Source organism: Carettochelys insculpta, chromosome 29, assembly GCF_033958435.1.
Source record: "Carettochelys insculpta isolate YL-2023 chromosome 29, ASM3395843v1, whole genome shotgun sequence".
NCBI lineage: Eukaryota > Metazoa > Chordata > Testudines > Carettochelyidae > Carettochelys > Carettochelys insculpta.
In genome coordinates, this window is record NC_134165.1 from 5,266,149 (window position 1) to 5,403,767 (window position 137,619).

The following is a 137,619-nucleotide window of genomic DNA, read 5'->3' on the forward strand; positions in this document are numbered from 1 at the left end:
CCCCTCGTGATTGGCCAGCTGCGTCTCCAGAACTGGCTCCCGCGTTGATTGGTGGGAAGGAATGAGGGGTGGGCGCGGATTGGTTGTATCCGGCTCCCGCCAGGGCCAGAGTCGGGATTGCCGATTGGCGGCTGTGGTGAGGGGCGAGGCAATTGGCTAGGAGAGGGCGGGGGAATTGGGTCCCGGCGCGAAGTGCGATGATTGGCGGGTGGGTAGGGGGTGGAGGCGGGGATTGGTGGGGGCCGGCGGGTGACGCGCGGTGATTGGGCGGCGGAGCGCGCGGCTGGGACAGACGCCGCGGTGGCTTTGTGCGGTCGGCGGGTTCGGGTCCCGGCGGCGGCATGTCCCGCGTGTCCGTGCTGGGGGTGTCGGTGCTGGAGAACCCGAGCCCGTTCGGCCACCCGCTGCGCTTCCAGGTGCAGTTCGAGTGTGGCGAGGCGTTGCCGCACGGTGAGTCTGCCCCCGCGGCCGCTTCCCAAGGCCCCCTGGGGGCCCTCTCGGGCTGGCCCCCAGCACCCCAAAGCTCCTGGCTCGGCCCCCTGGGAGTCCCCTCGGCCCGGCTCCCTAAACCCCCCCACTGCCCCGTGAGGCCCTCGGCCCGGCCAGCCCCCATACCCTGAGCTCCCCGGCCCTGCCACCGGCTCCTGTGGGCTCCTCTCTTGGCTCACCTGGGCTGCCCCCACGTTAGCAGGGGCTTTCCGGGCTTGAGCACCCACTGCCAGCCCCCTCCCGTCCCCTGGGGTTGTTCCCTTCACCCCCATTCCAGCCCCGACGCACACTGGGTAAGCGGTGTGGGTCGGGGTCGCCCCTTGGGTGGCTGGTGCTTTCTGCGATGGGCCCTTGTCCCTGGGGTGGGTGGGGGCTTGTGTGGGTGTCAGGGTAAGACTCCAGGGACTCCCAAGAATGGGGGTGTGGGGAAGGGTAAATACATCTGGTTAGGAGCCAGGACTCCTGGGTTCCCTTCTCTACCACTGGCGTGCTGCCCGCCCTCGTCAAGCCCCTTCCCAGCCCTAACTGGGGGTTGTCTGCACACTGCAGGGAGCCTGGGCAGTGCCATAGCAACGCCGGGCCTTACGGAAAGGCAAGAGGCTGCCGGGTTCCAGCCTCCAGCAGGCTGGGTGACCAGCTCTCCTGGTTTCACAGCCAGAGTCCTGCTGTTTGGGCCTTTGTCTTGTATAGGCTCCTGTCATCCCTATTCTCCCCCACCTTGCCCTGGTTTTTCCCCTCTCGTTCTCTGATCCCCTTACTGACAGGCTCTCCATGGCTGAGAGACTGGGGTGGATGCCCAGACGGGAGCCAGAGGTGGCCCCTCTTCAGGAGTGAGTGGGAGGTGAAAGTAGGTGCCTGGGAAGGAAACCTCCCATGTTCAGCATCTCATCTGGCCAGCATCAGTGCACTGCAGAGAGCTCTTCTGTGTCAACATAACCTCACTGAGCTAGCCCGATTAACTCGACAGCACATCCAAGCCCCTGACCAGTGGGGCTGAGACTCTTACTTGAGTGCCGGGAGAACTCAGCTTGCAGCTTTCTGCTTGCTTGGGGCCAGTTTGTATAAACTCTGAGGCTGAAATGGTACCTTATGGAGAGATTAGAAGCAGTGCTTCTGATGGGGGAGAATCACGTGTGTCCAGCATTTCTGAAAAGCAGGCCTTATACAGCTCAATTTTGTGGCCAGAGAACCCTTCAGGTCTGGAGACATCTGGGGCAGTGATATGGATGAAGCCAGAGGTTATTTTGGCCAATATTTCTGGGTTGAATATTTGCCAGTGAAAATCACATTAATGTGATCTAACTTAGTACAGCAAAGTGATGGCTTTGAAAGGTAGAATCTTGGCAGTGATGTGTCCAATTCTTTGTGTGCCCTCCCCCACTAAGACTTCCCATCCTAAAGACTCTCGTTCCCTTCCTGACTCCTGGATGGTAGTTTTAGAACTATTGTGCCAAGAGACCTGAGCTCTTCCAAGGCAGCTCTGGGAGGCTGGTTTCTCCCTCTGATGAAAGCAGCCCACGGTTCCAAGAGAAACTTTCAGGGCAGGCGGCAGGATGAGGAGAGATGTCGGACTGCAGATTGGTATTGTCATGAAGGCGTAGCTTGCAAAGCCCTTTATGGCCTAAGCCTGGAGCTTCTTAATTTCAGGGGGCATCAGAGCTGTGGAGTGGCGGCAGGCAAATCTCTCTGCTGTCATTAGGGCTGAAAAATTGGCATCTCGCTGGCTTTATGGTGTGAAAACTGGCTCTTTGTAGAGCCTGACCCCCAGCCTTTCTGAGCAGGGGGGATGGAAGTACGGACAAGCTGTCAGGCTGTCCAGCTTCCCTGAGACTATCCGGATACAGAGGGCACCGCCAGCTGCACGGCCTGCTTTACTCTGCAGTTGCGTGTGTGTCAGGGGAGGTTTTTGCTTTCTCCGAATGGGATATGCCATGCTGTGCTGGGCAGCCTGTCTGCTGAAGCAATTAGAGAAGCTCTCCAGTGCACCCAGAGGGTAGGGAAATCTGTCCTGTCAGACAGAAATTCCTTGCTCTTCGGGGCTTGTGTGGGATGATTCTCTCTTCCCCATTGCTCCCTGTTCTGAGAAGGGGGCTAGGGGTCCTAGGGTTTGAGGGTATATGTGGCAGTTTGTTGCTCAAGGAAGGCTTCCCAGTGTTAGTAAACTACTCTGTGTGTGCAAAACAGCTGTTTCTGGTGTGTTTAGAGAGTGCTGCATATGCCCTTTAATCCGAACTCCCTCTGTTGTGTGGCATCAGTCCGCCTGGCCAAGGCTGCCCTGATCCAGTCTCTTGGAAGTATGGGCATGTTGCAGGGTGTGCTTCCCAAATGTGTGCGCGTGGGGGCATAGGGCATTGGCTCTAGCTTAGACACGCTGAGCACCTCTTAGGTTTGGGTGCTGAGCTTTGGTGCAACAAGGCAGGTCCTGCTCGAAGCTGAAACTCATCTCTTGGAGTGGACAGCTGGGCAACCCATGTGCCTGTATTGAAAGGAGCACTGATTCTTAACTTGCTTTGAAATCAGAGTTGGGCTCAGTCGAAGTGGAATTAACAGGAGGCCATGTGAGCCATGACCCCCTTGAGTCAGATGCTGTACAAATACCAAAAAAAGAAGGACCTAGTCTCAGAGAGCTTCTGGTCTAAGTATCAGGCAAGGGACAGCAGATGAAACCGGGCAGACAGATGGGGGCTAAAACCATTCCATCTGTAAGCTGGTGCACCCTTGAGTGCAGACGATGTTTAAGATCCCGTGGGTCATAATTGTGGGAAATCTCTCATGAGTTCTAAAGAGCAACGTCCGCTCTTCATAGCGGTGTCTTCAAAACTAACAAGAAGTCCTGTGGCACCTTATAGACTAACAGATATTTTGGAGCAGAAGCTTTCGTGGGCAAAGACCCACTTTGTCAGTTGCAACAAAGTGGGTCTTTGCGCACGAAAGCTTCTGCTCCAAAATATCTGTTAGTCTATAAGGTGTCACAGGACTGGTTGGTTTTGAAGATATAGACTAACACGGCTACTCCTGATACATATAGCGGAGTCTGGCTCCCTTTCCACTGGGGCTCCCTTTCCACTGGGGCTGCACCTGTCAGGACACAACTCGGTGCTTTGATCTCACTTCCTGTCAAATAGTCACTCATCTCTTGCTGGTTGTCTGTAGGATCTGTAACCTGTGACCCCCTGTGAGCCCTATCCCCCAGTGAAATGGGTTGGTAGGAAGGAGGAAAGGAACTTGCTGCTCTGTTGGATGGTCTCATATCTGAGGCATTTACCTGGGCCTCTGGAGATCAGAGTCTGGTTCTGGGCCATGCCACAGAGACCATTGGGTCTTGGGCAAGTCATTGGATTTTGCTGTGCCTCAGGTTTCCCATCTGTGCAAGGGGTATAATAATCCTGTCTTTGTCTTGTCTGCTTTCTAGTAATGTCTCTAGCATGAATGGGCAGTGCCCAGCACAATGAGGGTGATTGTGGGACAACTGGATAGGGGACTGATGTAGAATGCAAGAAGCTGGGTCAGACAGTTGCCTTGGTATAAATCTGGGTCTTGTGCTCAGTTATGCTGATGTATATCCGGAGCAGAGTCCAGCGCCCCAGCATTACTCAAGGGCTACTGGGCTGTACTGCTGCCCATTCTCACGGCACTCCACTTCCCCCTCAGACCTGGAGTGGAAGATCATTTACGTGGGCTCGGCAGAGAGCGAGGAGTATGACCAGGTGCTCGACTCGGTGCTGGTGGGGCCTGTCCCAGCCGGGAGGCACATGTTCGTGTTTGAGGTAAGAAGCAGCTGTGGGGGAGGTGGGTGGGACTAGAGGCCCTTGTGTGGGGTTGGAAAGCCACAGGGCAGCTGGAGACCCTTACTCGGTGACAGCCCTTCTTGGAGGGAGCACAGAAGCCTGGCCAGGGAGGTAGGGGAATGAACACCACCTTGCTCGGGTGGGGAAGACCTGTCTGAGCAGGATGTCTTCGGACAGCAGCGGGAGCCTGCAGCAATCAGGAAGCAAATCTTTTCCTTTCTCTAGTGTGTTCAGGGTTGTTTTTGTCCTTCCCCTTAGGCATCAGCTGGAGATGGAGTGTGGGCTAGTGCCTTAAGACTAGTAGAGAGAATTCGTTCTCCTATGTTCGGCTGGTGGGTCTTGCTCCTGTGCTCAGGGTCGTGCTGATCTCTAGGTCTGGGCTTGGGAAAAGATCTTCTTCCAATCAGGTTGGCAGGGCCCTTGGTGGTTCTTTGCCCTCCTCTGCCATGTGGAGCAGGGATCCCTGCTAGAGCTAACCAGGTGAGGGTCAGTGGCTCAGTTCCTTGTCATTGAGGGCCCTTAGGCATTGCTGGCACCTCTGTCTCTCCCTTTCTCTCCCAGTGGCATTTCTCGTGGTTTGCTCTGTTGGCTGGGTGCTGGGTGGGGCGAGGGAGAGGGAGAGGGATTTCGGCTGGGTGATCAGGGCGCCCCCTCTCGCCTTGAACTCTCAGATGTGACTGGCTTTGATCCCTCTCTGACATGTCGTCTGATCTCCCTGGGTTGTGGGTGTCGCTTCCTTTCCAGGCTGAAGCCCCCAATCCTGCCCTGATCCCTGAAAGCGATGCGGTGGGGGTGACTGTGGTGCTCATTACCTGCACCTACCTGGGCCAGGAGTTCATCCGTGTGGGTTACTACGTCAACAATGAGTACACAGACCCCGAGCTGCGGGAGAACCCGCCCCTCAAACCAGACTTTTCCCAGGTACGAGCAGCTGGCAGAAGGGTTCTTGACTCTTACCCAGCCCTGTCCCTGGGGCAGGGAGGCTCTTGCCACTGCAGAGTCAGGGTGGGGGCTGGGACCAAGGAGCTGGCCAATGCTCTGAGCAGCAGGGTGGTATCTCAAGTTTTCGAGCCCTGGCTGACAAGGGGAAGGGTGAGATTTGCTGTCCCTGGCTAGGGGACTGTGAGTCAGAACCTGGGTTCCCTTCCTGGCTCTGCCACTGATTCGCTTACATGCCCTTGCCCATGTCCTCTCTGCAACCCTGTGCCTAAGTCTCTTGCTCTGTACAATGAGGCTGCTGGTACTTCAGACCTTTACTGAGGTAAGGAAGAAAACCTTTGAGTCCTGGTTATATCCCAGGGCTGCTTTGCTCTCCCACCTCCACTGGCTTCCTAGACAGTGAAAATCACTTCTCTTCCGAAAGCATGAAATCACAGCAAGGGCCCCTGCCGCCAGCTGGCTACCTGGAATACCCCAGTGTGCCTCTCCTCGCCAGGCTCAGGGGCCGCTGGGGGTCTCTAGCTCCCAGATTGCAGCATAACAATCCCTGCAGCTGCCTGACTCCTCCTCTCCCTGCTTAGCTGCAGAGGAACATTCTGGCCTCCAACCCCCGTGTCACCCGCTTCCACATCAACTGGGACGGCCCCAGCGACCAGGTGGAGGACATTGAGAATGTGGACCCAGAGCCTGAGGACGTGCTGGCTGCCAGCTGTGCCTCAGCCAAGGGGATGGGCACTGCCCTCAGTATCCTGCCCGAGAACTCCATGGACTGCATGTGATCCTAGGCACGGGAGCCCCAGGCCACGGCCGCTGCGTGGGGAGGGAGCCCTGACTGGCTTCAAGGGGGCTGCGTCCATGTACCAAGTATCGCAGTCGGGGACGGGGGGAGGGAGAAACCTGGACCTGTTCTAATGGGGTAACGAAAGGGTTAATGCGGCTCCCTGACCAATGGGTGGTCTGGCCATGGCCAGGGCATTAGGGAACGATCTGAGGAGACTGGAGGCACCTGCTTTGCAGCTGGGCTCCTTCACCCAGGCCCCTTCCTAGCTGGCGCGCTCTGTTCTCTGCCTCAGCCCCGTCCCTGCTGGCTTGCTAGGACTCACTCGGCGACGAGCCCTTCGACTCCTGTGGGGTTCGGGTGTCTCAACGCGACCCGGAGCCGACTCCATTGCCTTGTCTGAAAACCGAGCCTACCCCTGCGTTGCCCCAGCTCTGCTCCGCCCTGGGCTGCTGCAACCAGGCGCTGGCTGGGAATCACTAGCCGCAGTCAAGGCTGACACCTCATCAGACCCCCCGCCTGGCTGTTTCTAGCTGCGCAGTGATGTGCTCTGCCTTCCAGCCCCACCTTGCCTGCCACAGCTGTGCCTGCCAGACACATCTGGCTCTGCTGCCTGGGGGTTCCTCCAGAGAGCTGCCCAGTAACTCTAGCATGGCTCCCTCCAGCTGGAGGATTGAATCCCATCCAAGGGTATCAGGTGGTGTCTCAGCCTAGCTGCAGCGCAGGTGTCGCTTCCGTCAGAGCTCTCTCAGCCCCACCAGGGACCAGCTTGCTTCAGTCTCTCTCTCCTCTCTCCGGTATGCAGCCCCCCCTTGGATGAAGGCGCACCTGTGTACAGAGCTGCTGGGATAAATTGCTTGGTCGTGGGGATGGGGCACGCACAGTGCCATGGGGCCAAGAGCAGCCTGAGCTGCAAGCGGGTGCGTTAGAATCAGACCTGTCCCGATGGACTGATTTTCATCCTTCACCCTCAAGAGGAGCATCTCGTGGCCGCCCTGGCCAGTGTGTTGTGCTAGGAAACCCGTTTGTTCCCCTAGACTGGCCCGTCACTCTTCGGGCAGCATTTGCAGCCTGATCAGGAATGGAGCATCCATTCTGGCTGTGGGGGGAGCTGCTATTCACTCTCTTGAGTAACTGGCCAGTTACAAACCCAGCCGGGATCTCGAACCTGCCACTGGCACCCGGGGGGTAAAGCTCCCTGTAGGTTATTTGGGAGACTCACCAGTTCGCTGCTGCTCTGAAGTGGCCTCTCCTGACCTCGCCCGCTCCCTCTCTGATGCGGTAAGAATGTTCTGGGCGTACTTTTTAAAAAAAAAAAAACTATTGAAAGTGTCTTAAGTTGGCATAGGAATAAAGCTCTTGGAACAAGCTGCTCTCCTGTCCACTGGGCATACGATACGGCGTCAGTGTGGGGCCTAGCAGCACAGCCTGCCCAGCCTGCTTCACAGCTGCGGCTTTGCCAGCAGCATCCTTCCAAGGTGGCTTGGCCCAGTGAATGGGGACCCTGGGATGGGGGTCCTGAGGCATTGAAAAACCTTACTGCAAAGTGATTCTCGCTCGGGTCAGGCTCGCTGACAGCCTGTCCATGCACACACACCCTTAGCGTCATCCCCTGTGCTTCAGTCAAGGGGAGGGGTGGGAGAAATGGTGAGTGTTTGAGTTCAGGTAAGGAGCTTGCCAACCTGTCAGAGTCTGTTCCTAGTCCTGCCTCTGTCTGAACTTGGGCAGATTGCTTTCTGCACCTCCCCAATACTTGGCCTGTTCAAGCTAGGAGCTCTTTGGAGCTGTCTCACACTCTGCAGCCTCTCTGTTGTAGCTTCCAGGCTTGATAGGGATGGAGCCTGCAGAGGCCTGGGCGTGTGCCCTCCTTTGTGTGCTTGATCTGTCGGCGTGTCCTGGCTGCGTTCCCCGGTGACGTTTCAGCCTCTGACTAGGTGGGAGAATGGCAAAGTGCTCAGCGCAAGAGGCACAGGTGAGCTGTTGAAGCCACTGGTGCGCTAAGTCCACGCTGGCATTGCCGCCACTGGTTCAACCTCAAGTACAGGTGTGCGAGTCGCAGCTGGGGAGTGGATTCTCCCTTAATGCTGTGGTTTGTGCAGTTGCTAGTACACAGGGAGTGTAAAAATGGTACTAACTTAACACGCAGTTGTTCTCAACTGGTCCTCAGACATCAGAGAAAAGGTGGGTGGGTGGTATATTTATCAGACCATCCGCTATTGGTGAGAGAGCTGTGCCTTTGAACCAGGTGGCAGCGAGAGCTCCAAGTGGCTTGGAAGCTTGTCTCTAACAGAAGTTGATCCACTACAAGATATTACTTCTCCTTGTCTCGCTAAATGCAAATGGCAGTGACCTGTCCCCAGCTCGCATTGGTGCATGCTAGAAGGGTGCACCAGCTTAACGAGATTTTAAATTGATCATTTAATCAGGGCATGCCTTTAATGGAAATACATGGCTTAATTTGGCCACAGGCATGGGCTGGCTAAATCTGTCTGAATGAGGTTAAGCTGATTTTTGTGTCTACGTTAGGGGTTTGTATCAGTTTAACTTGATCGCTTCTAAACCTAAGTGGTCTGCGTCTGCACATCTTACAGTTTGATTCTGTTTGTACAGCACCTGACACAACTGCACAATAAACAGCGGCAGTTTTCGAGAGTAGTCAGACACCGTCTCATCCTGGCTATGTGATTGATCCCAGTGTAGGTAAGACCCTGCACTGTGTCGGACCTTGTGCTCTTTTGTAAACGCCTATAGAACATCAAGGATGACTCTGGTCCTGAAGCATTCCTTTTAAGTCTCCTCAAGCTGCTCTGTCCCAAATGTTCCTCTGATCTCAATCAAAACCCAGGGAAGCCCCAATTGAGTGGTCCTGATAATGTCTAAGTCTTTACAAAAAGGCAGTAAAACTTCCAACTTCTCAAGCCTGGTGGCTGAAGGAGGATTTAGGGACAAGCATCCATTTTTCCCATTCTGTCTGCCCTCCCGTCTCTGTCCAATCGCACATGCCCCAGTTCCGAAGGCTTTCCTGTGGCAATTAACAAGCTTCTTGCCCAGCAAGAGGGAGGACTGATACCTTCCACCCATGCAGCAACAGACTCCTAGCTGAGAGTATGAAAAAGGTTAGCCAGCTTCCTCTCAGGAGCTGAGAAGGGCTTAATTATCTTCTTGGCTATCAGAACTAATGAATCATGCTGGCTACTGACAGATAATTGCTGTGCACTAGAAGAAAACCTTGATCTTCTGTATGGATCCTTCTGCCCAGGTGGTGTCCCAGGGAAGCATGTGTGAACACTGAGGAAGGATAAAAACCAGTGGTTAAGACCCTGGATCGGGACTCAGGAGATCAGATCAGATTGGGTTCCTGGCTGCCAGCCCATAGTATCGGGAGCCACCCCATGCCTGGTAGTGTTGAGTGTGGCCTCTTTACAGTGAAAGGGCAAAGCAAGTGTTAACAAGCCCTCCCTGCTAAAGCCAACATCTTTCTCATGCGTTGGGGTGGGGGAACAGCAGATCCTCTTTAAACCCTCCTCTGAAACCCCCCACTCATGCATCGGACAAAGTGGGTCTTTGCTCATGAAAGCTTATGCTCCAAAATATCTGTTAGTCTGTAAGGTGCCACAGGACTTCTTGTTGTTCTGGCAAATCCTCTTGTTGCCAAAGGACTCTGCCAAGGCTATGGCTCATGAGCCTGCAACTTGAGCTGGAGATCTCCCAGCTGAACCTGGATGGTGATCCAGGTGGGCAGAGACCAGCTCCCGCCCTGCAGCGGTTCTTCCAGGTGTTTGGGAAGGAATGTCAGCTGAGGGGCACCCTGCCCCATCGACCGATCGCTGCCTCCTTGCCCCAATCCGTGCACTTGAGCCTCTGCCCCATAACCATCCAGGAACTGGAGACCAGAAGAGTCTGAGTGGATGGGAGTTGGTGCCTCGTGCCACCTCTGCAGGGCTTTGCATCAGGCCCTCAGTGAGCAGTGCCTGAAGCTCTGAGCCTTGGCAGAGGAGGAAAATTGCTGCCTTTTGTTGTGTTTGTGGTTTGTTTAGATCTTGTCTAATGGGAATCACGCCGGTGGCGCCGAACCAGCCCTCCAGCATAGGAGGAGCGGCCTGAGCCCTTAATCAAATGCTTATTTACCAATCTGAGCCTAGTCCCCAACACTGCAATTTCCTTTGTCTGTGCCTTGGCAGGCGAATGGCAACCAGGAACTCCCAGCAAGGCAGGGAAAGTGCGTTTCCCCTTCTTGGCGAGATCTCTGCTTGCATCTCCCCCTTCCCCGACTCCATGCATGGGATCTGCGTAGCGACAGAGTCCAGCATCAGGCTGCTGAAGAGGGAGGTGGCCGTCCCTCGCGCTGATAGCGTAACCAAGGCATCCTCTGAAGTTACAAGGCTTAGAGGCTGGGAAGATTTAGATTTCTTGTTCGCTGCTTATTCTCTGTTCTCACTCTGGGTGGCCTTATTAACCACACAATGTGTGATCTTTAAAGGAGTACTAATCCCACTAAACTCTTGCACTCAGTATGCAGTGGCAGGGAGTTCCCCGGATTGGGTGGGGAGGAATAGAATATTTCCTTTGATCTGTTCTGAACTCATCACCTTTTGGTATCACAGAACATCACTGCTTCATCTCGCCCTGTGCTGCACCCTGGGTGAACGCCCACGGTGCGGGTGAATAGGTTTGTTGCTTCTTCCATTTCTATTTTGGTTTTGCTGCTTGATCCTGAGATTTTCCCCTTGCGGGAGACGTGCAGGTCTTGTCTCACTGATTTTTTTTTTTTTTTTTCTTCCCCTGAAGGCTGTTTGGGCACCAAGAGACCTTCCATGAGTGTCTGACTGCAGAAGCCATGCTTGGGCAACCAGATAAGTTAGAGAGGGAATGACTCCCCCATCCCCACACACCTTGGTCCAAACTTTATAATACCTGCTTGACTCCGGTGCCACGTGAACACTTAGTATTTGACAGGTGCTTCCATCAGGAGTTGTGAAACTGCGACACTTGCTCTGGGGAACTTAGCTCAGCGGTAGTAGCAGGCACTGAGCCTATTTCCAGCTCTGCCACTGACTGTCAGTGTGATCTTGGTCGTGTCATTTGTGTTCCTGTTTCCCCACCCACTTTTGGGCCAGAGAGTCTCTCTCAAGGGTGCATGAACAGTCCCTAGCACACTCAGGTGCTGACTTCAGTTGAGACCTGAAGGTGTTCCTGCTCTGCCACTAATGATATTCTCAAGGTGAAAATCAAGCAGGAAAGTTCATTGTTTGAAGGGGTTTTGGCACCTCGACTTTGAAGACTTCCTCCATTGTAAAGAGAGAGCGCGCTCCTGGAAGGCAGCTCACTGGTAGAGAGTCAGTCTGAAAGTGCAGTGAATAGCTCTAGCCCTACAGAAATCGGAAGGTTCTCTGAGCTTTCCTGATGGTCTTTCAGTGGCAGGCTATCTTATTTTAGGAATGATGGAAACTGACTGGGTCTTAGCCAGCCCTTTGGCGCTCCTCTTACACGCAGGTGACCCACAATGCTGCTAGCCACCTGGATGACCTCAGGCAAGTCCATGCCCTTCTGTGCCTCATTTTCCTTATCTGTGAAATGGGGAGAAGTTTCTTTGTGAAGTGCTTTGAGCTCTATGAATGAAAGGCAGCTATAGAAGAGGGAGGAGGAAGTATTTTATGTGGGTGATGGATGTCTGACTCTACCTTTAGAAATGCTGTGCTTTATGTTCCCCTCTTACGCACACCATAGGTATACTAAACTGTCTTGCTACAAGGTTGTAACATACCTTGACTTTGTTTCTTAGAATTTGGAACAATAGCACACCAGACCCCAAAATCTGGGGGACAGCGAGAGAAAGCAGGCTGCTCCCTGAGGCAGTGTGGCATAACTTACCCCACCTTATTCTCAGCTGGCCTTTCCCAGACATGGAGTGGGGGAGATTTGCATTCCCCATCCCTAGGGATTCCCCTGGGATATCCACTTACCTACGGACTTGGCAGCAATTGCAATTAACTCGCTTTTGTTGCGATCACTCTTAGGCAGGTGTGCTAGGCTGTACTCAGACACCGACAGTAGAGAACTGGGGGCAATACTCTTGGCCTGGCACATTTTTAACTCTGTTGAAGGCCTTGGTCTCACACTTTTCACCCTCCCACAAGAGCTCACATCCAACCCCAGTCCCCAAACTACTACATATTCAAGAGAGTTTGTTGGTCTCTCTGTTTGTTCGAGAATTCCTCTTAAACGGTAAGAGTGGGGACAACCACATTTGGTGGGCAGCTTCCTCTTATAATGTAAAGCAAGGCTGGCATGTGATCGTGGCAGGAAAATGGGATGTGCCGGGAATGGGATTTGTGTCCCATGTAAAATTATGCAGGGAAGAGACAGAATCACCAGGCAGGTGAAGGAGGCTGTCTGGGGTGTGCCCCCTGCCGGAGGACTGCCCCAGTCCTGAGGGCACCATTTAGGGAGGCAGTGAGGGCTGAAGCTTCCCCATTCCCACCCCCCCATTCATACCAGTGCTCTCCATCGTCAGGGAGCAGGGTAAAAGAGCACTGTTAGCTCATTCCTTACTCTGGCTGGAGGCCGCTGGGGTAGATGTACCTGCAGGGGGACGTGCATCTCTCCCCCGGCACTACCTTCAAGAGTTGCGGCAGCCACGGAGAGGTGTGTCTAACCTGACCCAAGCTGCTGGGGGAGCCCTCTCTACCCAGAGCAGCCTGCGTACTGCAGCCCTCCTCCCACACCCTGAGCAATGAGTTAGAGTAAGAAAAACAAAACTTGAGGTTAAGGACCTGTGCAAAGCTGAGTAAATCTAATAATATATAAACCTTTCAAGGGTATTGCAGGGACCTGTCGTTTCTTTCTCCTACCTATGGACCTTCAATGCAAAGCCCTTGGTCGGCTTCCTGGGAGCTCTCTCTTTGCTAGGCTGGAGGTAAAACATAGGGCTACAGGGCTCTTTGTGCAAGTTTTTCTGGGGAGGAACAGTTTTGTCAGGTGTGGGATGGTGACAATAGACGGAGGTCAGCAATCTTTCCAAGGCAGAGTGCTGAAATTTGAACTTTTGACCTCTTTGTAGGGTCTGAGTGCCAGTGATACTTTTCAAGGTCACTAACAGTCCTGCTTGCGACAGCTACAAATCGAGTTGCAGAGTTTCACCCTTTAGGTGGTGGTTGGGAATGTTAGCTGGTCTTTTATTAATCCACAGGCAACAAGGCTTTGAACACACTGCCAGCTCTATGCAGGAGCAGGGGTGGGGCTGAACTCCTGCCTGGCGTACCGATGAAAATTGGCTCCCTGTTGCTCTTGGCACCTGTCCTGCAGGTGGCTGACCCCTGTACTAGAGAGTGGTGGGTAGGGATGGGTTTTGTGCATCAGTGTGCTTCCTAGGCGTTACCGTGCTACAGGTAATGGTGAGACAGGCTCTGTTGAAGAGGGAGATTTATGGCTCCAGGGCTAAACCAAAACATACCTCAAATTCGGGAGGCTGTCTGCCTTTAAACCCCAGGGGCCTGCCCTGAGCTAATTGCACCTGCGTCTCAAGGGTCAAACTTTCTCCTTGGAGGGGATGCTGTTTGCTACGCTCTTCCGTCCTTGGTGTAATGCACGAGGTCATGCTTTCCTCTCTGTTTCACTTCCTTCCATGAGCCCAGCTCTTCCACCATCGCACCAGGCCACAGAGATCTCCTGAGAACAGTGAGCTGGCTCCCATTCCAGGAGGCTTCGGAAAAACCCAGCTTGTAGTGATTGAATGTTTAAAAAATGAGTCAGTTCAGAGCTTTTGCAAAAATCCCTGTTGGAGGTTAGCCTGCCCCACTTCCATCTTCATTTTGTAGTGGAGTCTGGGCCAAATCACAGGCTGCTGTAAATCAGGGGTGGTGCTATGGGAACCTTTGGACCAGATCCTCAGCTGCTGGGGTATTACTGCAGTCAAAGGAGCTCTGCAGCCTTACAGCAGCTGCTCTGCTATCTTGATCTAAAAGTCGATTTGCCTCCTAGGTCATTGTGTGCAATCAATTTTATTTTAGATCAGGGCATAGCTTTCCCAGGCTGCAAGCAGAGGAAGGAGTGAGGGGGGTGGGGGGAAAGAGAGCCACGTGGTCACAACCTCACCTGGGCTGCACATCCTGCCTAGCAAGCACAATGTTTGGGTACTCTGACTTCTTTTTTTATTATTGTTTTGTGCCTGTATCTTTCCTTTTCCTCAGTGGCTGACCAGCCCACTTGCTGAGAAGATGCAGCTACTTTTAAATGGAGAAGTTGCTTTCTGAAAGCCCAGAGCACTAACTTGGCAAGTGAATGGTATTGCCAGTGGATTTTTTTTTTTTTTTGGTGCCGGTACTGAGTACTGGCACCTCGGCAGCCCCAGCTGTGGAATCCCCAGGGAGGTGGCAGGGGGGGACCCCGCCAGTCCCACAGCTTGGAACTGACTGGGGTGCAGAGCCCCAGTTGCAGGAACTCCAGTGGGAGTTGGAGTGGGGAGGGGGAGAGGCTGAGTACTGGCTTTTTTTTTTTTTTTTTTTTTTTTTTAAAACAAAAAAAGCCCTGAGTATTACTAACTGCAAACATTCCAAATGGGAAGCTGGGCTTTAGAAACCCCAGAGCTCCTTTAAAGTAAAGTTGCTGTGTATTGTTTTCCTACTTTTTTTGAGGCTTCAGAGGTCCTGTTTGTCCTACCTTCTCTCTGCAGCAGTGAAGGCTAGAAACTAAAAGCTGAGCTTTTCGCATAATCCCATGGCTCGACAGGCTGGGGCTTTAAACTTCAACGCTCTTGCTTGTCCTGCTCAAACTACAAGCATTGGTGACACTGAAATAATACAGCTTAAGCAATTCACTTGGCATTGGAGTAGCAACACCAACTGCAGCTGGATTCAAGGCATGTGTACTGCACTGGCAGTGAGAGACACAGTCCCAACCTCCTGCTTTACCTAGGGGTCTGTCTCTACAGCAGCCTTATTTCCAAATAAGCTATTCTGGAAGAACTTATTTCAAAATAACGCTGCTACACAAAATACATCTTGAATTATTTCCAAGTACAGTGCCCACATACACAGAGCCTATTTCAAACTAGAGCCATTGGCTGCACTCTGGCTTATTTCAAATTGGCTCTATTCCCTGTCTTAATAGCCCCCATTTTGAAAGAGGCACTATTCTGCGTGCAGGGAGGTTTACCTATTTTGAAATAAGCCAACTGCTATTTTGAGATTATTTCAAAATAGCAGTTGGGTCGTGCAGATGCTAAGATGGTTATTTCTAAATAACTTTGCTGCATAGACCTATCGTAGGGGATCAGCGTGGGAAGAGGAGCTGGATTGTGCTGGGGGTCCCAGAAACCTGTTGGAGCGCCTCAGCTCCTATATGGAAGTACAGCACCTAGAACTAATCTCTGCTGTAGCTGTTATTATTGTAAGGCTTGGCCCAAGTGCCTCAGCAGTGCAAATTCCTGCACTCAGTGTCACCTGGGTGAACTGAATAGCAATTTGAAAGCATGCACGTGGCTGGTGTGCATACATGCATTCGCACGGTGTAAAATCAGTCACTGTCTTATCAAGAGAATCCCACAAGTATGCTTTCCTGTGGGTGTCTAATTCCTCTGGGCAGAGGAGGTGGATGGGGTCGCGGGTGTGTGCATGTTGCAGAGGTGTCAGAAGGACTCTAAGGGGTAGGAAAGAAATCCTTTTTCTGCTTAAACAGATGCTTTTCCATAACTCAGGGCACATGAGAGCAGGTCCCGTGAAAACCTCTCCAGCCAAACTCCAGAGGCTTATAGGTGGTGGGATGGCAGATATATATGGAGTGTGATCTGACAATGGGGTTTGGGCACGGGGAAATATCTGCCAACTGCTGCCATTCACATCGTTTATGCCTACATTAGAGTGATGCTTAGAAAGAAGTTGATCCAGAAGGGCTCTTCTGAAAAAACTTTTGAAAGATCACGTCCACACACAAAAAAAAGCAGATGGAAAGATCGATTCCCCTTTTGCTAGAAAGCATCCACACAGCCCCTGCTGTGAGGACTGTTCTTTCGAAAGAAAGGCTGGTGGGGTGTCTACGCACACTTTTTTTCTTTTTTTGAAAGAAGGAAGGCGCTCTTGCTGATCTTTGAGTGGAAGGCAGCTTCTGGCAGAAGAGCCGCGTTCTTTTGATTTTGGATCAACAGCGCATATCGCATGTAGACGCTCCATGTACTCTCTTGAAAAAGGGCCATATTTTCCGAGAGAACTTGATAGGGTAGAGGCAGCCACCATGTCAAGGACAAACTGCTCCTTAGACGTGTTTGATAGTTTGTGGGGAGGGGATTGGGAAGGGTAGGGAAATCTCTCTGCTCTTGCCCCTTTCCTCAGCTCCTCCCCCTGACAGTGTTGTGGCAGGTAGATAAGAAATCCCTGTTTTCTCTGTGTTGGCTCCTGCTCCCTGACATCCAGTCCTTAGAGCACAAAAATCTGTTGCAGCTCCCACCTAGGGAGACACAGACTTGCTCACATTATTGAGGCTTCCAGTCTTAGCTCTGAGCCTGGGATCAAAACTTCACCAAAGTATTTATTTGTACTGGAATAGCAATTACTATGCTGCTCAGCCCCTTGCTACGAGGGGCTCACAGTTTGAGCAGACATGGCAGGAGCAGAACAGGTTCAGGGAGGAGAAAGGACTTGTCCAAGGTCAGAGGCAGAGCGAGAATAAGAGCTCAGGTGTTTTGAGTTTCAGGCTAGCCTGTGAGCTGAGCAGCTTGCTGCTGCTGTACGCAGTAGCTCGCTCCCACTCTGCCCTGTGAGCTATGCTGGCTCAAAGTCATGCAACAAAAATGGGGTGCCCTCAGTGCTGTCTTATGAGAGCTTTTAATGGCAGCATAAGGGAGCAGCACTCAGCAGGGTTAGAACCCCCCCCCAGGCAGCTCCCCAGTGAAAACTGTGATGCTGACTGGCCTCCAGTTGTGTGCCCTTTGAGGAATGATCATGGAGGCATGTCCTGGGGCAGGAGCTGGAGAGGCAGCAGAGCTCAGCAGGCCAGATAACGCTAACTGCAGTTCCTCTTCCCAGGTGTAAGGATGTCAGCTGTTCAGCTCCCTGCAAGGAAAGGCTGAGTGAGGGGCTCCTGGGCAACCCCCACAAAGAGGGCATCCATTGGCTCCCTCTGAGCCTGAAATGGTGCTGTCACTCCAGAGTCCCTGTTCCTAGGCCCTCCTATGGTGCTTCTTACCGCCCCCCATCTCAATAGCATTCCATGCCTCTTAGCCCAACTGCCCTATCTCCGTGCCACAGAGTAAACTCTAGCCCCTTTCTCCATAAGGGAACCAGCGTGGTTTCTAGCCTGCAACCCACCCCTGTCCCCCTGCCACCCCAGAGTGGTGCCTGTCCCTCTGCCCCCCCACAGCTCCATGCCATCCTGGAGTGGTTCCTAGCTCTCAGCCCCCCAAGTCCCATGTCACCCCAGAGCGGTTCCTAGGCCTCTGCCCCCCAGTCCCCATGCCACCCCGGAGCGGTTCCTAACCCTCTGCCTCCCCTCGGCCCCATGTCACCCCGGAGTGGTTCCTAGCCACACCCACCTGTCCCATGGGTCTATAAACTATATCTTTGTCTCTCCCTACCCCTTTGTCCCCTTCTTCCCCGCCCCCGCGTTTAGCTCCCAGCCCCGCCCCTTTCCTCCAGGCTCCGCCCCTCGCGTTGCACATTCTTTCGAACGCTCTCTGGCCCGACGTTCTAAATATAGAACACTGCGACCTCAGCCCTCTCAGGCCTATCCGCGGTCGGGGGCGTGGCCAAAACCATCCGTCGGCCAATGAAAGCGGCCGGTCGAGGCGGCCGGGTCCAGTCAGGGTCGGGGCTACGTCGAGGGAGCGGCGCGGAGCGTTGCGCGTCACGGCAGCCGACCAATGAGGCGGCGGGGTGCCCTGCTCGGCCAATGGGCGCGGGGATCGCGCGGGCGGCCGGACGCGGCGGCGGCCAATGGTGCGCGGGGCTGGGGCGGGGTCCGGATCCTGAGGAGCCGCCGCCGCCGCCGCCGCCGCGGGGGGAGGGGAGGCGACACCGGTCTCGGCGGCTCCGCCTGGCGGCGGGGGGGGATCGGGGCCTGGCTGGGCCCAGCCGAGCCTCCTGCGGGCAGCGGGCGCCGGAGGAAGCAGCGGGGGCAGCGGGAGCCGCAGCCGGCCCCGCCCGGGCCCCAGCGCCGCGATGGGCAATGCGGCCACGGCCAAGAAGGGCGGCGAGCTGGAGAGCGGTGAGTGCGGGGATGGGCAGCGCGCTGGGCCCGAGCGGAGAGGATCGGGGCCGGGAGGGGCGCGGGGCGCCGAGGGCGGATCGGAGCCGGGGGAGCGGGGCGGGGCGGGGCGGGGAGAGCGATGAGTGCAGGGGATCGGTGCCGGGGGTGAGGGACCCCGGGGATCTGGGGGCGGGGGAGCGTGGGGCTGGGAGACCCGCCCTGCATTAGAAGGGTTTAAACCTAGGGCGGTGGGATTCGGGGGAGCCGTGTGTCCAGGCCTGGCAGAACAGGCCCTGGGGGCTCTGGAGAACGGGCCGGCCCCAGAAGTGGGCAGAGGCTGGTGAATCCGGGCGGAGTGAGTGCAGGGGAGTCAGGTTGCCGTGACCTCCCCGCTTCCCCCAGCCTCCTGGGACACTCACCAGCTCTGTACGGGCCCGAATGCATCCCGTGAAAAGCCCGAGCTCCTGGAGCGTCCCTCAGCCCTGTGAACTCCTGTCCTGCTCCTCCGTGCTCGCCTGCTCTGCCCCACACTGCCGCACTCTGCTGTTACTATCAGACCCGGCCCTGTGTCTGGAGAGGACTGTCCAGAACACCCCTCTGCATCCACGCCTGAGGCGTCCATCTGTCCTTTGATGCCTTAGGCTGTGGAAGCCAGGCAGGGGCTGAGGGGACCTGAAGACACTGGGTCTCAGCCCATGGGGCTCCATAGGGGGTCCCAAAGGGGCCTGCACTGCCATTCAAAATTGCTTAGGGTTCTGCAGATGGAAGAAGGTGGGGAACCCCAATTTCTCCAACCTGGCATCACATGCAGAGATGGTTTTGTTGGGGTTTCCCACCTCTTCCTTCCCACCCCTGCACATCCCTGCTTAATCACCGTTTCCCTTCATCCCCTCTCTACCCATAAGCTGGGAATAGTTGGCGAGATCTCTTTGCGTTGTCTGGATATGTCCGACACATGCAGAACCCACTTGTGATTCTCCCAACATCTGGTTCAGGAAGCACCAGTTATGGGCATTGTGGGTCTCAGCTCCCCAGAAGTTCTGTTAAATGAATATTTGCTGATTGGAGGTTGGCACTGTAAAGGGAGAGGTGCAGGCTGAATCATATGACTGTCAGGGACTTTGGCAGGTCATCCAATCAGGGGTCCCCTCTCTCCAGCTCCCCTGCACTTATGGTAGGATTAAGTATTATCTAGACCATCCAGGATAGGTGTTTGTCTCTTAAAAATCTCTAATGATGGAGATTCTGCAACCTCCCTGAGCAATTTATGATAATGTATAACTACCCTGTGGTGACTGAAACCATTATGGGCACCGTCACCATGCCACCTGCTAGCTTTCTGTCCCTGTTCCCCTCTGGGCAGCAGCATGGAACTTGGGGTGGGTGGGAGAATTGGCCAGAGGCTGCAGGTTGGCCTTAGGGGTTTATTGTGTGCTGGAGAATATGCCTTGGCCCTCAAAATACACCTGATTGGTCTAAATCTCAGAGTATTTTGTCTAACGTGTTTGTTGCAGGGGCCGGGGGGGGTGTGATGCCGACCCTTTGGGTCATGATCTCCTTGCGCTTCCTATCTGAAGTGGGAGCAGGGTCTTGGCAGGGAAAAGGTTGGGAGTGGGTGACTCGATGGGGGCACAAAGGAGTAAGCTCTTGTTTTCTCATGGTGCTGTTACTTCACCAAGAGTCCCAAGTACATTGAAACTAACTTGCTTTTGTTGTGATCGCTCTTAGGCAGGTGTGCAAGGCTGCACTCGGGCACTGGCAGTAAAGAGCTGGTGCTTTTAAAAAGAAAGGAAGGGTCCAGAGCTCAGGACAGACAGACGCACCCCCGTGGAAGATACAGGGTGGAGCTCGTGTTACATTGCTCAGAGAGACTCTTCTGAATCCTTGGCCGGATACGGCGACGAGCTGATCGGACATATCCTGGGGGTAGCTTGTCTAGCAGCAGGGCTGAGGCAGGTAGACTTGCTGCTTTGCGGGCTGCTGAATCCTGGCACCAGCCTTCGGGGCTGTGTAGCCAGAGACAAGGGAGCTCAGGGAAAAGTAAAAGGGTTTTGCAAAAACGAATGTTGGTGCCATGATTTTCCTGAGGGTGAAACTCATTTTTAAAATTGCGCCTCGCAGGGCCGTGTTCTAGCCGAAGGGCCGCCTGTGGGTTGAGGCCGTAAGGAAACCTCCTTTCACATGCACAAGATTTGCCTGGGCCGTTGCTCTGCTCGGTTGGGTGCTCTCCCAGGAGACTGTGGACTAGGGTGGCTTCCCTGGATCTGAGCCGTGGGCCCATCTGAAGCGGGTTGTTCTGCCTCACCAAACCGATGGTTCCTCCAGCCTGCTGCCCATCCCCCATCAGACCAGTCCCATAAACCGCCTCCCCTCACCCCATGTACACACACTTCCTGCATCCAAGCAAAGGGGGCCCCTCTAGCCTGGTATCCGCCCCCCTCTGCAGCACCAACGCCATATAGCTCTGGCATCTGAGTCAGCCCGTCTGCATTTCTGTCTTGCTGGATGAGACCGTTGGGTCCATCGAGCCCCATATCCAGCCATCAGTTGAGCCCAAGAGGTGATGTCTCTAAGGAGAGCAGATACCCACCCACCACTCCCAGACTGGTTTCCCCTCGTCTCAGGGTGACTGTATGCATATGGCAGTACTACCTGCCAGTCCTGATCAGCTCCCCTTGTTCTAGGAGCTTTGCACACACACGTAATAGTCTCTGACTCGTCTACAGTGCTCTTCGTGCATAGATCTCAGTGTGAACGCTTTATGAAGGCGTTCAGATGGGGAAACTGGGGCACAGACGGGGGTGTGACACGTCGGCCAGCAGGCTGGGAATACACCTCAGATGTTCTGAGGTCTCATCCGGTTCTGTAACACTAGGAAATCACTGTTCACATTCGCACGTTATCATGCCTCAGCCCCCGTTGCGTGTAGCCGAGGCATTGGGAGCTGGAGTAGAGCCCCGGTTAATGGCTAATTGGGAACAGTCCTGTGGCTGGGATGGAATCTGCCGTGTCTTGCTGTGCTGCATGAAGGTGTGTCTCCCTAGTGTGGGGGCTGGCAGGGGTGATTTCAGGGTTCGTCTTCCCCCAGACTCACGGGCTTGTTCATTTTCCAGGTGTGGGGGTGGTCGCATGGCTGGAGGGGCCGTGGAATGTTTGCATCTTGCCAAGCCCCTGTGAAAAGAAGAGCGTGTCTGTTGTGGGCAGACCTGGAGCTATAACTGCACCGGGGAGTGTCTGACACCTGTCAGTGTCAAGCCCCCCGCCTAGGAACAAGGGTTAGTGGCCATTCAAAGGGGGCAGGACTGGGGAAGACTGAGGTGCCCAAGTGAAGTGATTTGCCTGAGGTCAAAGAACAAGTTGGTGGCAGAGGCCAGTGCCGGTTAGCTCCAAGGTCAGCTCTTCTCTAACCCTTCAAGCCCATTGCCCTCCTGTGATCTGGAAGAGAACCCAGGAGTCCTGGCCCACAGCCCCACCCTCCGCCTTAACCCGGTAGGCCTCACTGTGCCCAACAGCAATCTTTAAATTCTCTGATGGTTGTACTAGCACCCTGCTGAGCCCGACTGCACAGGTGCAGTGAGAGACAGTCCCTGCACCCAGAGCTCCCAGCCTGAATCCACCAGGGCAGGCAAAGGTGGAGGGAAAGGAAATATTATCTGCATTTTCCTGACTTCAGCCCCTCCCCTTCAGCCCCCTAGATCTCACCTGCTTCTTAGACCAGGAGAAAGAACCCAGGAGCCCTTCCTGCGCTGACCCCCAGATTTTATGTTCAGAACTGGATCCTGAGTTCCCAGCATCCTGAATCCTAGTCATCGGCCTTAGCCACAAAAGAATTCCTGGAGATGTGGTGGAGGGGCAGATCGGGGCGTTTGAGTGAGACCAGCCTTCTCACAGGTGCTTGGAGCTCTGCTGGCTTTCCCTGCCTTGGCCTGGGCTTGAAGGGGTATCAGTAAAATGTCTGTGACTAACCCCACGGGTGACACCCTATGGATGGGACAAAGTCCCTGGGGTGCTTTCTCCAGAGGGTTGATGTGACCGTAAGTTCTGTAGTATCTGTGCACCTCACATGTGAGTACAGTTGTCTTCAGTCCATCGGTGCGGAAGGGAGAGGGCTGTTCTCCCCGCTTTATTAGCACTCTCCTCAGCGGGTTTTGGAGACATTCAAGGCCCGTCCGGGAATCGGGGTGAGAAGTCGCTACTCTGTGCACCAGCCATTGGAGAGCCATCCTCAAAGCAAGTCAGGCAGAAGGCCTGGCCTTTCGTTTGACTTTGCTGTGGTGTTCCGCTACCTTTTGAGTATACGCTCACTCAGCTGATGAAAGACTGTGGCTTGGAACGAAGGTGAAGCCATTCAGAAATGCTGGAGCTGGGTATCAAAACCCCTTAGAAACATCTTCCCAAGGGTTCCCGAACAGGGATGTTTGTCCAAACAGCATTTGCATCAGAAAATTCCTGAGCAGGTCTGTGCTAAGCCCTTCTCTCTTCACTGACTTTCAGAGCCTGATTGTCCACAGGCTTTAGCTTCGGAGCCCACGTCAGCCGACGTGGGCTGGCGGCTGTATACGCAGCCCCAGGAAGACTGGCGGGAGAAGGGACGCAAACCCATGTCTTGGGGTAACTGCTCTAACACTGACCTCCGCTTCCTCTGCTCAGCCTGCCTGGCAGTGCACAAACATCTGCCTCAATGATGGCCGTTTGAAAACAGAGCAGTGGGAATGGCCTGTTAACCTGTGAAACTCACTGCCACGTGACTCAGCACCTTGTGTTTCCAAGTGCAGCCCAGATTCAGAACTCTAACCCATTTAGGCCTCGGCTTACATTTCCCCAGCTGCACGGATGAGGGCGCTGAGTGACGAGTGTTGCCAACATAAGTGTTGGTGTTTGCAATGGACCAGTTGTCCGGAAAGGCTATTGGCCTTCTCTCCTCAGAGCGTGAGCTGCCGTTGGCCGAAACTGCGAGGCATCTCCCCTCTGACAGCTGATCCCATCTCCACAGGAGTCTTGCACCTTCTCCGAAGCAGCTGGTGCTGGCTGGATCTGTCCCTGTGGTTTAAAGACTCTCGGGCAATGAAGGTCAATTAACCGTTCCCCCGGCAGAGCCAACCCCAGGCTGCCTTGCTGACCTGAGCTGGGAACACACGTGCTCCTAGTGCCCTGCTCCTTATGGCCAGAAAAGAGAAGCCGAGGCTGAGAAGCAAAGGGTCTGGGGCAAGGCACTTGGCTGAGACCCGGGAGGGTTGGCATTTTCTCCTGAAGGCAGGGTGTGACCTGCAAAGTGGTACTCCCCTCGCCCCTGCCATGGCCTGTCCCCGTGGGCCGGGTGGTACTTAAACCAAAGTTAACCCTACAGGGCCAGATCCCCAGCTGGTGCAAATTGCCATCACTCCATTGGACTCTGAGGTCAGCTCCCCAGCTGGTGCAAATCACTGTTGCTCCATTGGAGTCAATGGGGCCAGATTCCTGGCTGGTGTAAGGCAGCATTCAAGTCAATACTGTTACACCCATTCTCACTGACTTGGTGAAAACACTGTCTGTGCTTTTCTGCCGTGCTAGATCCGTTTTCTGCCAGGGCCTTGAGCTGTGATCCTGCAGAGACATGGGCTTAGCTCCCCTCCCAGGAGTAAAGCTGACCATGGGCATAAGTGCCTGCAGAGTTGGCTGTGGGCATTGCCTGGTGCTGCATGAGGAGCCATGTACCGGCGTGGTCCTGCCAGTGGCAGCTGTCACCGAGTCTGGTCTCTGCCCTGCGGGGGGCAAAGGAGCTTGTGTGACCAGCAAGATGCTGGGCAGGCGCGATCTGTGTCTTACCCTCCAGGAGCAGCCAGCGTCCAAGGGAAGGGAGCAGAAAAATGTCAGTGACCTGCTGCTCCTGGCGGGCAGGTGCGTGGTAGAAGCCTGGCCGTCATGGGAGGGGAAGGGGCAGGCAGTGGTGAGGTGAGGAGGGGATCGTGCGGAGCCCTCTGCTGAGGTAGATTGGCTGTGGCTTTGCCACCTGTGGGCATCTTTGCACTGTGTGGCCATCAGATCCCCAGCTGGCTTCCGACTGGTGGGCCCCGTTTCCTTGGGGATGTGGGGTGAGGCGGCGGGGGCGGGGCGGAGATTACAGTGGCTTTAAAGGAAGATATGAACCAGTGCGGCTCAGATTAAGATCTTTGGCTGGACAGGCCTCGGTGCCTTCCGAAGGAGAGGAAGGATCGGCTCTGTTTCCGCACGGAGCGGGAGGTGAAGCGACTTGCCTGGATTCGGAATGGAACCCAGGCATCCAGGCGCCTTGTCCCCCCGCAGCCCCCAGCTCCGTCCGCTAGACGCCACTTTCCTCCCGGAGCTGAGGATAGAACCCAGGAATCCTGACTCCCCTCCTCGTGTTCAGCACAGCTCCCCGCAGCTGAGACACGGCTGCTGCGCTCCCTGGGGAGCCCCCTGCTTCACACCAGGCTCTGCTCCGTGGCTAGCAGGAGCCTTCCTCTGGCAAACAAGCCCTCTCCTGGCAGGCATCTACCACGCATCTTTCCGTCCAGGGCAGCTCACCCTGCTCGGGGCCTTGCTGTGCTGGTTGCAGGCCTTGGCCTGTAGGGGGCGCTTGGCGATCAGAAACTGGCAGATGGGGATAACTGCTGGAGCCTCCCATCTGGGCTGGGCTGGCCTGAGGCAGCTGCCTCTGGGGTTGGCACTGTGCAGGGGTCACCCCAAAGCAATGCCCAGGGAGCCAATCTCCCAGCAGGTGTGTGTGCCTGCAGGCTGGCTCCCATTGAGCGATTCCCTGGGTCGGGGGGAGGGGCTGGGCATTTCCTCTTGCAAGTTAATTATTAAATGGGCCTGGGACAGGGCTGACTCTGCCCTGGTGTATCCTTTATTTTACGAAACCACCTGTCCAAGGTTTTAGGCCCTAGTGCACCAGCCACGACACGGGGGTGGGGGGTTTTCTGCCTTCTCAGAGGGTCACTGGGACAAGGGCAGGGAGAATCCAGCATCTTGGGGACTTCATGGGCCGCCCCTTTCCTTACCACTCAGGTGCAGGCTGCTGCCTGGCGCGGTGACAGGAGGACCACACAGGAAGGCTTGTTGCAGGCCATCGGGGGCTTTGTGGGCCCTGGGGAGACCGTAAACGTCAGCTGGAGATCTTAGAAGCTCAGAGGCAGATCTGGCATGGAGTGACTCTGATTTCAAGGATCCGCTGAGCCTTCGTTAGGGATTGGAGGGAGCGGGGTGGGGGAGCATTTCCCCCAGGGTACGGAGGGAGAGCTTTGCCCAGTCTAGACACATGGGGCGGAACGTGGGGGAGGTCTTGGGGCTCTGAAGGGCATCTGGCCTGCAGTCCCTGCGGGGTTGGTGCATGTTGGAGGGGGCTGGGGTGGGTGAGCTCTGTGCTGCCTCCCTTGTCCCTGGTCTGGCGTTAAAATCAGGGACCTGCAGGCTCACTGCTTGGTGGTGCTGACAGAGTGGGGAGGGCGCCTTTGGCCGAGCTCAAGGACAGGCAGCCCTGCTGCTGTCAAACACCCAAGCTTCTGCGCCCGGCGTGTGTGCCTGGCTAGGACTCCTGGGAGCGCCTCCCATGGCTCTTGGAGCTGCCATACGCTGAACCACTTGGTGGACTTGACCAGTGACTCGTGGGAGAGCTTGTCTGTCTTCTCTGGCCCCTGGAGGGGAGGGGAACCCTGGGAAGCCATTGGCAGACTAGTGATGCTTGAAGGATGTTGGCTGCGTCTACACTACGCAGCCATCCTCTCGGCCGCTGACCGGTTGGGCTAACGCTTGAGGGAGCCTATAGCCTCTCTGGGGCCAGCCCACTTGAGTGAAGGGGCTTTTCTGAGAGGACTGGAATTAAGGGGACACCCTGGGTTAACCGGGCAGTGAAGAGAAGCCCCAGGCCTGGAGCTAAGCTGTCTCCATCTTGGAGCCATTGCTTTCAGCTGGGCAAATCAGCAGCATGTGGAGCATAGGTCTGAGGAGCTCGTAGTGAGCGACTGTTCCTGGGATCTGCTGGCCAAGGGGCTTCCCAAGCTCTGGTGGATGCTCGTCTCCTCCTGCTGGGCTGCCTGGGGGTAGCTGAGCTGGGAATTGCTGTGTCGGGGAGTGGGGCGGGGGTTGGTTGGATACCGCGCTCCCTGGGAGCCGTGTGGTCTGAAAATGGCTGCCCGCTGTATTCTGGTCCTTCTGGGATGAATCAGAGTCCGTGTGAGCCTCCAGGCGGTTGCTGGCATTGGGCGCGCTGAGCCGTCAGGGGACCTGACCTCTTCGACGTGCCTGAGTGAGTCCCATGAGCGCTCAGACCAGCAGCCCTGCCCTGCGTCGCCCCTGCGTCCTCTCACTTCCTTGCTCTGAGCAGCTGAGACCTGGGTAACCCTCTCTATATAAGGGGATGGGAGGAATTTAGCACAGGAAGTGAAGCTTCCAGTTGACTCGTGGTGGGTGTTGGAGGGAGACAGAACAGAGCCACTCCACCCTTCAGTGCTGACTAGTGGGAAACCAGGGACAGTTGAGGAGCTCTTAGGAAAGGCTGGCACACGAGACAGCCAGGCAGCTGGAGCAGAAAAGCCCAAGAAAGGGTTAAGGGGAAACGGGGCTTTTGCAGACCTCAGGAGCAGAATCTGTAAATGACAGAGGTGCATTAAGTCTCCTTGATGGATGGAGAGATAAAATTAATGATCTTCAAAAGGCTAAGAGCTGCTGTGCTGCTTTTTCTGTCATGCTGTAGAACAAGAAACGAGGAGATAAAAAATGCATGGACAATAAGGAAGTGCATTATCTTTCTGTCGAAGGTCCTTATCTGGCCCCAGTTATGATAGTATGCCAGCACCTCACAACTGGTAATGTATTTATCCTCCAACCACCATTTCCGTGCCCCTTGCCCCCCCCCCAGTGAACCAGAGAAAGGCTATCCTCCTCCTCCTCTGTAGCATGGGAAAACTGAGGCACAGGCTAAGTGACTTGCCCAGGGTCAGTCTGGAGCAGAGCAAGGAACCGAGCCAGGATCCCCCAGATGTGCCCCTCTGTTGGCCGCATAGACAAAACCTCCGATAGCAGAGGCCTGTCCATCTGTAGGTCTGTGGCCTGTGGTTGTGGAGGTGTGGGGGGAGAAGGATTCTTTCTCTACGCCACGTGCGGCCCTTGCCCAGCATTGCAGCGGTGGGGTCTGGGTGGCCTCAGGGGTGTCTGCTTGCCCCGGTGAAGCGCTTTGATTTGCCCCCGCTTTAACTCTCTCGCCCTGCCTGGCCTTGGCCCTTTGGCCCCACGGCTGACCCTCCAGCACCCTGGGCCTACCCCTCTGGCTTCCCTGGCTGACCCTCCAGCACCCCTGGCCAACCTCCCCACCGCCAAAACCCCTGGCAGACCCCGCCCCCCCCCCGACACCCCTGGCCAACACCCTCCCCCCAGTGCCCCTGGTTGACCCCCGGCTCCTCTGGCCTCCCCGCCCCCTTGGATGGAATCCCACAGGGCTCCAGTCCAGGCTGGTTCCACCCGGCTCCTGGGGGTGCATCTGCCCCACACTTGGCTGAGTGCCAGGGCCCTGGCTGGGACCGAGTGCCTCTGTCGCCCCCTGCAGAGGCCAGCCCAGAGCCCGGGGGGATTGGCCCTGCTGGGGAGCCGTAGGCTGGGCGCAGAGGAGGCCGCAGGCTGGGCTGGCAAGATGGAGGCTGGAGGTGAGCTGGGGGGCGGGGGAGACATGGGGCTGTTCCCCTCTGAGGTGCTGCCCCCGGTTCTGCCCCATAGGGTGTGGGCCACTTCCACTGGGGTTGCTCGGACCCGCCGGGGGCAGGTCGGGGCTGGGGCGCGGCGGGGTCCCGATGGCACAGATGTCCAGCGCCCCCCTCACGGGCGTGGCTGGGCCCCTGGCTGGCAGAGGGATTGAGGGTTGGGTGGGCCATGGGGCTGAGCCCCCACCTGTGTGTGGGGAGGGGCAGCGGCTGCCCTCCTGCCCCCAGCTAAGGGGGTTCCCTTGTCCTCCAGGGCCGGGAGCCAGGCCCCAGTCCCAGCACTAAATCCACTAAACAATTAAAAGAAGGTGAATTAAGGGGTTGCATTTTAAAACATGCAACTGGTGGTTGCCATGGGAACGGGCTTTCATGCCCGCGGTGTTCTGGCGCAGGGCCATGGGAGGAGCCTCCCAGCAAGGGGTGGGGCCTTGGCGCTGAAATGTTTACAGGCGGGGGGTGAGTCTTTGATGAATTTTGTGGCTGGGCACATCTCGGGGGCCACAGCAGGGTCGGTCTCCTCTTTCCTCCGGTGATTTGACCTTGAGGACGGTCCTTCCCAATGGGATTGTTCAACGTGGGTGATCCAGGACTTGGGGGATGGGAAGATGTGTGGGGGTCAGCGCAGGTGAGGAGGAACAGCAGGACGGATGTAGAGGTTTGTACGACTCCCATTGGTGTCAGATCGCAGCTGCTCGCAATCAGTAAGAGACCCGGTCCTTGCTGTGAGGCAAGGGAGTATTATCTCTATTTTGCCAATTGGGAAACTGAGGCACAGAGTAGGGTGGGATTTTCCCATTGTCACACAAAGAAGTGCAGTCAGAGTCGGGAATTCAGCTTCCATCTTTTGAGTCGCAAGCCAGGTCCCAGCATCCCTGGGACTAAACCATCCTCAGCTGCGTCCTCCTCAGGGGTGAGCAGGATGTGTATGAGATGTGTGCAGTTGGGGGCCAGCTCAAGGAACAGATTTTTTTTGAGGTGGGAGGGATCATGGGGGAGGAGAATGGGAACAGGGACAAGTGACTGACGTGGTCTTGATGGGATGAGTGCAGCTCTTAGTTACTTACTTTGCTTCCCTGAAAGGTTTGCTTCATGGTCTGATCTTCAATAGTGAACATAAAAATCATGGGATAACTTTTTTGTGGCATCAGAATAACTCTGCCAGGAGTGCCCCCATCCCTCTAGCACCTTGGGGGTTACAACAGCATGACCCAGTCCTATGTAACTACCCCAGTGCAAGAATTCTGATTTCTGGGACAGTTATTTAGTTCTCAGCAGGGGTGATGATGTGACACGTTTCACCCTGGCAGGTTTTGATCCCAGGATCTTCAGAGATCAAGTGAGATTGTCTACCACATAACATAAGAGGTGACTTCTGTTATCTGGCAGCAGTAGGAAACTGTCATCCTCTGTGGGGCCACGATACCCTTCTCACAAGCATGTTACGCTATTACTGATGATCATTTTGCCAGCCCCAGCTTAACAGAATTCTGGCTCTCCATTTCTTAAGACAGGCAGGCTGAGGAGATACAGGAAAACAGTCAACATAAAACTCATATAAATGTGTCTTAGTGTCTAAAGATGTTACTGATCACAGCTGATGCTATTGGGTTACGGTTCTCTTGCATCTCCCTGAGGGAAGCCGGCCAGTTGCAAAATCTGTATCTAGCCTTTCACCACTAAGTTGTCCCATTGTGGTGTCTGTGTTTTCCTGCAGATGGAGGGTGAGGAGTAGAAAGGCCTCAGAAAAGATCGATTAGGTCTGGAAAATCTGCCTTAGAATTGTCACAAAGATGTAGCCGTCCTACTCTATATCTTCACAAAACACAAAAGAAAATTTCAGATCTGCAGAAGTGGGTCTGTCCCGCAAAATTATTTTGTTAGTCTTTAAAGTGGTACAGGACTGCTTTTTTGTTTGGTCTTAAAATGAGAAACTAAGCGGCTGGACAGATTGACCAAACCATCTTTTCTTTGTTCGTCTCGCTGTCTATAAATACACTAGAAGATGACTTCTGGTAGCAGGGGCTCTGAGCTAGTAAATGAAAACAAGACGGAAGGAGGTTGATGGTTTGCAAATTCAAACTGTGAATAATAAAGAGAAGGTTTCTGACAAGGAGTGGAATTGACCATGGAATAACTTACCGAGGGTGCGACGAATCCTTCATCACTTGGACTCTTTAAATCCAGACTAGATGTTTCTTTCTAAAAGATCTGCCCCAATTCCACTACATTTTATTGGGTTGCATGCCTGGGAAATGCTCTGCGCTGTCCCATGCAGGAGGTCAGTCTAGATGACGATCATCAGTGATGATCTTTTGGCATTAAACTCAGCACACCTAAGAGTTGTCTCGCTTCAAGAGAAGCTCTTTGAGAGATTTATTGGAAGAGCAGTGAAAACTTCTCCCTGGTTCAGAAAGTAGGTGATGTGGCATGGCCCTGGTTGCCCAGGCCCACCTTAGCCAAGTCAGTAAAAATGTTGAACCATCAGAGCCTAATCTAAGCTCTGGCTCCAGCTGGTTATGAAGTGGGTTAGAATTGTTTGGGAAGGGGGCAGAGGCAGGACCATTTCCCCCTGGAGACAGGGCTAAGGGTTACTTAGACCTTGATTTTAGAAGAGTATAAGAGCAGTCTCATTAGACACCCCAAAGCTCCTAGAAATTAAGACCATCCAAAGAAACTAGTTTGGTTTTTAAATCTTCCTGGGAACCAAACAATGCAGCACTTTGATGGGGCAAGTTACTTGGGCCGGCAGTGTCGCCTAGTGCTCATAGCATGGGACTTTGGAAGACTGTTCCCAGCTATGACCTTGGACGAGTCCCTTCCCTGATTCATGTCTTGGTTTTCTCATCTGTAAAAGGGGTTCATGATGTTGAACTTCCTTTTGTAAAACACCTTGAGAGCCGCAGATAAAAAGTGCTGGTTAGGAGACAGGTTACTTCAACCTTTTGATAGTGTGAGGCTGAAGAAGTTCCCACAGAGCCCTCTGTTCTCATTTTGCCATCCCATCAAGCAGCTCCTCTCTCCCGTTCTTGATTTCCTAATGTCCCAGGGCAGCGACGACAACTGCTGACGTGGAAAAATAATCTGGATGTTGCAATTGCCACACTGGGTCAGCCTGAGATCCCTTTAGCATCAGTACTAGAGGAAAAGGTAAAGAAACTCTTAGTAGCAGTTGGGGGGGGAATAAAAAAAAAACCTTTCTACCGCCACTGCTTTCTAGTAGTAGGAGATCGGCTTACGCCCTGAAGCACAAGGTTTAATATCCGTGCCAGAATTATTGTTGTCATTTAACTATATGCCTGAATAGTCTTTATCCCTGTTAATGTCCAGTCTGGTTTTGGCCATGGCTTCATGTGGTGATGAGTTCCATAAGCTAATGGAAAAGTGTTTATTCTCATTGGTTTTGAATTCTTCACCTTTCAATTCTAATTGATTGTACCTTGGCTCTTGTGGAATGAGGCAGGAAGGAGAGACGTTCCTGATCTCCCTTCTTCATCACAATTATTATTTTACAGATATTTATTACACACCCTCCTCATTGGACTCTTTTCTAAGGTGAACAGTTCTTCCAATCTCTCTTCATAGGAGAGTTCCAAGCCCTAGATCATTCTTATTGCCCTTCTCTGACCCTTCTAATTTTGCACTGTTCCCCCTTTGATTTTGGGTGACTAGCTCAGCAAACGTTATTTCCAGTTAAGAAAGTCTTTAATGGACTGATACAGTTTAGTGGCAACAAGCAAGGAAACAGCACCACATTGCTAGCAGTTGCTGAGGTAGCTCCCATGTATCCATCACAGTTCAAAAACTAGCAACCTGGAGTTACTTAAATGCCAGAAGTGACACTGATGAGAACCTGAGTGAAATTGACTACCTGCAGTGGAGTGGATTCCTTTCCCGCAGTATGTCCATGCTAAGATACTTGTAAAGGGATTAAATGCAGTGGGGTTTATGTTAAAATTCATCTTTAAGTTTAATAAGCCCAGGTGCTCGTAACACAAAAAAGAAACAATTTTTGTCGTGTGTTTTTAACCGCTAACATCTCTAAATCCTCAGGCAAATCAGTCTTCTGTTGAATTTTTTTTTTTGAAGTCATGCAAAATTGTTCTGTGCCGCAGGGTTTTGAGGAATCCTTTTGTTTTTAAATATGTATATTTTTGAGGCTGAAAATTAAGTGCAGTTCTCTCACGCGTCAGCAGCGGTTTTGTGATGTGAGCATGGGGGCTGGCTCCCTGCATTCCTTCTGATTATTCTTTACCTGGTTAAGAATTAAATGGGTTTGTATTATGTGCATTATATTAGCATATAATGATCTAAACTGAATTCAGAGGGCCTTATTATGCTGGATGCTGTGCAGGTTAGGGATGTTAATGGTTACCAAGTAGCCTCATCCTAAATGTCTGAGCCTTGGGGGTTGGGAACAACAAGAAGTGCTGTGGCGCCTTATAGACTAACAGATACTTTGGAGCGTAAGCTTTCTCTGGAGAACACCCCTCCCCCTGCCCACTGCTGGGAGGGGACTGCTTCAGCCCAGAGGTGCCCACTGCGTGCACGGAGCACTCCAGCCTAGCTGGAGCAGCCCTGGTCTGCGGCAGGCCCAGCATGTGCCATGGGCAGGGGCATTCCAGCTTGTCTGGAGCAGTCTCCATCCGCAGCAGGGCACTGGAGCAGCCCTGCCGGCTGTTCCCACCTCCTCCCGTTTAATCAATTAAACTTAACATGTAACTGTTTAACTAATTAAATGGTATTTTACATATTTTCTGCCCTAAAGAGTTGTGAATCTAAATAGACTAACAGTCAGAGGACGGAGTCATGAGCCCGTTTTAAAGACAGGGAGTGGAAGTGAAATGACTGGCCCCAGGATGCACAAAACAAGGCTCCATACTCTGCACTGGGCTTGCATCTGCTGATTTTCTGTTCCCTGGCTTTCATGAACAGGAGAGCCAGCAAAGACCCCTGTGCTCATTTCAGCCTGTGATCCGTGGACCCCTGGCTGTCTGCAGGCCAGGCATAAGATTTCTAGGGATTTGCACCTCCCTTTGAATTTTTTTCTGTGTCCTCAAATGAGAGAGGTTGCAAAGCACTGATACAGGGCGCCCTCCAATCCGGCACAGCCGTAGGACTTCCCTGAATTAATTCCTGTTTGAATCAGAGCAGATCTTTTAGACGAGCACCCACGTTTGATTTGAAAGTTGCCTGTACTGGAGAATCTGCCACAGCCCTCAATAAATTGTTCCAGTGGTTAATTGCCTTCTCTGTTCCTCGTCTTCTGATGCACAAAAAGCCTGCTGTAAAGAGTAGAGGATTCTGCACAGAACCTGGGTCCGTGCTGCCTCCCCCAGCTTGTTCGTGGTATGTTACATCTTCCCTTCTCCCTGCGCGGTGACAGACCTGGCCTGCTGCTGCTGGGAGAGCAGGGGTTAAGGGAGCGAGACGTGAATGTTCTATGCTCAACTGCTTGAGCTTTAGCTGTTCAAAGATCACATATTCTTGGGGTCTCTTCTGCAGCAGGGTAGTTTGTGTGCTAGGCCAACATGAATCTATTGACTGTGCTGTGCTCCTGGTTGTGCCTCCTTGTGTGCCCAGGGCTGTTCAGGCGAGGAATGCTCAGACACTGCCCAGAGACACCCACTTCTGGGGTGGAGCAGGGATTCCTCTGCTGAAACGAATGCCAGAGCAGGCCAGCCCCTGACTCTCCCAGTTAGCCAGGCCTACCAGTCTGGGCTCTCACTGGTGCTGCACCACAAGGCTGGCTACCCTGGGGTCCCCATCTGTGGCTGGGCCGTGATGCTTCGATTGCTGAGGAGGGCAAATGCCAGCTGCTGTGGCTGTCCGTCCTCCTCCCGCTGCTCGTTGCTGGCAGTGGGGAGATGGCTTTTAATGAGCATGCTGGAATATTTTAAACCTTTCGTGCTGACCCTGCGGGACTCACTGCCTGAGATGGCAGAAAATTCCCCAGGTCCTGCCAAAGCTGCACCTGCACCAGGTTAACCCTTTGGGTGCCGCTCTTGCCAGCCTGTGTGACTGGCACGTGGGGTGCCAGCCCCTCAAAATGCTGACTCAGCTACATGTCTGTGACCTCCCCCCCACCGCACCCCAATCAGATCAGGTTCAGCCCTGAGCACCTCTGACATACATACCTACTAGGATCCTTGCCTAAAGGTGCTGTAGGCCCCAGATCTGGAGGAGGGACAGTGATAACCTGCTCCAGTCCCTTTCATGACTGACAGTCAACCCTCTCTTAGGCCTTATAGTGCCTGGGGGCAATCTGGCAGAGGTCCCAGGTGGGAGGGGCTGTCTCTAGACTCACCCTCCCTGCCTGCCCTGGGTGCTGAGCACACAACACCAGCAAAGACCTTCCAGCTCAGCTGATTGGCTCTTGTTGACTGGCCAATGCCAAGGCTTCTGTTCACCCAGTAGCTCAGCTAAGCAGATCCTGCTACACAGGGGAGGGGCGGTGGTCTCAGCTGGCCCCTGGGCTGGTTGTATTGATGGAGGCCACAGGCCAGAGGAGCCATGGAGCTGAGACTCGCAGCTCTGCAACCCAGAAGTCCTGGTAGATGTACTGATCCCTGCCGCGGTGTGCAAATGGGTTTGGCAGGTGCCAGTCCAGCTCCCAGAGGGGGAGGTCTCACCATCACAAAGCCATCTGGCAACTGCATGCAAGTGCCCCCCCCTCCCAGTTCCCTGACCCACGTTCTGCGAATATACGGCCTGGGGAGGGGTGGGAGAAGGGGGCTTGAATGGGAGCCCAGGAAGTAATCTGCCCTTCCCCTGTCTCCTCTCCAGAAGCCACTGGAGCAGCTGATATTACCCTTCCTCTTACTCAGTGGGTGGGGCCTGGACAGGGGCTGTGCTCATGCTCGCAGCAGGGCTGCTGGAGTCGGGACTCCCAGGTTCTGTTCCTCGCTCTGAGATGGGGTGGGGGGTGGAGTCAAGCGGGGAGAGCAGAGGGGCTGGTAGCTGGGGATCCTGGGTTCTGTTCTTGGCTTGGGGAGGCAGTGCGGGCTAGTGGCGAGAGTCCTGATGAGCTGGGGTGATTTGGTGAGAGGGAGGCCTCTCCCTCTGGGAACTGGACTGGGACCTGCTGGATTCATTGCACAGTGGACTGGCCTTGTACTGCTGCTGTAGAGATGCTATAGATTCCCTCCCCCTCCCCCCCAAGCGAAGGGGGTTGGCTGGGATGCTCCGAGCAGGCCAGGTTCCGTGGGATCTAGGGCAGAGGTTAGGATTTCAGCCACCAGTCTTGCCACATGGTCCTGAGGAGAGTTGGTTGCCCAGGGTAGCTGCGGCGACTGATCGAGAAGCCGAGAGCAGATGTGGAGCGGGGAGCTGAGGCCTTTAAGGGCTTCGTGTGAACCTGGCGGTGTGCCCAGCCCTGGATCTCCCTCCCCTTTGAGGCTGCTCCCTTGGGGCGCTTTCTGAAACAATACCTAGCACGCGCCTCACCGGGGCAGGCTGATCCCTGTGCCTGGGAAGCGACCAGAGCAAAGCAGGCTGCTTCCCGCCCTGCTACCGTCCAGACGTTTCTTCTCCACCAGAGATCCTGCTGCTGCCCTTTGAAGGTCTGGCTGGAAGCCGTACGGCCATGGGGGAGCCCTGCACGGCTAGATAGAAGAGCAGCCTTGGCCAGGAGTCAAGGTCTGCATCATCAGGGGTGGTGACATGGAGCTCAGACTCGGTGACCTTCGGGGATCCGAGGAGGGCTCAGATTTTGACTTCCAGTTCTGGATCCAGCTCTTCCTCTGGGTGCACTTGCTTGGCCGGCTGGTCCATTACCTCCTCCGTGCCTCTGGCAGGCAGACGCAGTAGCCCCCTATCTGTTGCATCCCAGGGTGAGTGGCTTCTTTTCCTCTTTGCTCCCTGCCTCCCCCGGTCTCTGCAGACCACTGGAAATCAAGACTTGCAAGGAAGGTCCTTCTCCCCCAGAGCTCAGCCCGGCTCCCTGGCTTCCACTGAATGTGGCTTCCCGCTGCCAAGGTCAAGGAGTTCAGTGCTTGTTTGAGAGAGGTAAAGTAAAGAAACCTCCAGCCGACTAGTCCTGAGTCCCTCCCCTGCCGGCGCTTGGTACTGCCTAGGACTGTAGGACCTGAGAGTCAAACCCTGAGGGGGCTTCAAGACCTCTTCTCTGGGCCCCTGCTGCAGGGCACCTCTGAGAGCTCCCCGAACACAGCTTGGCAAGCCGCCTTTGGTGCGCTGCGTCTTCCTGCTCTTCGGTGGTGTGGCTGGAGCCCCTGGCAGCACATTTCAGGACCTGCACCACTCTGACTCAGACCTCATGTGAGCCACAAGTTCTCCCCCCCTAGTTTTCTTCGCAGCCTCAGTGGTGCTCTATACCCATAGGACGGTGTTTTTCCCAGGGGTCTGTTCCCCATTGCACATAGGATCAGCAGCAGAGCCAGCGAGAGTTTTGCACTGTTTGTGGCCCAAGGATTTGAGAGGGACGGAGATACGGTTTTAAGCCCTGCTGTGTGGGTGTTTGCCCCCTGGGCCACTGGCCTTTCTTCCAGCCCTTCAGAAAGTGAAACTGACTGGGTGGCTGTGTAAGTGACCAGACACCTCCACCCCTGCTCCCACTCAGCTCTCCGGACAGAAGCGGGAGACAAGAAACCATCTCAAAGTCTCTGGGTCTTCCCTGTCTCGAGCAAGAGGCAGGGGTGGGGGGACTGCGTGTGGAAGTGGCCCACAGGCCCTGAAGAGTTGCAGGCGGCCTTTGAGTTGACAGCCTCCCTCTAGAGCTGCTGCGGGGCAGGGGAGCTGTTGGATGGAATTTCTGTCTCCCGATTACAAGTCAAAAGCAATCGGCTCAAGCCCCCATCTCTGTCCGGAGCGGAGGAGTTGTGCTGAGGCTTGGGCTGCTCCTCTGGGAAATGGCCGAGGCTGGAGGATTCGTGGATTGGGGCTGAGCTTTGCATCCACTCTGGTTGTGAGGGCTGGGAAGAGAGGGAGATAAATAAACTAAGGGAAACATGAGCCACGGAGCAGACATGACCTGCCCCAACCCCAGCAGGAACAAAGGGGCTAAGATGTCAGCACTTCAGAAACTGGAGAGTCTGGCTGGGCGGATCTTCTACTGGGGGCCCCGCAGCGAGGCGGGGGCCCCGGCCAGCGGTGAGGCGGCCCATGAGTCAGAGCACACGCTTGCCTGGAATGAGCAGAGTGAGTGGAGATGGGTAGGGCAACAGCAGCACCTGATCCTGGTGGGCTGGGCTTGCTGCGGTTGGCGCTGGGGAGGAGGACATGCAGCAGGCTGGGTCGGCTTGTGATTTAGGCACCATCCAAACTTGTGGTGGCTTCGGTGGGGGAAAGGGGGCATGACGCACACTGAGCAGACTGGGAGTCTGGCCTCCTCCTGGGAAGGGTCCATGCAGCTCACCCAGTAGCTGAGGCCTTAGGAGCGCAGTTCCTAGTCACCCGGGGCAGCAACTTGATGTCAAGGGACTCCTCTTCCCACAGCTCCCAGCCCTGGTCCGTGTTCTGTGGCCATGTGGAGGTGTGGGGTGGGCCGTGGGCTTGGGAGGTCTGAGTTTTTGTGGTCAGAAGGGCCGAGCCCACCGCCTCCTGTGTAGTGCTGCTCCTTGCTGAGTGTGTGCGCTGGGCATCAAAGCCTGTTTGGGCAGCGTTAGGTTCTGATCCGTCCGCTCTGGCTGTGCTGCCAGGGGTAGCTAATCCCTTACCCCTCCTCCCTGCTCCACGCTGCTGCTGCCGGGAGGGGAAGAGAGAGATGAGCGCTGGTTTATGACAGGGAGAACTGACACATGTGGCAGGGGAGTGACCGGCCTCAGGGCTCAGAGAATTGGGGGCAGAGCTGCTTACGGAATCCAGGCAGCCTGGCTCCCACTCTTCCATGCTGGCCTAATGGTTAGAGCAGGGGCCTGGGGATCAGGACTCCTGGGTTCCAGCCCAGTTCTGGGAGGGGTGTGAGGTCTGTGTATTCTTCTCTTCTCATGTCTCCTCTGTCTTTCTTCCCCTCTCTCTCTCTCTCCCCCGCTTCCAAATGCCAGTGCCTGGTGTGAGCCGCCTCTGCTATTTCTCCCACTGTGCCTGGGAAGCTGTAAGCCACCTGCCAGGTCCTTGATCGCTGCATGTCTTTGATGAGGGAGGGTCCGATGGGGGGAGCTAAGATCGCTCTTCTCTGAGGCTGTGTCTACACTAGCCCAGGAGATGGACCTGCTCAGGGTTGATCGTCTGGGGTTCGGTTGTGCGCGTCTGGTGTGGACACGCGAAATCGACCTCTCAGGGGTGTGCTCCTGGCGAGAGTAAGGTCGGTCAACTGGAGAAGCACTCCCCAATATAGACAGCCAAGGTAGCTGAGCACCGATAAGTTGATTTTGGCAAAGTAGGTAGAATTGCGTATCTGTGGTCGACTTTCTTTGCCTAGTGTAGATATAACCTTTTTGGACCCCCCTCTTGCTATAGTCCTGGCTCCTTCCCCGTGGTGTTGGGACAGATCTGTTCCCTCTCACTTGTCACTTCCTCTCTGACATCCTGTCTCTGTCATTCTCATCCACATTCACTTTCTTTCGCCCTCCCTCTTTCTTTACCCCGTCCCCTCCTTTTATCCCTCCCCTCCTCTCCTCAGAGACACGAGCTCTCCGTTTGGGGCCTGTCAGATGTTATGTGGGCTGACCGCTTGCCCTAGCCTGGGGAGAGCAAACTTTTGACATCAGGCCTCATTTTTTTTGTCCTTGCAATTAGCAGACCCCTCCCTGCAACCCATCTACTGGAAACCAAACCAGCGGAAAGCTTGGTTATGTTCCTATTTAAAAAAGCCCCTTTCGGCACATGTAAGAGGATCAGTCTGTAGCAGTTCAGAGCTGTATTGGTGGTCTAGAAATGCGAATACACAGACATAAAAACAGGAGCAGATTGTAATGTTGTACTTGAGGTGGTTGAGTCTGAGACCCAGCAGCCAATCGTGCTGCGCCCCCTTACAGAATTTCATGCCCCCCCCAAGAGAGCCATCCCCACTTTGTACACCCCTGCCCTAGCTCTGGGTGGGTGGGATTCCACAGGGGAAAGGGGTGGTCAGGAGGTCCCCAGGGCTGTGCTGCTTCTTGGGATGGCTGGAAGGGGGAGGGTGGGGGGGACGCAGGGCTGAGCCATCTCTCCCAGCCGCCAGGCCAGCCAATCCCCAGCCCGCTGGATGTTCAAACAAGGATGTAACAATATGGCCTTGGCAGGGCAGCCAGGATTAAAATAGCCTCCAGCACCTTTAACCCTCTGCTGCCTGGGCCTTCCCAGTGCTGCCTGCCCTTCCAGTGGGCACAGCAGGAGGATTGTTCCAAGCCTTTGGGACCCTTGTGCATGGGGACCACTCAGGACTGCTTGACAGCAGCAGGATTCCTGGGTTCTGCCTCCAGCTCTGGGCTGAGGGTCGGGGCCAGAACTCCTGGCACCGGGGTGAGTAGTGGGGTTAGAGGAAGGGAGGGATACAGGTCTCCAGGCTTCTTTCCCTGGTGTGGGGAGACCAGGGGGTCTCTGAGAGCAATGCTGGGTTTATGAGGGCCCATCTCTGTAGCATCAGAGCACCTCACAGTCTGCAGTGCATTTATCCTCACCACCTGTCTGGGAGGCAGGGCTGTCGTCCCCATGGTGCAAATGGGGAAACTGAGGCACTGGGCGACACGTCCGTGCCAGAGCCAGGACTAGCACCCAGGCCAGCATCTCATCCGTGGTTTGATGCTGCCTCTTCCCTGGCCCAGCAGCGTAGGGCACCAGTGCTCGGGCATTGGGAGTTGGCTGTGCTTCCTACGGTGGGGCAGCCCTGGAGCATCAGCTGGGTGGAGCATCAGTGCTTAGCAAACCCATGCTGGGTCTGGAAACTGCCAGGACGGAGTAGGAGCAGCCCTGTCAGGGTGTTGCCGCCTTTCTTAGCCGCTGCCTGTTAAAGGGGAAGGAGCCCGAGTGCGTCAGCTATGCCGCAGCTGCCCAGCCAGTTGCGCTCTGGAGGAGCTGTTGGGTGGCTGGAGGCCAGGAGGTGCCTCATAGATCTCTGTCCAGTGGCAACCAAATCTCCCTCTGCTGGTTGCCACCTGCCCCTGTGTAACAGAGCAGTGGGCATAGTTGCCCTTGGTTAATTTCACACTTCCAAGACGTGTGTCCTCCGTGCACTGTCTGGCCTGGAGGGACCCTCCCTGCAGCTGGGGAGAGGGGCTGCAGACCCCTGACCGTGCTCCCTCATCCTCCTCTGAAGCTGTTGTTGGGCTGGCACTAGAAATCGGATCCATTCCTGCTAGGAGCAGGGCTTGTTTGCATCTCTTAGGGCCCTGGGGTAGGAATAACTCGCTGTTCAAACCTGGAGCCTGGTCCACCCCTATGATAGCAGAGGGGCAGCCCTCTTATTCCCCCAGGAGCTGCCCGCCCCTGTGTCCGGTTCTTGTGCTGGGGGGAGGGGGGCGCTGAAAGGCTTCCAGCTGAGAGGGGGTTGAAACCATCTGAAACTGAGCTGCTGCCCTCTGACCTTGGGTAACAGATTCGGCTCCTTGGCATTAACCCCTTGCTGCCTGCGATCGCCTCTGTCCTCCAGAGCAGGCCGCGCTGCTGCTGCCTGGGGGAATATCCCCTCACAAGGCCCTGGGAAGTTGGCTGCTCAGTGGGGTCTGTGGCCTCTGCCTTTCCCAGCTGTGTCCCAGCAAGGCAGCGTGCTGCAGGGGCGGGGGCAGACCCTAAGGCTGTGCTGAGCTGCAGGGAGGGCAGTGCTGCACGAGGGGGCGCTGTGCTGCAGGGTGGATTCCAGGCCTAGGGCCTGATGCGATGCCTGTGGGGCTGTCTTAGGCTGAGCTGTGAGCCAGGCGGCTCGGGGCTGCCAATGATCTTGTGGACGTTCCAGCGCTCCCCAGGGCTGGCCCCAGCCCTAGCTCCCCTCTCTCCCTTGTGCCTTCACAACTTCTGCTCCTGCCATTCCAGCATTCCCCAGCTAACCGGTTCCACCCCAGAGGTGGCTGCAGCTCAGTGTCCCTGCATAGAGCTGTGTGCTGGGCCCGGTGCTGGGCCATTGTCAATGAGTGCTGCTTTGCTGCGTGTCACCAGCAGAGGGCGCTACCCGGGATCAGCCCAGGAGCTCTGGCTGGCGGGGTGTGGGGGGAGGCCCTCCTATCCCCATGGCTGTGCTCCCTGCAGTTCTGCTGAGCAAGTATCATGCCTAGGATATGAATCTTCCTGGCCTAGCCGGGGAGCCTTGACTCATTAGCTGGAGCAGCCCTGGCTTTTATGTGTTGAGGTCCCTGGTTCTCCCCTGTGTCTCAGCCATTGCATCAGCTTGTCCGTGGGCTGGTAGCAGGACTGGGCGAGGGGGGTACAGAGCTGCCCCAGAGTGCGGTGGGCCCCCATTGTACATGACTCTGGGACCTCGCGGCCGCTGTCCAGGGACATCAAGTGTGTTCCTTTGAAGTGCAGACTGAGAGCCAGAGCGCCTGGGTCCACTTCCCACCTCTGCTCTGGGAGTGCTGTCCTGGATGCCAAGGCTAGGGAATTCCCCCGCGTGCTCCTGTGTTGCTCGTAAGGGTTAGAGCAGCAGGAGGTGGGGAGTCTCAGGGTTTGGCTCCTGGCTCTGGGGGATGCAAGTTTTATTTCTTCGAGTCGCGTCCCCATGGCCGCTCCACTCTGGGTGCTGGTGCATCCTCGCGCTGGCGCTCGGAGATTCCTCTGCAGCCGTGATTTCCCACCCTGCGCGGTAAAGCCTCCTTGTGCTCTCTGGCGCGTGCGTGGCATGGGACCCTTCAGTTCCTTCTCTGCTGTCCTCAGCTGTAGACAGAGCTTCTTCCTCTCTGGAAAACCAACCAAGTTAGATGGATAAATAGATAGTTCTTAGTTACTGTAGCCTTTCTCTCCAAGAGTAACAGAGAGGGAGCCTTGCTAGTCTATATACTATCAAAACAAAAAGCAGTCAAGTAGCACTTTAAAGACTAGCAAAATAATTTATTAGGTGAGCTTTCGTGGGACAGACCCACTTTAGTGTCCCACGAAAGCTCACCTAATAAATTATTTTGCTAGTCTTTAAAGTGCTACTTGACTGCTTTTTGCTTTCTCTCCAAGTTACTCTGGAGAAGAGGACGCTGTTGGAACCGAGCCATGAGCACTCGGTGCCTCTCACGCTGTCGGCACCGCCAGCTTCGGCTGCTTCAACCCCGGGGCACAAAAGGTCTTTGAAGACCAAGACCCCGCCCTCCGTGCCGGATCAGGGGTGTAAGTGGCATCGTTCCAAATAGCTGCATTGGTCACGACAGTCCCAGGACGTGGCACCACGTAACACCAGGGCTGACGCATTGCCCCACTGCCATGCAGCGTCAGAAGCAGCACCGGGCCAGTGCCCTGCTAGAACCGCCGGCACCCGACCGCCACATGGCATCGAAGCAGTGATGAACCAACTTGCCGCCAAAAGCGTATCCGGCACCAGGTCCGGCACTGCTCAGCTCTCCTCTCTGGGCCTCCCATGCCTGTCCCAGAGATGGCCTTCTACGTCAGCACCGTATCTGCCATCCCAATGTTCTGGCACTGAGGACTCCTTGTTGGAGGACGGATGGGAATCCCCTTTGCATCCCTCCTCGTCCTTACCGGGTGACACAGTGCTTTCAGTATCGCCTCCACCTGCAGATGATGCCAAGACTTTCCAAGATCTCTTCCAGCGGTTGGTCCTGGCATGGGACAAGGACCTGCAGAAGGTGCTGGTCAAACAGTACAGGCTGCTTTGCTCCCCGCAACCACCTTCTTCCTCTAGAGTAGCAATGCCATTGCACAAGGCCATCATGGACCCTACCGATGTTATCTGGCAAACATTCCCCCTTTCATCCCCCCCTACAGCTGAAAGGGTTGACAAGGAATACGTTGTGGCTTGCAAGGACGCAGTGTCTCCCCAACAGCCAAACTCGCTAGTTGCGGATGCTGTCCGAAATCATAGAATCCTAGGGCTGGAGGGGAACTCATGAGGTCATCTGGTCCTGCCCTCTGCTTCAAGCAGGATCAACCCCATCTAAGTCATCCCAGCCAGGACAACTCTTTGTATTCCACCCCCCAGGGCAAGTCAAGCAAAAAATGGGATATTATGAGTCATACACTTTATTTGTCTGGCACGATGTTGCTGTGGACAGCCACCTATGCGGCTGCACTGGCCAATTACAACCATCTAAATTCCAAGGATTGGTTCCGGCCTTGCCTCAACAACGCTCGGCCCTCATCAATGTTATCGTTGTCCGCACAGCCCTACAATCTGCAATGGGGGACACGGATGGAGCAGCTTGGGTATTGGCGTCCGCTATGGTTATGAGGTGCTCTTCTTGGCTCCAACCCTCGGCGTCCCTAAGGTATTACAGCAAAAGGTGGAGGACCTCCCTCGGGTAGGCAGCACCTGTTTGCTGAGCCGACTTGTGAGGTCCTTCATTCTACGAAGGATTCCCACACCACACTTTGTACACGGGGCACGTACACCCCTCCAGTCAAGCAGGCTTGCCGCTCCCCCTACCAAAGGTCATGGGAACATTACCAGCAGCAATGCGTCCAGCCCTGCCAATGACACAGGTCCCAGCGGTGACGACCCATGAACAGCACCAGCAGCAGTCCTTGGCATCTCGCCCTCAACCACCCAGACAACAGTTCTGAGGGTGTGGTGGGAAGTCGGTGAGGTCTTTCTGGTCCAACCGACACACAGTCCACCAGTCACCCATTTCACCACTGCCTCTGCCCCTGTTTCCACTGCTGGGCCACAGTTACCTCAGACAAGTGAATCCTGGAGCTAGTGGCCTGGGGTTACTCTATCCCATTTGCTCCCCTCCCCCCAATCCCTCTTCAGGGACCCTTCTCACAACCGTCTTCTCGAGCAAGAGGTTCAGCACCTCTTCCATGTGGGAGCCTTTGAGCCAGTCCCCATGGCATTTTGGGGCGAGGGGTTCCACTCTATGGACTTCCTAACTCAGAAGAAAAATGGGGGATGGAGACCCATCCTTGACCTCAGGAGGCTCAACAATTACATTCTCCACTGGGGGGTTTGATAAGGTGACTCTCACAACCGTTATGTCGGCTTTGGACAGAAACAATCGGCTCTTAGTTTTGCAACCTCCAAGTCACCTACTTGCACATCACCATCCACCCAGTGCACAGGCGCTTCCTTCGTGGCCCCAGCATTACCAGTATCTGGTCCTCCCATTTGGGCTCTCCAATGCACCCCGGGTGTTGTCCAATATTCTGGCAGTTGTAGCTGCCCACCTGCGCTGACATGGGGTCATCATCTTCCCCACCTGGGTGATTGTCAGATAAAAGGACCGTCATTCGCTGAGGCCCTTCACATGGCACAGGTCACCATGGACGTCTTTTTGAGCCTCGGCTTTCACATAAACTACGACAGTCCACGCTTTAGCCCACGCAATCCCTAGAGCTCATCGGGGCTCACCTGAACACCACCACCGCCAGAGCCACGCTTCCCCTGCAAAGGGTTCGGGCCCTGTGTGATCTCCTGGTGGTGCATCTGTCCCCCACCCTCACAGTGCATGCCTGCTTCAAGCTACTGGGGCACCTGGCCACTACCACGTACCTGGTCAAACTGGCCAGACTTCGCATGCTCTGTCTTTTGTGGTGGCTGGCCACATGCTATACTCCGGCCGAGGACCAGCTGTCCAAAACCACAGGCTTTCCGCCACACGTCCTTGCCTCTCTCCAGTGGTGGATGTGTACGGGCAATGTTCTCACTGGGGTACTATTCCACCAGCTGCCTCCATTGGTCAACCTGCTACTACGGACGACTCCCCTACATGCTGGGGGGCCCGTCTGGGCTCTCACAGAGTTCAGGGCAAATGGCCCTTCATTGAACAGGTGCTCCACATCAACCTCCTGGTGCTTTGGGAGGTCTGTTATGGTTGCAAGCACTTCCAGGGGCACCCGGCGAAGAGGTTGGTCAACATCCTTACAGACGACACCACCTGCATGTACTATAGCAACTGTCAGGGCGGGGTTTGGTCTCTGTCCCTGAGTGCAGAGACCATAATACTGTGGACCTGTTGCCTCCAATGTCAGATCACCCCTACTGCCACGTCCCTCCCTCGGTGCTAAACGTCACAGCGGATAATCTGTCATTCGTTCAGTGACCACCACAAGTGGGAAATCAATATAGCAGCCCTCAAGAGCTGCTTGCCACCCGAGTCACCAGGCAGTGTCACCTGTACTGCTCCAGATCGGGTCTGGGGAGACTCTCCCTTGGGGACGCGTTTTCCATCAAGCGGGATGCGCGTTTCCTTCCTTCCCCTTGATGCACAAGCTTCTGGTCCAGGTCAGACTGGAGCGGGGCCACCTCATCTTGATAGCCATGGTGTGGCCGAGACAAGCCTAGTGTCCTTTCCTCTACTGATGTCAGAAGCGGCTCCTTATCCCTTTGTTCCTCACCACCACCTTCTGTCTCGGGACTTCAGCCTCACTCTTCACCCTGATCCGCTCAAGCTCCATCTCCACGCACGGCCCCTTCATGCTTCCAGAATGCCAAAGTCGCATACTCTGAAGGGGTTAACAGCAGATGGGAGTCCACACACAAGTCCTGCCTCTGCCGTGCACCGACCAGCCAATGCCGTCTCGTACCGCGCCGCTCCCTGTCCAGGTGCAGGTGACGGCGTTGGCCACTTTCCACTCGGTGGAGGATGGGATCTCCACCCTCACCCGTCCTGTCACCCAATAGTTTCCGATGAGCCTGCAGAACCTCTTCCTATCAGTGCGCCCCCCGGTCCCTGTCTGGGACCTTCACCCCGTGCTCAAGGGCCTCACGGAACTGCCATTTGAACCCTGGTGATGGGATCCTGGCTTCATCTGTCACGGAAGGTCTCATTCGTAGTTACCATCATGTCAGCCAGGAGAGTCGGGGTTGCCTCATGGCCGAACCTCCTTACGCTGTGTTTACCTTCGCCCTCGTCCCAAGTTTCTGCCCGTCTCGTTCCAGCCCCCGTCTGTGGGGATGTCCACCTGCATTTGCTGGCTGTGCGCCTGATCGACGGGAACTCCCGGGCGTTGTCCCCACCCACTGCATCCCTGTCCTCCACCACTGCCTTTCGCAAGAACCTGCCCCTTGCAGACATGTGCCGTGCGGCCGCGTGGTCTTCCAGCAGCACGTGTACAGAGCGCTGTGCTCTTCTCCTCCATCCCAGTGGGACAAGCGGTGTTATCTACTGTGGTGGTTACCAAGCTCCGAAACCAACCCCGCGCTGCGACTGTTGCTTTCTAGCCACCCAGAGTGGAGCACCCATGGGGACACTACTCGGAGAAGAAGAGAAAGTTGCTCCCCTTGTGCAGCAACAATGGTGCTTCGAGATGTGCCTCCCGGGGGGTGCCCCACTTCCATCCCTGATTTGGAGCGTCCGGCTCTGTTTGTGGGGTTGAGAGATCCCTGTGCTGCCGCCCATGTGCAGTGCGGAAGGCCACAGCTCTAGAAGAATCCTCGCGCGCCGGCACAAGGACGCAGCGGCACCTGGAATAGAGCACCCAGGAGGACACGCACATCTCCAGCACAAGGTGACGAACTTCCTCATAGTGCTTAGAGCCGGACTGAGGGAATCGGGCCCCTGGGTTCCATTCCAGGTTGGGGAGAGCACAGCCTAGTGGTCAGAGTGGGTGTAGTACACGGGTATCTTTACTAAGGATCGTTCTGGTATTAAGCATCCCGGGGGAGGGAGCTTTCAGCCCTTCCCTTGAGGGCGAGGGTCCTGCCCACTAACAGGCCTCTGGCTGGTGGTGGACAAATCCCCCACTTCTGCTCTTCCAGCTCCTGCTCCCCGTATCTCAGAGCAGAGGGAAGCACCTTCCCCTCCTTGGGAACTGAGTCAGCCTGACCCCCGTCTCCCAGCATGATGGGATGCTGAGGAGGAGGGATTGATCAGCAGGCCGGGCTCGCTCGAGTTTTCAGCTCTGGCCTCTCCCCTCACACGCACAGCTCGGCTTCAGGGCCATGTTTATTGAGTGTGGTGTTGAACCTGGCCCCTGGGAAATCGAACGGAGCTGCTGCTCCGTTAGCTTTCTGGGCCCACGGCAAAAGTTCTGCCCTTCATCTGTTCCAGCAGCGCGGGGGGGAGTGGCAGCATGCTGGGGTTGGGATGGGAAGCTCCAGGGGCTCCCTACAGGATCTGGCTCAGCTTGGTGCTCTCTGGACCGGGTGATCCGGGTGGCGTTTGCCCAGGGGGAAAGATCCTGGTAGGGTTCCTGAATTGGGCTCTTCATCAGAAAAAGACGGGCTGCCCGGCCCTGGGCTTGCCAGCCCTTGGATCGACCGGTGCAGGTGGCCAAAGTGGCCCTCATGTTAGTCAGGCTGTAGGCAAGGAACCTGTGGGCACTGCTGGGACTGAACCTGCCCCTTCCCCTGAGCCGGAGCTGGAGACTGACTTGTCTGAGCTCCAAGTCGGTCAGGCCTCCAAAGTGAGGCCAGCGTGCCCAGTTATCTCCCTGACCACATCCCAGCGTGGCTCTGGGTACGCCCCCTCCTCCGACGCAGCTTACAGCTTCGCTCTTCTGCACTGGGGTGTCCTTGCCCCAGAGGCAGCTGTGTTTGGTGCATTGCTCAGCTAGGCAGCATTGCTGTGTGATATCGATCAGCTGCCGCCCAGCACCCCAGAGGTGGCTGCCAGGAGTCCCATAATGAATGTGTGCAGGGTTCAGCCGACGAAGGAAGGAGGCGGGCAGGAGGGTCACGTCTTTCACCTTGGCACAAGGATGCTGTTACCGGGCCCGGGGTGGCCAGGCCACAGGAGGCGAGCGGTTTTGTTGGCGTCATCGGGGGCTTTTAATCACCCTAACTCTTTAGGGGAGAAGGGCCGAGTGTAACCTGCGGCGTGGTGTGTCCCTGAGCCCGTTCCTGCCCCAGCTGCAGAGCCTGGCTGTGAAGAAAAGCTGTGAAGACTCAGGGCTGTAGCTCCATAAGTCCCCAGCTCAGTCCTTTGTGTTGCCCACAACCCCTGGACTTCCTGTGCACCTGGTTGGCTTTGGCCAGTTGCCAATGTCTTCGGGCTAAGCCAGCGCCTGGCAGCCTGTGGTGGGGCATCGCTGGGGGGTTAGCCTGGTCTGGGCAGCCTCCCTGCAAAGCCATCCTTTGCCCCCCCCGGCTCTGCACTTGCTCTGGGGGAAGCCCCACTGCTCTGTGCCGAGATGCTGGGATTCTTCCCTGGCAGTGGCGGGAGAAATTGGCTGCCCTGCAGGGGCATTGGGACACAAGGCAGAGTGCATAGCTTCCAGCCCAAGGAACAGCAGAGCCTAACCCCTGCCCTGCCCCCAGCAAGGCCAGCTGGTCCTTCCCAACCTCCCCTTGGCTGGCTCACCGGGGTCAGAGGTGTTTGTATATGGAGGGGGTTGAGCTAAACCTGGCTGTGTTGTCCAATGCCAGATGCCACCCAAGGCCAGACCGTAGGGGACACCTCTCATGGCAGTGGCCAACCTGAGAGATGCCCCCACTGTGTCTGTGTCCAATAGCCTGCGTAAAGGAGCCCTGTTCAGCATCTCCACTTTGTGGAGTGGCTGCAAGGGGCGTGGTCTAGTGAGCTAGGGCGGGGCCCTGGTGACAGGATGCCTGGGTTCCGTTCCCGGCACAACATGGGGAGGTGGCACATTGTTTAGCGAAGGAGGTGCTGAGAACCAGGACACCTGGGTTCTGTTCCCTTTTGCCATGGCACTTTCAGCAAGAGTCCTGCCCTTCTCAGAACCTCAGGTTTCCCAGCTGTCAATGGGACTCGATGGCTTGCCGGCAAGAGGATAGAGAAGGGTTGTAGGCAGGTAATGAGGTGCAGTGAGGCGGCTGGAGGGGGGAAGGGAGAGAAGAGTTGGGGGACCCTCCCTTTCTCCTCCATTGGTGGGTTGGAGCAGCGTCGAGACGCCCCAAGCGCACACAAGCGGTGGGGTGCTGGGTAAAGAGACAGTTAAAGCAGCATGGGAGGGGGAGTTGGATAATCAGACCCTGGAGCATTGCTGCGTAGATGTGGTGTCTCGCTTTATTTGCACTGCGGCCACGTGATCGGCTCTGTCCCAGTCCTCCCTGCCCCCTGCCCCGGGCGTGTTTCAGCTCAGAACCAGGGACTGGCTGGTAGCAGGCTGCACCGCTTCCCGGGCGGCGAAGGGACGCTTTGGGCCTTTGCTCTCAGCTGGTCTCCGGTGGGGTTGCTGCCTCCGTCCCCAGCCGGCTGGGATCGGTGGCACTGGCAGCTCCACATCTAGTGGCACACGGGACCCAGGAGTCCGGGGCATAGCTGACCTCAGGGGCGGACACTGCTCTGTCCAGAGGCGATAGGTGCTAACGGGCGCAGACCCACTGCACCAAGCGAGCCTTGCCAGCAGCTGGCACCGGCAGATTCGGACAGCCCCATGTGGCCCTCCAGCCTGGCGTAAGCCTGTCCCTGCCGAGGCAGTGCGGGAGAAGCAGGGCCACAGACACCCTGGGGCTGCACCGGGCCTTGTGCTGGCGCGGGTCTCTCCTTGGCTCTGCGGAGAAGCCAGGGTCGAAGCAGAGGTTGTGTTTTGCTCCTGCTGCCTGAGACAAAGTCCCCCATGAGGCGCCAGGCCGGACCTCCCTGCCCGTCTGCCATGACCTCCTAACCGCAGCCAGCGGCCTCCCTGGGCCACAGCATGGATGGTAAGAGGGCGTGTGGTCATCTCCCCTCCCTTGGGATCCCCGGCAGCTTTGTCTGCCAGCATCCATCCTGGCCGTCCTTCCTCTCTGCCATAGAGATGTGATGACTTGTCAGGCACAGGCTGATCCTGCTGTGCCCCCCTTCCTCCCACCCACTGCTGCCCTGCTGTTCTGGGCCCAGGGCCTCTCCCCAGCAGAGACCTCTGTTCTCTTCCGCAGCCTGTGCGAGAGCCAGGGCGGTTAGCAGGCTGCAGGGCTTCATGCTGGCTGCCTGCACCAGGGCGGGCTGCTTTAGCTCTCCGACCAGGCTGGTCTTCATTAGCTCCTTTGCATCAGGAGCCAGGCCCTGGATCGATTTCAGTCCAGCCCCAGCCCCCTTGGGCCTCCTTCCCCACTGGGCTCATTAAAGGAAATGAAGCAGTTTGTTTTGGAAACCCGATTGGTGCTCACTGGGGAGAGGTAGTGGGTCCCCGGTGGCAGGGAGGAGCTGGTTTAACTCTTTGGCTGCCAGCAAGGGAGGTGGATTCTTGTCCCTTCCGGCCAGGTAGGATGGCATTTATGCTGCGAGAGATCAGGGTTGGGAGCAGCTGGGCCAGGAGATGGGATGGGATCTAGGTGGACTTGGATTAAGGCCCTGGGCTGTACTAGAGATGGTTCTTTCACATGGTGCTTGCAGCTTGCCCTGTCCCTCACCCCATCCTGGTCAGGCACCATCCCAGTGGAAACCCTCCCCTGGCCAGAAATGAGGTGGGAAGCAAACTTCACAGGCGCTGAAACAGGTGACTCCCACGCAGCCGCTGGCCTGCAGCTATGGGCCTGAAAGGACTTAAGAGCTAAATCTGTGAGGGCAGGTGATGACGCTGAGCTGAGAGGGGGGAAGGAGTTGAATGGAACAAGCTCCTGGGGCATCATTGATTCCTACTGGAAAATCATCCTTGGGCAGTGGGCCATGCAAGGCTGGAATCTGCCTGGGTGTTAACCCCATGGTCCCGTCTCCCTCCCTGACTTTTCAGCTGTAGCTTCAGGATCGCTCTGTCCCGCGGTTGTGCCATTAAACAGCTGCCACGGTTCACCTGGGGGGTGGCCGCGTTTTGGTAGTGGACGCAATAATCCTTGTTGTGACCCTCTTGAAAGCACTTTGCATCCAGAGCCAGGGCCCCCGGTAGTTACGCTCTGAATTGCTGGCCCGAGGATTGCTCCTTTCAGTGCTGGCAGTGTCCCTGTAAACCTCTAATCTGCTCTTCGCCATGAATGCCCTTTGTGCCTCTGGGGCGTGGTGAAATTAGATTAGTCAATTTCACTTTGTTTCTAGCTGAGGTCCCCTGCTTTCATTTGCCGGGCTGGGGTCCCAGCACTGCTTTTGGGGGCGGGGACTTCAATGTGTTGTCAAACCGGCGCCCCTTCCTCAAATAAGGGCAAAATTGTGCTGTGTTTCGTAACCTTGGCCTTCCTGCTGCGCGGTTGTTTTTCTTACAGGCCTGGCCCTGTTCCTGCAATGGGATTTTAGAAACGAGGCCATTCGTCCTTTCTAGGATGGCTTCTGCTCTCCTCACCTTAGTAGCTGAGTGCTTTCCACACTGTGGTGTGTCTGCTTGTGTGTCATATGGCTTGTTCTCTCCTCTCCTCCTTGGAAGGAAGAGCCGGAACAGTGGAGTGTCTTGTTCTTTTCGAGCTTCCACAGAAATGCATCTCGGTTTGCACCGATCTCTAGTTCATGTGGCTGGTAGTTCCACAGTCAATAACCAGACCCTGAGGACCACTCTGTCTCCTGCACAGAAGAACTTCACCGGTGGAGTAGGTACCATGATGTCAGTGAAATGAAATTCTCTACCATTAGCTTTAGGCCAAAGTTGTAACCTCAGATGGATCCCTCTCCAGGCAGGCCATGGAGTGCCTGGAAGGAGGAAACGAAGGACTTGACTTGGTTGGAAATCCAGAGGTGAAGCAGGAGGTTGGAACCACCACCCAGAAGCTAACATTAGGTTTCTGTAATCACAGATGGTGAGCCTGAAACTTGTCCTGTCCCTTTAAAAGCAATTTGCCCTCTAATTAGGAGACTCTGTTCTTGTCCAGATAATGCTGATCTCTCCTAATGGACAAGCCCCTGGAGTCCTGGTGTTGTGCCCTGCTGGTCTTTGAATCAGGCTCTGATATCCCTTCCTCAGACAATGGCTTTGTTAACTGGATCTGTGGTCCTGAGTGGTCTGATCATCTAATGCATTTTTCTTTGTGACCCTGGGTTGAGTCCTGTACCAGGTGTTCTAATACCACCTCGTGCCATGAATTGTAAATGCTGCATCCGGTGGAAGAGAACTGGATGTCATTGTAACAAGCAGGAGTGCAGTCAAGTGCTCAGAGTCCAGCATGGGAGTCGGGCTTCCTTCCTCTGGAACAGAGAGTGTGATCTAGTGGTTAGGGCAGGGGCTTGAGAATCAGAACTCCTGGGTTCTCTTCCCAGCTCTGGGAGAAGAATGGGGTCTAGGGGTTAGAGTGCGGGTAGGTGGAGGGAGGGGCTGAGAGTCAGGACTCTTGGTTCTCTTCTTAATTCTTCTACTTCCTGTGCAACAGTGGGCTGGGTCTCAGCTCTCTGCCTCAGTTTCTCTCCCCAGAAAAAGGGGGCTGGTACCTACCTCCTGGAAGGCAGAAGTAGGGTGAGGTTTGAGGTTTTGCTCCCTTCTTTCAAAGGTGGTACAAAAAATTAGCAGTATGAAAACATCTCCATTAGCCAGCTATCCTCCGGTGTTTATCCTGGCGCAAGTCAGCGTGTTCGTCTATTGTGCAATTAGATACAGTCAATTAGTTCCATACGCCAGATTCATGCCATCTGACCAAACTGACACGAAGAGAAATACATCCACGGGCCTTTAAAGGGGCTGTCTGAGCTGAAAGGCCACCGAGCTGGAAAGGAAACAGCCACAGAGCCTCCAGGTTTAGTAGAACAAGAGGGTTCTAAAATCTGGTCGCTGTTTACGAATTACCATCAATGGAATGCAGGCCCCTAAAGCCATTGGAAAACACTGTTGCCACTATTGCTTTCACATGGAAGGTGCCCAGACAGCAGGCAGCTGGATAACCTCTCGGATGGTTGGTCTGTCTGGTTAGCAGAGGGAATCTCGGAGGTGTTAATTGCACTCCTGTGTGGTCAGTCACTCTAGGGTTCTCTGAGCTGCAAAGTGGGGAGGGCCTTTGTCTGCTTCCAGTGGGACTTGGTTTGAAAATGAGTGGAACATTTCAAGATTTGGTTTTAAAGAAACATTGGGGATTTAATCCACACCTGCACTTTTGGAGGCCAGACCTCAACTGGCTGCTCCTTACTTGATTTTTTTAAAAATTCCAGTAGCCCACAGAGACACGGATTGTACCCTCTGGTGCCGGGGTGCTGCACGGACCTGAAATGAACCAGTGTCTGCCCCAAAGAGCTTACAGAGCAACCCCCAAGCTTTCAGCTGATTACACCAAGGGGATCCCCTAAGTATCATCAGTGGAGCATAGTGCCAGGATCTGTCCATACACTCAGCTGTGGGATTGGGCCTCAGTTAACTCTTCGGCCTACCGGCTCTGTGCTAAGAACCCACAGGAGGCAGCATATACCTGCTGGCAAAGCAGTGAAACTCACCAGTCCAGAGATGCCCTGTATGTACCTATCCTGCTCTCATTACCATTGCCTTTGGGTACTTCTCAGTCCATTCCATAAGCAGCATGACTCTCGTCTGTCCCCTGTGGTTCGTTCTTTCACGCAGGGAGAGCTCAGTGCGCCTAGAAGTGCCTGTTTTTATAGGCCTGCCCCGTGCTGCATTTATAGTGGAAAGGCTGGGCAGAGGAGAGCATGTAGCATGCAGAGCAGGAGGTGGGGGAATTAGGGGTGATCCTGTGGCAAGCAGTTCCACCGTCTTGCACGGGCCCCCAAAGAAGCCGTCTCTGAGAGACGAGCTTCAGGGCCTGGAAGAGAAAGAGGAGATGGGCCCCAAAAGGGACCAGATAATCAAGAATGGGCCGAGTGAACTAGAGGCTGGCACTGCCAAGGAGGTTCCTCCATCACTCTCTGGGATGGCCCCCAGTTTGTGTGATTGGATAGCAGAGCCTCTCAAGTCTCCCTACACCTCCAGAAGGTGGACTGGCTCATCGCCCCTCCCAAAGCACTGGGCTCGTGTGGATGAGCCCAGAGAGGAGCAATGAAGGTGTGAGGGGGTGTTGCACATCAGGACAATTGCAGCTGTATTTACCCCTCGTGGTCCGGCAAGGCGGGTCCATAGGCTGCTGGCTCTGTCCTCTCCTGGCTTGGGTGGAGGCCCACGTCTTCGGGGATTACAGTTCCCTGGCTGCACAGTGAGTTCCCCTCAGCTGGTCTGCTTTGCCCTCCTTCCTCGGAGGTCACAAACAGCCCCGTCACCCACTGGCGCAAGGGGCCACACAGCTGTTGGCAGGCATGTGGGGTTGTAAGGTAAAAGCGCCGCAGGGAAAACCATTTAGAATTGATGTGCTTGCTGAGAAGCTTCTCCGAAATCACCCCGATTCCAGCCAGGTAACTCTCAGGCAGCAAGCTTCTCCTCTGCTTCCAGCTGAGGGAGTTTCGCATACCCAGAGGTGTTAAATCGGCACTCCCTTCCCCGCTAGAGCAGGGGTCAGCAACCCCTGGCATGGCTGCCATGAGTGAGCCGATTTTCATCAGAGCTCAGCCCCACCCCTCCTCCCCTATGCAGCTGGGAGCTTGCTCAGAGCTGTGCCGCCTGTGAATTAACGAAAGACCAGCTAATGCTACCAACCTAACCGGTAAAGCTCTGCGCCTGCATTTATTTATTAACGAAGCTGTTGTAAGTGGGACTTTAAAAAGTGACTTTTAAAAGTATCACCAGCCCTCGGACCGTACATGGAGATCAAAAGGTCAAATTTCGGCACTCTGCCTCGGGAGGGCTGCCGACCCCTGCCTTAGAGATTTCCTGGAAAACGTACATTGCTTGAAAAGGCTCCTTAGTTTCAGGAGGTCCCTTGATGCTCCTAACCCTTCCCAGGGTTCCTATCTGTCAGATCACCACTGAAGACAGGGCAGCCGCACAAGACCACAACCGCATGTTTTTGCAATACACTGAACACATGTTTTAGGCATGTCCAGGATCGTGCAGGAAACGGCCTTGTCTAGTGTGGGGGTGAGGGGCCAAGTCCCCACATGTCCTGTGTAGGTGCAGAGCGCCCCCTTCCCCCCCTTTGGGTGGGATCGATGATGGCTGGTGAGCCAAGCCTGTTTCTATAAATAATCCGCAGAGAGTAGGAGACAAAGTGAAAGTAGGTCAGACAGACTGAGCCGCAGCTCCCTGCATGTGCGCGTCTGGGGGAAGCCAGTGTGAATTCAGTCCCCTCGGTGGGTCTCCGCAGGGGATGGCGAAGGGTGGGGGAGTTATTGGACCCCTGAACCCTTGCAGGCCTGCCCTGCCCTAGCCCGTAGGACCAGGTGGGATCCCCGGCATCTTGGTCACCTTCCCTCTGGCCACGAATCAGGCCATTTGTAGGAAACATTCGGCGTAGCTGGTGCATTTCAGGCGCTGGCCTGGCCCGCGTTTCTCAGCCCTTTCCTGAGGGCAGGCGCTGCCGGGCTGGAGCATGGGGAAGCCAGGTTTCCGCAGCTGTGTTCCTATGCAGTGATGGCAATGGGAGAGCCAGGGCAGCCGGCAGTCTCTCCCCAGCTCTGGGAGGGGAATGGGCCGGAGTGGTGAGCCTGGGGCTGCAGGGAGCGGACTCCTGGGTCCTGCTGTGTGGCCATCCAAGAATTGCCGCAACCAGATCCAGAGCTGGGCTTTTAGATTGTCCCCTTCTGGACGTCTGAGCACCAGGGATCCCAGGGAGGTGATTCAGCTGCCCGGGAGGCTTGCGCATGTAGCGGAGGAAAGGATGAGCGCTGAGTTCCAACCCCCTCCCCTCCAGCCATGCTGCTCTGGGCTTGGCCGAGCTGCTGCACCCAGGCTTTCAGATCCCCTGGGCCTCTCTTGCGCTGTTCAGAGCTGTGGGTGAGGAGCAGCAGGAGGGAGCTCTCGGAAACCAAACATCCCTCTGGAGCTGCAGAATCCTCCCATCTCTGGGAACCAGCAGCAAGGCTAAGGAGCCCCAGACGACCGGGTTGGATGCTGAGCCAGGCCCTGGGCCGTTCCCTGGCTGCAGCTGGTTGTTTGACCCCCTTTGAGGGCAAAGTCCAGCTGGAGTTTGGGGCTGGTGGGGGGGAGCACCCCCTTGTGGACCCTAGGGGTCATTGCTAGCTGCTGCATGGTGGAGAAGGCCACACACAGGCCTCTTGCCCTGCCAGCGCAGGGGGCATCTCCTCCCCTCTGCCCCCTTTGCTGGCAGTAGTACATCTGCTGCTTCCCAGGAGGGCGCTGGGATTAGCACGCGAGGGTGTCGTTCGACTGTAGAGTTGAGCCAGTGTCTCGGGGTGGGTTCAGGTTTGGGCGCCGAGACACAGGGAATCCCGAGTGGCATGGCTGGGGGGTGGCGGGTAGTGGCATAGAAGCACAAGGCTGCCCCCTTGCTAGCCACTGGGGCTGCTCTCTGTGACAGGGCAGATCGATGCGGCCGGGGAGGGTACAAGGTGGGATTGCGGCGGGCGCCCGGCGCAGACCTGCCTCAAACCAATCTCTAGCTGAGCAGCCCTTTGGCTGTACCAATCAGGCACTGCTGTAAAATCCCTGCCCCATTTGTGACTTTGCTGGGGGGTGGGGGCGGGACAGGTGGGGCCCGGAGCTCCTGGCAGCTTTGCCTGCCAGGCTGGAGTTGACCTTCCCCTGGGTGCTCACAATGCTCCCTCTCTGCTTCCCTTGCAGTGAAGGAGTTCCTAGCCAAAGCCAAAGAAGACTTCCTCAAGAAATGGGAGAATCCCTCCCAGGTACTGTGCCCCGGGCTCACTGCCCTGCTGCCACCCCCTGGACCTCTTACCCCACTGCTGAGGCCCCGGGGTTACTTTTGCTCCTGGGGGGCAGGGTTGGACAGACCACGTTGCTCTTCTCTCTCCCCTGCCCCCGCCTGCCATCTGCCCCTGGTAGCTGGAGGGCCAAGGACTCTGCCTCCCGCTGCCCCGCCCTACTTCCGAGGCTGCCACAGGATTGTCCAGCTCAGCCCTGCATTGGCTCTTGGGGGCTTGTGCTAACCAGGACCCCATTCAAAGGGCCTCTGTTTGCTTCCCCAGGTTTGGGCGCAAGGCTCCAGTTGGTAGGTGCTGGAAAAGCTTTGGGGGTCAGCTGGGGTCCGTCCCCACTGGGAATCCTGCCTGGGGTGGGTCTGGGTCATTCCTGAGGTCCCTTGGCAGCAATATCAATTGGCTGGTCCTCCTACTCACCCCAGGTCAGTAACCCCATGGCACAGATGGGGAAACTGAGGCCCGGAGGGGAATGGATTTGGCCAAGGGAATAGCTAGGGAGCAATCTTTGACTCCGCATCCCCTGCCCTCTTCATGTCACTTCTGACTCCCAGTCCTCTGCCAGCCCCCCGCAGTCTCAGGGAGGAAAGGAGCTGGCCGAGTCCCCCCCCCGCCCCGAACTGGCTTGTGGTTCTGCCCACGCAGGCTGGGTCCCATTAGAAATGTCCTTTCCTTTGGCGCCCTCTGGTGGTGAAATGTGACATCTGCATCTTCCCTGTTCTCAAAACAACCCCAGGGCGGCACTAGGGGGCGCTTTGCTGCAGGGGGCTCAGTAGGGGGGCACTCAACCCTGGAGGCATTGAGCTCTGACCACTTCATGGTCAGTAAAGACCCCTCTGGTATTGCAGTGCAAATCCCATTGTCCCGGGCACGTTCCCGCTTGACACGCTCCTTCCTGAGGCCCCCGGGACCGGTCTGGCCCCTCCGTCAGGTTTCTGTTTCCCCCTCCAGAACACGGCCAGTTTGGATCAGTTCGATCGAATCAAGACTCTGGGCACGGGCTCATTTGGGAGGGTGATGCTGGTGAAACACAAAGAGACTGGGAATCACTATGCCATGAAAATCCTGGATAAACAGAAGGTGAGCAGCTGGGCCCTGCCGTGGAGGTCTGGCCTGGGGGGGGAGGGGGGCTGACCCCCTTGTTTGGGGGGTGGGGTGGGCTTTTCTGGGCATGCAGGAGAGGCGCAGGGGATGCTGCGCCAGCAGAGGAAGGTCTGATGTTGCTACTTCCTTGTCTCTCCCAGGTAGTGAAGCTGAAACAAATTGAGCATACCCTCAACGAGAAACGCATCCTCCAGGCCGTCAACTTTCCATTCCTCGTCAAGCTAGAGTATTCTTTCAAGGTAGGTGTCCTCCACCTGCCGGCCCAGCCTGGAGCTGTGCGCCACCCCACAATTCCCCCGGACGTGTCACCTAGTTAAAATGGAAGCCGTGCTGAGGAAGTTGAAGGGCACAGGCTGCGTCTCTTGTATCTGGAGAGCAAGCGTCCCTGGTGTGATCTCTAGGATCAGGGCTGCGGTCAAGAAGCTTCTGTTTGGATCATTTCCTTTTCCCACTCCGGTCTGCTTTTGACTCCGGGTTTTGCAGAGTGACGCTTGTCCCCAGTCAATTTTGCTTTTGTTCCTAGTCGGTTTCAGTTCCCAGCTCCCATGTGCTTGGCCCTGGGGCGTGAGGTCTGGCTTGAGGGGGTGCCTCAGAGGAAGTCTAAATGCCACCCACGACTGGCTTGGCGGAGACTTTGAAACCATCACGTGGAGTCGTTTCCTCCTGATCGAGTTTCAGTGAAAGCTGAAATTCAGGACCCTGGTGATGGGACTTGGACCCTCCTGCCTTTACCTGAATCTTGGGGCCTGTGAGTGACACCCTCTGAGTGGGTGGGAGAGAAGCTCCGTGACACCCCCTGTGGATGGCTGGCTACGAAGTGGGACCTGTCTCCCTTTGGGTGTGAGCCTGTGGTTTGCAGCATCAGCTCAGTGGAGGCTGCAGGAGCCTGTGATAAGGTGAAGGGTGTGTTAGCAACAGGCACAGACTGGCAGAGTTGTTTCTCAGTGGCCCCTCCTCGTTCCAGGATGAAATAACACGGCTCTGCCCCTGGTCGGCAGAAGCTGCTACAGTGGAAGTGCCACGCCAGCTCCATGCCAGCTGCCCTGGGATGGGCTGTGCAGCGCTCAGGTGACACAGTGCCACTGGGTCACTCAGCTTCTGTTACACGGCCTGGCTCATCGGCCCAGCCAGTTCTGCAACAGCTTAAAGTAACTACCTCACGGCTGAATCTGCTCGTGGAAATGGGGGAGAACCCATTGGATGCAGTGGAACTGGGCTGGCTTTGCTTCGAGATAGGAGTCTGGCCCAGTACATGCTGAGTGTCCCCTGTTGGGCCTGTCTAGTTTGGAGAGGGTCAGGAAGGCCCGTGTCGTGCAGACCAGTTGCCTGAGCAGGGAGGCTGAGGCTGGACTTGGTTCCCTTTGTCCCCTTAGAAGACAGCCGGGTTCTGCCGTTCTTGCCCATAGGCTTTAGGGGCACTCACCGTTACCCAGTTCCTAGGGCACCAGGTGAAAACTTGGCCATATAGGCACCACTCGCCCTTCCCTGGGCTCGGGCGTGACCTTACACTCAGCAGGTTTGTGGAAGAGCCACCCCAGTAAGATCCCACTTAACCTCTGCTTGGCAACTGACCAAAGCAGGAGGCGCTCGCAGAGCAGACAACCCCCACCCCTCCCAGTGAGACAGACCAGCGTTCCCCGGGGCCAGTCAGGGTCAAGTTAGCTGGGGACCCCGACTTGTGCAGGACGCAGTCGCAGTCGCAGTCCATTGGGGGTTGGCGGCTTGGGGCTGCGTCCTGGAGCTGGTTCTCAAGAACTCCTGTTTCAACCCCAGTTGATACCCGAGTCCCACTGGCCTTTACTGACCCAATCGTTGGACTGAATTATTGCAAAACAGTTCTCTGCCCCATCAGAGCCCAGCACCTTAGCTGAGTGACACTTGTTTCTCTCTGGTACGTAATTCATTTTGCAATCAGAGAGCCATACAGAAACCATCCAGATAAACGAGAGAAGTGGGGAGCAGGGAGGCAAACCAATAGCAACGTAGAGATTTCACACCCCTCCGTTAAGTGAGTCCCTGCCAGACAGATGACAATCAAACCAAGCTTCCTTTAAACACCTTCGATGTGTTTCTTTGCCTGGTGGTGGCAGGTCCTGCAGGGAAGGAGTGCTACAGCCCACTGGGGCCTGATGTTTAAGGGGGTGTGAGGCTGTGACTTTCTGCTCCTGGGCTGCAGAAAAAAGCCTGGAACTTTGCCCACATGAGCTGCTGTGCCCAGGCCCTGGCTGTACCTTCTCTGCTGGGCCACCTGGAAAGTGACCTGGCTCGTGCCTGGAGGCTTAGTGCGCATGTTCTCCTCGCCGAGCCCAGGTAGGATCTTACTAGCTGGGCTCCGTGGTAGTTTTCCTGAGGCTGCTGTTTGACTTTCCCGCCACCAAGGAGGGGCAGCAGCCTAATCAGTTTCACACCAGGCTTTGGAGAAGTTTCACTTCCAGCTTCTGCTACTTTGGGGTGTCCAGCTTGGTGGCCGTTTGGGTTTAAACTGTTTTCTTTCTCTTGATCGTGGATGTCAGGGCTGGGAAATCCCTCTTGGGCTCTTCCATCCCTGCCCCTAGGCCAAGGGAGGGGTTATGTTTTTTAGGACTGTAGCATTAAATGCTTCAAACTTTTTTCCTTTCGTTAGTAAGCCTGTTCCTCAGCCCTCCCTGCAACTCTCACTGCAGAGGTGTGCTGGGCCCTTGAGCTAAACCAGTAACAGCAGTGACTGGTGGCAATAGTAGGCTGTTATCCCCCGCACAGTGGATGCACAGAATTGCACGCTGTGCCAAGCCTGTGCATTCGGCTCCCTTAAGGAATATGCGGTTAGTGAGGGGCAAATAAAGGACCCAGGACTTGCTGAGCAGCTTTGCCCTGGGTGTCTCAGGCACTGGCGGGGGCTGGAGTGGCTCTTTCTCTCGGACTCAGTGGCTGCTGCACTTCCTTTCAGGATAACTCCAATCTGTACATGGTGATGGAATACATCCCAGGTGGAGAGATGTTCTCCCACCTACGGCGGATCGGAAGGTTCAGGTGAGCCTGGCTGCAGCGTCCAGTGTTGGGGTGTTAGCTGGGTGGGGGTTAGACTCCTAGATCGGGGAGCACGCCAGGTCTAGTACACGGAGCAGAGGGACTCCTGGATCCCATTTCTGCCTCTTGCCGTTCACCCCTTATGGGAAGCGGGAAACCGCCTCGGTTTCCTCCTCTGTACGTTTCCGATTGGTGCTGCTCCTGCTTAGACCTTTTATCCAGGAGCAGCCTCTGCAGCTACTTTGGCTGGAATCCTCTCATTGCAGGGCATGACCCAGCTGGGCGGGTCAGCAAGATTCCCCATAGGGAGGGCAGTTGGGGTCTTCTGCCAGCACTAGCCACAGTCGGTGACAGAGATGCCAGGGCTAGATGGTGCTGGGCCCCATGAGTGTGTGCTGGAGTGACGGGAGATGCTGGCCTGGGAGAGGCTTTCCCTGGCAGGATGGAGTCTGTGGCCCATGGATGAGGTGTGTGCCCAGGCTGGTGGTCTGGCTCGGACAGATGGGACACCAGACCTGGAGGGTTGGGGCACCTTGCCTGGAGTTGGCAGGGTAGATGGAGCCAGGGCTCTGTAAGGAAGGTGTGGAGGAAAGCAGGGGGCTAGAAGCAGCAAGGGTGCTGGGCTGGCTGAGATGGGCCAAATGTGTCCTGGAGAGACCCACGCTCTCCTCTTGCTTCGTCGCAGTGAACCTCACGCCCGGTTCTACGCCGCGCAGATTGTCCTGACCTTTGAGTATCTGCACTCGCTGGATCTCATCTACCGAGACCTGAAGCCAGAGAATCTCCTGATAGACCAGCAGGGCTACATCGAGGTGATGCAACTTTTACCCTTGCCGTGCTCATCTCAGTGCTGGCTCTCAGCTCCCTGCAGCGTGATCTGATCACCCCTGCTGCCATCCCCTTCCCCAGGCCAGCCCACCCCAGACACGCCACAGGGCCAGAATACATCAGTCATCTGCTCCCCCGTCCCCTCCTGCCACCACAGCCTTGATGCTGACCCAGCTTCTCTTTTCTCTGCTTTGACTGCAGGTGACGGATTTCGGTTTTGCCAAGCGGGTGAAAGGCCGAACCTGGACCCTGTGTGGAACCCCGGAATACCTGGCCCCCGAGATCATCCTCAGCAAGGTGAGCTGGGGAGGGCCTGCCCTCTCGGGGATCCCAGCCACCAGGCCATTCCTCCCACCCCTGCCAAATGTTGAGTGCGTGACCCTGGCCTGCTTTCTCCCGGCAGGGTTATAACAAGGCTGTGGACTGGTGGGCCCTGGGCGTCCTCATCTATGAGATGGCGGCTGGTTACCCCCCGTTCTTCGCAGACCAGCCTATTCAGATCTATGAGAAGATCGTCTCTGGCAAGGTATTGGGGGGAGGGGGGGCACCTGTGTGATCCTTTGGTTGGCGTTGGGCAGCAAAGGGGATGTGCCAGGTGGCAGCGGCTGATCACAGCCATTCTGTGCCCCTCCCACCCCGCATGGGCATCCTCCCTGTCTGACATTCTGTTACCCTGCAGCCCAACCCAGGGACCCTCCCTTGCTGTGTGCCCTGGCTCTCCAACATGGGGGCAACAGCCACGCTCTGCCCCCAGCACCTGGACCCTCCCTTGCTGGGTGCACCTATTCCCTACACGTGCTCCCTGTAATACTCACGGGGAGGCCAGGAGCGTTCACCAGTGTACAAGGAAGTGCAAGGCAGCTCCCCCCACCTCCCAAATGACCCTGCTGCATTTCAGGACTAAACTTCCCTTAAGTGCATCGGTCACCTGCAGGCACTGTTTGAGCCTTCATCGTCAGGGTAACCAAGAGCCCATAATATTCCGCTAACCATCCCAGCGCCTTCTCACCGAGGATCTCAAAGCACTCGCTTCTGGCCCAAGGGGGGCTTAAAACAAAAATCAGCTGTGTGGCCTAGTGGGAATTCAGCAGACCCGGGGTTCTGCTCCTGGCTGTCCGACAGGCTTGCTGTGTGACGCTGGCCAAGGCACTTCCCTGCCCTGGGGCTCTGTTTCCCCTATGTAAAAAGATACAGCAGTCCCGCTTTGAGGTCTGTGGAGGAAAAGTGCTCGAGAAGAGCTGGGGGCTGCCAATTAGGTAATTATTGTTATTAGGTGTCTTACAGTGGTGCCTATAAGCTCCATGCATGGGTCAGGCCCCCCGTGCTAGGGGCTTTAGTTGTACTACGGTAGTGCCTAGGCACCCAGGAGCAGCCTGGGACTTGCCCTCCACATTGGAAGGGGCTGTACGCTAATTGTATTACGGTAGTGCCTCAGCACCCAGGAGCAGGCCTGCTGAGGTGAGGAAGAAAGGGGGCAATTCCCCCCGGGCCTGGCAATTCAAAGGGAGCTGCCATTGCAGTGGCTGGAGCCCCAGGCCCTTTAAATTGCCACCGGAGCTCTGTGCTGCAGGCTCTGCACAGTGCTGAAGGGGGGGACCCAGTGCCATCTCTGGGTGGTGCTGGGGGCTGGATGCCTCAGCCCCAGCCCCTCCCCCTGAAGCCCCACCCCTTCCGGGGGTGCTGAACTCCCCTTCTCCCCAAGTTGCCGTGGAACCTGTCAGCTCCCTGCCTTGGAGTAGCCTAGGACAGCACGCATGCAATGCTAGGGGCTGTACGCTAGGTGTATTACGGTAGCACCTAGGCAGCCACACACATCCTGCTAGGGGCTGTGATTAGTTGTATTGTGGTGTCCAGGGTAATGCCAGACACGCACCTCCCAACCCTAGAGGCTTTGGGTTAGGTGTATTACCGTAATGCCTAGGTGCCCAAGAGACCCTCTCCACTGTGCTAGTGGCCATACATTAGGTGTATTACGGTAGCACCGGGGCAGCTGAGGATACCTCCCTGTGGCAGGGGCTATACGTCATCTCTGACTCTAGTGGCGAAGGCAGGGCAGGTAACCGCCAGCCCTCTGCCTCCCCTCCCCGCAGGTCCGGTTCCCGTCTCACTTCAGCTCGGACCTGAAGGACCTGCTCCGGAACCTGCTGCAGGTCGACCTCACCAAACGCTTTGGCAACCTCAAGAACGGGGTCAACGACATCAAGAACCACAAGTGGTTTGCTACCACCGACTGGATCGCTGTCTACCAGAGGAAGGTAGCTGGCAGCGGCAGGCAGGGGTGGGCGGAGGAGGGGTTAGGGAACTGTCACCCGCCCACAGCCTCCATCAGCAAGCACTGAACCTGGGAGCAGCTGTGCCCAGGCTGCTCCGAACACGGTGGTTGCTGGGACTCTAGCAGGGAGCTGTGGCTGGGTCCGGTCACTAGTGCGAGATGGGAGAACCCAGCCTTGATATCAAGCAGGGAGCCCACAGTCACCTGTTCGTAACATGGTGGCAAAAACACAGGCCTGGCCTCGCCCCTGGGGTAACAGCCTGCTGCTGCTGTTGCCAGCTGGTGGCATTATTTCTTTAGCTCAGCTGGGAGCGGGCTGTGCCGAAGGTCCTGATCCAACCCTGCGAATGAGGCAAGTGAGGGCTGGTACAGAGGCCTCCTGCCCTTCCCTGATTGCAAAGGGAGAGGCGGAGCTTGTAGCACAGGCGGAACCTCTCTAGTCCGGCACTCGCTTATCTGCCAACAGCCGTAATCCAGCACGATTGTAGTTAGCCTGATGACCCCTTATCCTGGGTGTGGCCACGTTTCCTACGGTCCCCTAAAGTTTGTTTCCAGCCACTAGTCCTGGCTCTCTGGGCTGTTGTTTAGCTGTAATTTACCTGTAAGTGTCTTCTCACAGCCCAGTGAGCACTGGAAGTGTTGGTAATGTGCTAGACAATACTGACCTCCCATGGTCTGGCAAATTCTCCCATCGGGCACCGGTTGGGTCCAGAGGGTGCCGAATGAGAGCAGTCCAACCTGTAGGTGAAACAGAGCTTCAGAAGGCCCTGATCCTGCATCCTTCCCCTGGTTGCTAAGGGGTCAAATCCTGTATCCTCTACAGGTGCTGGGGACCCTGATCCTGGGCTCCAAAGGGGATCATGGGTCCTCCCGTTCAGGATGGCAAAGCAGGAGGGTTTCTGGCTGGATGTGGGGAGGGGCTCAGCCTTACCTGCCTTGCTGCAAAGCTGGGGTGTGATTGTGCTGATTGCCTCCCCCGACCTCATCCCTGATTTCCCTTGGCAGGTGGAAGCTCCCTTTATACCAAAGTGCAAAGGCCCCGGCGACACGAGTAACTTCGACGACTACGAGGAAGAGGAGATCCGGGTCTCGATCACCGAGAAATGCGCCAAGGAGTTTGCTGAGTTCTAGGGCCAGCGGCCCCCCCACCGGGAGGGCACGTGCGGAGCAGGTGGGGGCGGGGTTGGGTTTGATCAGCAGAAAGGCCAGAGTTCCTTGCCTGTGTGTTTTATTTGTGGGGGGCAGGGGGCGGGTAGGGATTTGCCTGGATCCGACAGGGGGAGGAGCGGTTCTAGACCTGGACCCAGCAAAGGACAGTGGAGAAGGGCAGGAGTCTAATCTCCCCCTGTGCCCCCCACCTCCCCACATGCACCTGCTTCTCCCCTCCTGCCATCACTAGCCTGCAGCCCCCCCTTCCCCCCCTGCAGGAGTTGTCATCATCCTCCCCCCTCACCTGGGGTTGACACAGATTCCCTCCCACACACACGCACACTCAGCTCCCACTAATTGCCCTTGCACTGGTCCAGTTACCCCCACCCCACTCTGCCTCTCAGTCCACCTGTGCTTGGCCAACTCCCACAGTTCCAGCCAGCTTTGTTGGTGGCTTTTAGTTTTTGGAGGGGCTAGGGGGTATTTTGCCATCAACCCCCCTCCCCGCAGTCTCCATGACTATTTGCAAAGGCTTCTGGGAGCAGGGTGTGAGGCATAGATACCCCAACACCCACCCTCATGGCAAGATGACATCTTGGCTTCCAGAATAGCTGTGAATCCCCCCCGACCCGTAATGGGGAGTTAGGGGGCTAACAATCCCAGCCCCTGCCACCACTCTGCAAAGAGGAGGAGGGAAGTCTTGTCTCATTTTATAAACTTGGAGGGGAGGTTGGGCTCCTTTTTTAATTAAAATAAATACATAAATTAAACCTTATTTTCCATTGGGGGATGGGGGGAAGAGGTTTTAGAAATCCAGGTGTGGGGCTGAGCTGGGCTAACTTACCCTACATCAGCCCCCCATCCCCAGTGACACACCCTCCCCCCGCCCCCTAACCGCCGCGTGCCAGGAATTTTAACTCTCCATGCTTTGAATGCGTCCAGGTTTTAGCAAGACAAAAAAAAAAAAACAAAAAAAAAACGGGATAGAAACTGACAGTATTTGTCCACCGGCACTGTGCTCTGAGGGGTGTCCGGTCTGGGGTTTCTTACACTGGCAGGGGGACCTTGGGGTGGTTACAGGCTGGAGTGGAGGTCCTGGGAAAGGGATTCTCCTTGGGGGCAGTTGAAGTTTTAGCTTTTCTTGGAAATAAAATGCTGCCTCTTGAATCAGAGCTTTGAATGTGAGCAGCTCCCCCACCCCACCCCTTCCTTGGCCTGTCCGCTGGTGGCGTGGGGTGGGGCTGCAGCATGGGTCTGGCTTTGGGGCACTTTTTCGCCAGGTCAGTTGGGGTGGACACAGGCTTCTCCCTCCCTCCCCCATAGGACAAATGGTGCCCTGCAGAAATAACCTCTAAGGATTTCCAGGTGCGGGAATGGTTCCCCTTACCCACAATCCTCCTGGGGCTCCATTCCGCACCTCAGGAGGCGGCTCTCTGTGAATGTTAAGATGAGAAGGGGCAGGAGAGACCAGAAAAGGGAGTTGGGGGGCGGGGGAGCCAAGACACACAGGATCCCAGCTAGGCCCCGATCCCCCTGATTCTGGACTGACCCAACTGCCTCCCCCCAGTGCCCCCATTGGATCTGTGGTCAGGTCAAAAGGGCATTAAACTGTGATTAGCCCATCCAAGAAGAGATCAGCCTGGGGGTGAGGGTGCGGGTGTCCAGCCTTGATCCTGCTTTATTCAGGGGGAGGGATGCGGGGGGCTCCTGTCCTATTTGTTTGTTGTTCCTCCTGTCCGATTCTTTTCTCCTCTTCCCTTGCCCACGCCCAATGCAGTACATCAGTGTGGTGGTCCTTCTAACCCCCACCCCCCGAGCCTGTCTCCCACTGTGTATTCACCAGCCGGTTGAATTCCTTGTTTTTCTCCGGGGCGGAGGTGTGTGAGCTTCTTTTGGTTTCATAGATAAATTATATATATTATAAATACGTGAGCGCTGTCGGGAGCAGAGGGGGGAGCCCTGTGGCTAGCCCTCCCACCTCCCCCAAACAACCCCCTTTCCTACAAAGAAGCTGGAGGATCCCAGCTAGAGGGTGGGGCTATCCACTGCCCTGCCCCGGGAAACACGTCTGTGTCATCCGACAAAACTTGTTTCACTGGAAAACAAAACCAAACCCCCCCAACCCCCACTTCCTCTTTAACAGTGTGCTTTGTTGTAAACATATTTGAAACAATTACCAATAAAGTTTTGTTTAAAAAAACTGGGCCCGGCGTACGGGGGGTTCGACTCTAGGGCGACAGCTGCTGCTGAGCTGAGCCAGAAGCCGTCCCTCCCCCGGGGGCCGAAGGGGCTCCTGGGTGGGACGGCGGGAGGGGGCAGCTTGCCACAAAGGGAACATGAAATGACCACCAGTTGGAAGCAGAGGGGCATGTGTCACGGCTTAAATGGGGAAGCAGCGTCTGGTCGATGGATAATGGCCTTTGGCAGGAGGAGCCGAGGGGTCTTGGTCTGGCCACGATGCGACCGTGGCTGGGATACAGGGCCAGATCTGGTGGACACAAAGAAAGAAGGTGGAAAATTGGAGAGGGGCAGAGAGGTGCCCTGAGACTGATTGGGGGTGGAGCTGCCTTCTGCTGAGACTTAAGCAGCTCAGCTGCTGTATTTCCTTCAGCAGAGGGTGAAGGGGTGCTGTGATCCCTCTCTAGTAGTAGCTCCGGGGGTAGCAAACCTGTGACAATGGACGAGTCGCCCCCTAGCAGACAAAGGTCTTGGGAGAACCAGTGGCTGGAAGCTGAAGCTAGAAAAATTCAGGGGGGAGAAAAAGGGGAGACTTTTAACCTGCATGTCAGGGAGGGGGGTAATTAGCCGTTGGACCAAGTCACCAGCCAAGCTCTGTGGTGGGTCCTTCATCGTTTAACTCAGGATGGGAGGGGTTTGTAGATGACCTGCTCTGATTCCAACAGGCGCTGGTTCAGGGAAGTGCTGGGACCTGCATTATGCAGGTCAGATGCGGTGCTCCCACTGCTTCTGTCTGAATCGAGGGTCTTAGCGATTGATGAGGCTGGGCCAGGAGAGGTGGACCGCCAGGCTGACCCTGCTGTGCAGGAAAGCAATGTGCTAGCAATGGGTGGGATTGCCAGGAGCTGAATGCTGCCCTCTAAATGTGGAAATGGCTGCACCACTGTTCCCTGTAAGCTGAGCGCTCAGGTGGCCGCCCAGCTGATTGGCAGAGCGTCCACAGCTGGCAACCTATGTCTAGTGTGGTACACACAAAATTCATTCGGCCCACGGATGGTCCACTGATCCCCACGGACCCTATTGGGAGGTAATTCCTTCCTTGTGTGAATCTGCTGGGAAAGGGGGTCAGATGCCAGCTAATTCTGGTGTGAGTGGGGAGAGAGGGGAAATCCTGGGAATGAAAGGCAGTTTGTCAGGAAAAATCCAAGAGACAAGCTGTTCTGTGCAGCCCCTTGCACAATGGGTTTCCAGGCACAGGAAGGCCGCCAGGCTGGAAAAAGACTCATGACAGAACCGGAGGGCTTGAAATTCATTCTGTTTTACATTGGATTGAAGCAGAGCTCAGCACCTTGACCTTTGCACAACAGAGGTGACCGCCCAAACCCCTGGATGACTGGGGGACAGCAGCTCATTTTTGACCTGAGAAACTGTTCGGTGAAACCAATCCCTGTCCTTGAAAAGTTTTGCTGTCAATAAATCAGCATTTTCTGGCGGTAAAGCTCCCTCCCAGCTCTGCCTCTGGCCCTCACTGCTTGTGCAAAGGAACACGGCTGCAATTTTTTCATGTAACCTTCATATTGTTACTCGTAGCAACCTTTGTGCTTTGGGCACAAGGCTGACTGTTTGTGTATGGGGCTCTTTTTTTTTTTTTTCTTAAAGCACCAGTCACCAAATCATGCAAGTATCAGAGAGGGAGCCGAGTTAGTCTGTATCTTCAAAAACAAGAAGTCCCGTAGCACCTTATAAACTAACAGGTATTTTGGAACACAAGCTTTCATGGGCAAAGACCCGCTTCATCAGACTGTAAATGGTGCAAGCTTCCCTGGTTCTATGCAAAGGCTGAAGGGCTGGGGGCAGCAACCAAAATAGCAGGAAGAGCCACTTTTTCCAATTTGGTACAAAACTAAACAATTCAAGAGCTGCAATGCATGCGAATACGCGACCGTCCTGAATAAATAACGTCAAACCATAGCTTTTTGTAACCTTTATTTTAAGAATAGAGCTCACACGATGATTCATAATGTGATCTGTGTTTACTGCAGGATGTTCACAAACTTTTTACATCTTCTATTTCCTCACAAGTTATGTGTGTGTTTTTACCACTGTCTTCCTGACTTTCACTCCTGAACCCTCTCTCTCTCTGGAGGATGCTAGGGGGCATTCTCCAACAGTTTGAGATCCTGTATTGTTTGCTCTTTAGATATGACTTATTCATTTTGGGGCTTTTAGACAGTCCCTGTTTATAGAAAATAATGTGTTTTTTTTTTTTTTTAAAAACTTTACAAATATAGCAGCAAGGGCCACCAAGAAGTCCTTAAAGTGCCGCACGCAGCTTTGGAGCCGCAGGTTGCAGCCCCCTGCACTAAGGGCTTGCCTTGCGGGGGGTAACATGACGAGTTGCTGTGTCCATTGTAGCTCTTCCAGTTAGTTTCCTTGGGTAGAAAACCCCTCCCTGTCCAGCCCTCTTCACTGCAGAGAAAAGCTTTGACCCCTGTGACCTTTTAAAGGGCCGGACAGCAGGAAGTAAACAAACACCCCACCAAGTTTTAACAAAATTACATGATTTTGAAGCCAACCTCAGGATTTGGGTAGAGGCCTATCTCGTTATTTGTCACCAGTTGGGGTTGGCAGCACTGCCTAGTGGAGAAGGGCCAAAGCCTTCCTCCTTTTCCCAGTTGGTGCTTTGTAGAATTTTTCTCTTGTCCTCGTTGTTGTCTTTTCCTCCACCCTGTCTGGGTTGGCTACATCTCTGCAGACTGTCCCTCCCTGCCATTTTGGGTGCCTTACACCAGGGGTTCTCAGCCTGGGCCTGGTGAGGGTATTAGATGGGGGTTGTGAGCGGTCAGCCTCTGCCCCCAAACCCTGCTTCACATCACCTCCAGCATTTGTAATAAACATAAAGGTTGTTTTAAATGTATTTATAAAGGGGGGGTGGCCCTCGGATGCTTACTGCATGACGGTGTCACCAGCGCAAAAGCTTGAGAAAGCTGCTTTCCAGAACTGGCCCAGTGGGAAGCTGTGAGCATGGGCCCTTCCTTGAACTGTCCCCATCAGGCGTCTGGCTACTATTTCCAGCAATGCCAAGGACCATGTTCTAGTGGTTAAAAACGGGGTGGGAGTCGTGCTGCGACTCCTGGGTTCTACTCCCAGCTCTGTGAGGGGAGCCACTGAGTAAGGGCGGTGGTGCCGGGAGCTTGGACTCCTATGTGTTGTACTGTCTCTGGGAGGGGAGTGGGCTCTGGTAGGTAGGGTAGCCGGAGCTTGGAAGGCAGTTCTGGTCTGTGTCGCCATGTGACCTTATTTCCGAATCTGTATAGGAATAACAACGCCCCCCAGTCCCGCCCCCGCCCTTCCGGAGCTTCATGCCTTAAGATGCACTGAGCTGGGCCTGACCCCAGCCCCGGGGCCGCTGCCGGAGGCTGGCAGCCAGACAAACCAGGTCCTCGGCTGGCATCAGTCTTGCGCGGCTGTTGACTCTACCGGCGCGCAGCTGATTGACACCAGGCGGGGCTCTGGCCCCGGTGCGAGCCGGGGAGTTCCAGGTCTGCCGGAGCAGGGGGAGGGCGCAGCGGCATTTTCAGCTGCCAGCTGTGCTGCAAATTCCGCCCGCGAGCAGCGGGGCCCTGCCAGGCTCTGGCTGCTGCAGTCCTGGGCCCTGGCATCTGCGACTGCCTCGGGCCCTGTGGTCCCGCGCCTGGCCGGAAGGGGCCCCCCAGCCCGCGGAGCTCAGCCTCCCTCCCTGGCTCCTGCGGGCCTGGGTGTGGCGAGGCAGGCGGCGGCCGCGCAGCGGGACTGAGCTGCAGCCAGGGGGCCCAGAGGCAGCGCAGCGGGGGGCCGCGGGTAAGAGTCCGGCTGCCGCCAGCTGCGCCCCCTCGAGGAGAAAGGCCGCGTGCGCCGCTCCCCGCCCGCGCCAGCCCTGCCCCCACCCCCGCCCAGGCTGCGCCCCCGCGGCCGGGGGGCAGGGACGCACCCTATGGTGTCCCCCGTCCCCTAACGCGGCGACCGCCCCCGCCCCCCACCACTCCGCAGCGCCCCCCGCCGAAGCGGGGCCCTGGGCCAAGCCCCGCCGGGCGGGAAGTGGGGCGCTGGCGCTGGCCCGGGCCCCGGGGAGGGGGCTGGGCCGCAGGAGGAACTGCTGGGGGCGGGGCGGGGCGCCGCGCTCAGGGGCAGAGAGCCCGGGCCGTGCTGCGGGCGCCGGGACACGCGCAGAACTCGCAACTCGCTGGCTCCACCTTAAGCGGCCGGGGGAAGGGAGGTTGCGGGCAGCGGCGCCTCCTTAAGCCGCGCGAGGGGCTGCGGGTCCCGGGCGGCGGCGCGTGCGGCGGGGAGGGAGGGGCTCGCGCTGCCTGCCCGGGACCAGCCCGCGCGCCACCGACTCCGGCTGCAGCCGCAGCAGCGCCCGGGGAGCCCGGCCGGGGGCGGAGCAGCGACCCCGCGCGGGCAGGGGGCGGCGCGCCGAGCCGAGCCGAGCCGAGCCGGTGCAGCGGGGAGCGCTAGCGGCGCCGGGACCGTGCAGCCGCTCGCAGAAGGCCCGCGGAAGGAGCCGGTGCAGCGGGCGCAGCCCCCGGGGGAGGAGCGCAGGCGGAGAGGCGGTAGCGGCCCCGGCCGGGCGAAACAGGAGGCGGCGGCATGGCCGGGCCCCCACCGCCCCCGCCGGGGCAGGAGGCGCCCCGCTACCAGGAGTGGATCCTGGACACCATCGACTCGCTGCGCTCCCGCAAGGCGCGGCCGGACCTGGAGCGCATCTGCCGCATGGTGCGGCGGAGACACGGGCCGGAGCCCGAGCGCACCCGGGCCGAGCTGGAGAAGCTGATCCAGCAGCGGGCGGTGCTGCGGGTCAGCTACAAAGGGAGCATCTCCTACCGCAACGCCGCCCGCGTCCAGCCGCCCCGCCGGGGGGCCCCGGCGCCGGCCCAGCGCCCTGGAGGCGCGTCCCGCCCGCACCGCGCTTCCCCGCCCGGAGCGGCCCTCGCCGCGCCTCGCTCCCCGCGGGCGCCGGCGCCCGCCCCGCCCCGCGCCCACCGGGCAGCGCCCCGCGCCGAGCCGGCCCCGCCGCCTCCCCGCAGGACCGGCCGGGAGCGGCCGCCGCCCCTTGCGCCCCCGGCCCCCGAAGAGGAGGCCGCCGAGCGCAGCTCCCCGGTCAGCCTGCGGGAGATCGTGCGCTACCTGGGCGGGGACGGGAGCGCGGCCGGGGGCGGCCGGGTGACCCGCGGCCGAGTCCAGGGGCTGCTGGAGGAGGAAGTGGCCCGCGGGAGGCTGGATAGGACCCGCTTCGGCAGCATCGCCCTGGCCCGGGCGGAAAGGGGGCCCCAGGGCCGCGCCCCCCACGCCAGGGCGCAGCGGAGCAAGGTGAGCGCGGGCGGGGGGCAGGTGGCGCGAGTGGGGGCGCGCGGTGCCCGGCTCCCGGGGGGCGGGGGCGGGGACTCAGCGGGGCTTGGGGGAGGGGCCGTGCCTGGCTGTGGGAGGAGAGGCCTGGGGCAGGTGGCACCGCGAAGGGGGGGGATGGGCCGGGGGGAGGGGCAGGCCGTGGGGGCGGGGGAGCGAGCCGGGCGCGGGGGGAGGGGCCCGGCCCTGTTGGGGGAGGGGTGATGTCCGGGGTGGGGGGGGGAGCGAGCGAGCCCCCCAGCCCCCGTTTGGGGGGGAGGGGCAGTACTCGGGGGGAGGGACAAGGGGCAGTGCTCTGGGCCCAGCAGAGGTTCAGCTGGGGAAAGTTTGTCCTGCGGGGGGGGTGGGGGGTGGGCCGGAGTAGAGCTGGGGCGGAAAGGGTGGCCCTGTGCAGCCCAGGAAAGTGCTGGCTGGAGCCGGGGGTCAGCCGGGGTGTGGGGGACGGGTGCATAGGAAGGGGCAGCAGGTGGAGTGAAGGGATCGGGGGCTGCATGGCAGTTAGGGGTCCAGCCCTGCTAGGGTGCTTGTTTCCAGGGAAGGCAGGAGCGACTAGGCCCTGCGGCTGCCTCCAGGGCTCCTGCCCTGACTGTCACTTGCCTGGGGAGTCACCGGCCATGCAAGGTGCTGGGGGCAGGACTGCCTGGGATGGGCGGGGCCATGGGCAGTGCCACTCAGAGGAGCTTAGAATGAAGGCGGTTGGGTGAGGACCAGGATTGTTCCAGCGGAGGCTACGTAGCTTCTGAGCCACTGCGGTCTCCTGTCCTGGCCAGGGCCTGAGTGCTCCCACCCTGCCTGGCTCCCACGGGCTGAGCTGGACACTCTGCGTTGGAAGTTCAAACAGTCTCCCCGAGTTAGGTAGCAAACCATCTGGCGGGACCCCCCAGCGGTGGCTGAAGGGTGCCAGTCCCTGGCCCTGCTTGCCAGCCCCCCAGCACCTGCTTGAGAGCCACAGCCCAGCCTTGTGATTGGAGCAACATTCCTGAGTCAGCCCGGGGGCCCGTGTAGCCCAGTATCCTGTCCTACAACAGTGACTGGCACCAGCCACTTTGGAAGGAGAACAGGCCAGGGCAATTAGCAAGGGATCATCCGGTCCCAGCTTCAGTCAGCCAGAGGCTTGGCAACACCCAGAACTTGGGCTGCATCCCTGACCATCTCAGCCGATAGCCCTTGCTGGACCTGTCCTTTTTGATCTTCCCTAATTCTTTTCTGAGCCCAGTTGTGCTTTCGATCTCCATCGTGCTCCTTGGCTTGGTGAGGAAGCACTTGGGTTAGTTTTTAAACCTGCTGCCTGTCAGTTCCATTGGGTGATGGTTCATGTTTTATGTGAAGAGGCCAACGGAACTTCCAATTCCACTGTCTCCACACCAGTCCGGATTGCCTCAGTCTCTGTCCTCCCCCCCCCCACTCGCAGTCCCAGGTGTCCTGTTCTGTCCCACAAAAGCCCTTTGCTCCTCTGGTCCTTTTTGTTGCTCTTCTCCAACTCTAATGTGTCTTTTTTTGAGATGGGGCAAACCAAACCGCGTGTTGTGTTCGAGGTGTGGGTGTCCCATGGACTCATAGCGCAGTCTGGTGATATTTCCTGTCTTCTTATCTGTCCCTTCCCTACCGTGCCTGACGGAGGCTCTTAGTTTTTTTGAAGGCCCTGCAGGTTGGACTCTCTTCAGAGAACTAGTCACAACAAATCGTGAGATCTTTCTGGGGTGGGAACAGCTGATTTAGACTCTTGCTGTATAAACACAGTTGGGATTATATTCCTTACTTTGCATTTATCAGCACTGAATTTCATCTGCCATTTTGTTGCCCGGTGCTGAGGGATTCCTATGTAACTCTCTGCAGTCAGCTGTGAACTAAACCAGGGGTGAGAAAACTTGTTATGTCGGGCCCCTCTTTTAATCCCGGCAATGAGCAGCCCACACCACCCGTCTGATGTCATCCGAGCCAGTGGGAATTTTGGTTCTGTTCAGATGAAAAACAAAGCCCTTTGGATGGGTGTAAGAAAATAAGTCTGTAGAGTGTAAAAACTTTATTAGTCGGAACAGAAATGCAAATGCACAGACATAAAAACAGGAGCAGATTTCAACATTTCTAATGAGATGGACGAGCCTGAGACTCAGTAGCCGATCGTACTGTGCCCCCCCATGAAATTTCCTGACCCCACCAAGGGGGCCACCCCACATCCTGCACTAAACTATCCTCAGTCACTTTGTAGCATCTGCGAAGTTCACCACCTTGTTCTTTACCCCCTTTTCCAGCTCATTTCAGAATATGCTGAACAGAACGGACCCTGGGACAGCTGCCTGGGGTGCCCTGCTATTTCCCGCTCTCCACAGCAGAAACTGACCATCCAGCACCTCTCCAGGGCCCCTGACGCCGGCCTGCTGGGCAGTCCCACAACTGGCCTGTGGTTTGAGGGTGGCTGGGTTCTCTCCATGCAGTGCCAGCGCTGTTCTGCCTAGGGCCTTGGGACACTACTATAGCGCGAGCACTCTGCACGGGCCTGGCTGGCACCCCGGCAATAACAAACCAGGCATTTCTGGCATGGCCATGCAGCAGGGCGGAGCCAGGCCGTGCTGAAGAGCTTGGGTTTTTGATCTGGTTTTGTGGAGATGGCTGTAACACCCCCCCCCCCCGCCCAGCCCCCTTGAGTCTTTATTTTCTATTCTTTTTTTAATTGTGCCTTTTAAAAGCAGAGGGGCACGGGGTGTAATTATCTTTTAAATCCTAATGAGCTGTTTTAACAGGCTCTGTTCTAGCTAAATTGGGAGCTCCTGGTTTCGCTTCAGATATTGTTTGAGTTCGATCGGTGCCTACGTGCCCCAGCTTTAATGGGAGGGAGGGGAGCAGCCCCTCCAGGCTGGGTGCCCCCCACATCTGAGATTGAGGGCCCTCTGTTGGGCGTAGTCCTGCAGAGAGGCCAGTCCCACCCCAGGGAATGAATCATCTCAGTGAAGGATTATCCCTGTTTTACAGCGGGGGAAACTGAGGCATGGGGCAGGGTAGTGGCTTGCCCAGGAGAGCTGGGAAAAGAGCCCAGGTTTCCCCACACCTCCACTGGACCACACGGCCTCTGACCCATCGCTTCATCCTTTGTTTGCAACAAACGCTGCCTCAGTCAAAGTGGTCCTTGGCGCTTACAGGAGCGGGCTGGGTGCCCGGGAGGCCACTTCAGCAGAGGGTCTCCTTGGCTGCTGGCAGTCCCAGGGGGAAGTGTCTGCTGAGGTCATTTGGTAGCAGAGCCACTTCCTGTTGGAGGGTCAGATTTATTTTCTTAATGCTGCGACCAACTGGTGATGGTTAGTCTCTCTCCCTGTGCCCACAGAGCAAGCAGACTGCTGGAGAAAGCAGAGTGGGGGTGGAGGGCAGTTAGTTGCACTGGGGGGCACCCCGGTTTGGGGTAGCAGGGGGCTGTGTGTTGGGACTGAGGGGGCATCAGCAGAGCTGACGGGCTGAGCACTTGGGCGGCCGCCCAGGAGAGATTCAGGGGCCGCCCAGGTGACTAGCAGAGCGCCCACATCCGGCAGCGGATGTTTGTGGTGGTGCGCACCGCACTGCCTGAGCGCATGTGACAAAATTTATTCCGCCCCATAGGGAAAAATTAGAGGGCGCATTGGCAGGGAGCCCAGGCCTGGGTTAGCGGCGGGGTTGCCAAATCAGGGAAATGGCCTGATGGGGCCCAGAGGTGGGTAAAACTGGGAGCCTCAGCTGTGCCCCCAAGATGCCCCATGCAGGGCTCAGGGGAGCAGGTTCCTGGGGTCTCTAACTCTGGATTCTTGGTGCCCGCAGAAGGCCGGAGAGGAGCCGTCTGAGGAGAAGGGGGAGGAGGAAGAGGAGGATGACGAGGCCTCCACCATGTCAGAGGGCTCCGAGGCACCGGACTACGAGGGGGCGGGCACTGGGGCTGGGTTGGAGAACGCCGGCAGAGCGGCCCCCGCCGAGCAGAGCCAGCTGAACGGGGACTGTAAGGACAGCAGGCGTGGGAAGGACTGCCTGGCCGGGGGCGGCCACGCCAGGGACTTGCACCCCCCGGAGGAGCATTCCCCAGACAAGGGCTCTGAGCGCCCCCACCGTGAAGGCAGCGAGAGGCGTCATGCCAAGGCCTGCTCCCCTGGGGAGAGCGCCTGCCAGCAGCTGGGAATGGGCAAGAAGGAAGGGGCTTCCTATGGGCAGCCAGACAGAGCAGGTACCACAGAGGGGAGATTTCATGCTCTGGAATGGCCCTTAGGGAAAGAGGCTCGGGGAAACCAAGGTTCTGTTTGGATGGGAGGGGCAGGGTGAGCCAGTGGGTTGGCACTGGCTGAGATCACACACGCAACGAGTGTGGCAGGTCTCAGCCTTGGGGATGTTGCAAAATTCTGCTCAGGTTGGGCTGGTGAAGCTGGCATTTGGAGAGCTCTGGAACGTCCGGGGGAGGGGGAAGAAGGGCAGTCCAGGGCCGGGATAGCAGCAGCCTGTGTGTCAGAATCAGGGAGCATCAGCTGAACTTTGGGGGCGGGAGGAAAACAAGGACCATGGGACAGAATTGAGGGGCATCAGCTGGTCTGTGAGGGGGTGAGCCAGGCACTACAGGAGGCTGACTGGGAAGACGAAAGCCCTGACTGGGACTGTGCTGGGCCTGACCCCTCTCTCTCTCTGCCCTGCTTGCAGTCTCGCCAGCCGTCGCAGGCGCGGACCCCCCCGTGCCCTTGTCCCCTGGGCGGCCCGGCATCCAGGCGGCAGATGGAACGCCATTCAGCTGCGGGTAAGTCCTGCGCTTGCTGGCTCCTTGCCTGGCCCTCCCACTCGCGGCCACTGGGGCACTCCCAGTGCCAGGGACTGATCTTTAATCTGTGAGCAGCTCTGGCGCTGGGATGTCTCCCCTGGCCCTGGCCCCGGTATCAGCCCCTCTTCTTCCTGGCTGCTGTGGCTCATTTACCTTCTGCTTCCGCCAATCCCCAGTGACTGCCCCATCCCAATGGGAGCCTGCAGGGCCTGCCACCCCTATGGGAGGTGCTCCAATGGCTTCCCCCATTCCCTTCCTGCCTCCTTAGCAGAGCCCAGAGAAGGGCTGGAGGCAGGGGACTCCAGAGCTGGTTATGAAGGCGGGACAGGGCTGGGCCGGGCCTGCCTGGGAAGTGGCCAGGACCCTGACTGCCCTGTTCTGCTCGCACCCCGCCCCATCCCCACCCCAGCTCAGTGAAGAAGGAAAAGCCCTCGGACCCCGTGGAGTGGACAGTGACGGACGTGGTGGATTATTTCACGGAGGCTGGCTTTGCAGAGCAGGCGTCAGCCTTTCAGGAGCAGGTCAGTGCAGGGCTGACGGAGTCAAGTGGCGAGCCTCCACCCAGCCCCTTTTGTGCCCCAAGGCCCCTCCTCGACCAAGCCAGCAGCTGGAGCAAGGCTGCAGGGCCTGAGAGCAGCCCCTAGACCATGTTCCTGCCTAGGGCGAGTGAGGGGTCTGGGTCTTACCCTGACCGTGCTCTGGTCTCAGGGCAGGAGGTGGGCAGGTGAAGAGCCCCAGCTGGGCAGTGGTAAGATCTATGGGGGAGCCCTGGCCAGGGGTCCAAGGGGCAGGGACATGGGTCAGGTGCTGCTTTTGGTGTCCCCCGCTGGGCACACGCCCGTGTGCAGGGGCCGTGGCTCCCTGGGCTCCTATTCCCAGGCCGGCTGGGGGGCAGGGTCTCAGGGAGACAGGGAGGGGTGCCCTTGGGGCACGGCGTGGGGTGGAGACACCTCCCCAGTGGGAGCCAGGAAGCAAAGCGTGGAGAGAACCAGTCCTCCAGCATCCTGTCCCCCACAACCCCGTCAGCCCGTCCACCCCCCCGCAGCTGCTGGGTCGGAGCTGGCGTCCCCTCGAAGGGAAAGGTCCCGAGTCTCCCTTCCCCAGCTCCGAGCCCACCCCCCGCCCCCCGAAAGCAGAAAGGCCCCAGCCGGGCGGCGCCCATGAACCCTCCCTCTGTCGCCCCCTGCAGGAGATTGATGGGAAGTCCCTTCTGCTCATGCAGCGCACAGACGTCCTGACCGGGCTCTCCATCCGCCTGGGCCCTGCGCTGAAAATCTACGAGTACCACATCAAGGTGCTGCAGCAGAGCCACTTCGAGGAGGATGAGGTGGACTCCTTCCTGGGCTGAGCAGGCAGCGGGGTCGCAGCCGGGCCCGAGGGGGACTGTGCCAGCAGCTGCTGCCTCCGGCCGTCCCCTCCCTGCCTGCTGCACCCCCGGGAATCAGCCCTCCTGGCCTCCCTTTCTCCATGGAAAGGGACGTTTGGGGGTGGGTGGGGACGTGTGTGTGGGGGGGTGTCAATCAGCCTTGGTGGGGGGCGGGGGAGAGCCCGGAAAGGACCTGGAGGCTGCATCCTCGCTTCTGGCGGATTAACCCCCGCGTGGCTGGAGAGTGGTCGGAGAACCTGGCGGGGAGGGAGTGAAGGAGTGGGGTTTACAGGTTGTGTTTTGGGCAGGGGCGGGGGGATGAATCAGTGCCTAATGCTCCCTGCCCCTCTGCGGTGTGTTTATCCCTTGGTTAGTCTCCCATTGCAGCATCATCCTCCATTTCAAGCTGGGGGCAGGTGGGAGGGGTAGGTTTTTTTTGTTGTTGTTTTTGGCTCATTCGGTGCCCAGGAAATGTCAGCAGACTTTGGCCGGGGTAGGGGGCATCTCTTAGCTCCCCTCCACTCCTGGTCTCAGGGCACGGCCCTCTGGTTTGGTCTCCCCTCCCGCCCTGGCGGCTGGTGCCCCTGCTGTCCAGATGGGGTGGGACAAGGATTTTTTTGGGGGGTTGGGGGGGGCCTTGGGGGTGCCCTGCATCAGGGGAAGGTTTTAACAGGGGATCCTTTTTATTCTCTGGTTTGTGAAGGGTTTTTTGTTTTTTTTTTCATATCAATGGTTGCTACCCCGAGTCAGTTGCTTTTTAATACTGCACTCTCCCCCCCCCACCTCCCTTTTTTAAATAAAAATATATATTAAAAACGTGAGACACCCCAATTGGTTACTATTTCCGGGGGGGTGGGGGGAGCATATTGCTGCAACAGGAGTTGGCTAGAGAAAGTTGCTTTGGGAGGAGGTTGGGAGTCAGGATTGCTGGGTTCTGGCCCCAGAGGAGTGGGGGGCTGGGATTCTGGAGCTGCTAGGTTCTGGCCCTGGCTGCAGAGGAGAGCAGGGTCTAGGGAGACCCATCCTGCTTTAGAGCAGGGACAATCAGTGGCAGAACAAGGGGAAGAACCCAGCAGGGCTGAGTTCTAGCTGCCTCCTTCCTGCTCTAGCCACCAGGCCTCACTCCCAGAGTGGGGAGTGGAACCCAGGAGTCCTGTGCTTTAGAACCCCCAGCCTATGGTGAAGCAGGCTATGGAAGGAAGGGTGGCTTTGTATCAGCCCAGCACTGAGGGCCCAGTACCCAGAGCATGCTGGGAAACCCCTTGCAGCCAGAGTCTGTCTTCTCTCCAGTGCTACGCTGGCTGCCCTTGCCAACGCCTGATAGTTGGAGGTGCTCCCTCCTCTGCTAACCCCAGCGCACCACGAGGGGGTGTTGTCCTGCAGGATAGGGGGGACCTCTGGGGGTGCTTTGCTGCAGGTCAGGAGTGAGCCCCAATAAATAAGGACAACAGCATGCCCTCTGATTTTATAAGTGGGGAAATTGAGGCATAGTGCTGGTGCCCTAGGGTGTCTAGCAGAGCTGGGAATTGAGCAGGTACCATTGGGCCTGGCCTGTTCCACAGGGCAGCTGGAGCAGGGAGGAGTTGAACCTTGGGGCTGTTGGCTGACAGCAATGGGGTGGAATAGCAGGTCTGCACCAGGGCAAAGCCAGAGGGTTGACTGCCCAGGAGGGAGGGCTCAGCCAGGGCCAGTCAGAGGTGGGGGGACAGGTGCATCTCTCCATCCTCAGCTTCCCTGATACAAGGTGAAAATGGCCCCTTTGGTGGAAAATAGGCCTTGCCGATCAGTGCAGCTGACCCCTGTTCCACCACAGCCAGCTGCCCCACAGGGGCTTGCACCCCAGTGTGGAGGAACCCAGCAGATCTCAGCTTCATCTCTGGCAGTGAGTGGTTTAAACTCCTGGTCAGAGACGACAGAGTTCTGGCAGCTCTGTAATCCTCAGCGTGTGTGTGTGGTGGGGGGCGGGGGCCGGGGCTGGCACTCCTGGTTCCATAGAGAAGCACTGATGTCAATAGCCCACTTTATAAATGGGGAAACTGAGGCATGAAGCTAGGCCAGGCCACGTCTGAAGTTAACATGCAGCACTGGATCTTGATGCCAGGTCTGATTCCTGGTCCAGCTCACTAGCCTCAGGAACAGAAAGAAACTGAGCTGGTGCTGGGCTTCCTGCCTTAAATCCCTGGCTCCGCTTGGAGTGTTTCCCACACCAGCTACATGCCTCCCAAACCTGCCCCCCGGTGCAGCAAGGAGCATGAGCGCTGTTCTTGGGGTATGGCAGAGCCAATGCCAGTCCAGGAGCATGAGAGGTTGCAAATGTAATAAGTGCAAGTCAAGTCCTGCCAAAAACATTACAAGTTTGCAGCCCGCTATGCCCCATCTGACTGGCATCAGTCCAGCAGGTGTATTTAGCATTTAAACTCATGGTTATGGCCCCCCAAGAGAGTTTAGCATCACTGTTGCTCGTTCTTAGACCAGGTCAGCTTCCTGCCAAGCAGTGGTCAACAAGTAGGTTAGGACCAGCTAACAACAGGCCAGAAAACACTGAGGCTGTACTATAAATACATGGGGGCAGGGCTAGCTTAGCGATGAGCAGGGAGGCTCTCACAGGGCTGCAAAAATCATGGTGTATTGTGCAAAAGGAGCCATGAGACTATTCAACTGTGTTGGAGGTTCCACCTGATGAGATTAACAAGTTGAAGCTAAAGAGGAGGCCTTCAGAGGCGCTATCCTGGAAGGAGCTCATTGGCAAGGGACCCCACCAGTTAAAGGCAGTAACAGTGTGACACATGCAAAAAAGGCCAAGGAACTGGGGCCTGTCGGAGCAGGAACGCTGTGAACAGAATGAGACACATCACAAGTTTCTAGCCCTTTAATTGTATTGCTCGTCACACGCCTGTCTCTAATTTGTCCACAGTGGTGCAAAAAAGCCATGGTGCCAGCATTAGCCACAATACTCCACTGAGGCCTAATCAGTGCAAAATCACTTATGAGGGCCACTCGCAAGGAGCTGCATTTGTCTCATTATGCAGTGAAGCCAGGCAGAAGTACAGCAGAGGGGTTACAAAGCAGAGGGTGATAAAGTGTCCTCAGCAGTTAAGACCAGCTGCAACAGGCTTCCACTGCTGAAACGGACCTTTGGTGAAACTTCCAGCCAGGAGCAAAGTGCCTAGGGAGGTTGTGGACTCACCCTCAATGAAGATTTTAAAACATCAGGGAGGAATGGTTAAGTTATTAGGTGCTGGGACCTGGCCTAGCTGCCCTCCTGAGGCCCCTTTCAGAGCTCTGCTGTCTCTTTTCCACATGCTGCACAACTGACCTGTGGACCTCATTGCTGCCGGCTGCTGTGATGCCAAAAGCGTAACCGACTTCAAGCAACAACTCGATTGGGTCACAGAGAAGAAAGCCAGCGCTGGATCCTGGCCACAGATCCCCTCTGCTTGCAGCATTGTTAAACCTCTGACCAGCAGCAGCCCAAGCTAAATCCCCCTTGCCCATTCCATACCAGCCCCTGCTAGAGCCAGGCTGGTAGGCGACACTAGGCCTGCTCTTAAGAGCATGGAGGCTCCGCTGCCTCTTGAAGATTTTGCTAAGCACCTGAAGTGCCAGCACTGGATGGACCAAACACCTGCAGCTTAAGGCCTCCCCTAGCAGGGGAAGGTGGCACCTTGGAGTGCCGGCCAGGCTTGCATACATCAGGCTGGGGCCATGGGGGCCCTAGTCTGTTTTCAGAGGAGCCGCCTGGCCTTGCCTGGCTTTTGGTCACCGTTCTCTTCTTGGCCAGCAAGGGGCTGCTAGGGAGAAGGCTGGGGCCCAAGACTGATCCCGAGAAGCATTGTCCATGTGCCCAGCCCAAGCCTGGAGCCCTCGTTATGTGAGGGTCGCACTTAGACAAAGCAGTGTTTGATGGGGACCTGTAACAGCCTCATGAAGGCTGCTCCTGAGTCTCCGCCTGGGTTCAGACCCAGCCATTCAGCAGTTGAGGGACAGGGCCGGAGGAGGCAGACTGGCTCAGCTGTGGCTCCTTTGGGGATGGGGAAGTAGTTGTCAGGTCAAGTACAAGCCCTGCTTTCCCTGCCCATAAAATCATCTTCCTGCTGGCCCCAGGGGAAGCCAGTGAGCTGGCTGGAGCCCACTTTGCCCTCCCAGAAGCTGGCATGGTGCACACAGCCCTCCCAGCTGCTCTGAGCACAGGTTCAAGCCCTCTGGAAGCAGCCAGGTGCTGGAGTTTGCAAGTCAAGACACCTGTGCTCTGCTAGCAGCTCTGCCCTGTCTCTTCCCCTAGGTTGGAACTGTAACCGACACACCTACTGGGTGTGGGTTACAGTCCCACGGAGCAGCACCTAGACCCCTGACATACAGGCAGGACGAGTCTCCTTTCCAGCCTTAGCTGAGCGACAGCCGACTTTTAGCTCAACTCCAGCACCCCGTGCCAGACGCTCCAGTGGGCCCCTGTCCCAGGCCATGGGTAGGCAGTCGCACAAGCTGAGCAGAGATTGGGTGTGAGCACACTCAGCTGTCGGAGATCCCTTTGCCCCCTCCGTGTCACCCCAGGAAGAGTCAATGCAGGAGCAGCATTTAATCCATCTTTATTAAAACCAAAAGTTGCTTAGAAAAAGCGCCACCAGCAGCCATCAAATGAGTTTCCTGGGCACAGTTTACTATGTTAGAACAAAACCAGCAGGACACTTGCTCATGGCAGCCAGGGCTTTGCTACAGCTAGATTCGCTACGTTCACAACAAACACGGTTACGCACAGCCGCTGGCCACCCCCACCAGCCAAAGAGCCATGTCCCGCCTTGGGGCACAGTCTAACTGCATGGACTCCACTTCCCCCCCGCTTACCTTCCCCCTCGCCCCTGTGAAATCAAACAGAAGAGCACACGAGCCCCCTCCCCTTGAAGCTTTGAGTTGCTGCCACCCTGCTCTGTGCCAAGCAGCAGGTGCAGCGTGGCTTGGAGGACGCCTGGCTCCTGTAAGAGGCAGTATTGTGTCTCCATGGGCTGGCAGACACCTGGCAGCCTTGGCGTCCCAGTGAGTAGCTCCCCTGCGGAGCTTACGAAAGATGCTCTCAAGGAGGGTGGTGTCTGTGGCTCACCGAGGGCTGCGGAGAAGAGACCCTGGCTGGGCTGAAGTGCATTTGAGAGGTCCCAGCTGCAGCATGGAGCCCCACACCTCCACCCTCTGCTGGAGCCAAGCAGCACCTTAAAAGGGAGGCCCAGCTGTTACAGTGGAGATGGCAGCACACTGGCTTCCTCCCAGCCACCAGGCGTGAGGAAGCCGGACCTGGACTGAAGCTTCCTGCAGCCCAGCCTGCCTGTAGCCACAAGGGGCAAGCAGGGCTGCCACAAAACACAGCCCCTTCGGCAAGCTCTGCCCCGCCACCCTCCCTTCAAACAACAGTACCGCGAAGGTTCACCACCCCTGCACCCCGCCCTGCCGGAGGATCCAAGCCTGCAACCCACACGACCGCAGCTCGTGGAGTTGCGGGGGGTCAGCAGATTTCATGCACAGGCTACACCCACGGCAGACAAAAGCCCAACCCCCCCACAAAAGCGCAACAGCTAGAGCCTCAGCCAAGGTCTCCGCTCTCTTCCAAGGGAGCAGGCAAATCAGGTCAAACCACCACCACCGCGCACACAGCGCCTCCATCCCGTGTCCCCTCATTGTCCAGCAGCCCAGCTTTGAGGGCAAGGGGGGTGGGAGGGAAATTAGAGAACATTCATTGAGGATTTCGGTCCAGCTTTAAGGCCATGTCATGCCTCCCCCCAACCCCAGCTCCATACCTAGTCCTGGCCCGACCTTCCTCCTGCCACAGCCAGATAGAGCCCTGGGAACCTCTTGCCTCCGGGCAAGGAAAGCCCCCAGCCCATTCTCCTGAAGGATGGAGACCTGCTGGATGGACCTGAAGGAGGTGAAGAGACTGGCTTAGACGCAGGAGAGCTCCTGGGTGGGAACTGCCAACCTCCCCCACCCCAACCTCTTCACAAGAGCCTGTAGATTTTGGCTCCATTAGGGAAGCCACCAAGGCTAACAAATGGAACAGTCTCTTGGGGACCAGCCTCAGGAGGCATGGGGGAGGGGCAGGGGCTGTTATGGGCTCACCTCACCTTGAGAGAGGCCCGCAAGATGAAGACTCCGGGGGAAGACGGTGAGACCAGAATTCAGACAGTTGAAACTGAAGTCAAGGATGCCGGGGGCCACAGCTAAATGTCACCCACTGCAAGTTCTTCTGGTGGCCCTCTTCCCCGACTTATGGAGCCGCAACACGGCAAGCCCTTGGCTCCACTCTGGGCCCAGAGGTAGAAGGAAAGTTCTGCACTGTTGAGTCAGAGGCACCAGCTGACCCACCAGGCAAGGTCCCCAGAAGAACAGGTCACAGCAGGGATCTGAGCCACTTCATCCAGAGGAGGGATGGGGGAGGAGAGATGATGCCAGGGCAGGCGAAGGAAGTCAGTGGAAGGTCTCCACCTCCACCACTGTCCAGTCGCCCTGGGGAGAGGAGACATCCTCAGGGGAGAAGCTGGTGACCGAGGTGATGCTAGCCCGAGATTCATCCAATGGCGACAGCAGGTCTGTCCACTTGCCAAGCTCCACCTCGCTCATGACTGGGGCTCCTCTGCCCCCCACAGGTGCTTCCCCAGTGGAGGAAAAGAGCAGAGTCCGGCTGATCAGCTGCTGCATGACGGTTGCTTGGAGGCTGCCCAGGTGCAGGGGGCCCTTTCCGCAAGGGGCAGCTGGCAGGAGCTGGCAGCTCCCATCCTTCTCCTCCTCTTCAGGGACCTGCCCAGGGGTCTCTGCGCCTCCTTCCACCTCGTAGATGGTGGAGAGGATTTCAGGGGGGCAGGGCCCCCAGGAGAAGAGCCCCAGGCCAGCCCCGCTCTCACCTACAATAGGGCACAGGAGCATGGGTTGGAGAGAACAGCCCACTGGGGGGGAGGGGTCAAGACGAAAGAGAGACAAGGGGCACCAACGGGACAGACTGGCACAGGCACAGACAGACAGGGAGGAGAGGCCAGGCAACATCCAGGGTTCACCCCTTCAGTACCACCCCACCCCACCCAGGAACCGGCTCCTAATTCCCTGCCTAAGGCTAGACCTCTGGGAGGCCTCCATGGCAGCCATGCCCAGGTGGGAGGAGTGGTTCTGGGGGCAGCAGCTAAGCAGGGATCTCGACTGCTGGTCCCCTGAGATGCCTCTTGCTGGGTGGAGCGGTTGATGCTGCAGTGAGTTGGCCAACGGGTGCAACATTGCCTGCTATTGGCTGGAACCAGAACACCACGTCTGGGTCCCGTACTGCAGCAGGGACCAGGGGATTTGCACCAAGGAGGACAGCCTGGAGGGTGAAGATGGACCCAGTTATCTCCTACAAGCTTTTATTTAAGCACAACACACTGGGACCAGCCTAGGCACAAATCCTGCAGCTGTTAAAACTATCTATCTAGCATCTCCATGGCAACTGCATCCCGGAGGATGGAGCTGCCCCAAAAACCAGGCCTTAGGTCATGGCAGTGGAGTGATCTAGTCCACAGACCTGGCCAAGGGGAGGGACACTGCCTTGGGCCTCTAGCTCTCAAAATGGAGTCACCTTGGACCAAAAGGTCCAGGAGATGGGGGCTGCTGGGATCCAGAGGAGTCCACCCACTGCAGGGTGGTCCAGGGAAGGGCTGAGATGCTCTCCACCGTGAAGAGCTGCCACATGATGGCCGAGCTATCGCCTGGACAAGCCAGGGCTACAGTTAGACAATTCTCCTCTACTGCTAGGCTACGAAGCAAGTCTTAAAAGGCATCAGCCATGACAGATGGTTGCTCCCTAGCCCCCACCCCAAACCTTCTTGACCCTGCTTTCTGCTGCCCCCTCTGCAGCCCCTGGAAGGGACAGTAAGTGCCCTACACAAAAATACAACCAACAGGCCAGGTGGTCAGATCCAGGTTAGCGACTCTTTATTCATCTTACTGAACGGCTAAAAAGTTGGGCCCCCAGCCCTCACCCCAGAAGGGGAGAACGTTAAAGCCCCAGATGTCTTCCCACGAGGCTCTCCTCGCTGCTGGTGAGAGCCTGGGGCGCTTGATCTAGACACGAGATGTAGGCTAGGCCAGAGGGGCTGTGCAGTCAGGGGCTGTGCAGCCCACTGGGAGACGGGGTGGGGGCACTGAGGGGGGATTCCCTGCAGTGGGGGGCACTATTGCACAACTGAGTTAGCGTTAAGGTATCGCGGCGTTGGCAGTTGGAGACACGTGGCAGGCTCCTCTATACGTTACCTGCCGCCGGGCCACGGGGAAGGGTGCCATAGGGCTGGGAGGCTGGCACCTCCTCATCTGCCAGCCCCGTCCGCTGGGGGTGCTCCAGCTGGCAGAGCCAGTCCCTGGGGAGGGCGATCTTGCTGCGCTCTTCTGCCTCGGGTAGGTTGGCTGGCTCAGAGCCCTTGGGGACTTGGTCCCGGGTGCTCTCGGCCGAGTGCTCTTCGCTCTCCAGGGAGGAGAGGCCGGGGCTTTTCCCACAGCTGTCGGTGGAGTGGAGGTGGAAGGCGGCCTCGAAGGCATCGCAGGAGATGGCGGAGTTGGTGGAGGCCGGTGTCCCCATACCGGCGTCGCCTGAGCCCAGCTCCTCCGACCCCTCCAGGGACGGCGTGCGGGGTGGGGTGGGCGCCCGGCACACCAGGGACTTGCCCAGGGCAGGGAAGCCAGGCTCCTTCAGGAGGTCTCCATCCAGCTCCCCCTCTTCCTCGGAGGACACGGTGGGCTCGGTGGGCGGGTCGCCCAGGAGCTCGTCAGCTGGGAGGGTCTCGGCCTCGTCGTCCCCCTTGTCCATGTGGATGCCCAGGTCCTGCTCCCCGGGCAGGTCCTCCAGGGGGCTGTGGGGGAAGGTCTGCTCCAGCTTCTCGTCTGACTTGGACTCCACGCCCGAGCTGCTGTCGTAATCCCGCAGCTCCTCGGGGGTGCTGGTCTCGCTGCTGCTCTTGCCGGCCAGGTCAGGGCCGCTCAGCGTGCTGGACTTGGAGCGGCTCTTGGAGGGCCCCTCCGACTCAGCGCTGCTGGACGAGAGCTGCCCCGGGGCCAGGGGGCAGGAGGCCGGCTCCTGGGGCAGATCCAGGCTCTTCAGGGGCAGGCTCTGAGGCTTGTGCACGGTCACCTCGGGGCCTGCCAGTGATCCCCACTGGGCACATGGCTCCAGCTCGTCAGCTCCCCCCGGCAGCGAGGGCTCCCCTTCCATGGGCCCCACCCCAGCAATGCCACCAGGAGCTCCTGGGCAGGGGCAGCCCAGCTCGGCTTCCTCAGGGCTCCCCAAAGCCAGGCGACAGTCCCCCGCAGCGGGTCGGGACATGCTGGGAGCCAGGGTGAAGCTGGGCTGGTCTTCAGACGCCTGGCTGTCCTCACGGAGCTGCTCTGTGGGGGGAATAACCTGCCCAGCACCAGCAGGCCCTCCCCTGGGACCCTGCACCCCCTGCCAAGACGCCTCCTCTGCACTAACCCCTGCTTCACCCTCCAGACCCCCCATCTCCCCAGAGCCCTCGCCCTGAGTGCATCTCTCTGAGGCAAGAGCCCCCTGGGCAGGTGCTGGCAGGATCAGAGCACCGCTCTGGTTCCCTTCCTCCCCCGGCTCTGCCACCTCTTCTGGAGAAGGCCCCTCCCGGCTGGCTGGCGGCCACGTGTCTGTCTCACGGGTGGGCACCGCTGCCTCAGTGCCTGGGGCTGTCACATCCTCCTGCTGCCCCCTTTGCGGAGGCTCTGCCGGGTGCCCCGGTGACCCGACTGGGGAGCGCTGCCCTTGTGTGCCGTCCTGAGGGGCTGCTTCACTGAGGAGCTGTGCCTGGGAGGCCCCGGCTGCGCAGGAGGAATGGGGCTGGGCTGGTGCTGGCGAGGGGACCTCCCGAGCTGCTCTTCCAGCGCCTTCTGGCCACGAGTCCAGGCGCTCAGTGGCCATGGGGGCTTCCGGGCAGGGCTGTGGCTCTCCCCGGGCTGCCAGGTCTGTCTCACGGGGGCCTGGGCACAGGGGCGCGTTGCCCACCAGGCTCTGCTCTCCCTGCAGGTCGGTTGGCACCTCAGGGACCTCTGTGCCAGCTGAGTGCAGCGTTGCCCCCGGAGGGCAACAGCCCAACCCTCGTGGGGCTGAGTGCCCTGGCAGCTGCTGGTCTCCAGGAGGCGCTGCTGTGTGGTGGGACAGAGGCTCCGCTGCCGCCAGCTCTGGGCCAGAGGAGCCTCTTCCCTCCAGGGGCGCTCCGCCACTGACCACCCCTTCCAGGTCCCTCCCAGGCCTTTGCTTGGCTCCTGAACCCTGCAGCTTGTGGCTCTCGGGAGCATCCCCATCTGCTGGGACCAGAACTGGGCCCCCCTCCGGTGTCGAGCCTTCCTCAGCCGCAGGCTTCATGCAGCCCTCGGGGGCTGCCCTCTCCACGCCAGGCAGAGCCTCCGAAGAGGCCACAGGGACACTGGCAGCAGCCGGCTCGGCCTCACCCTCTTCAGGGGAAAGCAGCTTCTTCCTGAGGACCGGCACAGGCTCCAGGTTGTAACTAGCCTCTTTCTTGGGGAGCTTCTTGCCGGGACTCCCCGCCGGCAGCCTCTTTGGGGCCGAGGTGGCTGCTCTCTGTGGCGTAGTGGGACGGCTGCCCCCGGCCTTGGGAGAGGTTTTCGGCCCTGTGGGCCTGGGCTTTTCCGAGGCTTTGGGAGTGCCAGGGACTGGGTGGCTTTTGGCCTCCAGTAGGAGTTTGGCTCTGGCACTCCTGGCTGGGCCAGGCTGCGGGGCCCTGGCTGCGGGGGTGGCTCTGCCGAGGTCTGCAAGGGACAAGAAAGAAGCCAGGTCTCAGAGCTAGGCCCTAAATCGATAGGTCATTGGAAGGGCCCTCCGGGCTAACAGGCCTAGCCAGCAGCGGGTGCTGGGAGCTGCTGCAGTGCCCTGGGAAAGCCAGTGGCCTCCACCACAGTCCCAAGTCCCACCTCACTCCTTGGGGCCACGGCAGAGCAGGCTCCATGGTGGTTCTTGTCTGGGGTCTGCCCCAGAGTAACTAGACCAGCCTTGGGGCAGCTCTGCCTCACGCTTGCCTCAGAAGAGGAAGGAATACCCATAATGCAGTGCACCCCTCGGCCTTGGCATTTCTCAGGGCTGGCGGGGAGCTTCTGCCCCTCCCCCACGGAGGGCAGGCCCGAGTCTGAGAGCAGCTGAGCCCAGAGTGGCATCGGGGTCACAAAGCACAAGGCTGGAGCCCAAAAATCAGCCACCATCCCACCGTGGGGTCTGCCGGCTGAACGGCCGAGCAGATGGGCCACCACTACCCCTGCCCCTGCCCCGAGCCAGGGAGCAACGTACAGACCCAGGAGAACACGAGCCAGGCCCCTGCCAGGGGCTCCAGCCAGCCTGTACGGCAGATGCCCCAGGTGCCCACACCAGGGAGGAGGGGTGAGGGACAGAGCTGTCCCAGGCCTTGTAGCCCCCTAGGGATGGCCCTGCCTGGGGCTGAGGGTGGCGTGGGACAGGGCCATGCAGGGGAGGGCCCCTGTGGCCTGTGTCCCCCTTGTGTCCCTCCCCAGCAGTCGCCTCTGTCTCTAAGCTGCTCACCGGCGCTGGGGCGGGTGGCCCCCGTCTCTTTCTTTGCAGAGGTGGCTTTGTTTCGCGGCTGCTCTGGTGCTGCCGAGCTTGGGCCACCAGGTGGCGCCATGTGTCTGACTTTGGCCACGGCCGGTCGGCTGCTGGTCAGGGCTCTGGCGGAGGCTGGTGGCGCCGAGTCTTTCGTCCCTGGAGCAGAGGGCCTGAAACCAGACCAGAGGGGGGTGAAGACAGCAGGTGTTTGTCCCATGCAGCAACTAGACACGGGCCAGTGTCACATCCTGAACCCAGAGCTAGCGCCACCGTACACCCTGCACCTGCAGAGCTCAACGCCCTGCTCTCCCCACTCTGCAGATGGGCAAACTGAGGCAGGGCAGGGACTTGCCCCCTGGTCACCCAGCAGGACAACGGCAGACCTAGAGCTAGAACCCAGGTCTCTCCGGCAGAGGGAGCAAGCGAGTACAGCCCAGGGGACGCAGGGCTTGCACACCGCTGCCCCACAAAAGGACTGCTCAGTACCAGCCTGCAGTGGTCAGACTGACGCGTCCCCTGACTAGCTAGACCAGGGGTTCCTGGCACAGTAGCATCTGAGCACCAATGCACTTGGCCATCTGCCAATCAAAGCCATCTAGGCCCCTTGCCAGCACCGTGTGGACGGGATCTGAACGGCAGCCACGGTTGGGCAGTAGAGGCTCATCTCTGGGGAGCTCTAACAGGTGCCCCTCCTCCGATACCCCCTTGGTCTCCCAGCCAAGCCCATGTGCAGGCAGAGCTCAGTGCCCCCACAGCCTCTCTGGACACGGCCACCGAGTCCCCCCATATTGCAGTCAAACCATGATACTCAAATGCTGTTCGAAGCAGGACGTCCCACTAGCCTGGGGGAGGCGCTGGGAGCCGCTACCCCCTTGGGGCAGCAGAAAGCAAAGCGGACTCACGGATCAAGTCAAACCGACTTGTTTGACCCCACCAAATTGCGAGACCCTGTTTCAATCCCAGAGGAAGCTGGTTGGGGGGGGGGCGGGGGTCTATTTCCAGCCCTGCTGGCTTCCTCTCTCCAGCCTCCACCAGCTCCGCCGCAGAGCGGCAGGCGCAGGCCATGGTTCTCTGCTCACAGTCTCCACCTGGTGCCACATTTTGACCTTCCCTCCTGTCCCTGTCTCCACCAGCTTCATCCTAACCCCTCTTCCAGGGGGCTCATTGTGGGCAGGCCTGCCAGCATTCGCTGGCCGCTGAGCACAGGAGACATTCAGGTGCCGCCCAGCTGATGAGAACGCCCACCCCCAGCAGCATGTTCCACTGGTGATGCGCACACACGCGTAAAACGTATTCCAACCGTGGGTGGAAAAAAACTTAATGGACCACTGGGCCACACCCACTCTCCCCCCCCCCCCCCCGCCCCCCGCTTCCCAGAATTCCAGCCATCCAGTTCCCAACTGCCTAAGTGTTATCCCCATTACTCTGGTGCAGCCAGGGAAGTTGTGCCGTCGTGAGCTGGATTCACCCCTTGCCACACTTTTCAGCTCAATGGCTTTAAAAAACCCCAAAGCCCACTTCCCCGGAGTCATGGGGCTGGGAGGCAGCTCAAGTCCTCTCCTCTGCACTGAGGCAGGACCACAAACGGAGGCCACCCTGAGAGGTGTGGGTCCAACCTGTCCTTCAAAGCCTCTGGTGACAGGGATTTGACAAGATGGAACTTAACTGCCGGACCAATGAGATTAGGTGTTAGGAAAAACTTTGCTCAAACTGTCCCGGGCTGCTGATTAAGCCCATCACTTAATCTATGGAGAGCTGCAAGGAACCTCGGGAGGTCGTCCAGTCCAGTCCCTGCCCTCTTGCCAGGACAAAGCACCATCCCTGATGGATTTTTTTTTTTTTTTTTTTTTTTTAAAATCAATCAATTTGCCCCAGATCCCTAAATGGCTCCTCAAGGACTGAGCTCACCACCCTGAGTTTAGCTGGCCAGTGCTCAAACCACTGAGCTGTTCCTCCCCCTCAGCATAGGGGGAGTGGAGGATAGTAGATCAGTCCTTTCTGTAACAGCCCTTGATTGATTCGCTGGCCATTATCTGCCCTGCCCCTGCACCCCAGTTCTTTCGTCACAGACTGAAGCTGCCCAGTTCGATCTTTCCATTTTCCAAACCTCCCATCAGGAGTCTTGCTTCTCTGGACGCTCCCCAGTTTGTCCCCATCTTTCAGACTTCATGCCCAGAACTTTGCCCAGGAGCCCAGCCTAGGCCTTGTGAGCCGGACAGTCACACGCGCGTCGTTATGTGCCAGGCCGATCCCAGCTTTTTGCCGCCACCCTGCACTGTTGACTCGTAGGGGTTTGACTGGCAGACACCTGTCCCAGCAGTGCGGCCCCCTAGCCCGCTATCCCCCAGTTGTATTGAGCCATTGACATTTCAGTCCCACCCAGTGTACTTTGATTGTTTCTTTACTAAATTCCATCTTGAGTTTGGACCAATTGGAGGGTGGGGCTGGGGCACGGCCGACTCCAGCCCTCTCCTCCGGAGCCTCCACAACCCCCTGCTTGGCGGGGAGGGGTCATGTGAGTTCTCTGCATATCCTCCTCTCCTGGGTCCGTGAATGACAAGCACCGACCCCAGGACACCGCATCAGTGAGACCTCCTCTGAGCACACCCCACCTTTCCCCAGCGTGCTACCGAGGGGCGGTCACCTGGCACTCCCAGAGCCCTCACGGAAATCCAGCAGCAGAAACGTAGCATTTGAAAGACTAACAAGATGATTTATTCGGTGATGAGCTTTCCTGGGACAGAGCCACGATCTTCTTCCGCGCTGATGAAGTGGGTCTGTCCCATGAAAAGCTCATCACCAATAAGTCATTTTGTTCGTCTTTCAAATGCTACATTTCTGCTGCTTTGTTTTGCGGGAGCACAGACTGACACGGCGACCTCCGTTACTAAAAAAATCAAGCTACACCTTGCAGCCTACAGCAGCTGCCACACACCGGGCCAGAAGGGGTTAACAGCTCCTAAGTGCAGGTGATTAACCATGGGGCAGCTTCCTGAGGGTGAGGGAGTTTCTCTTTTCCCCTTTTGCTCCAGCAAAGCAGCCAGCCCATCAGCTACACCCAAGCCCCCCCAGCCTTCCTCACATACAGCTCCTGGAGCAGGTTCCCACAGCTTCCAAATCCCCAGCTGCCATGGGAGTGATCGGCGGCCCCACTGAAACACTGCCCTGTTCCCAGGCACTACACTCACCTCTAGGGTTGCCAGATTCTCAGGGGAGGAGGGGGTGGGGTGCGGGACATGCCCCAGCCAGCTGCCCCAGCCGCAGAATCCTAGGGCAGGCATCCCCAGAAGCCCTGCAGCAGGGAGAGAATTTTCCTGACAAGTCCAGCGTCCTGCATTTATGCAAAAATGTCCGGCAGGCCACAGGACTTATCAGGGAAATTTGTGATGTCTGACAACCCAGCTTACCACCATCCAGCCTCACTCTCTGCATAAACGCCCAGAACAGCAGGTGGGTTGTCTAGCCTACATGGGGCACTCATGTCTGAGCCAACACTTCTCGTGGGGAAAGACACCCAGGCTCAGTTCATAGAATGCTAGGACTGGAAGGGACGTTGGGAGACCATCGAGTCCAGCCCCCTACCCTCATGACAGGGCCAAGTACTGTCTAAACCATCCCCGACAGACATTTATCTAACCTGTTCTTAAATATCTCCAGCGATGAAGATTCCACAACCTCTCTAGGAAAAAGTTCCTGACCACCCTGACAGTTAAACACTGGAAAAAAATTACCTGATGTCCAACCTAAACCTCCCTTTCTGCAGTTTAAGCTCATTGCTCCTTGTCCTATCCTCAGAGGCCAAGAAGAACAAGTTCTCCCTCCTCCTTCAGACACTCTTTTAGATACCTGAAAACCACTATCACGTCCCCCCTCAATCTTCTCTTTTCCAAACGAAACAGGACCAATTCTTTCAGCCTTTTTTCATCAGTCATGTTCTCTAGACCTTTGATCATTCTCGTTGCTCTTTTCTGGATCCTTTCCAATTTCTCTACATCTTTCTTGAAATGCTGCGCCCAGAACTGGACACTGTACTTCAACTGAGGCCTAACCAGCGCAGAATAGAGCGGAAGAATGACTTCTTGTGTCTTGTTCACAACACACCTGTTAATGCAGCCCAGAACCATGTTTGCTTTTTTTGCAACAGCATCACACTGTTGACTCATATTTAACTTGTGGTCCACTATAACCCCTAGATCCCTTTCTGCTGTACTCATTCCTAGACAGTCGCTTCCCATTCTGTATGTGTGAAACTGATTGTTCCTTCCTAAGTGGAGCACTTTGCATTTGTCTATTAAACTTCATCCTGTTTACTTCAGATCATTTCTCCAATTTGTCCAGATCATTTTGAATTTTCACCCTACCCTCCAAAGCAGTTGCAACCCCTCCTAGCTTGGTATCATCTGCAAACTTAATAAGCATCCTGTCTATGCCAATATCTAAATCGTTGATGAAAATATTGAACAGAACTGGTCCTAATACAGACACCTGCAGAACCCCACTTGTTATACCTTTCCAGCAGGATTGAGAATCATTAATAACCACTCTGAGTGATGGAGGGTCCCCCACAACCCTACATGAAGTGGCTCCATGTTTCTGTGGCTAAAAAGGTCACACTTCACTTTTGATTTGGCTCTCTTAAAGTGCCTTGATCTCATTCAGACTTGGGCTGCTGGATTAGAGACCCCTCTGCTTTCAAAAGCCTCCCCCCTACCCCTCAGGGCCATCGTGATATTTTTGTCTCTTGATACGCAGAAGCAAAGCTTATCTCCAACAAGAGGTATTTACTGAATGACAGACAAGCATCCACATAGCTTGTGTCCCACTGCTGTCTCCACTGTTTACCAGGGACCACTCGCTGGACTACGACACTATGCAGATCAGGTTCAGCCACTAGCTGTGCAACATACGGTCAGCACACATCCCACTGCACATTAGCAAGGGGCAAAATTCAGAAAGGTCTCACACAAGGAGCGATTCCTTCTTGTCTCAGGCTCCACCAGGTGCTGCCTCTAGCATCAGGGACACCCGCTATCAGCCTGTCTGATGCTGTTAGTGTGATGACGTCTGGTCACATCAGCTCGGGTACCTTACACACCCTGCACGGGCGTCATGGTGTTTGCTATTGCTTGCTGCTTGTGGGGCAGGGAGGGCAGTGGGCATCTCAGCCACTGTCTTGCCTGCTGAGGAGCTGCCCCACTTGGAAATCCAGACCCTTCCCCCAAACACCAGTCTTCCCAGCAGCACCACACCCCCCTGCTGGGTCTCCTGGGGCAGGCTCTTTACCCAACCCTCTCACATCCAGCAAGTGACTCCACACCGCACCTGGAGGGCTTAGCCAGTTCTGGTTTCTCAGGCTTCCCGGAGGCTGACTTCGGGGCTAGAAACAGAGAGAGGGAGACGGCTTCAGCCCACCAGATGTCAGGTTATTGAGAAGGCAACTAGCCCAATACCCCCAGATGGAAAGGGACTCAGCTTCGACCCCCTCCCGCCCCCGCACAGCCCTGGCAGAGGGGCCAGACCCCAAGGCGTGGGAACCTGGATCGGGGGTCCGCCACGCAGCTGCCTTCGAGCCTGGCTGTCACTGGCGCAGGGACTCCAGGGTTCTCCACTGCTCCCTCTGGGGGGGTGGGGGCGTGTTGGGGGAGGGACCCCTCAGGGCTTTTCCCATCATGCCACAGCCCAGGCTCCAGATGGGCAACACAGGCCCCCAGTGCAGAGCCCAGCCAGCTGTTTTATTGGGGTGAGGGGGATAAGTGACAGCGCAGCGCCCTCCTCCCCACAGTGAGACACCCTCCCGCCTGCCCCCACCCACAGCCCTTAGCAGGGGAGCCTCCCCTGCCACCTCCCAGCCCACAGGAGCCTGGCCCGCACCAAGCCCACCCCAGGTCAGGATCCTGGCTAAGGGCAAGGGGCAGTGGTAGGCCCCAGGGATCAGGCTCAATGTTGCAGGAGAGTGAGGAGTGTACCCAAGGCCACGGCCGCGACCGGCGTCTTCCTTCCAGCCCTCGACGGCCCGGCCTTCTCCGGAGGCTTCGGCACGCCCTCACCCGCTGCCTTCCTGGCGGCTGTCTTGGCAGAGGCAGCGCTGGCCTTGGGGGCTGCTGCTGTTGCCGGCTTCCTCTGTGGGGTTTCAGCCCTCGGGGGCACCCCATTGCTGAGTGGTTTGGAACCAGCGCCAGGGGTTGCGGGCCGCTTCGCTGCAGAGCCGGGGGCTGATTTCACAGCGTTCTTGGCAGGTTTGGGTTTGGCAGGAGGCTGGCCAGCTGCCGCCCCTTTCCCAGAGGTCGCTGTGCTATTGGCCTGAGGAACGGGGGCTGCGTTGGCAGTAGCTGTGTCGGCAGTAACTGTGTCATCCATCTTGTCCCACCCAGGGGCTGGGCACGGTCTCCGCCCCCTGCAATGTGATGGGGAACAGCCAAATCCTCCTGGCCTGCCGAGCTAGGACTGAATGAGACAGACGTTAATTGGAGAGGGACCAATTCCTTTCCCCACACCACACACACACATTATGTAGCACCCACCAGGAGAGCTTTGCCTCCCAGTGCCTCCAGGCAGAGCAGGGCCCAGGAGGGAAATCTCTACTATCCCAGAACTCAAGGCCTACCAGCCACCAATAGAGCACAGGAGAGAAGCCCCATCTCTCTGAACCTCCTGGGAAAGGCCCGTCCCTGCTCAGTGCCCTAGTCCCATCTACCCTGGCCACCTCTAGCTAGCAGCAGCTGACTGTGGAAGCACCCAGAAGAGGGGCTCTCTCCTCCACCAGGCTCCTTCGCAATCCCCCACACCAGTCTTGGACACTTTCGCCCCTGCTCTCCCCCCGCATGAATAGTTCAAGCCCTAGCATCCTCCTCTTGCTGCTGCTTCTCAGTAGGCACAATGCAGACAGTGCCAGTCAGATTCACGGGTGCCCATGGACCAGCATAACCAATATGGTTTCCCAAACCGGGGGAGGGGATGTGAAGAAATTCCAGGGGGGCATGAGGCAATCCAGCCCCCCCCCCCCCGCCATCATTCCCCCACCTGAAGAGCAAGCCACCGTTTGCTTCTGGCTCTCAGCCTCTGCTGTTCTACATGGGCGACCCAGCATAGCCACTATAAAAAGCAGGCAGCTGGTGAAGACCCATGTGCAAAGGTGAATGAGTGTGGGTTGGGGGGGAGGAGGAGGATGGGGTTAGATGGGGGGCTGGTGGTGCTGGGCTTTGTGGGAGGGGAGAGGCTAGGGTGGGTGGCTCGTGGGGTTTGCAGGGCAGGCTTGGCCAGCCAGCCAGCTTGCAGGACGCAGGCAGCTGGCCCCAGCAGCATGGGGCTCGGGCAGCTGGCCCTGGCGGTGTGGGGCTCTGGCAGCTTGGCGTGGTTTGCGGGTGGCTGGCTCTGGCAGCATGGGGCTCAGGCAGGTGGCTGGCCGCTGATCCCAGCAGCGCGGGGCTCGTGTGAGCTGGTGGGCGGATGAGTGGCTGGCCCTGGCAGTGCATGGCTTGGGCAGGCAGCTCAGGGGGGCAGACGGCAAGCGTAGGCAGCTCTGGTGGCCAGCACAGGGTTCAGGCAGCTGGGGCTGCACTAGGCACCCACAAGGGCCAAGGAAAACTATTTGTGCTTATTTTTAATTTGAAATAACATTTTTATATCAAGTTCTTTGTTTATTATTAATTGAATTTTTTGTTAAGGGGGGTTGGATGATGGTAAAGAAGAGGTGGGGGTGGGGGCGTGATGCCGAAAAGTTTGGGAACCACTGTCCTATAGCCACATTGAGAGGCCTACCGCTCTTCTCGGCCAGAAGAAGCAGCAGCACCCAGTAACCATGAAGCTACAGGTCACGTACTCATCTATTTCAGTACAATAGCGTTACATCAAGTTGTTAAGATGACCACATCCTAATGCCACCCATCATCACCAGCTAAAGGAGCATATCTCAAGATGGGTAAAGAAAGCTTAGTTAATAGTATTTTGTCTGCCGAGCGAGGACTTCTCAATAGCTGAGGTTGTGAAATCACCATTCTATGAGGATTGTCCTCACTTTCCTACTGTTTTCTGTATGATCTGTCTGGTTTGTAACTGTTCCCATCTGCTGTATAATTAATTTTGCTAGGTGTAAATCAGTTAAGGAGGTGGGATTTGATTTGTTAGGTAATTCTGTTACAATAGGATAGATTGGTTAGTTTAAAAAAAAAAAAAAGTCACTAAAATTGGTCAAGATGTAGCTAAGCAGGACTCAAGTGTCACAACTTAACCTGGAGCCCAAGAAGGAGAAAAAGGAAGGGAAGAAGGAACTCCTTAAGGAAAAAGCCTGGGAGAACTCACCCCCGCCACTCCTCCAAGACCAGCACTGACAGACCCTGAGGTACAGCAACCATGTATTCCACTTTCTTGGCAATTGTAAATAGAGAATCAAAATATTACTGCGTAAGGCTTTCAATAGCACAGATCCTGCCAACCACAGGGAATTATGCCCTGCTCCCTAGGAGCTGGGAAAGGGTGGGAGTTTAAATTAATGGGGTCACGCCTTGAGCCCTATGGACTGGGTAGAGGTGTGCATGTCCCTGAGGGTGGAAGGGATACAGAAATTTGTGCAGGTAACACCTGGGGCAGTGCAGCCATGAAACTGGCTAGGTGCCTATGGCTAGGCAGAGCCATGAGCAGCAGAGGTGGCGGGCACAGAGCTGCCCGCAGGCTCAGGAAGGCCATGTTGCATTGGGAGAGATTTACACTTAAGACAGAGAGTCACTTAACATACACGATTAAATTCTGCAGCAGCTGACACCCCAGCTGTGTGCGCACACACTCCCATAGGAAGGGCTCACAGCTTTTTTTGCACTCTGGACTCAAAGATCTCTGAACTTTTCCACAGACAGACTAAATTTCACCCAAACTCCAGTCCCTACACAACAAGCCAGTTTCACCCCAATTTCACAGCTGAGGAACTGAAACCTCAGGGCCAGGAATACTCCTTAGCCCAACCTGCCTGGACCGGGAGGTTTCCCGCCCCCCCGAAGGGCTCAAATTCCTAATCGCCTTGAATTTAAAGGGAACCCAAATTTCCTGGGACGACACCGATAGCCTCAGACCCCAAAGATCACAGGGAAATCCTTGCGCTTCCCATTTATTATTTACCTCCCTGTAAAACTCCAGGGCTATTAATTCTACTACTAAGTGCCTGGAATACGCTCAAGCCAGAGCGGTTACATAACAGACCTAACTTCACTGTATAGGCAGCGAGCCTGTTTCTGGTGCAGGCCCCTCCATTCTCACCGGTGCTTTGGGGACACTGCATCTCACCCGCCAATCAGAGCTTTCCAAGAGGAGCTCAGATTTCCCTTCAAGAGGGATAACCGCCCAAGTGATGAAGAGTGCTGGCACCGATCCAGCAAAGAGCAAAACAAGAGCTGTCACAATCAAGGCATCTTAATGGTCAAGGCAATAAACAGGGAGAGATTGTTTGAAACAGCTCCAGGAAGTCGAGTGTTTCGTACCCTAATGCCACACGGTTTTTCCCGCCTTTTTAGAATCGTCACTTAACAGTGCGATGCTGGGACATCGGCCTGGAAGATCAGAGAGTTCCAGGGTGGAAATGACCTCCTAAGGTCCTCAAGTCCACCCCCCTGCAGGATCAACCCCAATTAAATCATCTGGGCCATGCCAAAAGATCAGCTGAGCCAACCCAAGCACCCAGAAATCACACCATCAGCTTAAGAATTCACGCACTGGACAGACCTAGCTGGAGCCCTCAGCAGCAGAGAGGATGTAGCCTGCTCCAGGCAGGGGACTGGACTTGATGGCCTCCTGAGGTCTCTGCCAGCCCTAGGATTATAAGAGCTCTGAAATGTGACCTCCACAGGCAGAGCTGACAGCGGAGATTGCAGGTTCCCACCCGCAGCCGCAAGTGGAGACTTTAAGCAACAGCAGTTGTCACAACACCTTGCAATCAAATCTGGAGGGTTGGCAAACAGGCAAATCTGGAGACGTCCCCCAGGAGTCTGAGCCTGGTGCCCAAACACAAGAGTTAGCGCTATTGAGAAGCCACGGAAGTCACAGGCTGGCAGGCTCGGAGGTTTGGGCCAGGGCCCAGCCAGCTGACAGCCCAGCCTGCATCCCCTCAGCTCCCATCTGCACTACGGCTGTACCTGGACAGGTCTGATCAGCCTCCTGCTGAGCTAGCTCAATGAAGAGCGTTCAGGTTGAGCCAGTGCATGCGGCTCAGCACCAAGTGTGGTGCATTGTGGGTAGGTAGCCCAGCAGACTCTGCTACCCCTGCCAGCTCCCTGGCTTTGGTTAAATGCAAATCAAAGCCACACCCTTGTGCCCAGGAAGGCCGGGCCCCAGAGCAGCACCTCAGGGAAGGCAGAGGAGTTAACCTCAGCGAGCGCATGGACTAGGGCACAACAAGGACAGAGTCGAGGACCTCAGGCCGTGATTGGTTGGTTTATGCTCTGGGTGCCCAGACTGACCAATCAGTTTCAAGGCAAGCGGCCAGGCCTGCCAACTGGGGATGAGGGGCTTAAAGGGTGTCAACTGCCCCAGAGCCCAGATGTCCAAAGGGCTGGGGGCTCTCGGCCATTGCTGCAGCAGCCAGAGCCCCAGACCCTCCAGATCACCGCTGGAGCACCGGTGCTGAACAGCTGGCAGCCCACCCTGCCCCCTCTGCCTGAGGCCCCTCAGATTGCCCTGGGACCCAGCAATTCTCATGCCACTCCCCCTGCAAGCAAGCAACAATTTGCGGGGGGAGGGAGCAGTGCCTGCACAGAAATCAACCATCCCACCCTCATTTGCATTCCTGGGAACAGCAGACGGCCACTGGAATTCCTTCTGGCCAAGATTTCGGCAAGATTCAGGACAAGGAGCAGGTCTTGAAAGGAGGGAGATGATCCACAGGACATTGCTGCTGACAAATCCTGGGGCTTAACCTGATCCAACTTGCAGCAATCGGCATGGGGGGAGGGTTACAACTCCCCCCTCAAAACACACACACAGCTGGGCTCCCCTGGAGACCTGATGCTAACCACTATAGACCTCTGATGGGAGCACATTTGGCAAGTTCCCCATGGCCCTAGCAGCAGGGAAGAGGACCCAGACACGCCTCCTGGGGGAGGGGAAACCCCCGTTCAGTCACTGAAGCCTTCAGGTGTGAATGCTGAGCTACTCGCACTGCAAAGAGGCGGCACACATCTGCGCCCAGCGTGCTAAACACCGCACCAGACTGCGGCGGAGACAGAGGGGCAGAGTCAGCTGGCAATGGGCGTGGGGCAGGGGACCATGACACTTTTCCAAGACACTTACTGGGAAATGCAGATTCACCCAAGCTGAGGTGTCCCAGGAACTCATCGGGTTTGACAGAACTTCATTTGGGACGCGCTTTCAGGCCCATGATGGATTCTTCCCTCCCCATATGATCAGCGGGTGGGGCACCCATCTGGGACATGGGAGACCTGCCCTTGGTCTAGGCAAGTCCCAGCCTCTGCCCTGGCTCCACAGCTGTCTTTTTTGTTCTGATGTGGGTTAAAAACCAACCTCAAAGTGTCTGGTGTTTCCATATGCTGGAATTCTCCTAGCTAGATTTGGCTTTCAAGCGATGCAGAGACTAGCAACTTCCTATCCCTTCTCCCCCAGAGGTTCACAGCAAATTAACAACTTTGTCCCTCCGTTCCCTGGCAAAGATAAATTTTGGCCCTTCCACCCCAGTGCACGCAGGGAGGGGCCGGAAGCCTGGTAACCGACCAGATCTAAACAAGAAGCCCTGTGGCACCTTATAGACTAATTTCTGTCTACAGGACTTCTTGATGGTTTTGAAGATGCAGATTAATACAGCTACCCCTCTGATAGTTGTCACCAACCAGATCTAGAGTCGATTAAGGTTGGGGATTTTCAATGGTTCTTTTTTTCCCCAAAGCCATCTTCTCAGGGTCACTCTTCCCGAGGTGAAGTGTGACAACCCTCCCCGTGTGAGGAGCCATCTGCCTGCCAGCACTATTTGAAACTCCCCCCACAACCCACTCATGCATCTGACAAAGCAGGTTATTCCCCTCAAAAGCTTCTGCTCCAAAATATCTGTTGGCCTATAAAGCGCCACAGGACTTCTTGTTTTTGAAGATACAGACTAACTCAGCCACCTCTCTGATAAGTCTTCTAGGTGACAATTTTCTAGCTCTCAAAACGTGGTACCCAGCCCAGGAGATTGCTCTCCCAGACCTCCCCCGACAAAGAACTGAAGGTTACATACAAGTGATTGTGATTTGATCGCTGCCAAAACAGAGTCCAACCCATTGAGCGGGCCCACATGGCATTCCAAGAGGGTCAGTTTCACAAAGCTGAAGCCAATCTGAGCCAAATCAGTCGGGAGACATCATTCCTACTTTGCCAATTAAATTCTAATTGGGAATTTAAGAACATTTTCCTAGATTCCCCAAAGAGCCACAGCAAAGAGGCCATCCTGGTTAGAAAAAAAGCCCCAAGTACCTGGCTTCAAAAGCCACTATAAAAATACTAGAAGACTTATCTCGCATTGCCTGGGTCCCTCATGGCAGGGGGCTGGTGGGGGTGTGCATGTGCAGAAGTCACCCGGAAGATGTGAGGAGCTCAGGACAGGAAACCGGGGGTGCAACAATGGAGCAGGACAGGTGGCTGCCAGCTTGTCCCCATGGGCACGGTTTGGGCCACAGAGGCCACCCCTGCCAGCTTCCCCCCATATCCCAGCTGCAGGAAGGGGCCCAGCACACACAGGCTCTGGCTCCTCCAGGGGGTGTCAGGGCTTTCCTCCCCATTCCCCACCCAACAGAAGCCTTCTCCATCCTCCCCTGCTCCAGCACTGCCACCACTGTCCAGGGAGCCACTTACCCAGTCCCATAGCCAATGCAATGGCCAGCCCCAGCCAGCCATTTTTTGGCAACATGGCTGCTGCCCCCAGTGGCCACTCTGCAGTATAGCACCCCTCATCGCCACACACACCCCCCCCCCCGCCCACACCTTCCCTGTTCTGGAAAACCATTTGATTCCAGTCACCTCCTTTTTCTGGCACAACCAAACCCTGACCTTGTTTTAAGCTACAACAAGAAGGTGCACACCAAATCCGGTGGTACTAGCTCTTGAACAAACAGACTCACATGGATGGACTCACAGACAGATGCACTCTAAATATATACATCAACATGGAAAGAGAGGGAAGCTGATAACGACTAAATCAGAATTCAGGAACTGTAGAAAATTGGTAAGGGAAGCAAAAGGACAACTATAAGTCAACAGCCAGCATTGAGGACAATAAGGCGGTGGGTTTTTTAAAAAATTCAAAAGCAGATTAGAAACAAAAAAGAATCCTAAACAATGGCAGTGATCCACTGTTAGATGGAAATGCTAGCAATTAGTAGTAATACAGAAAAAGCGGATATGGCCAATACATACTTATGTTTGGTTTATTTCCCCAAATACAGATGAGGTTGTGACAAAAGCCACCACTCTTTCTATTCCATGAGTATCTCTCAGGAGGATGTGAAAACAGCAGTTACAGAAGACATTAAAAAACCAAAACCAGCAGGTCTGAATAGTTTGCATCCAAGACCGTTGAGAACTGGCTGAGGAGCTCTGTGTATGATTGATGTTGATTTTCAGTAAGTCTCAGAGCACTGGGAAGTCCCACAAGAAGGGCGATGTTGTGCCAATGTTTAAATGGGCTCACTGGAGTAATTCTAAGCCTGTTAGCCTGACATTAGTCCCAGGCAAGAGAATGGAGCTGTTGACATGGGACTTGATTAATAAAGAACTAAGGGAGGGGAATGTAACCAGAGCCAAGCAATATGGGCTTATGGAAACCAGATCCTGTCCAACTAAGCTGAGCGCTTCGTTGAGTTTAGCAAATGGGTTGATTAAGGCAGTAGAATCATAGAACACTAGGACTGGAAGCGACTGCATGAGGCCATCGAGTCCAGCCCCCTGCCCTCATGGCAGGGCCAAGTGCTGTCTAGACCATCCCTGATGGACATTTATCTAACCTGCTCTTAAGTATCTCCAGCGATGGAGATTCCACAACCTCCCTAGGCAACTTATTCCAGTGTTTGACCACCCTGACAGTTACGAACTTTTTCCTAATGTCCAACCTAAACCTCTCCTGCTGCAGTTTAAGCCCGTTGCCTCTCGTTCTATCCTCACAGGCCAAGAAGAACAAGTTTTCTCCCTCCTCCTTATGACACCCTTTTAGATACCTGAAAACCGCTGTCATGTCGCCTGTTAATCTTCTTTTTTCCAAACTGAACAAGCCCAATTCTTTCAGCCTCTCTTCATAGGTCGTGTTTTCCAGACCTTTGATCATTCTTGTTGCTCTTTTCTGGACCCTTTCCAATTTCTCCACATCTTTCTTGAAATGTGGTGCTCAGAACTGGACACAATACTCCAGCTGAGGCCCAACCAGCGCAGAGTAGAGCGGGAGAATGACTTCTCGTGTCTTGCTCACAACACACCTGTTGATGCATCCCAGACTCACGTTCGCTTTTTTTGGCGACAGCATCACACTGTTGACTCCTACTTAGCTTGTGGTCCACTATAGCCCCTGAAGCAGTGCCGGTGGAATACGTTTAGACTCCTGAAGGGCATTTGACTGGGTGCCACATGTCAGGACTCCACTGAAGATGCGCCACATCAGTGGGAAACGATCCAACAGGAGCACCTCCAGCGGGACCTGCAGGAAAAGGGTCTTGCCCCTCTCGCCTGATGTCTTTCACAATGAGCTGGCGGGGGGGGGGGGGGCCCCCGCAGGCACCACCGATAATCTTTGGCTGACTCAGATTGGAGGACTGGCAAAGGGAGACGAGGTCTCAGCCACAGAGCCTCTGGATCACTGGGGACAAACAAACCACATGCGTTAATCTGGCTATGTAAACAGGCGTCTGGGGACAAAGCAGGCTGGGCAGCCTGGGGCCTCTCGTGGGAGGCAGGGCTCTGAAAACCACTTGGGGGTGGGGGATGGCTGCTCAGCCAAACAGGAGCCTCCAGTGCAGAGCCAGGGCCTATTGCCACCCTGGGACACACGACCAGGGGACTCCAAGAAGCAGAGAGGTTCTCTTGCCTCAGCGGGCGGCACTGGTGCGAGTGCTGCTGGAGGCCGGCGTGACAGCTGGGCCAGTATCCCAGGGACAAGCCTTATAGAGCGACGCCACCGAGGCGATCGCTGTATTCCAAAGTTGGTACCGGAGCTGTAATCCCATGGGGTCGGGGGGGCGGGGGTAGAATCAGCTCCCCAGGAGCTAAGACCAGACCAGGGGGAGCAGCTGAGCAATTCCACTCGGCTTGTAACCCCTCCCCAGACCTGCCTCCACCAGGACAGACACCCCCGTACCCCAGTGCAGACTGGCTTCTCCAGAGACCCGACGACAGATTCCAGCAGACTTGCAGCCAACAGGCAGAATCGGTGGTAGCTGCAGAGGCATTGGAAGGGGTCTCAGAGGCACTATTAGGCTTATTCCGAGCTAACACCGTAGTGAACCTGTGAACACAAGAGTGAGCCCCGTGGTGGGGGTGGGGGCTCGTGCAAGAATGAGCAGGTGCTCTCCAGGGAGCTTATCAGCACACGCATCGGTTCTATTGATCTAAATCCACTTCCTCCGGCACCCCGCGGGGACGGGCCGAGTTTCAGTGTGGAGCGCTGGACTGGACTGTGTTCCCCGAAGGTAAGAGCGCCGGGCATGCCAGAAAGGCAGGCAACGTGCTGGCTGAGAAAGAACCATCTGTCCTCCCAGATGGAGCCGAACCCTGGAAGGGGGAAGCCTGGGTTGTGGCAGGCGGCATCCAGGGAGGATAATCACCAGATCAGAGGGCGGCCCAGGAACGATTAGAGGATCCGAAAGGAGCCAGAGCTCAGTCCCACAGCTCTTTAGCTGGGCAAGGAAGGGGGTGGGGAGAGGGGGCCGATTCCAGGCTGTGCCTGCCCCCATGGGGAGCAAAGGATAATGGACTCCGCAGTCAAGCAGCAACAGGTCCAGCCTAGTGGTCTGGAGACCCTGGGGGGCGTAGGAAGAGGCAGAGGGTCTCTGCACACCACCTTCCCTGCAGGCACCACACCCACAGCTCCCCCGGCTGCCATTCCACAGCTTGAGACCCTCTGCCCCCCACCAGGGTTGGGCTGGAGAGCAGGCCAGAGCCAGGGCAGGCTGGGAGCCTCCGTCCCCCTGGACAGAGATCATGGGAGATTGTCAGAGCCTCCAGAACCAAGCAGTTGATCACCATCCACCAGCGGACGAGCACCGGTGTAAGCTGACCCCAGGCCGAGTTGACGGACAGATTCAGGCTGGCAGCAGGGTTGCGGCCCGCAAGGGCAATTGGCCACTGACGGTTTCCTGGGTTGTGGTGGATTCTCCAGCACTGACCGCTTTGAAATCCCGTTGGGGCATTTTCCTGAACACGCAGCTCTCAGCACTGGCTGGGGCAGGTCTCCGGCTGGTGGCGTTCAGGCTCCCACCATCCCTGCAGGCCTCCGAATTATCATTGCACAGTCCAATCGCCCTCCCTCTCCCACCAACTGTCACCCAGTGGCACTGACCCAACCCATGGGGTGGGAGATGAGGGCAGGGATAACCCACCAGGGAGGAGACAGTTCTACAACTCCTTCTGTCCTCCACAAGAGCCTCCACCGAAGTCTCCTCTCTGGGAAGGAGCTCGCCCAGCTCCAGAGATGCCTCCGCAGGCCAAAGATAAGTGTTGGGTTTTCTTTTAAATTGCAGATGTGCATTGCTGACTCCCGAGCATTGAAAAAAGAGTTGTACCAGTGCGAATACTGGATCAGCCTCACCTATGCGTGATGAGGACGACACACCTTTCTATCCGTACAACCCCTACGGTGGCCAGGTATACCGGCATAAAGTGGCCAGTGCTGCCTAGCAGCTAGAGCACTGCACCCGGACCTGCATGGTAAATTCCAGTCAAGTCACATGTGTGCCTCTGTTTTCCCCATCTGTAAAACGGGGAGAACGATACCCACCTGCAGACACTTTACAAAAGGAGACCTGCCGAGGCAAAGTGCTAGGGATTATTATCCTGCCATGGTTCACTTGCCTGCCTGGACAGTTATAGCTAGATCAGTAAAAGCACCTCTAAACAGATCTAACAGCTTCCACCCTGGGGCTTTGCTAAGCCCAAGGGGTGAAGTTGAAGCAATGAAGCCCTTCGTCTCTGAATAGCCAGGGGACTTATTTTCCTCTAGAAGCCGAGTGTCTCGGTTTGGAAGGTGTTTACCCATAAAGTGCCATTATCCCCACTGTACTAGTGGGGAAACTAAGGCACAGAAGGGCTCCCTTAACTTGAGGGGAAGGTGTGGCAGACCTGGCATGAGAGGCTGGGTTTTCCCAGGCCCAGGCTAGCCGTAACCATTGCACCATGCTTCCGCTGCACTCCAGGGCTCTTGAGGACGCTCTGTTCTCAGCAACCCCAGTGTACGTAGCTGTCACACATGGGGACAGACCAGAGCCAAGAGCCTATTCTGCCAGCACAGGGACTTCAGTGAGCACGTGGGGGGTCTGCAGGCCCCCTCCCCACAGGAAGGAGGCCTCTGCCTTTGTTTCAGAGGAAGGAGCAGAGTCTGGGATGGGCTCCAGGCCAGCACTGGTCACAGGCACAATTATGTCAGTAATTAACTGTTACATAAACCCAACCCCAAGCCACAGAGCAGCCTCACATGCCCCCACACTAGCTTAGCAGCCTGATGCCAAGAGCCACCCAGAGAGGATGCCCCATGGAGGGCTATGGGCCCTTGAGGGTGAAGTCCGTGCCTTGGCCTTGCCTGGGGACCCTGCTCTCCTATGGAACCGGGGCTTGTCCGCATGGCTCATGGAGAGGCCAACACAAGCCTATGTGCATTACTGCCCTCCACTGGCTATGAGGAGGACTGGCTGATTGTGTGTCATAGGCCCTGCACTGCAGATAACGATTCTCCTTCAGCCCAGCTGGGCTGGCCTTTAGGAGCAGGAGGGGGAGAGTTCTCACACTACTGATGCCATGACTTGGTGAGCACCTGGGGAGCAAGAAACTTCATGAACCACCAATAATCTGTCCTCACATAGAGGCTGGGAGACAGAGGCACATTCACAGCACGACAGGCAAAGCTGCAGGGGCTACGTAGAAAGGAGATTCCTTGGGGGCAGCTTACATCTCAGGGAGTTTTTGCCATAAACAGACCCACACACAAAGGGAGCAGCCCTCCCCTGCCCCACAGCCAGTCACCTCTGCTCACACAAAGGGGGGCCCAGTCCTGCGCCCTCTCCCCCACCCCCAACAGAAATCTAGGAACCCTGATAACCTCCACCTCCAAATCTGGATAAATGCTCCAGCTGCAGTTCTGACCACAGGATTTAACATCAAAATCTGGGGAGGAGACGAGACAAATTAAAGAGACAAAGTTCTCTGCATGGCTGGCCTGGGACTGTCCCCAAGAGACTGGGGGTGGGGGGGGGGGAGGGGAGGGGGCGGGGCGGTCACAGTTGCTTCTGCCAGCCATACAAGCCCCTGTAGAATCCACATGGGTCTGAGGCTCCTAATTGCCTACCACTGCCCTGTGCTAGCCGGCAGTGATGTGTCTCTATTGTGTGTCATAGGACCGGCATTGCCGAGGGAGATTCCCCATGCTTAGGACGAACAGCAGCTGGGGTGCTTGTGAGGCAGTAGGAGACATCAGAGTCGAGTCCCTGCTGAGGGAGATGCAAGTAGTTGGACTCCTAGACCCCACACCAAACCGGAGGCAGTGCCCCACCACGCCTGGGATACCTGTGGCTGGGGCGCAAAGGGATGAAGCATTTGCATCCTCTTGTGGCCAATAGCCCCGGAGGTGCCCATTCTGCTCATGGCCGTTATCTAGTTTGAAACACCGCCCCCCTCCCCACTCCCAGCATGACACACTGCTCCACAGAGCTGCAGCCCCTTGCACCTTGGGTTACAGGTACAACCCAATGGCCTTGTTGCCTGCCCCAGCCACCCCACCCTAGGGCCATGTACCACTCACATACCCCAGCAAAGCCAGGCTGGGACCAGCCCACAGGCTCCTGGAGTCAGAGCAGCATTTCCACAGCTGGTAGCAGCAGCTGGTCCCTCAACCTGAGGGCTCAGCTTCCAATGTGCAGGCCCTTTCCACCCCTAGATCTCAAAGCCCTGACAGGGAGGGGGCAGAAACGAACCCTGATTAACCACAGCTGGGGAAACTGCGGCACAGAAACATGTTCAGAACCTGAGGCCTGACACCCACCCCTACCCCAGCCAGGCACAGAACCCAGGAGCCCCAGCTTCTGGGCCTGTGCTTCTTCCCACCGGCCTATCCTGGCCCCACGCTAAGAACAGATCCTGCCAGCCCGGGGCAGTGACTGCCTTGTCCCCAGCGCAGCCCAGCTGGAAGCAACACGACAGACACCAGACCCAGCTGCCCGCCTGCTCCTCCCTCCAGCTCTCTGCTGCAGGCACCATATGGCTGACAATGGGGCCCTTCAGCCAGCACTGGTGGCTTTATCAACTGCCTGAGTTTACAGGAAGTTAATCAGACCCAGAGGCCCATGGGGAGGGGGCTGCACCAGCTGGACAGTCCCCTCCACACACCCCCCGCAAGCCTGGGGGGCAGAGTCTAGCCTGCCAGTCACTCCCACCCCAGCAGACCCTTAGGGAAAAGGCCCACAGCTGGCTCCATGCTCAGGAGATGAAGCAGCCATGTGCACCCAGACATCCTGAGCAGAGAGGGCAGATGATCAGCCAAAGGGGGTCTGAGCTGGCGCCCTGGGGCTGCGCCAAATGTTAAACCTGCCACAGCCGGGTCTTTCCAAGCCACCATGGCAAGAGGCTCACGCCCAGCGAAGGGCCAGAACCAGGTGGTGGCTGGGGTGGGTCCAGGAGCGTGGAGATTCACCTTGTAAAGCAGGTGCCCCCCAACTTCCCCAGGCGCCTGTAAGACAGGGAGTCAGGCCAGCACCCTGCAGGTCACACTCCCCCACCAGTGCCAAGTGCCAGACACGGGGCTGCATAGATGCGCCCTGGTGGTGGGACTGCATGGGGGAGATGGCAGCATCCCTGCCCAGTGATCCAGCCACACTCCATCTGTCCAGAACCTCATGCAGCTCTGAGCTGAACTCCATCCCTCCCTCCCCACAAAGACAGCAGCTGCCCTCCTTGTTTACTTCCTTCGCCTCGGGGTTTAACCACGGCTGACGTTGCTAGTGATCGAGCTCGTCATTAGATGCAGCAGGCAGCTCAGATACAGACCAGGCTGTGCCGTGCCAGCCGAGGCCCTGGTCTGATTTCGGGGGAAGCTAAGCAGCATTGGCTAATCCTGCCACCTCCCCCGTAGTTCTGTGGCTCCTTGAGCGGCACCAGGCTAGACAAGGGACAGGGCTGTGACTGGGGAATCAAATTCGAGCTCACTGGAGACACCCACATTGACTTTGGACAAGTCAAGGCAGCCATGCCTCAGTTTCCCCAAGCTAAGGTGGCTAATTTGCCCATTGTCCTATTTTACTGGTGCACACTTGGCAGCAGGACTCCTGAGACTGACCAATGGGAGCTGCCCGGACCATGCTTGCAACGTCGGCAGTGCTCCCACACCTCCCGGCACAGAGCACATGGCCCCCATAGCTGGCCACTGAGTGGTGTGCAGGAGGCAGACAGCCTGGCTGAAGACCCTGCTGGCCAGCAGCCACCTAGGCAAGTGCCTCCTGGCCAGAGCCTGCACCTGGCACCCTAACCCTCCGATCTCCCTCCTGCCCCAGATCACAACCTAAACCCTCTGCACCCATACCCCCTCCCAGACCCTGCCCTTAAGCCCCTGTCCCAGGTGACGACCCCCTCCCACACCCTGCACCACTTCCTACGCCCCTTCTCCAGGTCACAATCCTGTCCTGCACCCCAGGCTCCTTCCTCCAGCCACAACCCCCTGCTGCACCCCCCATCCCTACACTGAGCTCTCTTCTGCACTCAGCCTCCATCCCAGACCCAACACCTCTGCCATCAATATCATGGAGAGCATGGCCTGTGACCATTTACCAAATTCTTGCAGTGACTCCCACTAAAAATTATTGCCCAGTCCTGTTCTAGGCTAATCCCCATGCAACGGTGGCCAAGCCAGGGCAGAGCCAACCCCCGCAGTCACGATGGATTGACACCTCTGCAGCTATATGGGGAAGCAAACACAGTAAAACACCTGCCTGCTCCAAGAGGACCCCCAAATCCTGGTCCTAATGCTCCCACATCCACTTCAGACAGATCAGAACATTCATCTGCAGGCTGTTGGCTCTGATCTGATCGATACCAGCACATTGCATGCCTGTAACGCTACCGGCAGCATTACCTAGCAGCTACAGCACTCGTTTCCAGGGACCCGGGTTCTATTCCTGGCTCTGTCACTGGCCTGCTGGGAGACCGTGGGCATGGCAGCCTGAATCTGCCTGTTCAGCCCTTTCACAGGACTATGATAAAAACAGCATCCCCATCACACCTTGGGAGGTATCATTTTAACACGATTATCGTCCCAGTGAAATACACATGGCAAAACATCGCACATGAAGTTGTAACCTCTTCAAGCAGAATCTAAGATATATTCCAAATCTGGAGAGCAATCACAACCAGTCCCCGGAGACCAAAAGCCACCCCGGGCTTCAGCCAGAGACCAACAGAATTATATGGACCCCCACCTGACTAAACAGCCATTTCAGGGCAGGAAAAAGGATATTGGGTGAAAAAAAAAAAAAAAAAAAAAAATCTGTGTGACAACAAAGGAACAGGGAGGGCCGGGGGGGGGGGGGGGGGGGTGGTCAGTCCACATAGTTTGTCTCCTGAACCTCCTCTGGAGAGGCTTCTCAAACAAATAACTCTGGTAGAATGGAGAGCACCTCCCGCCCCGAAATTCTCCCCCCCCCCACTCCGCTTGAAGAATAAACAAACCAGCACTGGACTGGGGGAGGGGTCCAGTCTGAGAGAGGCTAAGGCTTTGTCCACATTTAATGTGGCAGTGTGGTCATGGCCTCCGTGCTGGGAGAGCGCTCTCCCAGTGATCTAGCTACCTCAAGGCTGCGGATGCGGCTGCCATCGCTTGGAGCCTGCTTACGCCTATTTTACAGTGCTGTCGCTTGGGGGGTATTTTTTCCATACCCCCCTGCAAGAAAAATCACAACACAGTCAAGGGGCAGTGTAGACAAGCCCAAAGCTAGGGGCTCTGAAAAAAGAGATACATAATAGAAAATAAGTTAAATAAATTGCCAAGTTACTATTATTTTCAAATTAAATATCTTCCAATAACATCATGAATTGCTATCTGAAACGCTTATGTAGTGGTTTCCTTTTTCCATTTAATGATGTGTACATAGTGGCTAGGATTGATGTGGGGGTCGGTGTGATTGGGGGTCCACACTAGAGAAAAGGTTGGGAACCACTGATTTAATCTTAAGTTATTTTACTTTCACTTTTTGTAACCCATTCTGACTTTCATGCCTCTTTACTGGCAGAGGATATGAGTCTCAGCTACACCACTCTGGACTGGAAAGCTTGGGAAACTATTTGAAATTACAGGGTTTGCATCTGCCATGAATGAATGCCTGTAAAGGGTTAACAGAGGGCTCTTAGCAGGGGGCGGTCAGGTATGCCAATGGGAGGGAGAGAACTGAGAACAATTGCAGTCTGAGGGGTCTTTTGATGCAGAGGGGACGGAGAAAGGATTGCTCCTAAGAAGCTGGAATTAATCCAGTAAATCTCCTGGCTGTCTCATAAGCAGCCATAGATACGTAAGGAGAAGGGAAACATTCAGACCGACACAATCAGTTTATTTGTTATTTTGGCCGTGTCTACACATGCCCCAAACTTCGAAATGGCTACGCAAATGGCCATTTCGAAGTTTACTAATGAAGCGCTGAAATGCATATTCAGCGCTTCATTAGCATGCGGGCAGCAGCCGCACTTCGAAATTGACGCGGCTTCCCGCCGCGCGTCTTGTCCAGACGGGGCTCCTTTTCGAAAGGACCCCACCTACTTCGAAGTCCCCTTAGGGAATAAGGAGCCCCGTCTGGACGAGACGCGCGGCGGGAAGCCGCGTCAATTTCAAAGTGCAGCTGCTGCCCGCATGCTAATGAAGCGCTGAATATGCATTTCAGCGCTTCATTAGCAAACTTCGAAATGGCCATTTGCGTAGCCATTTCGAAGTTTGGGGCACATGTAGACGTAGCCTTTGGGACTTGGGGTGGAGTTGCTCTGGTTAATGATTTGATTCTCTCCCCTGTACTCTGTAACTTCTAAGCTGAATCCCGGGGAGGTAATTCTCTGTGCTACAACCAGTGTGTTTGTTTTCTCTCATTTTGTGAATAAATTACCTTTTTGCGGGGGTGGGGAGATGGTTTGATCCCTGTGTCCAGCTTTGGGCACCCCAATTTAAGTATGTGAGCAAGCTGGAGCCAATCCAGAGGACAGCAAGGGGGGAAAAAGTTATAGCAAACCTAAACTGTGCAAGGAAAGATCAGAGGAACTGGCCATGTTTACTCTAGAGGAGAAAGGCTGAGACAAGAACTCAGATGAGATTCAGGTGTTAAGGCTGGTTTAGGCCCACTGACTGGGGGAAGGGGTGGTTGCCCCAGGGCTCAGTGTTTCAAAGGAACCCAGAGCTACTGCTGCCACCTGCTGGAACTCTGTGCTCCTTTTAATTGCCACTGCAGCACTGCTGTACCACTGAGCAGGCTACGGCCTGGGTGGCAATGAGGGCCGAATGCCCTTGGTCCCTCCCCTTCCACTCTTGGCCCTGCTCCCTCTGGAGCATCAGGCCACGGCCCCCTCCCAGCCTTGAGGCCAGCCAGCGGCCATCATAAGAGAACAGTGATCAATTGTTTTCTGTATCTAGCGAGGGAAGGGCAAGAAGGAATTAGCTCAATAATAAGCAAGGGAGATTTACCTTGAATATTAGGTAAAGCTATCACTCCAGCTAGGAAGTGACGTACTCGAACAGGTGACCTAGGGAGGCTGTGGAATCCCATCATTGCAGGTTGCCCAACCTGTTCTTCACAGACACCTGCCAGGGACAGTCTGATCTACTTGGTCTTCCAACCTTACATTTCTATGAACTAGAAAAACCTGTGCGCGCACATCACTGCCCTTTGGTAGATACCCTCAGAACAATGTGTCCTAAGCCCTACACCGCAGAGATCAAAAGGCGGTTCACACATCTGGAACATTGTGTCCAGTTTTGCCCGCCCCGTATCAAAAAAAAGATGTGGATGTGCTGGAGAAGGTTCAGCGGAGGGTGACAAAAATGATTAAGGGGCTGGAGCACCAGACCTATGAGGAGAGGCTGAGCAATTGGTCCTTGTTTAGTTTACAGAAGAGAAGAGTGAGGGGCGATTTAACAGCAGCCTTCAACTTCCTGAAGGGGAGCTCTAAAGAGGTCGGAGGGAGGCTGTTCTCAGTGGTGACAGATGGCAGAACAAGGAGCAATGGTCTGAAGTTAGAGGGAGAGGTCTAGGTTGGATATTAGGAAAGACTATTTCCCAGGCGGGTGGTGAAGCACTGGAATGCGTTGCCTAGAGAGGTGGTGGAATCTCCATCCCTCAAAGCTTTTAAGTCTGGGCTTGACAAGGTCCTGGTTGGGATGACTTAGTGGGGGTTGATCCTGCTTGAAGCAGGGGGCTGGACGAGATGGCCTCCTGAGGTCCCTTCCAGCCCTAGGATTCTATGACCTGCAGTCAGCGGCCAGCAGTTTCAGAGCCGGTGGTTCTGGGTTCTGTTCATGAAACCCCAAGCAGCGCTCTCATAAAGGCACCCATAACACAACTCTGGTCTAGCATGTAGCTCCATTTCTTCTGTGCCTTCCATCCTAAAATACTTTTGGCCAGAATGATACATAAAGTGCCCCCAAGATGCAGCCAGCTCTGGGGCATAGCACAGCTGTGGCTGCTTTTAACACCATGTGGGTTTAGACAGGAAGTGAAGAGGATTGTATTTTCATTTGGAGAATGGGGAAGGGGAAAACTGGAGACACAGAATGGAAACTGCTCAAGGTGGAATTTTGCCAGGACATCGCAGGGTCTTTAAATGGGTCAGGATCTCAGCTGAGTGAGTCAGTGTTTCTCTGGCAAAGCCTTTCCAAGCAGGTCAGAATCCTGCTGTTACTCACACACTGCCAGTCTAGCTCCTACACACGGGGAGAGAATCGGTACCTTCAGACAGGCTGCAGCAAGGTTTTCCCCATTAGCTTGTGCTATCCCCGCCCCCAATCTGTTTGCTGAATACACCTGCAGTCTCAGCTCAACAGCTCTGGGACAGACCATCTTTGTGCTAAGCACAGCATCTGGTACAAAGCAGCCCTGAACCCTGGAGCATCTCTGGGCACCTTAGTGGTAGTTTGCAAGCTACCGCAACACATAGGAATCCTGCTGCTCAAGCCCCTGCTCAACCCAGGACACCCCACTGGTTAGAGATTACGAAGTTCACAATATTCCTCCCATCCTTAAGTTCGTCCCCAGAACTGAAGAAATAGTCTGAGATAAATAGGAGGAAGTTTAATAAGGACCAATGCAAAGTGCTCCACTTAGGAAGGAACAACCAGTTTCACACATACAAAATGGGAAGGAACTGTCTAGCAAGGAGTCCTGAAGAAAGGAATCTAGGGGGTCAGAGTGGACAAGCTGAATATCAAACACCCCCCCCCCCACCACCACCATACACACACACACACTCCAAACATGATTCTGGGATGCATTAACAGGCGTGTTGAGAGCAAGACATGAGAAGTCATTCTTCTGCTCTGCTCTGCTCTGCACTGATTAGGCCTCAGTTGGACTATTGTGTCCAATTCTGGGCACCACATTTCAAGAAAGATGGAGAAATTAGAGACGGTCCAGAGAAGAGCAATGAGAATGATTAAAGGTCTAGAGAACATGAGCTCTGAGGGACAACTGAAAGAACTGGGCTGGTTTAGTTTAGAAAATGAGAAGACTGAGAGGGGATATGACAGCGGTTTTCAAGTACCTAAAAAAAAATATGTTACAAGGAAGGAGAAAAATTGTTCTCCTTGGCCTCTGAGGATGGGACAAGGAGCAATGGGCTTAAACTGCAACAAGGGAGGTTTAGGCTGGACATTAGGAAAAGCTCCCTAACTGTGAGGGTGGTGAAGCACTGGAATAAATTGCCTGGGGAGGTTGCGAAATCTCCATCACTGGAGATATTGAAGAGCAGGTTTGATAGCCATCTGACAGGAACGGTCGGACAGTGCTTGGTCCTGCTGTGAGGGCAGGGGGCTGGACTCTGTGACCTCTCGAGGTCCCATCCAGTCCTAGTGTTCTACTAATACCTCAGCTGCAACCACCTCTTCCAGATCCTGGGTCTCCCCCTGCAGCCAGGGACATCAGACCACATTTAAGCCCCACAGAAAGCAGACAGCACCCCACCCGCTCCTGGCCCCAAATTGAGATCCACAACAGACATGCCCCCGCCGCTCAGGGCAGCAACAAGGGGCTGCCCACTCCCAGCTGAAGCTGCAACTGGCACCAGCCTGGTGGTCTGGACCCAGTGTGAACCCCGAGGGTGGCTGGAGAAAGGAACCGAGCTCTGGCCGGTTGCAGCGGCATGCAGCTGCATACTTCCCAAGGAAACCCCAGGCTTTGGGCAGAACAGCTGCTGGACTGGCCTTGTGTAAGCAGACCTGGAGTGAGCTGCCTCCTACAGCTCACGCCCCCAGGGCGGGCTATCAGGGCACTGCCCGCTCCTGGCCTCTCCAGGCTGCCAGCTGGGAGACCCTTGCAGAGAGCTCCTGTTATGTTCCCCTTAGACACCCCTGCGGGGAAAGGCTGGGCTGAGCCCCTCCCTCCAGCCAGACTTAGAGAGGATTAAACAAGATCGGTGCATTTCTGTCCCCACCCTCTATGCTGGGGCCAGTGTCCCCTCTTAGCATCCAGCTTTCTCAGCTGGAATGAACAGGCTGTGGCCCCTTTAAGAGCTCTCTATCCCAGAGCTTGTTTGCATAAGAATGGCCCTGGCTCAGAAACGGTGTTTGGGGGTGGGCGGGGAAGAGACACTGGGGAGGGGAAACAGCCAAAAGAAAACATCCCTGGATCAGACCTGAGCCAGTGGCTGCCAGCCCATCCCCCCATAGCACCAGGAAGCCCAGCCAAGTGTGGCCTGCTAGAACCACCCCCACACACCCATCTCCCACCCAAAGGCCACATCTCACCACCCTCTGCTTAGGCTGCTGCCACCCAAAAGGGATCATCCTCTAGGGGCTACTGCCACAAGCTGGCTATTGGTCTCCCTGCAGCAGGGACCTCTGCTGGTGCCATGTGAACTGTGCATCCAAGTGTCATATGGCCTATACCGCAAACAAAGGTGGTAATTTCCCATTAGCAAAACATCTGCTATGGAACAGCAGAAGTTTTGCAGCACTAACCTCCCACCCCCTGCTCTGGATGCCATTTAATCCCAAACTCAGCACAAGGGAAGTTCTATGAGAGTCTCCACAGATTCATGGCTCATGCTTTGTTCCAGGAAAACAAGTTTCCCTGATGCTGCCACCCCGAAGGAGAGGAGGGGCTCCCCAGCCAAGAGCTCAGGCAGGGGCTGTTGGGCGTGTAGGGGGCCGACCTGGTTAGGATCTGGCTGCATCTCTGCCCTAGTTCTCACCAATGCAGCGAGCTTCCCTGGCCTTCCCCACACTTCCCCCTCCCCCATAGCAGAGCCCAGGAGTCCAGGATCTCCAGCCACACCCTGCTCCAATCCACAAGGCCCCGCTCCCTGCCCAGAGAACCCAGGGGTGCTGGAAGGCCTCTCCACCCAAGGCCCGACCCTCCTGGAGTTTCCTAAACTCAGCAGATCAGCTGCTTGCCAGGCTCCAGAAGAGCTGGGCAGTGTGGTCACCAGCAGGAGAGAGGCACTGGGAGGGACAGGTGTGCTCAGCACCCATTAGTTCTTGCCCATGGGTGTTCAGTCCTGGAGCACCCACCACCTTGGCGCCTGTGCTGCTGTCCCCCAGTTTAAACCCACTAGACCCCCCGCCCCACTACTTCCAGCGCTGGGAGGACCCCAGAAACAGTGCCATGGGTCAGCATTTCCCTGCCATCCTCAGGCAGCCTCTCACTGACCATGCTGGGAGCTTTGACTGGGCAAACAACCTGCCAGATGGCTTTGGTTATTCATATAACCGCAGGGACCAAGCCCAGATATCTCCCATTATGACCTACACTTCCCAGAACGTGGGGAGCAGCCCCAGGCCCAGACACTTGGCCTATGAGGGAAAGTGACACAGAGGCCACCTCTGCTGCAGCGGACAGGGCTTGCGTGCATCTTGCAGGGTTCTCAAGCTTCCCTAGGCCCTGGTATGCAGCTCGTCGGCACATGACCGCTCCTGGTCTAGGCTGTGCTTTGAAATTGTAGCTTGGACTCTGATGGTGGAGTGGGGGAGCATCCCAGCTGGGCAAATGGCAGGAGGACCTCCTGCCCCCGGTGCGCGCACACGGCTCAGCACAGAGACAATACAGAATGGTTCCCACCTGCACGGGACCCACTCAGGCTCTTGGCACTGTGCACCTGTGGATCTCGGAGCCCCACCCCAAGCTGGTCAGCATCAGCTCCAGCTTTACAAAGGTGAGGAAACCGAGGCAGCAGGAAAGACTTGCCCAGGGCAAGCTGGCAATAGACCCAGGTCGGTCCCAGGCCACACCGCTGCAGCAGCTGTCTTCTTCCAAGGAAAATCTGATGCACCTACACACCAGTAAGGAGTAACAGAGAGGGAGCTGTGCTAGTCTATATACTATCGGAAGAAAAAGCAGTCCAGTAGCACTTTAAAGACTAGCAAAATAGTTTATTAGACGAGATTTTGTGGGACAGACCCACGAAACCAGTAAGGAGATACTGGTTTCCAGCTGGGGGGCGGGGTGCAGTTTTAAACCACGAGTCTCTGCTGAGGCTGACCGACCCAGAGGTCAGCAACCCAGCCTGCACTCATGTCATCATGAGGACCCCAAATCCTGGCCTGGGCATCCCTGGGAGAGGCAGCCCTCTACACCAGCAGTTCTCCACCTTTTCAAGACAGCGATCCACCCTGACAATTCAGTAAGGCTTTGTGAGCTGAGGCAATTCAAAATCCCGGGGGCGGGGGAAGGGTGTTCTCCACAGGGAAAATTTCTATAAACCTTGATTCCTTGTGTCACAGCCCCAAAACACCCCCCAAACCACCTCCCACAAGTGCTGCTGCTGTCTCCTGCTGCTCCTTCACCAGGCTACCACTGCCTCCTCCCCATGGCCCCCCTCGGTCCTCCTACTCCCTTCTGCCTTCCTCAAAGCCATTAAACCAGCTCAGCTGAGCTCCATTTCAGCAGGGCAGGGACTGGGAGCCAGAGGAGTGAGCGGTGACAGCAGTGGAAGCTGCAAATGGCTCCTTAAAGAGCCACATGTGGCTTGGAGGTGCCCAGCCGGCCACCCTTAGAAAAATCTAATGGCAGCCCACGTTTGGGTCCCGACCCATAGCTTGGGAATCCATGCTTTACGCTAAGCAGCTGCTGAAGTGGAGCAGAGGGAGAGGACTGGAGATCACACCTAGATGGCTGGGGCAGGGACTCAAGCCAGCCAGGCAGGTTCTAGAGCCAGCCACACCCCCCTCCAGCCCTGCTCCCGCACGTGGCTGTTTTCGAGCAGCATTGGGCATGCAGATCCTGACACAGCAGGGAGAGCCCCAGAGCCACCACAGTCTGCCCTGACTCACGGCCATGTAGGGGTGCGCCAATGAACCCCACCGCCCCCCCACACACACACACGTAAGGCAGCATTGGGTACAGCCACTGCACCATGCTGGGGGAAGCCTCAGACCCAGCAGGGACTTTGCCATGGAACAGGTGCAGCACTCACCCCTCCTAGAGATGCAGCATCCAGGAGCCCTGCCAGCCCCCGGAAGGTGGGCAGCGGGGGGCAGAACCTCACACCCACTGCAGTGAAGGGGCCAGTCCCCACCTCTTGCGAGGTGGCTTGTAAGGGGATCCTGGATGCACCCCAAGTTGCAGCCCACTCCAGAGAAGAGTCCTCATAGGATGAAGTAAGTTGTCCCCATGGGATCACCCCCACACATCACCCACCAACAATCCCAGGTACAGATCCCAACACTAGGAAGCATCTAGGGCCTTAAGATACCAGGGGTCAGCATGGTAACATACAAGGGGTTCTTCCCCACCTACCCCAAACACATCTCCACTTATTGTCAGTCCCAACACACCTCCACTTAGTCAGTCACACCACCCCTAGAGACAGCTGCATTTCCAGACTTGGAGCACTCTGGGAAATATTTAGTGTCCAGCCCCATGGAACTGGCAAGCCCCCATTCTCCCCACATCCCTGAGACAGGGGCAAAACCAAAGCACCGTAATATGTGGGTATGCTGGGCTGCTCCCCCAACCCAAGGACTGGGCAGGAGGTGGAGGCGTTCAGGCTGGACAGAAGTTGGGCAATGGTAGCACAAGCTTCCACGCCCTGCCACCACCACACACACACACACACACACACACACAAGCTGGCCTGTGATCAGGCCATGGGGCTGGTTGCTGCCTGCAATCACATACACACAAACAGGCACACACGCCTCCCTGCTCTGTGCCACCAGCTAGATCCCACCTAATCCCCAGCCTGTCCAGCAGGTTCCAGAATGCCCAGAGGCCAGTGGCCCAGAGCCAGACATTCCTGCCTTCGCTGTGGGCCCCCAGACACCCCTACCTCTCGGGAGCAGGAGGTGCCCAGCAGAGGAGGATGTACCAGCCATGCAGGGGCTGGAGACACAGGCCTTACCCACGGAGCTGACAAAATGACAACTTTGCAATTAAGGGACACCTCCCAACACAGGATCTTCCTCAGCCTCTCAGCAGTGGGATGGAAACCGAACAATCCCATTCCACCCCGGCAGCTGCTCCCCCTGAGACCAATCAATAGGCTAATTATTCATGGATCAGCCTGTTAGTTTATCTGCTGGATTTAAACCCCAACAGGACCTGGGGGTGGAGTGTCTCTTACTCATCCCAGCGGAGATACCAACCCCCGTGTGCATTCAGCCATTCACAGAGCAAGGCAATTCCCCTCCCCCACCCCAAAAGGAACGTTTGCCCCAAATGCAGCAACCAGACCTAAAAGCCCACAGCACATGGCCACTCCCCTTCTGCAACGGGACAGAAGCTGCTCATGAGCTTGTCAATTTCTGCCATGCATCAAGGATTTGCCCCCTCTGTAATCCAGCTCCATGCACCCTGGCCACCCCACACAGCAATTTTAAGACCTGAGGGACTACTGGAGCATCTAAGACAACCCATCTATCTACCCAAGCCAGAGAATCCCATCCTCATCCCCATGCCTGTACTCAGCCCAGTGGACTTGCAATTTTAACCAAGGACTCAGCTGCAAGAACTGGTGCTTCAAGGTGTTAATTTAAATCAGTTTAATTAAAGTGCACCAAGGGCCTTCACCAGGTTCTTTGTTCCTATATTACCAGGTGGCGGTGGGGGGCGGGGAGAAGACAGTTAGAACCCTGCAAATCCAGATACCTGCTTTATATCCACAGAGATGGACAGATATCCATGGCTCGTTTTTGCAGCTACACGTTCTGTATCCCCACAGGGCTCCATGTGTGCAATTTTTTTCAAGCCATCTCGCTAGGTAACTAAATGCTTTTGAGTGCCTGGGCCCCCAATTTTTAAAACAGCTGTGAAAACGCAGCTGCTCTGATCAGCACCCAGCAAGAGGATGCTCGGACAAGAACCCAACTGGAGGAAGAGCAGGTGAGACCCCACAGAAGCACCCTGAGAAAAACAGATTACAGGGTGGAACGAAGAATTGTAAGAACGTGACCTCCCCTCTCAAACTCCCTCCCCACCATTTGAAGAGAAGAGTAAATGTCCCACAATGCACTGGGAAAGAGTCCCACAAGACAACACGCAGGACTCCCCCCGCCCCGTCCCCCCCACAGCAGGTCTGGCTTTTCCAGACATAGACTTTCACAGCAGGGTTGCAGGGCACCAGCCAAACATACACGTGCTCCCACACCATTGTCACGTTGGCAAAAGTGCTACTGTCAGAGCTCACTTGTGTCAGTGTGGCCCAAGGCAGCTTTACACCCACGTAAGGGGCACGGCGGGGCAGGAGCGGGAGGGGAGAGAATGCTCAGTCATTTGAAGGCCTGGTCTGCACATCACCCAGAGCTGGGGAAAGTTTCGCACCCTGCGTGAGGCGGCAAGGACCACGGCAGCCACCCTGGGCACAACTACTGCCTCGTGGAGAGGGAGTTATTTGCATCGATGCAAAGCCCCATGCCACCCACAAAGGCACCAGCATCACAAATGCAGCACCACAGCTGGGTGACTGCAGTATAGACACACCTGGCCTCCCTGCCCACCCACCAGAGCATCCTGCCTTGGCACACTTTTGCTGGCACCGGCTGCGTCCACACTAGGTGCTCAGCCCCCAGGGGGTCTCCCCAGCACCAGTCCCTAGCCCAGGTTAGGCTGCCAACCCACCCACCGAGGGGAGGGTTTTGAAAGTCACCCCTTGAGTTAAAGCCCCCACAATTTCCTCCTGGAAACAGAGCCCCGGGAGGGGCTCAGCCAGGGCAGCTCTGGGTGTGGCCGTGCTCCGGCGGCTTTAGACCCCTCCCGCACGCACAGGCGCACCCCGCATTAGTGAGCCCACCGCACCGGGCCTCCTTTAGGACCCTCGGCCTCTCTGCTGGGCAGAGCCGCAGCCCCAAGGAGACCTACTCCCAGCCCCGCCGGCTGCACGCAGCACACAGGGCAGGCGCGGGGCCATCCGCAGGGGAGGGGGCAGGAACCCCACAGCCCCCACGGAGCAGCGGGGGACACACAACCTGGGGGGCGCCCGGGCCCCTCGGGTCAGATCGCCCCGGCTCACAGGGGCGCTGGTTCCCCCACTCCACGCGGGGGCGGGGGTGCACCTGCCGGGCTGCAGCCGGGGGCGGAGGGGGCTGTTACCTGCTGCGATCCGCGGGGAAGCGCCTCTCCCCACCCGCCACCGCCGCTGCTGCTGCTGCTGCTGCTGCCACTGCCGCTGCCACCATCTGAGCCCGGCTTTGTCTGGGGCGCGGCTGCTCCCGGTGCGGCGCAGCGCCCAGCGCGACTGGCCGCGGCGAGGACCGGCGGGCAGGGCGCCCCCCTCCCAGCCTCCGCGCTCAATTAGCTCGTTAGCCAATGGCAGGGCGGGCTGGGCGGAAGGCGATGATGTCACCCGCCCCGCACCCCAGGGGCGTTCGATTGTCTCCGCGGCCGCTTTGTGCCCCAGCGCCGGGCAGCTGCTGGCTGGGCCCGGGTGTGTAACCCCTTCGCTGCCGCGGCCGCGGCCGCCCCCCCTCCTGTCGGTCTACTCCCCTACCTGCCCGTCCGTCCGTCCCCCCAGACCTCCTCAGTGTTCTTCTTCCCATACGCCTCTTTGTCAGTCTGTCCATCCACCTCCCCTCACACACCTGCCTCCCTGTCTATATCCTCCCTCTGTCCGTCCACACGTCCTTTATCTGTTCCCATACAGGCCTCTGTCAGTCTGTCTGTCCTTCCCCCTCCAATCCTGTCTGTCCGTATCCCCCACCCATCTGTCTGCCCCCCCATTCGCTGTCTGTCTCCCCTCAGAAGTCTGTCTATATGTTCATCCCCCACATCCTCTATCTGTTCCCACACACCCTCAGTCAGTCTATCCCCCCCACATCCTGCCTATTTACCCCTCGCCTGTCGGTCCTCATGCACACTCACCGACCGTTCAGCTCTACTCCCCACATACATCTGTCTATCTGTCCCCCGCCACACCTGCCCATCCATCTATCCGCCCATCTCCCTCAGTCTGTCCCCACACACACCACTTTGTTTCCCTAGTCATCCCTGCATTCAAATCTGTCCATCTGTCTTTCCTCCAACCAAAGGGCTGTCAGAGCATCTCCAAATGTTGTATTGCTCCAGTTGTACCTTGTTGGTTTTGCTGCACCAGGCCAAACTGTGAAGCCAGTTGAGGCCATGTCGGTTTTGTTTGGAGAGCTCTAGCTGGCTGGACAGCTTGGCCTTCCAATGAGACCTCACCTCCCCCACCTTGTCTGGCTCATAGCTTTTCACAGTGTCTGACCTCTCAGTCCACAGCCTCAACAGAAACCTGCCAGCCCCCTTCAATAGACCAGCCTGGAAGCGTGAAACCAGAACTCCACTAAACAAGGACTGAATGGACCTGCAGGATTTATGGCTTATCATAACTGCAGTCTGTAACCCACTGTGGAGGTGTTAATGGACCACAAGACCCGACTGTGAAGGATGCCTTACAGCCAAGGCAGTCCATTATCTTTTGTCCAGGTCGAAATTTCTCAGGAAGGTAGAATGAAGGCCCAGACTCCAGAGAAACATTTTTCACACACAATGGCATTCATGAGAAATTAATACATTTGGGGATCTGTTTGGAAGCATCTGGCCATCTGGATTTGGCCTGCAGTCAGCTTTTTGACCACGTGCTACTACCTACCACAAACAATCTGTTCCACCTTGGCCGTAGCTGGGACTCTCAGAGTACCTTCTCCAGGCCTCAAGAAAAGCACTGTGCCACTCACAAATGTGCCCCTTTCACCAGCAGCAGTTGGTCCAATACTACATCCAACTTCCCCCACTCTGTCTCTCATCTCCTGGCAGCAATACAGCTACAGCACCATGGCCAAAACTTCTGTCCAGCCTCACATTCACCCTGTGGTCCGTCTGTCTGTCATGCATTCCCCCTCCCCACTGCAGATGTCTTTTCAACCACCTTTTATTTTAAAGACTAACACTTAGTTATTTATTTGTTAGCCTTCATGGTACTACAGGACAGCTTGTTCTTTGTGAAGCTGCAGACTAACGCCTTTTATTTTAAAACTTTGAACACTGGTGTCAGAGGGAGTGGTGACTCCAGTATTGACTGGTAGGGTGAGTCCGGTATCATTCAACATTGCTCCATGTGCTCCAGCAGGTTTACCACTGTGTTGCAAACCCTCAGGCCGGTGGGCTAGTCTCTTTGGTCCCCTCCCTCCAGGGGAATTCAGAGAGATGGTCACCCTCCCGCTCCCCAGGTTCAAGAGGGGAAACAAAGGCTTTCTCCTCATCATGGTTAGAACTCAGGTCCTTGGCCTCCTGTCAGCAGGAAACTACAGCAGGGCCCTACCAGGGTGGGAACCCAGTCTGCCTGGGGCTGCAAACATATAAGGAGAAGATCTGAGTAGGGGTTAAAATCAGCTGCACGGTGCCTGAACCCTGGGCCCTGCAGTGCTGGGGTGCCAATGGTGGGGGGGGAGTCCCAAGGGCCCGATCCCATGGTAGTACTTGCCCCTCTTGGCCAAGGCAGGGCTAGGGCTGGTGCTGGGGTGTTAGGGTTGCTTTGCCCCTTTTTGCCCAAGCAGCCCTCACCTACACCCCTTATTTCAGGGCAGCCCCATCTGTGCCGGAGTGGAACAGCTGGCCTGTGCTCAAGGGTGTTCCCCCATGGGTGGTTGCTTAGTGCTCCTGCAGAATGAGGGAGGCAAGTCCCCTCCATTTTGAGTAGTAGAGGGATGATTGTAGGTCAAAGGTCTAAGTCTCACCCAGGGCCCAATGTAGCTGGATTTGGGAGACCTCAGGGCTGTAACAGAGATGTTGTGGCATGTACCCTAGGGTGCCCCTGCCACCCACCCAGCTGTCTCTGCAGTGCACCCTGTTTGGGAGGCTGCCTTCCAGCCCGCAGTCCCAGCTCTGCTCTCCCAAAGGGTTCCTGTCCTTGGGCTGCTGGCGGGCATCCCCACCAGGAACTGAAGGTGGGCAAAGTGCTGTGTTGGGGAGAGAAAACTGGAGGCTGGGGCTGAGGGGCAGCAGCAGAGTTGGGAAGCACATTTTGCAGCAGGGCTGGTAATCTAGGCAGCCCCCTCCTCCCTCCCCCCCCCCCCCGATGCAGAGCAGTCCAGATTTCCCTCCCGGGGGTTCATTGGGAGCTGGCCTGTGTGTGCTGGGGGAGGATTGAAATTCATAATCCCCCTCCCAGAGGTTAGGTTTGTAAACAGAGATTGCCACCTGCTGTCAGATCCTGCTCAGGACACTCGCAGCCAACAGAAGTGGCCAGTGTGTGGCAAGGGGTTTGGCTGGTGAGTTGAACACACAGGTCCACGCAGATCCCACCTGATGTCACAGAGTATGGGGGTCACCAGGTCCTGCCCCGTGTCTGCAGACACCTGGTTGCCTAGGTTACAAAGGGCATAGAGGGCCTTTGCCTAAGTGTAGGAAGTCATCACACCAAAACTCCCATCACCACTGTGCACTGATGCTGTGCCTAGGGAAACTGAGGCACTCAGCGCAGGTTGAGTCGGGGGGGCACCAGGAGGACCATTTGGTTTTGGTCTGAAGCTCAAAGGGGCCTTGAATTTTAGACACGTTAATTTTTTGGCATTCAATAAGTTATTTTTATGGGCTTTTTGCAATGTGTAGTGCGTTTGCACAGAAAAAGGCTTGGAAAGCAAAAAGAGTCACATTACGTCTCACTCTTTTGGGCTTCGATGTAGCAACATCGAAATAGGCTATTTCGATGAGTAACGTCTACACGTCCTCCAGGGCTGGCAACGTCGATGTTCAACTTCGACGTTGTGCAGCACCACATCGAAATAGGCGCTGCGACAGAACGTCTACACGCCAAAGTAGCACACATCGAAATAAGGGTGCCAGGCACAGCTGCAGACAGCGTCACAGGGCGGACTCAACAGCAAGCCGCTCCCTTAAAGGGCCCCTCCCAGACACAGTTGCACTAAACAACACAAGATCCACAGAGCCGACAACTGGTTGCAGACCCTGTGCATGCAGCATGGATCCCCAGCTGCAGCAGCAGCAGCCAGAAGCCCTGGGCTAAGGGCTGCTGCACACGGTGACCATAGAGCCCCGCAGGGGCTGGAGAGAGAGGGTCTCTCAACCCCTCAGCTGATGGCCGCCATGGCGGACCCCGCTATTTCGAAGTAGCCGGCACGTGTAGACATGGCTTTGGTGTCTAATTTTGTATTTATGTGTCTCATTTTTTATTTCTATTATGACGCGGAGCCTCTGAAGCTGGAAGTGGCCTGGGCCTCTCTAGCCCTCTGCAAGAGCTGGCATGCAACACAAAACACACATGCATACACACACGCTGCAGGTTGTTCAGTGAGTTGCATGTGTGTAACCCACACACCTCAGTGGGGTTCATGCGCTCATAGACCACTCACACCTAGAAAGAATGAGTCACCTCTACAGCCTCACCTGAGTACCAGCTGTTAGCTCAAAGCGTAGAGGCTCCTGCACAAAGCTCCAGCAGTCCTAGGCTCAAGCCCAGAGGGTTACATGTAGACACATGCAGATGCACTGCATGGGGAGTAGCTCTGGGCATTGCAGGCCTCTCCTCACTGCAACACACAGCTCTAGTTAGGAGGACTGATGCTGTAGCTGCGGGTAGCTGTGCTATTTTACTGCTCCCAGGTTGTTCTGCAAATGTGATGGGCTCACATGAGCTGGGCTATCTTAAGAGGTATGACACTAGCTAACGTAGGAAGGATCTAAGTGCCAGACAGACACACCTGTGTCTTCACACACATCCTTGGTGCAGGAACTGGGAGCTGCTGACCCTGAGCCCTTTGCAAATCCCCAGCCCCACACAATGAGCATCTGTAAATGTGGCCACAACTCATTCTTGCCCCCTTCTTTTTGAACCAGTCTGATGCAATGACCATCTTCTCCCCAGGGGGCAGTACCAGCCGCAGACACTATCAGCCTGCCAGCAGGCATGCTCCCCCAGCCACCGCACCGAAGGGAGGAGGGAACAATCCTGCCGGGGCTGGAGGAGGGTTGGATGCCTCTGGCACTGACCACACCAGCTGCCTGCAGAAGGGAAACCCAGCTGGCTCTGCAGAGGTTATGACTTCTGCCCCAGTGGCTGGTCTGCCCGCTTGTAGAGCTACTCCTTCAGCTGTTTGGACAGGAGGGCCTGGGCTTCAGCACAGAGGTTTGTGTGTTCAGACAGGGAGTGTTTCACCACTGCAAGAGCAAAGGGGGAAGAGTCATATAAATAGGGCCTGTCACCTCCCCTGTCCAGCTCCATGAGAAGCTGGGCTGTGGGCTCCCTCCTAACAGGGCACCCTCTCCTGGGAGTGACCAGACCAAACCCTGTGGCACCTCCTCCCGGGCCCTAAGCTGGGCAAAGGCCTCTCAGAGCTGAACCTAGGATCTCCGGCCTTGCTGAAAGAGCCAAGTCTGTTGGGTGCACATCCAGCCTGCTACCACTAGAGAGAGCCAGGGCACCACCTTGCTCTGGCCCTAGCTGAGGTCTCCACAGGTCCTTACACCATCCCCATCACCACGGCATCAGGATACCTCCTGGGGTTGGCTCAAGCATGTCCCACCTGCACCCACTGGGCAGGTGGCGGGGAGAAATGACGCGTTCATCACCTCTCACTGATGTGGCATCCCCTCCAGGGGCTGCTCAGCAAACAGCCCAGGGGCACTGCCTTAAACCAGGCCTGTCTGAGGAACTTCTGCCTGGATGACAGTATTGGTTGGGGCAGAAGAGGGAATGTTTCCAGACCACCCGACAGGCCCAAGAGCACCTGTGGCTTTGCCTGTGCTGATTATTTCACTCTCTGACGTGGGATACACATGTTGCCTCCATAGCACCAGGAAACCCCTCCCAATGGAGACAGGGCTTAGAACTCAAGTTAAGGCCCATGTCAGCCGTCCCTAGATCCGCCAACTTTACCCCGCTTCAGTGTACAGACCTGAAAGTCTCCAGTAGACAGGCTGAGTCAGACACATTTATACCAATTTCTTCTGTGATCCCCTTGGAAGCCAGGTACACCCTCCCCGACCCGGGCCCAGTTACACCACTGGAAAGCTGTTTGCACCAGTATAGCTTAGTGCTTTATATGGGCTAGTGCACACCCTTGGAAGGGACCTCAGGTCATCAAGTCCAGTCCCCTGCCCTCTTGGAAGGACCAAGCACCATCCCCCACACCTTTCTTTTTTAAATCTGTTTGCCCCAGATCCCTCAATGGCCCTCTCAAGGGCTGAGCTCACAAACCCTGGGTTTAGCAAGCCAAGGCTCCGCCACTGACTGAGAGCATCCAAGTCCTCTGTTTGGCACTGGCGCAACAGCAGCTGGACTACCAGAGCCAGCACAGGCGGCCCCAGTTTGAGAAGGCTGGTGATCAGTCACAGAATCCTCAGGCTGGAAGGGACCTCTGGAGATCACTGACTCCAGCGCCCTGCCCAAAGCAGGACCACCCCCAGCTAAATCATCCCAGCCAGGGCTTTGTCACACAGGGACTTAAAAACCTCCAGGGATGGATATTCCACCATTTCTCTAGGCAGCACATTCCAGTGCTTCACCACCCTCCCGGGTGGATAGTTGCCCCCCACTTCCCAAACTATGCAGAGTGGGAGCAGAGACAAGCCAGAAGGGTTAGCAAATCTACCTTCTAGGACTAGGCACCAGGTGCTTGCACTGTGGGACGGAACAGGGAGAAGGTGAAAGGGGGGGCCGAGGAACAGCATTTAAATGTACCTGAGGGGGAAAAGGGAGAGTGAGCTCATTAATGAGCTCTTTGCCAGAGCAGACAAATAGCTAACAGGATCAAAGGGGGGGGGCCCCACAATTTCCACCTGAAACAAGGTGCAATTGTTTTTAAGCCAGGCTGGCAGGCTTTCCCTCCCTGGGAATCTTGCACTCAGGACTGAACAGCTTTTCTAAGGGCCATGCTACAGTTCTAGCACAGCTAGGGCACTTCAGCAGGTATCCGTTCAGGGCCATCCCAGGGTCTGTGCCACACACGTCAGACCCCCGGCCTCCTATGACCTCTTCTGGCCTTGGAATTTATGAAAACACCTTCATCCTTCTTCGACAACATCCTTGCTCAGGTGAAACACTGGCCTAGGGATACAGAGCTAGCCTGGGATGCAGCACTGCTGGCCAACCTTGGAAAAGTTACAACCATCCCCCGTGCCTCAGTTTCCCCATCTGTAAAATGGGGGTGGCACTGAGCTCCTCTTTGAAGTTTGACACCTACTGAATGAGCTACCTCAGTATAAAAATCTAGACCTCCCCCCCCACGATACTCAAAGGCACCAGTTTAGTTTACTGCTAGATTTAAACCTGTGGAAAATGAGGCTCCCACAAGGGTTGCACCAGTTGGATTAAACTTGTCTAACCTCCTTCCAATGCACCTGTGCCAACTTCAGTGCAAGAGCCACAGCACCCCAGGACTGCCATTACTGGGCATGGAGTGGGCTGGGAGGGTGCCCCAGGCATCCCTCAGTGCAGCATGTTCAACTCCCCAAGTGCAACTGATGTTCATGTTGTCCATTAAAAAAAAAAAAAGTATGAAACATTTAACCTAGTTTTAGCAGTGGCAGGGGGGCGAGAAGCATTGCTAGCGAGAACATGATCTAATCATGCCAGCTTTATGCTTAGACTGACCCAAATGAGCCTCATCCTTTGGCCAAGGGGAATGTCCAAAGCCCCTCCTGCACTCGCAGCCCTGGAGGCAACCCCTCCTGCAAAACCCACCCACCCCCAACTCACCCCAGTTTTCTATAAAATAAACTTGTTTTATTCTGCAAATTAAAAAACCAGCCAAACACACCCAACTTCCATAATCCTTAGACTCAGTCATTTATATCCAAAAATAAAAAAAATAAGCTGCTTTATTGTGATAAATACAAACACTTTTATAAACAGCACTGTACATTTGAGACATACAAGAAACAGTTGAGCTGGAAGGTAGCAACTGACCCGGACAAAGATCAAAAGCCCCTCTAGCTCCATAGGGCTACCAAGTTCAATTAACCCTTCAGCAGCTGCATAACCTCTCAAGAGAATGTTATCCAAAGAGATGCCCCTGGCAGGGACAGAACCAGAAAACACAGGAGGAGTGTCTGATCTGGGCTCTGCAGCAGGTTACATGTAGGCTTGGAAGAATTCAATTTCTAATAGCAAACATCAGCCATCATCCATTGCGCCAGTCACACAAACATCAATGAATGGGCAGCTCAGCCACGGCTTGAAACTGCTGCATGAGACCTCAGCCAAGTTTAAAGGTGGTTCCTTCAGGCAGGTTGAAAGGTGGTGTTGACATTTGTGTTTTTAGGGTGAATGAGCTTCACCTTCTGAATTAATTACAGTGGATGTTGAGTTTCCAGGAGGTCTGACCCTCCCCTTCGTTCCCAAGGCATACAAGTTTTCACAATCACAAAAAAAAAAAAAGCTTTCACACTCCAAACCGTGATCCATTGAAATTAAAATTGAATGCTCCCAAGCTTAGTTACATGCTCTGAAAGGGCCGGGGAGAATATCCTGGATCAACCCCTCTGGACTGAGAGATGGGGACAAAAAGGGGGATATTTAAGGAGGAACAGAGCTGTCCTTCTGGAGGTCCCCCCGTCCCTCATACACCATTTCCACCCCTCCCCTCACACACCAGCCCGGTTTGGCTTAGAACAAAGGAGAGAACTGGCCTATGGGGAGCAGAGCAAGGGACACAGGGCAGGGGGCAGTCCAGAAGAACAAGCTTGAAAGGGGCAGGTGGATCCAGGTCTGACATTTGCAGCTCGCTACCTCACCAGGGGCTGGAGCAGAAGACCAGCTTCCCATCTCCATTCCATTTTGTTCTGGGGGGTTCTCTACTTTTTCCATCCATGAGCAGAATAAATTTTGTTGTGGGCACCAAGGCACGTGCAAGTGTGCACCACCCATGCAACATGCTGCCAGCTGTGGGCACTTTGCTAAGCAGCTGGGTGGCACCTGCATCTCTCCTAGGCAGCCCCCTCAAGTGCTCAGACCACGGGCAGCTGGGGGTGCCCCTGCAGAGCACCTTTACCCCCTGCAAGAGAGAAGAGGGACTTGTAAGTGTGGGTGTGGGAACGACAAATCCAGCCACCTGACACCTTACTTTGCTATGTTTAAAAGAGGAGCCATGGAAACCCCTCTTGGGGCAGCAGTTAACTAACAGGGAGGGGAAGACAAGCTGTGGGGAGGTGTAGAGGAAATCGGCTTCCTTACAAAGCCAACAGCCCTGGCTCCAAGCTGCAGCTGAAGCTGTGTGTGCAAAAGAAAAACCTCGAGCCAGCACCTCGTCGGGCACCCGAGGTGGCAAGAAATCCTTTATCCCCGTCTGCCACCTCCAGTGCATCCTTCCCCCAGGCCCACCAGCCCCCGTAGCTCCTGGTATCCAGGGAGAACAAGTTACAATCCAAAGTGCTTTAATGAGACTGGCGGGGGAGCCCTTGAGGTTATTATAGGACCCGGGCAAGTGTTTATCGCCCACCTGCCCCATGGCTCAGGTGACACCTCCGCCCTGTGCCAGGGCCAGAGGAGGTGCCCTGTGGGGAGACCACCACAAGGGAGAAGTGAGTGTGTGCAGGGCAGAGACAGCACGGTGGCTGAGAGAGAGCCCGGGTAGCAGGGGCAGGGATGATGCATCTCCCCTCACCCCCATCCTTAGGGGAGAAGCAGGGAGGATGGGGGGGCACGTGGGGGGGACACCAATAGGGGATCCCCAGCGTAGGTCGCAGAAGGCAGGTAGGAAAAGGCCCTAGGAGAGAGGACGTGGATGGACATGGGGTAGGAAGTGGAGGTGGCGGGACAGGAAGGGGCATGGCTGGAAACAGACTAGAAAGGCTCCCAAGTCAGCCCCCGCCATCGGCTTCAGACACACCCTCTCCCCGTCTGTGGCTGAGATCCAAGTCCTTGGAGGGTAGGGGCACCCCCGCCCCCCACTAGCGCCGGGCACCCACCCACTCGGGCAGCTGGCGCAGCTCACTCCAGGAACTTGTGGGTGTCCCCGTCTAGCCGGAGCTGGGGGTGCATGGCGGCCTCATTGAGGGGCTGGCAGTGGGCTGGCCCGCACTGGCAAGAGTGGATCACCATGAGGCTGCGAGTGAAGGAGTCCCCGTCCGGGCAGCGGAAGGACACGGCCAGGGTGCGGGTGCGCAGTGGCACGCAGCAGCGCCCGTCCAGGCAGGAGCCGCAGTAGCTGGGCTGGTACTTGCGGAGGCTCTTGCAGCCGGCGTAGGTATAATGCACTGGTTCCTCCGCCTTGTGGGTCCGGAGGCACTTCCTGCCCTTCTGCAGGGGGCGGGGGAGGGGAGACAACCCCGTTAGATGCAGGGAGGAGGGGGAGCTGCTTGCATCTCCGATCAGCCCTTCTAGCTCCAGCTGCAGCTGGCAGTGAGTTTGCCAGGTCTCAGCCAAGAGTGGGGTGTGAGGGAACCCAGTTAGCTGGGTTGTGGAATGAGTGTGTCAGGCCTCAGCTGAGGCTGGGGGTGGGGGTTCCCCCACGGGTGTGGAATGGGCACCTCAGGGCTCAGCTCAGTTGGGCTGGAGGCACAGGAGAGACTCCCAGCACCGGCTGAGATCCAACCCACCAAAGTCTGGGTTAAGTCTCCAGACCCTCAGCAAAGACGACTTGATTTCCAGGGAGCCGACTACACCAGATGAGGATCTCTGGACCCTCATGGTCCCGGCCCCTGCAGTACCACCCTTGGCCTGCAGACTGCTTCCAGCTTCCAAGCTGCTGGGCTGGCTCCTGCCATACTGCCTGACCTCACATCAGCCCCTTGGCTCTGCATCAGGCTCCCACCCCCTCACCACCCTGGATGCAGCCCCTGGGGAGGGGGCACTGTCTTGGCAAGCCTCTCAGAATCCCCATTTGGCAATGCCAAGATTTACCCAGCATGTCCCCCCCACCCCCACTCTGCCCTGCAGGCAGGATCCCAGCCCCACCTTCAGCTTGGTGAAGTCAGGCTGGCCGCAGGGTCGGATCTGACACAGCCGCGTCTCCTTGGTGAGCTTGCACTGGGGGTTGTCATTGGTGACCCGCGTGGAGGCTCCCAGGCCGCAGGTCTTGGAGCAGGGAGACCAGTCTGTGGTCTGGGTTAGGCATTTCCGCAGCAGAGAGAGAGGCTTGAGCAGCGGCTGCCAGGCTGGGGGATCAGAGAGGGAGCTCCATTAACAACCAGGCGTGCCAGCACGGGGCACTGGCCACAAACCCAGGACCCATTTTGGGTAACCCTGCGGACCTCCACACAACCCCAAAGCCAGGCCTAGAAGTTTGGCATGAACTGCAAGGCATGCTGGGAGACGTTCTCACATCAGTCCAAGCCAGCAGGATTCTGGCCCAGCCTGTTTGTTACTCCACAGCCAGGCAGGCAGCAGAGTTCTGCCGCAGATCCATACTCTTCTCTCCCCAGAGCAGGGCTGGGGCAGACCACCTTCAGGGCACTGGCACCAGCTGGAGGCTGTTCCCTCCCCAACCCATCTCTTACTACTGTGTAATTCTAGTCTGCCATCGCCCCATAAAATCTTGCCTCCGCGCTGCCCTGGTCCTGCCTCTGGAACAGCTCTAGCAGCAGGGAGGTGCCAATGGCCCCTTTGCAGCTGACAGAGTCCTACAGCGCCTCAGGGGCTCCACCTACCCAGCACCCCCAGATTGTATCACCCCCCTCTTGGGGAGCAGGGTTCAGCTGGCAGCCAGTTAGGCCAGATCTAAGCAGTGGCGAAGCCAGGCTTTGCAGCAGGAGGGTGCAATAGGTCAGTGGTGTGAGGCTGGAGAATAAGCCCAGCCCACACTCAACCAGCAGCAACAACTCCTGCCCATGGGGCTGGGCCCAGCTTCCCATGTTACCACCTGACAGAGCCATGGGGGTCTGGCCTGACCAGCTCTGTCCCTACAGTGGGGTGGCTCGACCCAATCTGAGCCAGCGGCATTGGAACGCAGGGTCCTGGCACCACGTCACACTGGGAGGGGGGAACTGGGCACGTCCTGGGGACAGGTGCAGGCTCTGTGAGGCAAGCACATGCTCCTGCCCAGTGGGAAAACAGAGGAGCAGACCTCTGTCAATTGCATAATGCATTTGACCAGGCACCACAGGTACCTTCCAAGGCCGCCATGCCCCCTCCCTCCACCTTCCTGCCGACTTCAGTGCCTCCAGGCGGCTGGGAGCCGAACCCTTTGGATGTCACTGATTCTCAGCACCTCCCGTTCCTGGGTTCTCAGGAGCAGGCAACGTAGCTTGCCAGCTCTTTGGGGCAGGGAGCAGCTTCCAGTTTGGTAGCACCACTATGGCCAACAGGGTCCCTCATTAAACAGGGGCAGTCACATGTGCCTAACCCCTGTACTGAGGATAGGGGCTGGACGCAAAGATCGCTTCCAGTCCAGTAACAGATGTGCATTAGAGCAGCCTTGGGGCTGCTCTACTTTACATTCTGCCCTTATGGCCCCTGGGGAGCAGAAATTAGCCACAGCAGATTGTCTGGCTGTGCCTTGATCCTCTCCCTACCATGAGAGCAGAGCCCTTTTGCCAGGCAAGGAAGCTCCCAGCAGGTGGGAGGCCACAGCAGGGGAGATTTTTTCCCAGGATAAACAATGAAGCTAAGTGACAGGAGAGATGGTGTATTGGCTGGAGAGGCAGAGAGGGAAGCACCTTTCCTAACCACCCCCACAGGGAGGAAGGTGCACAAACTTGAGCTGGATGCTGGCTGGTGACAGGGCCCTACAAAGCAAAGGCGCTCGCTGACCAGTACCGGCAGCATCCCTTGGGTTCCTAGGTGAGTGGGCATCTCCTCCCCAGCCCCTTATCTGGGGCTCAGCCCCGCAGGCACTCACCCGGCAGGTTCTTCCAGTGCCCGTCCTTGCCCACATAGACGAGCTCATTGCTGTTGGTCTCCCCACCTGCAAAGGAGACCTCCTCGAAGCGCTTGACCCCCCTGCCGCACACAAAGGTCTTGCAGCACCGGCCAGGCACTTTGAGCCGCTGCGGGTCAGGGCAGTGAAGAGAGGCCAGTGGCAGCTCTTGGGGGCAGAGGGGCAGGCAGCCCACAGCACCGTCAATGCAGCTGCACTGGTGTTTGCAGCTGGGCTGGAAGTTCTCACCATTCTGGTAGATGCGTCCGTTGTATTCGCAGGTCCGGCCTTCCTGCTTGGCTGGGGAAAGAGCAGAGGCCCCCGGAGGGGCTCATCAGTCAGCTGCCTATACAGGTTCCCCCATCTCACTCGTGTTGAGACCCCAATGTCCCAGGAACCCACTGCTGGTCTGGGCCACTCCCCAGCTCCCCTCGCACAACACCACGCTGGGCTTGGCACTGTGGCCTCAGAACAGCGAGGGTCTCTAGGTGCCTGGGGGCCTTGTATTAGGGAAGAGGGGCTGAGAACTCACAGCTCAAGGTGTCTGGGTATCCCATCCCTTCCCTTCCCGGCACAGCCAGAGCCCTGGAGATCTATGCCCAGCTTGGAAATCCCAAGCTGAGGAGGTCTGGGGAGAAAGGCATCCTGTACTGGGGACAGAGGGGATTTCAGGTTCAAGCCCTTTGGGGGCACAGTGTAGCTTCACCTTGGACCATTCCCATCAGAGGTCCATGGCTGCAGCAGCTCCTGTGGCTGGGGCCCTTTGAGGGCAGTGACTAGGGCGACCCCACAGTGCAGTAAGAACCTCACTTAGAGAATTCCCTGTCTGTCCATCGTCAAAGCATCCCAGGGCAATGGCAGCTGATGCCGAGTGACCTCAGAATGGATGTTGGATGGTGGGAGGGGAGGGGAATCCAGGTCCTTCATCCTTAGACAGAACCATTCCTGGGGCCTGACCCAAGAGTTGGGGAGGGGAGGGGATGGGACGGGTGTCTGAGGTTGCTGCTCCCCTAAGGGTTCAGCAGGGGAAGATTTCATAGCAAGGAGCCCAGCTTTAAATAGCTCCAGAAAACAGGATGTGGGCCTGGATTACAAGGGCCAGGAATGGATCATGTTGCAACGGCAGCAAAAATCAACAAACCCCTTGCACATGCTCCAGGCTCCTGCCTGCTGGGCCAGGTGGAAAAGTCCCGACTCCCCAGAGAAAGGGGGCATATTTCCAGGGACAGAGGGGCAAATACACAATCCTGGCAGGAACGCGGCTGGCCTGGATCCCCAGCCTGGCTTTTCACTCTCCTGGACACATTCCTGAGGCCTGAGCTCACAGCCCCGTGCACCTCCAGTCCTGGGTATGAACTGATCCCAGTGGGCACAGGGAGCAGACAGAGCAGCAGTGCCCCCAAACCCAGGCCAGCAAGGGAACCAGACTGACCCTCCCCGTACATTAAAGGGCTGCTGGCTGAACTCCTGGCCTATGTGCTATACCCCTTCCCCACAGCATACGTGGGGGGCAAACCCAAGCAAAGCTGACATGTATAGCCAGTTTCTCATGTGACCTGTCAACTCCAGAGTCGTCATCTGCTTCCTCCCCCTCCCCCAGGTATTAATGATACATGTGGTTGAGGGACACCTCCAGATCTGCCTTCCCCTACCCCCCTGGCATTCTGACCCAGTGTGGGGGCAGGTGAGGGGGCTCCCTGGAAGGCATCAGCATTTTGGAGATGGCTCTTCAGGGCACTGATCGACTCACTGGGGGGCTGGTCCTGACTGCTTCCAGGCTGTACTCCTAGCAGGGGGAGAGTGTCCCTAACGCAGGCTGGCCAGGCGCCAGTCACACACACCTCCTCTAAAATCTAGAGTCCCATCCCCGGGAAGCAGAAGAGCTCAGTTTCCACCCCAGATGGATAGGACTGGGGGGAAGGGGAACATCCCCCACCCCAGAGTTAACCCTCTGCTTTACTGAGGGGAGCAACACAACCATGCCCTCCTCTGGCTCTCTCCCCTGGGCCTAGAGCACCTGCCCTCCCCAGGAGAGAGCATCAGCTCCCCACTAGGGCTGGGGGGAGG

General features: G+C 56.5%; 5 protein-coding genes across 8 annotated transcripts in view; 3 read left to right on the top strand and 2 right to left on the bottom strand.

Annotated features, from left to right (window-relative positions):
* Positions 1-306: 306 nt before the first annotated feature.
* Positions 307-7,347, top strand: ASF1B (anti-silencing function 1B histone chaperone). Its single transcript, XM_074979882.1, has 4 exons — positions 307-450; positions 4,141-4,256; positions 5,022-5,198; positions 5,798-7,347. Exons 1-4 carry the CDS (start codon positions 342-344, stop codon positions 5,993-5,995), a joined length of 600 nt encoding a protein of 199 aa, XP_074835983.1. The 5' UTR covers positions 307-341; the 3' UTR covers positions 5,996-7,347.
* A 10,619-nt stretch (positions 7,348-17,966) lies between these two features.
* On the top strand, positions 17,967-65,863 carry PRKACA (protein kinase cAMP-activated catalytic subunit alpha). 3 transcript variants are annotated; one of them, XM_074979505.1, is made up of 10 exons: positions 17,967-18,189; positions 56,241-56,302; positions 57,284-57,412; positions 57,577-57,675; positions 60,363-60,445; positions 61,128-61,254; positions 61,472-61,567; positions 61,674-61,796; positions 63,361-63,525; positions 64,548-65,863. In XM_074979505.1, exons 1-10 carry the CDS (start codon positions 18,144-18,146, stop codon positions 64,671-64,673), a joined length of 1,056 nt encoding a protein of 351 aa, XP_074835606.1. In that variant the 5' UTR covers positions 17,967-18,143; the 3' UTR covers positions 64,674-65,863. The 3 variants fall into 3 exon arrangements, with proteins under 3 accessions (XP_074835606.1, XP_074835605.1, XP_074835604.1); XM_074979504.1 differs by lacking the exon at positions 17,967-18,189 and adding an exon at positions 26,933-26,975; XM_074979503.1 differs by lacking the exon at positions 17,967-18,189 and adding an exon at positions 35,699-37,016.
* A 5,282-nt stretch (positions 65,864-71,145) lies between these two features.
* On the top strand, positions 71,146-78,484 carry SAMD1 (sterile alpha motif domain containing 1). The gene is made up of 5 exons (XM_074980241.1): positions 71,146-72,218; positions 76,038-76,434; positions 76,899-76,992; positions 77,423-77,534; positions 78,203-78,484. Exons 1-5 carry the CDS (start codon positions 71,499-71,501, stop codon positions 78,359-78,361), a joined length of 1,482 nt encoding a protein of 493 aa, XP_074836342.1. The 5' UTR covers positions 71,146-71,498; the 3' UTR covers positions 78,362-78,484.
* A 5,339-nt stretch (positions 78,485-83,823) lies between these two features.
* On the bottom strand, positions 83,824-96,389 carry PRR36 (proline rich 36). The gene is made up of 5 exons (XM_074979964.1): positions 95,918-96,389; positions 95,274-95,328; positions 89,931-90,121; positions 86,639-89,149; positions 83,824-85,263 (listed from the first exon to the last, which is right to left on the bottom strand). Exons 1-5 carry the CDS (start codon positions 96,306-96,308, stop codon positions 84,830-84,832), a joined length of 3,582 nt encoding a protein of 1,193 aa, XP_074836065.1. The 5' UTR covers positions 96,309-96,389; the 3' UTR covers positions 83,824-84,829.
* Positions 96,390-130,531: 34,142 nt separating this feature from the next.
* The window catches only part of LOC142002983 (CCN family member 1-like), a 9,035-nt gene continuing 1,947 nt past the window's right edge, over positions 130,532-137,619 (bottom strand). Inside the window, exons 3-6 of one of the 2 annotated variants that reach the window (XM_074979549.1) lie at positions 135,535-135,852; positions 133,653-133,852; positions 132,665-132,995; positions 130,532-131,751 (exon numbers count right to left, since the gene is read on the bottom strand). In XM_074979549.1, the coding sequence (XP_074835650.1) occupies positions 132,687-132,995; positions 133,653-133,852; positions 135,535-135,852 (827 nt within the window). In that variant the 3' untranslated portion in view covers positions 130,532-131,751; positions 132,665-132,686. Of the gene's footprint in view, positions 132,996-133,652; positions 133,853-135,534; positions 135,853-137,619 lie in introns of both variants that reach the window. The other variant, XM_074979548.1, reaches the window with a different exon arrangement.

Excerpts from the sequence above, each read along its gene's own strand:
- ASF1B (XM_074979882.1), top strand. The coding sequence starts at position 342 with ATGTCCCGCGTGTCCGTGCTGGGGGTGTCGGTGCTGGAGAACCCGAGC. Across the intron at positions 451-4,140 it reads TGGCGAGGCGTTGCCGCACG|ACCTGGAGTGGAAGATCATT; the intron begins GTGAGTCTGCCC and ends CTTCCCCCTCAG. Across the intron at positions 5,199-5,797 it reads TCAAACCAGACTTTTCCCAG|CTGCAGAGGAACATTCTGGC; the intron begins GTACGAGCAGCT and ends CTCCCTGCTTAG.
- PRKACA (XM_074979503.1), top strand. The coding sequence starts at position 36,827 with ATGAGCCACGGAGCAGACATGACCTGCCCCAACCCCAGCAGGAACAAA. Across the intron at positions 57,676-60,362 it reads AGCTAGAGTATTCTTTCAAG|GATAACTCCAATCTGTACAT; the intron begins GTAGGTGTCCTC and ends ACTTCCTTTCAG. Across the intron at positions 60,446-61,127 it reads CGGCGGATCGGAAGGTTCAG|TGAACCTCACGCCCGGTTCT; the intron begins GTGAGCCTGGCT and ends GCTTCGTCGCAG.
- SAMD1 (XM_074980241.1), top strand. The coding sequence starts at position 71,499 with ATGGCCGGGCCCCCACCGCCCCCGCCGGGGCAGGAGGCGCCCCGCTAC. Across the intron at positions 76,435-76,898 it reads TGGGCAGCCAGACAGAGCAG|TCTCGCCAGCCGTCGCAGGC; the intron begins GTACCACAGAGG and ends CCCTGCTTGCAG. Across the intron at positions 76,993-77,422 it reads GGAACGCCATTCAGCTGCGG|CTCAGTGAAGAAGGAAAAGC; the intron begins GTAAGTCCTGCG and ends TCCCCACCCCAG.
- PRR36 (XM_074979964.1), bottom strand. The coding sequence starts at position 96,308 with ATGGATGACACAGTTACTGCCGACACAGCTACTGCCAACGCAGCCCCC. Across the intron at positions 90,122-95,273 it reads GAACTGGCTAAGCCCTCCAG|GCCCTCTGCTCCAGGGACGA; the intron begins GTGCGGTGTGGA and ends GTCTGGTTTCAG. Across the intron at positions 89,150-89,930 it reads GGCCACCCGCCCCAGCGCCG|ACCTCGGCAGAGCCACCCCC; the intron begins GTGAGCAGCTTA and ends TGTCCCTTGCAG.